Raw genomic sequence first — 144179 nt, forward strand, 5'->3', positions numbered from 1 at the left:
ACCATTCCATTCTGCAATGGCTAATGGCAAGGAGTTGTTGAAAAAATTGGTAGAGCCGTGAATTCTTTGAAGACTGAGGGAGTTTGAAAGGTGGCGTGAAGTGCAGTTTGGCGGGAGAAGAAACATGGCACGTAAGTGTGGAAAGTTATAATAGAGCTTATGAAAGAGCCATAAGCGAGAGATTTTTCTGCAAAGTGCCAAGAATTTTATGTCCAAGAATTATTTGATATTTGTCACACTTTACCGATGGTCATACTAAGATGTAATAAACTGGGCTGTGCGGTTTCGGACAGCTACAAGTAGGTCAACAAGGTACGCTTGATGTGGGTTCCATATTGCCAATGCGAATTCCCGTTTAGTGTAGATAAATGTATCCTATGCCAGTTTTGGGATCACCGGTGGTGATGATGATAGTGACCGTCTAATGACCGTCTAATGATTGTTAGTGGCGGCTACTAAATCATGAATATGTTCGGACCATGTAAGCTTGCTTGTGATGGTAACCCCCAGGTACCTGTATCAATCAACCAGCTCAACAGGAAGAGAATGCAAAGAGTAGGAGTTGGGTATGAGAAAGTGTTTCCGGGATACGTGCATGGATTTACAGTTTTTGACATTTAGTAACATGAGCCACTGAGTGCACCATTTTTCAATTGTAGTGAGGTTGCATTTTGAAAGCATCTGATCGTTATGTGAGGTAATGCAGTGGTACGGGACGCAATCATCGGCATAGAACCGGATGGATGATTGAATACCAGTGGGCCGGTCATTGATGACAACCAAAAACAAAAAAGGGTCCGAGGACTGAACCTTGCTGTACTCCTGATAACACTTCGGTGACTGTAGACTGCCCGATCACTGAAAAGTGCGACCTGCCAATCAGGAAACAACCATGACGTGATTAGTGCATGGATGCATAAGCTATTCACTGACCATCAGTCTTTGATAAGGTATGCGGCCAAAGGATTTAGAAAAATCTAGGTAGTAAATGACGTTTGTTTGGAAGAGAGATCAAGGTTCAAATGAAGATCGGTGGTGAACTCAAATAGTTGGGTTTCGCATGAGCATTCTGGGTGGAAGCCATGCTGATTACTGAAAAAAAAAAGGAGTTAGCTTCTAGATGAGAGGCAACATGAAAGTAGATAATGTGTTCGAAAAGTTTGCAGGTGATACAAGTGAGCGATATTGGGAGATAATTTGAAGAATATGTTCTGACACCGCTTTCAAATACCAGGACGTCACTTAACTTCCAGTCATTTAAAATTGTACAGGTTGATATGGACTGCGAGAAAATTATCCTTAAAAATCAACTAGTGACCACTTTAGTAATTTTGGTTACCTTAGCGGGGATGTTATCAGGATCAGGAGCACTGAATACCTTGATTTTCTCAATTAAGACTGAGATTACCTCAAATGTGACATCAATTGAAGGCATTGGGGGAAAGTTGCAGTCAGGAAGCGTTACTGCTGTTCAAGTTGGGCTCTTGGGTGAAAACAGACGAAAAACAAGAATTCATAACATCAGATCGATGTTCAGTGGGGACAAGTGATCCATCAAGGTATGACAGAGTTATATTGTGAGAAGTGCTATTGTTGCTTGGTACAAGTTTACAAAATTTTTGTGGGTTATCATGAAAAATACCAAGAAGATCAATATGAAAAAATTATTTTTTTGTCGCAACAAATTATTGTATTCGTGGAGGCACGCGAAAAACTTTTCCAATTTGCAATTGTAGATAATTATTCATTAATAATGTAGTAAATGTTATTAATAACACCAGCATTAAATTGCACATATATGCAGATAACTGTGTTCTTTACACACTGTTCCTGACACTAATGATCAATAAGAATTAAACAAGCTATTTTCAATGTTCTGCAAATTAAGTAACAAGTGGCCAATGAAAATCCATTTTGCCAAGACCGTCGCCATGACTTTCAGTAACAAATAGAAACCACTGAATTGCTCTTACAATATCCATGGTAGTTACTTGTCCCAAGTTAGTGACTCCAAATATCTGGGTGTCATTTTTTTCCCGTAACTTAAAATGGCATGTCCATATCAACTATGTCTCTATAAAAGCGCTTAGAAAACTTGCTTACATTAAGCTTTAAAAAATGGAACTTTAGAATGTAAGCTGACCGCCTACAAATCACTTGTTGATCCGATTCTAGGATACGCTTCAACTGTATGATCCCCTCACTTAACGTGCGACATAATGCAGCTAAAGCTAATCCAGAAAAAAGCGATCAGTATCATCTTCGCTCGCTATGATCGCAGCTTCTCACCTTCATCACATGTACACATATTATCATTGCAGCCTTCAGAGCATAATTTCAAACAAGAACGCGTAATTTAGCTGCACAAGATCGTCAACAAGCTATTTAGGCACCATTTTATTTTGCACCCGCTAATACGAGTCACTAGGCAAACCCACAGACTAAACATTATTCTATTTAGGACACATATTGACTTCTAAATTTTCATTTTTTCCATTCATTGTTGAAATCTGGAACAATTTAGATGGTTCGTTTCGCGCATTGACTCATGAAGAGTTCGTTGAGAAACTACACAACTCCATCTAGTCTTAAGCTGTTTTTGCATTGTCTGTTTTTTTTTCTCTGTTACTATCAATATTTGTACTCGCACCTGATAAGTGCGATGAGTAAAGGAGAGGCACAAGGCGTGTGCCGAACATGGAAGTGTGGCAACAGAGCACGAGGAGAAAAAAGTCACCCGAGGGCACCATCTACGTGGATGCGGAGAATTGGCCAGATAGGGGCTCGTGGCATGTGACCCGAGCTGTGATGGTGAACGACATAGGATGAACGAGTGACTGTTCTGTGGGGCGCCCTGCCTGCCTGACGCACTGCCTGCCTGCCTGACGAAGAAGACCGAGGAAGAAGCAAGCGTCGCACCTGCGACGAGAGCGACTGGTACTCGGTTCTGAGGGCAGCGGCACGCAAGACCCGGGGAGTGGTCGTTGACCTTGGAAGGCTCCAAGCGAGGCTGCCCGAACTTGTCACCCCTCGGCACTGCAGTTCCGGGATTGCCAACAGCCCTTCTCTTCAGGGCAGGACGGCTGCAAACTACCGTTCAGGCAAGGACGCGTCCGTCACCTGTGGAGTCCTGAAGCAAGGGACCTAGGCCTCATTAGGCCTAACCTCAAATAAGCAAGGACGACAAAAACTACTGGGGACAAATGTGATGAGGACCAGCGGCATGCTGGACGAAGGAAACCAACGATGAACTTCGCCGCTTAGTGAGGACGTCGACGACGGTCCTTTTGAGAGATTAAGGCGACGAGAACATCGGGTCGGCACGACGAACGACGATCAAACTGTAAGAACATTCTAGTACCGCTCAGCGCATAGTGACCAGACTGAGTTGAAGAGACGTATCTAACCCTAACTAAGACGTCCTGTTTAGCTTGTTTCAGTGCTGGATACGAACTAAGATTTGTTAATGTAAATCTGGTGTTGTTTGTGATGCTCAGGGTCATGAAAGTTTTTTTTCTTTTCCATTTAACTCTTCAACTCTACCTGTCACTTCAGGCGTCCCACAAGGCTCAGTTTTAGGTCCACTGCTTTTTCTTATATATATTAATGATCTGCCTAGCAATCTGACTTCTTCTGTGAAACTTTTTGCCGATGACTGTGTTATTTACCGCAAAATAAAAAATGCTACTGACGTTTCTTTGCTTCAACAGGACCTTGACGCTATCGATAATTGGTGCTCGACTTGGCATATGACACTTAGTATTAATAAATGTAAAGTAATGCGGTTCTCACGCCAATGTAAATTAAACCCTTCCTCTTACAATATAAGCAGCTCCCCATTGCTACCAGTGTCGTCCTATAAATACCTCGGGGTTATTTTAACAGCAGACCAGAGTTGGAATATGCATGTCTCCTCTATTATCTTAAATGCTGACCAGACGCTTGGTTTTATTCGGCGACATTTTTCTCTAGCCCCCGCTTCTGTTAAACTGTTATTGTACAAGTCACTTGTTCGATCTAAACTCGAATACGCGTCTTCAGTATGGGATCCATGCAATAATTCACAAATAAATGCACTTGAAGCAACCCAAAACAGAGCATCGCGTTTCATCCTTCACGATTACGGCCGTTTATCAAGCGTAACGCAAATGAAAGCAACTCTATTTCTTGAACCACTCACACTGCGCAGGAAGATATCGCGCATGTGCCTTTTCTTTAAAATCTATAAATTGAACGCCACCCTTAAAACTGCTCTTATCTTACCCCCTGCTCGTGTTTCATTGCGCATAGATCATTCTTGCAAAGTTGGTATCCCGAAATGTCGCACTGTATCATATTCAAATTCGTTTATTCCTAGAACTACATCAGAGTGGAATCACCTGCCACCATCCCTAGTGTTTACTAACAATATTGACCAGTTTAGGAAAGAAGTGTCTGATTACTTCACTTCTGTGTAGCTTGAACTTTTTTTTTTTCTCCACAGTGTTTATTTACCTTATAATGTGTCATATGCATGCAGTTATCAATGTTAGTTTTGTTATCTTTTCATGCTAGAGGCAATACCTGTGTAGATTTGTGTTAAACTTTTGTATACTTCTACGCAACGCTGGATACTTGTCTGTTCAGTGCTTTTGTATATTTGCTCATATGTGTGCAATGTTTGTACAATTCGAACACCTTTCAACATCCTGATCATGTACCACTCCCCTCAACAATGCCCTCTGGGCCATGAGGGTACCTGAAATAAATAAATAAATAAATAAATAAATAAATAAATAAATTTGTTCTTTACAAAGTTGTTTGGTCATCTACCATGGTCTCCTGTGCTCGTCTCAATCTCTCCTAATTAGATCTAATACTGCAAGCACTCCCGAGAAAATCGTGACAATGAGAGATTTTGTTGTAAAGCTATGTAAGCATATCATTTCCCCTTGTTTGTATATACTTAGCGTTTATTTTTTTGTTCTTTTTTGTACTAAAGCATGTGCCCATTCCTGCTATGTCTCGAAACCGAGACAGCAGCGTTTATATTCGAATAATAACTGAAGTATGCACTAGGGACAGGATACCGCTATCGCGATAAACTCGTAAAGGCGAAGGTTGACAATCCTCTCATTTTACCTGCGGATCTCAGCTACTAATGCGTGAGACACGTTCATTTTACTCAGCGACAAGGGTACCTCCTCTTCATGCCACTTGCATTTGTAGAGTGTGAACAAATCACGGGCAAATGCTGCATAGTAGGAGCCTTGTCGACATGCTTGACCACAGAAAAAAATGTAGCCTTGATTGAATCACATCCATATTGTCGTGTTGAGTTGAGGACAGAAATGACATGATGTATTTGGATTTTTATCTAAACTTCCTCAAAACCAATTCTTTTTCTTAAAGGGCCACTCACCAGGTTTGACAATTTTGAGCTGACAAGCGCAATGCGTAGACGAGGCGTTCATGACCACGTCTGCCAAAATTTGCAACGCTACGTGCCGCGGAAATGGGTCAAATTTCAAGATGAACGCTGCTCTCCCTTTTGGCGGCGCGCACCTAGAAAATGAGGGCATGACGTGCGCGTATGAATGGCCCTACGTACACGGCAATGCAGTGACGTTGGTCCTCTACGTAGACAACTCTGCTATGACGTTGCAAACAGTGGCACTTGACATGGCAAAAATTATTTAACACGGCACGTGTAGTTTATGTAATTTGTTGCTTGAAAAGATTAATAAAACTCTAGATAAATAATGAGACACAACAAGAGAATCTGAGCGTCTTTTTTCCAGTTTTCTCCCGTGAATTGCAAAGAGATGCAGGGCTAATGTGTCGGCGTTTCACATGCGTTTGTGCACCCGCAGACAGCGTATCGAGCAGACGACCCCCGTGGAACGGTCCTACCCAATCGCGCACTCATTGTGCACATCTATTCTACCGCTTCCAAGCCAGCATTTCCAAACCATCCCGCAGAAACAGGCAGAAGACGACAAAATAACGCTGGTCAACAAAGGAACGACACTCACGTGCTCCGCAATTGGACTTGTTTGGGCACGTCATGCGCACACGACTTCTTGGTCGGATGCCTGAGAGGATGGGGAAGAAATTTGGCTTGCGAAGGCTACGCGGAGGAGCGCCAAGGGTTTCTAGCTCGCCTCCTTTTATCCTTGTTTCATACCGCTTCAAAAAACCCGTTTTCTCCACTCGTGATGAACCGGTGCAAAAAATTTTTGTTGCAAAATCTTCCTCATCGAACACCCAACAACTTCCACTGTCTAACTAAAATTTGGTATGGGGCCTGGTCAGTGGCCCTTCAAGTTTAAGTGCGACCGTGACTTGTTGCACCTAGCTGCGAATTTGTCTGCAGCGTACCTCCAAGCTCATTACAAATATGAATGGCAGCTGCAAAAACTAGAACAGGGTAATCCCCTCAGGAAGTTTTGTGGTGTTAGCACCGGGAAAAATAACACCGCAAAAAATTTTAAAAAGTCAGAAACGCCAGCGACAACTCTTCACCAAGGCCAAGAGGACAGTCAAAGCCGGAGGGTTCCAAAATTAGCGAGCCCTCCCACTTTACGGTGCTACCGGCCACTGCTCGGAACACTATTTTGACAGTAAACATTTATTTTTCTTTGACACTCTCACACCTGTTCAACGAAACCACACCAAATCCTCACACAGGGCATACACGGCTAGACTTGTATATACAACACAGACTCCTGGTTCAATTTATGAATTTACTGTTACAAACTTTTGAATATTTAATTTTGTTAAAGTGAAGGGTAACCATGCACATTTCATCACTGCTTTGTTTATGCTCAGCTGCTGGTTCCTAAGCAACTTTAGATATGCTTTTACATTTTTACCATGCAGCCAGTGCAATCCATAGATTTTATCAATGCGGAAAAGGACTTCCAACTACAAACATAACTACATTGGCAGTGTAGTTGGTGGCTGCTAAATTCAGTCTCCAGTTCAAGCAGCTACTATTAGCATCACACGATGCTGCTTTGGTATGCACGCTTTGTGGACTTTTCGCTCAGATCAATCTTTATTGGCTGTTTTCTGACTTCAGCGTGAGATCACAAGGCCTGTCTGAATTTAACACACCTTTCACGGTGGCCTAAGTGCATTAAAAAGAGTACTGACAAGAATTTTAAATATTTTCTGAAAACACTGAAGTCGAGAATGCTAAACAGTATCATGGTGCCTGGGATTGAATTAAATATGTTTTTAATACCAGTACCTTTAAAAGAAACTTGGCTTTCAATATCGACAAGGCAGCTTCTCATTGATGTGTCATGGCAGTGTGACTTCACGGGGGACAGTAACTCACGACGTCATTGCAGGTTGGGGCACCCGAAGGGACTCTCGTCGACCTCCACTAAGCAGCGTATTTCACCTCTGGATAGGTCTGCTTTTTTGGGAGAAATAAAAGTTTTGATCATCGCGGCATACTACCAGCTCATCTGCCACTTGCACATGCTGCACATAAACAACAAAGTACATTGTCTACAGTGGCTTTGACAGTGACTTCTGCAATTTAAGCTGCTATTCAAAGTTTCCAAACTCAGTGGAGCTGTGTTGACTCGGTCTAATGCCCATAGCAGTGGGGCTTGCTCAGTGATGCTCAGTGACAAAAACTTTAAAATCAAGGTAAATTACTTCACACATGCTGTCCGACTCTAGTGAGTGGAGAGTTTTAGCAGTGCATACAAAGGAAATGAAAGCCGTCCTTCTTGCGATGTCTCCAATTAGTGTCAGTACTCCTTGAAGGTTTGCCAGCTTGCATATAGGCACCATTCCCCTTCATGAAAGCTGCTCTTAAATTTATGCCATTGACAGTACACTGCCATGATAGATCAGGCATTACATCCTAAACCCACTCAACACCCACGCAAACAGAAACAAAGTGTCCATTCATGCATCATGTACAATTATGAAATCTTGTGCATAGTCTACTGTGAAAATAAAGCAGTAACTGCGTTACCACGTTCTGCTATGCTGGCGTTCGCATCGCAAACTTCAACACAGATTAATGAAAGTCAAGCAGACTGAGTGATTATAAATAATTTCAGATATCCTTTTAAGTGTTTGTTTTACAAGTGAAATGTACTAACTGAACTTTAACAATTTTTAGGGTGAAAGGCATACTTGTAATTTATCAAAATGGGAGAGGGTGCTTTCGTGCAGGCACAGCAAGCCAGAAAAATGTAAACTACCAATTCATTAAAACTATGTCTAACTTATCCTTATGTGTGAACACAAGTGCGGAATATCCGTGCACTTCATTGCATTAGCATAACCAGGAATTTGAATTGGGGGGTTCAACCGTACGTTACATTTGTACGTGCATTTATGGGTGTGCGTGTCATATACACATGTAAAACTGAATATCTTGGGAATGTTGAACACCCCCTTCCCTGGCTACACCGAGGCTCCACTGGACCGTGCTGTGGCTGGCGGCGCTCTCAAGCCACACATCATCATTACTCTTGGTGCAGCCACATCACCCATAGATAGCTGTTTCAACGGGATCTTCGTGGTTTCTTTTTGACCTTGATCACATCCATAGGCACTGTACTGAGGACTGCAGCTGCAAAGAGAGATGCAATTTCATTTGCGTTAACTCATATGTCAACAAGTATTATCGGTCAATTAAGCGACAACCACTCAATTAGTTAATAAATCAGTAAATAAACCACTATTCTAGCTGGTTAAGCCTCTATGACTATTTTAAGCCCTTAGGGTAGTAGCAGGCAAAATGCATAGTTATGCATGAGCTTGGGAACCTCTAACCCTCATTCCGCAGTGGTTAAAGATACAATGCGCTATACCAATCGAGATTTCATTATGGCATACTAGTATGGGGCACAAGAACAATAAAAAATTAAAACAAATTTATAGTGCTACAAAAGAAAATACTTTGCTGTTACGAAAATTCCCAAGGTAGAATAAACTGTTTGCACACTTCAGTGCTCTTTTATAAACAAGATATGTTAAAGGAAAAGCAAATATACTATTTTAAACTGCTTTAACAAGTAGACCAAAATAAGTGTTATAAACAAAAGAAAATGACCAATGTTATCCTGCTAGAGGAAACTTACAGTATTTACCAAGAACCAGGACAAATTATAGAATACAAATAATGCATTATCAATCAACTGGATTAGAAATGAATTCTAAAATTGCTTGCAGTTTGATGTCAGTCTAGAGACATTTAAAGAACAAGTGAAAAAAGTTTTCATCAAAAAGAACTTATCATCACTAATCTATATTGTGTAAAAATAGTAGGTAGAATTGGGCTGAGACATATTCGCTAATGTTCGGAAAGTGTCCATCGTGAAGTTGTTTACAGCATAACACTAGAAACACAGGACAGGGAAGGAACAAAAGAGAAAAGAAAAGACGGCGCTGACTCACAACTGTTCTTCATTAGAAAAAAGATGAAACATATATATATATATATATATATATATATATATATATATATATATATATATATATATATATATATATATATATATATATATATACTTGATTGATTGATTGATATGTGGTGTTTAACGTCCCGAAACCACCATATGATTATGAGAGATGCCGTAGTGGAGGGCTCCAGAAATTTCGACCACCTGGGGTTCTTTAACGTTCACCCAAATCTGAGCACATGGGCCTACAACATTTCCGCCTCCATCGGGAATGCAGCCGCCGCAGCCGGGATTTGATCCCGCGACCTGCGGGTCAGCCGCCGAGTACCTTAGCCACTAGACCACCACTGCAGGGCTATATATATAGATACTGAGAGCTTACATCACGACATGCACAGAACAAGAGATGCACCGCGGCAGCGTTGTCACACTTATGGCGATAATCAAGAGTGGCCTAAATAACTACATTCTTTATCATGCAGTGTGACAGATGGTTCACTTATGCACATGCTACCCCTAATATTTATATGATAGGCTGCAGCAATTTCTTTTGTTTGTTGGTTAGTATGCTTGAAGATGACGGTGGTGTTCTCAAAATTGGGACGGCAACCACATGACCTGCAATGTTCCGGTAGATAAAGTCGTGCGACCCCTTGAAGAGATAGCTCATGCTCCCTTAAACGAACATGCACACGTTTTATTTGTCTCACGTACTCCCTACCACACGGTAATGCAGTCAAATACACAGCTTTTTTTTATGCATGCAATGTACTTGTTCTTGTGATTAACAGCGCATTTTCCTTTGGGTTGTTTGTCCTTCAGCACATTATCAACCATCGGGCAAATGCGACCTACCTTATGTTTGGTGAAAAACAGAGCGTCAACGCCATACCTTGAACCTACGTTTTTTAGCCAATGCGCCAATTTGTGTACATACAAAAAAACTGCCTCTTTCTCTTTTTTTCATCACATATTGTTTGAACTCCTTTGTGTTTCTCGAGCTTAACGGTCCGAACCATCGACACACACAGAAGAAATTACCTTGTCATGATACCCAAGCGTTTGACCTGGTTATGAAAAGTAGAATTTGATACGTGCACACAGAACTTCCTGAGCGACGTATTTAAGACTGTCTTTGCAATCGCTCTCTTCACAATCTTAGAATGGCCGGACTTGTAGTTTAGGATAAGCTTCACTAATCTTGGGTTATATTTCCGACACACATGATTTTTACCAAAGGTTAGCTTTAGGACCAGAAACTGTAGCTCGTAATTCTTGGAAACTTCGTGAGTAAAAGGGAGACCTATACCATGCTGACTGAACAATTTGAGAATGTCATCAACGTCCTTATAATGAATGTCATTATCTGAAAAAATCACAAAACCATCAACATAATGAAAAACGGCACTGCGGCACTTAATAAGGTGACCCTCCAGCTGCCCGCCATGTAGCCTAAAGCGGTGTCACTAATGATAGGGGCCACGCATGACCCTCCACAGACACCGGGCTTTTGTATATAAAGACCGCCCTGCCACGACACAAAAGTACTCTCCAAATAAAATGACGAAAGTTCAAGAAAAGATACTAAAGAAATACTGCAACCATCGATGAAAGATTCTTCATCGTTGTTAAACACTATGCAGTCTTGTGCATTTCATGACCTGGCAATGCGGAAGTGAATAATATAAATTTTCAACATCCACACTGAAGGCACTGCGTAAGCTTATCAAGTTGTTTTTTAGGTACTCACACACAGAATTGGAATTCGGTATGTGGAAGGGGTCGAAAAATTTTAGGTGTGCAAGGTTCTTTTGAAAAAAACACGAAACGTCTAATTGCCAGCTACCTTTATCCGAGACTATAGCCCGGCAAGGTATGTCTTTCTAGTGCGATTTCCCCTTAAAGAAAACCTGTCTCTCCAGGTTTTTCCCCCTTTTTACGCTGGCCTCCAAACGTTGCAGATTCATTCCTTTTTACATAGAAAGCGCTCGGCACACTCGGCACGCTCGGGAAGCACTCCTGTGGCCTTAATAACGACACGCCTGAAATTTTTCTTAATTGCTGCCTTGCTCTTTTGTGAATACGCTTCAGAATTCATAACAGCGAAGTATCCTTCTTTGTTGGCTACTAGTACATGCAGTTTGTTTTCAATGGCCTTAGCGAGTCCTTGCCCCCTCCCACGCCTTTCCCGTTCTGACCATGGTGTTAACACAGTCCGAAACACACCTTGAACGTTCATCCTCCTAGGCACACTTTGAGACCGCCCTTGCTGTGGCTACCTTTTCAAAGGGATTCAGGTGAGGCTCGAAGCAGTACTTCGGGTCAAGTCCCAGCACCCTCTCGTGTTTCTCCGGTATTGGCGTTGCATTCGGAAAGTGTGTTGCTTCATAACGATATACGATGCACCTCGTTTTATTCCTGTGTTTTCGTCGAGAACACCGTCCTGGGTCACGAAGCTCCAGAGGTCCTCATTACCGACAGAGGTACGGCTTTTATGTCGTACCTAATTCAGGGGATCCTGAGGTACAGCTAGACAAGTCTTCGCCGGACCACTGCCCACCATCCAAGGACCACTGGCCTCACCAAGCGTCTCAATAAGACCATCGCCGATATGCTAGCCATGTAGGTCGACATTGAACACAAGACGTGAGATGCAATTCTTCCATATATGACTTTTGCGTAACACTGCCGTGCAAGAAACGACACAAATTATGCCGTCCAAGTTGGTGTATGAAAGGAGCCCGGCCACGATGCTTGACGTCATGTTAAGCAAGGTCAGCCACGAAGAAAACATCGGCACGACTGACTACTTCTAACGCACCGAAGAAGCACGAAAACTTGCCCGCCTCTGCATCCAGAACCAACAGTCTACCAACAGCCGCCGTTACGATTTAAACAAAATTTTGTGGAATACCAGCCCCTTGGCTATGTTTGGGTGTGGACACCAATACGGAGACATGGACTCAGTGAAAAAATTTGGCAGATCCCACGTACCTGGGAATCCACGTTATGCGAAGCATGCGGAGAAAACGAGTTTGAGTTGAAATTTTTTATTGAGGGACACGTCATTAAATGACACTAAATATATGTACAAATGTTGGCACGCACAGATATATGTTGAAGAGTTGTAGATGTTTGTATAACCAGTTGTTTGCACTTGCACAACGATGCCGACTGGAACATGTGTATTAGCAACGCCAAAAGCTGATATGAAGCACTGATGCTGGCAAGGATGCTGGCCCTGGACACTGCTACATAAATCAACTTCAGCACATGGCAACTACGGTAACCACCATTGACGTTAACTGGAGGTGACGAATGTATCAAAGGAGTAATATATGTAATGTTTATAAAATTGGGTAGACAGCACTGCAACCACTATCGACGTTTCATGAAGATTAGCGTATTTTTAAAAGTAGTTCCGAAACCTGATGTAGCTCTGTGGCAAAATGCTTCATTGCCATGCAGGATGCTTGTGTTCGATTCTAGCTGGGACCCTGACATTTATTATTTCCGTTCGTCATGTCAATGCTACCAATGTCGGGTATATATGAACGCTCGCGCACTAAAATTGCCTATGTGTGTTCTCATTGTTCTTGGGTTCAGACTAAGTGTCAATCCCCTGTGGCACATACCCACACACCAGCAACACATACACACCCACCCATGGGTATATGCCACTGTTTGGCAGAAAGTGTTTGACGACGTACGCGATGGGATTGTGACATTTTTCATGTCTTGACCAGCGCGTCATATTTGTCACACCATCTTGCCTTTTCATGCTAATTTTGGTTCACGCAAAGTCAAGGGGGTGGCCACGAGAACATTCAAATGTAAGCGGCTAGATAGATACGCTTAAGGTCGCCAAAGTTCACTAGGAAATGCTTAGCATACACGGTAGTTTTACGTTTTGATACACTCAACCACGAGGTTGTCCCTAATGGCATCACAAACTCTCAATGGCGGCGTGCACGACCTGAAGTCGTTCATGTCGTGCACCTCAAGCCGTTTCATGCGTGCACTCGAGAACTGTATTTTTTGTTGTTGTTTCTCTATTATTGTGCTTCATTGCTTGTACTTAAGCGTTATTTTACTTTCTTGCTTTGTTGCATGCATTTTTTTTCTTCCCTTATTCTGTTTTAAGCACCGGAACGATGCTTCTACAAAGGATGGCAATGCCACGTGCGTTTATCATTCGCTAATGTTATTATTCACTTATGTTTCATACGGTTTTCGCCCACAAAGCCTCTCTGGGATGCTCAATGCAAACTGGGCCTCATTGTTCGAGAAATTTCAAGATTATTATACATCAATTCGTCAACCTTACGCCTTTTTTGCGTACATTACAGATCACTTCGGAATGCACGTGGCTGGACGCGATAACACTAGAATATTCGATGATATGTGTATAAATGCCAGTGCGCTTTATCGCTTGTCAGTTGATCGACGGCCGACGCTCAGTTCGCCGCTATCAGTGCCAGTGTGCATCACTGTAATTTGACTTTTCGTTGTCAGGCCACAAGTTTGGCTGAATAAACAGTTTAACCTTCAACCTACAGTCTGTTCCCTTCGTCGACGATCATCCGACCACCAAGACTGGGACGTTGCATTGCCCTTTGTTGCATTTGCCTATACTTCCTCATACCATGATACAGATTGTTTTTCCCCTTTCTATCTTTTGCTTGGCCATGATTCAGCTTTATCTTTTGGCGCCATCTTTGCAACAGCCGTCGATGTCCATGATCCTATCACCAGAGCTCGCAAAGCACAACAAGTTGCTCGTCAGTGCCTTTTAGCATCACAAGACCTTACAACTCACATCATCGCCACGTTTACTTTACTCCAGGTCCCGTTGTGCTATCGTGGACTTTGACTAGGTGCGTTGGACTGTCTGAAATTTGCTTTTTCGATGCTTGGAACTCTAATGCACATTGCGCCTTGTGACAGATGCGACCTATGAGATAGCCCCGCTCCAGTCTTCATCAGACTCCACTTTGCCATCTACAGACATTGTTCATGCATCCTGCCTTAACCTTTACCATTCAGCAACATCAAAAAGCACCAAATCACTGAGACTGTGTTTCAGCTCCCAGAGGTTATGTTATAAGACGATGTCACACTGAAGCAGTGAAAGAGGTACCAAGATACCAAGAAAAGCGACGTGATTTTGATGTGTGAGGTGTGCCCTTATCCTTCATCTTGGCTTACATGTCGATGTTGCACAAATACAGTAAAATCTCGTTAACTCGACCCCCGTTAATTTGGCCACAGCCTCTGGTCCCGTCCAAAATGTGCAATGTTCTATCACTAAAAACTCTCATTAATTCTGACAAAGTCGGCCGCGCTTCAGTAAATTCGAACGCCCAACCGCGGTCGAGTCACGACGGGGAAGCAGCAGCGGATTCGGCCAGCCAAATCGATGGCGCACCTAAACAACTTTGGAATCGGGTGGTGGCCTCTGAGATTCAAAACTTCGTCCATGGGTAGGAATCAGCTATACATCTTGGAGGCACCCCCCCCCCCTCCCCCGAAAAAGAACAACATGGTGGTTTAAACAACCAAAATTGAAGGCAGTGCATCGCTACTGTCATCAGCAACGGGCAACCCACAGATTTGCCCTTTCTTTTTTCTTGCGTGTCGAACACGTTTGCGTGACGGTTGAGTTGGATTGTTCACTTCTAGTGTGCTTCAAATTATTTATCTTTGTACGTGATCAATGCCATCTGCAGCCTGTTCGCTGTTTTTTTTTAAAGTTTGCGGTTCTTTATTTCGTTTTATCATCATGCGTTTTTTTTTTTGTGTGTGTGTGTGTGTGTGTGTGTGTGTGTGTGTGTGTGTGTGTGTGTGTGTGTGTGTGTGTGTGTGTGTGTGCGTGCGTGCGTGCGTGCGTGTGTGTGTGTGTGTGTGTGTGTGTGTGTGTGTGTGTGTGTGTGTGTGTGTGTGTGTGTGTGTGTGTGTGTGTGTGTGTCTACTTCATGCGTGCGCGCAAGCGTGACCACCGCGTGAGTGACACTGGAATGGCTTCCTCTCGGTCTCCTGCGGCCCCAACTGCCCCAACTCCCACAGCAAAAAGGGTGAAGTACGAAGCAAAAGATATGGCTGCGAAAGTGAAAATATTTAAGGCATTGCAAGCAGGAGCATCTCGAAAAGAAGTCATGTAAAAGTTCAATGTGAAGAAAAGCACGCTGAGCCCTTACGTCAAGAACGAAGAGCAGATTATGCAAGCGTATGACGGGGACATGTTTGGCGACCAAAGGAAGAGGCTTCGAACGGCAGCGCATCCTAAGCTAAAAGAAACGCTGTTGCGCTGGATCGCCGTTTCGCGCGATGCGCGCTTGCCCCAGAGCAGCCCCCTCATCTGCGCACAAGCAGAGAAGTGCGCGGTGACCATGAACGTTGACTCCTTCAATGCGTCGGAAGCTGATTCGACTGCTTCAAGGAGCGACACAGGCTGTGTTCCGCGTGTGTGGTGAAAGAGGTGCGGTTGACGAAAGTGTTGTGCAGGAATGGTGGTCTGGACTATCCGCGCGCCTTTCTACGTACGAGCCGTGCAACATTATCAATGCTGAAAAGACAGCGCTGTCCTATAAGGCTCTGCCTGACAAGACAATCGCGTTTAAAGAGGACTTGTCCATCAGTGGAAAACGAAGTAAAGACCGCGTGACAGTTCTGGCTGCTAACATGAATAATATAGAGCGGCTGCCGCTGCTAGTGATCGGGCAGGCTGCGAAGCCAAGATGTTTTAAGAATGCTAAGCAGCTGCCTGTAAACTATCGGTTCATCATAAAGGTTTGGATGACTGCAGAACTATTTTAAGCCTGGCCGCGTCAGCTCGAGTGCCGCTTTGCAACCAAAGCTCGGAAAGTGTTGTTCGTGCAAGACAACTGTAGTGCGCACACGAAGGTGTCCGGGCTCAAGAACATTGAACTGCTCTTGCTGCCTGCCTTCGAACACAACAGCTTCCTTGCAGCTGATGGACCACGGAATCATACAGTTCGTGAAAAGCCGCTATCGACAGCAGGTACTCAAGCGGATGTTGCCTTGCATGGAGTCAGGCAAGCAGTACGAAGTAAGCCTACTAAGCGCAATCCACATGCTGACATATGTGTGGAACACAACGCCTGCAGTAGTTGCCACTGCTTTAGGCATAGCACCTTCAGGCACGACGCTGCTCATCCTGGTGTGGTGGCAGATGAGGAAACCGGCGAAGAGCAGAACGGTCACTGTGTGAGCATCATGCCAGCTGATGTGCCCCTGGGCGATTACTCTGCAATTGACAGCGATGTTGCCGTGGCGGGCACAGTGACCAACAGCGATATCGTCACTGAAGTCTTGGATGATGAAGGGGAATCGGCTGACGAGGACATACGTGATGCTGACGAGCGTCCACGCCATACACTGATGGAGGCTGCGCATGCGTTGGCTGTTTTGGAGGACATGTGCATGGTTTCCTCGGACAGTGTGCGCGAAATAAGCCACCTGCAGGAACTTCGCAAAATTGCGATTTCGTCGCACATTGCGTCCGTGAAGCAAAACGCGATCACAGACATTTTTAAGAAATAAATGTCTGATGGTGTAGGAGACATTTTTCAAGTGTTTTGTTCATACTGGCGATGATTCGTACCCTCGGTTAATGCGGACATTCTCTCCTGTCCCGTGAAGTCCAAGTTAATGGGGTTTTACTGCATATTGTAAAATATGTCTTGTTTACATGTGTGCCTTCACGCAATAATATATATATATATATATATATATATATATATATATATATATATATATATATATACTGGAAGTATTAATTCAATAGGCCAGTTAGTCTTCGTGAAGGAATGGGATATGGCACAACGGGAGCGTTGTCAACAAGGATAAATATATTTATTTCCCAACAGTTTCGGGAGGGATTCTCCCTTCGTCAGGAGATGAGTTACACTAGCATGGATGTTCAAATGGTTGCTGCCGCGTCCCTCTCGCCTTGAAAAATGTTTGCGAGAGTGAGAAAGAACTAAAAAAAGAAAAAAAGAAGAAAAAGAGAAAAGAAAAAAAAGAAAAAAAAGAAAAAAATTCTGTGAACGCTGAGCACGAAACCACACAGTGCACATCCAAATGTCGGTGCAAGTCCACATCCGGTACTCATCGCGTGCTGACCAGTTCTTGACGTGTGTCGGGCCACCCAAGATCGTCGCCGTGGTGGCGGGAGGGGTTTGCGATGGCGTGCGTAAGGAAAGGGTTTCCCCTTAATGGGTCGGTCGGCATTTTACCTTTCATCTTCGCCCGTTTCCCCTGAATGGCCGTCAAGTGGTAGGCGAGCGTAAACACCTTGTATGTGCACGTGCAAAAAAAAACAAGAAAGGACAGTGTACACATACGAGTCAGTCAGAAAAAACAAGCATGGTCTCCAGCTATGAATCTTTATCACCAATTTCCCCTTGGCTTACTTCTCAGAGGCAGGAAAGTCTTCCGGGGTCCTCGTTGATGCCGGCTACTAATGTTCTAAATTTGAAAATAAAATATGCCTCACGCTGTTCACGCTCGCGCCTGATTGAGAAACCGGACTGCAAAAGAGTTACGCTGATATTTTCAAAACTGTGGTTTGGCAGGCGCAGATGTCTAGATAAAGGTAGCTTCGGCAGTGAAGTGGCGTGGTACCGGTGATTATTGAACCGCAGCCGAAATGGCGTGTCTGTTTGGCCGATATATTCTTGTCCACAAATGTTGCAATCTAGCATGTATATTAAATTACTGGAGTCACAATTAGGGCTTTCAGTTATGCAAAATTTGAAATCCGAGAAGTTCGCTTTTGATTCACGTGTTGTGACCATCTGTGGGCATACCTTGCATCGACCTTTTTCGCAGGGTTGGCAGCCTGACTTGTTAAAATCCTCTATGAAGTGGAAAAGACTTCCCTCATCATGGTTCCATATTAGAAAAATATCGTCTAAGTATCTTCTGTAGTAGAAAGGTTTCAAGGTGCGTCCCTCAATGAATGGGATTTCAAGTGAAGCCATAAAGGTGCTCGCGAAGTTTGGGGCCATTTTCGTGCCCATTGCAGTGCTGTGATAAGTGGAGTGCGCGTTTCGTGAAGTGCGCGAGTGCAACCAGTGTTCGGTTTAAAATGTGCGCGAGTGCACCGGCATAGGAAAGAAGACGACGACGACCGGTGGTGTGGACGTGCACTTTCGCGATGTATTCGGTGAGGAAGATGATGGGCAGACGAGGCACGTGAAGTTCGGACGAATGAGAGGCCCCCACGGTGGTTGGGAAGAAGCCCGAACGAAGAACGGGGCAGACGTGGCCGGGACGCGACGGAGGCAAGCAGGCTACCAGGGCGCGGGGGTGGCGGCCGAGTTCCTGAGGCAAGGCTGCTGCGGGCTCCCACCTCGTCGGGCACCCGAGCATCATCTATCGTCTGGCGTTGGCCAGGCCGCTCGTCGTCTGGCGTTGGCCAGGCCGCTCGTCGTCTGGCGTTGGCCAGGCTGCTCGTCGTTTGGCGTTGGCCAGGCTTCTCACCATCTGGCTTTGGCCAGGCTCGTCCCGTTTCCAGGGCTGCGTCCCAGCGTCGGAGGACGAACGCTGAGAGGTTACTGACCTTGGTGCGCCCGGAGCTACCTTCAACCCGAGCAACGCTTGGACCTCTGATCTACCTTGTCTGCACCCCATCGCATCAACCCTCGCCGTCTACAAGAGTGCCGCGACCGAACGGTAACAGTCGCTTTTGCTATTGCGGAACTTACGCATCCTTAGCATTTCGCAGTCATTAGGTTAATTTCTCCTCGAATTTGTGTGCTTTGTTTGTTTTTCCTCTTATTTCTTTCTCTTTATCTAGTTTATTGAAAATATATTTAGTTGTTTTTCTTGTGTGCATAAACGGTCTCGTGTTCTCTTTACCGATGTGGGTTTTCTCATCGGTTTTTATGCACAAGAACCTACACGAGAGCTTGTGGGTTGACTAGCCTCGTGACAATTGGCGTCCGCTACGACAGGACCAGATTGTTTATGCAATTAAGGTTTTTACAGAAGGAGAGAAAATGACTACGTCTGATTTAACGGCGTTAGCGATACGCATGGGGCTAGAGGGCGATGAGTTGAAGGCATGGCTTGATGAGCGTGAGGCATGAGCTCGCAAAGAAAGGGCAGCTGAGCGAGAGGCAAGAAAGGAGAGGATGGAACAGGCGGAGTTGGAACGAAAACTTGAGGCCGAATGCCAGAAGACGATTCAACTGCGTCTTCAACTTGCTCAGGTGGAAGGGGCCAGGATATCCGCGGCGTCGGACCATGGTCGACAGGTGCGAGAACCGTGTAACGTTAACCCGCACAATTTCATACCCGGATTTAATGAAAATCGGGATGACCTGGATGCTTATCTCAAGAGATTTGAGAATGTGGCCACCGGTCAGGAATGGCCTAAGGATAGGTGGGCCACGGCACTGAGTCTGTGTCTGAGCGGAGAAGCTCTCAAAGTATTTGGTCGCTTGTCTACAGAAGAGGCACTTGACTACGAGAAAGCCAAGTTAGCATTACTGCAGCGTTTTCGTTTCACGGCGGAGGGCTACCGGGAGAAGTTCCGGCATAGCAGACCTCAAGATGGAGAAACAGGCAAGCAGTATGCAACCAGGTTGGCAAGTTTTTTCGACAGATGGGTGGAGATGTCCAAGACAGCAAAAGAATATTCGTCTGTTCGAGATCTCATAGTAGCTGAACAGTTTATCAATCAATGCCATAACCGCGTGGCGCTTTTCCTACGTGAAAAAAAATGTCGTAAGCTAGATGAAATGGCCGAGGCTGCGGACAATTTTTTAGAGGCCCAACGACAGTCAAATTTGTTGGTTTTTCGCGACAAAACGGAGAACGGCGCCGCAGGAAAATGCGGAAGTATAGCGGGGAAGTCTCCCACTCGATGTTTTGTCTGTGATAAAACAGGTCAAAGGGCAGCAGAATGTCGTGCTCGGACAAGACCATACTGTGACTACTGTCGCAAAACGGGGCATGATATTAATGTATGTACCAGAAAGCAGAACGTCACGAAGAGGACTTCTTGTATCTTGTCGCCAGAGGAAAAGGCAGAAGTAGTGAATGAGATACCTGCGGACAAGCAGGAGGAGAATATGACCAGTGCGGTAAATACGCAGCCAAAGTCAGAAAAACATCCGATGCCAGTGCTGCAGGGCATTATATTCGGCCAAGCTGCTTCCGTCCTACGGGATACAGGAAGCAATACAATGGTGGTTCGGCGTTCTTTGGTGCCAGATGAAGCACTGACAGGAACCACGACGGCCTTGTTCTTAGCAGACGGGAGCCGGATCACGGTACCAGAGGCAAAGGTGGAGATTTTTTCGCCATATTTTTCAGGCACGTGTATCGTGAAATGCATGTCCTCCCCGCTATATGACATCATCGTTGGCAATGTGCCAGGATCTCGTGCTGCTGATGACCCTGACAAGAAATGGAAAGAAAAACTGGCTGAAGGGAACTTCACTCCGAACGGCGTAGCCGAGACCTTGTATAAGAAGAAAGAAGACCATCGTTTAAAGGCATCACTTGGTAGTATGAAGAGCACAAGCGTCCGGCCGGATTCAGCTGCAGTTAGCGTCAGAAGTTTGAAGATGAACAGGAGGGAGTTCGAGAGGGCCCAAGCAGAAGACAAGACCCTGGGAGCTTGCAGGGACAAAGTAGGGCAGGTTTTTTATGGCAGAGGATCGACCCAGTATTCCTTTGTCATGGAGAAGTCATTGTTGTATCGAAATTACCGACTATCCTCTGGCAAATTGATACAGCAGGTCGTAGTTCCTCTCAAGCTGCGAAGTCAAGTGTTGAAGATGGCCCATGAGAGTTTGATGTCCGGGCATCAAGGAGTAACAAGAACGATTGATCGGGTGTTAGGTTCATTCTATTGGCCAGGGGTCCAGGAAGAGATTAAAAGATACGTGCGGTCCTGTGACACGTGCCAAAGAATGTATCCAAAGCACAAAGTAGGAAAGGCTCCTCTTGGGAAAATGCCCCTGATTGACACTCCTTTTGAGCGCATGGCCGTGGACATTATTGGACCCTTAAAGCCGGTCTCAAATAGGGGCAACAGATACATACTGACCATGGTCGATTTCGCTACGTGCTATCCTGACGCCATTGCTTTGCCGGCAATTGACTCCGCGACTGTGACAGACGGGTTGGTCGAAATGTTTTCCCGCGTTGGATTTCCCCGCCAAATCCTGTGCGATCAGGCCTCGTGCTTCACGTCGGACCTGATGAGAGAAGTAAACGATCTGTTGGCAATCAAACATCTGAGTTCGACGCCCTATCATCCCATGTGCAATGGTTTGGTAGAGCGATTTAATGGGACTTTGAAACAAATGCTGCGCAAGCTATGCCAAGAGGATCCAAAATCATCGGATCGATTGCTTGCACCACTTCTATTTGCATATCGAGAAGTTCCTCAGGCCAGCATGGGGTTCTCTCCTTTCGAACTCATTTACGGGAGATACGTCCGAGGACCACTCAACTTGTTAAAGGAGCTGTGGACTGGAGAAAAGATCGAAGAGGAGGTGCAAACGACCTATGGATATGTCCTCGATCTCCGGGATCGTCTGGAAAGAACGCTAAAATTAGCCCATGAGAACCTGATACGAGCAAAAACAACTCAAAAATATCACTATGATCGGAAGAGCAAGAGCTGTCAGCTGAAAGTTGGAGACCGAGCTCTTATTTTGCTTCCTACAACAGCGAATAAGTTGTTGATGGAATGGAAAGGGCCGTTTCCGGCCATTGGGAAAAAGGGCGACTACGACTATTGGCTGGACTTGGGGCATGACGCCAAACTTTTCCATATCAATATGTTAAAACGATATGAAGACCGGCAACCAGACACAATTCCACAAACAGCATCTTTTGTGGTTATGAAAGAGGAGGAGACAGATACCCCTCTACCAGCTTGCACAGTTAAGCCGACTGTGGGTGTAGAAGCCATTCCGATCGGCAGTAGCTTAGAAGAAGACAAACGTACAGAACTTCGGAAGATTCTAACTACCTACCAAGATGTATTCTGTGAGATACCGGGAAAGACAAATCTGTTGAAATGCCGACTCCAATTGACGACCTCTGAATCGATCAACACACCGCAGTATCCATTGCCGTTGGCCATGAAGGAAGTAGTATGGGGACCAGAAGTTCAGGACATGTTAAGACTGGGTGTGATTGAGCAATCCCATTCGCCCTACAATTCGCCCTTGGTACTTATTAAGAAGCCGGATAACACCTATCGCACATGCGTCGACTTCCGTCGCATCAACGAGATACTGGTTTCCGACGCTGAACCCATACCTAGGACAGACCTAATGTTTACAGAGGTGGGCACAAAGAGATACTTCTCAAAGTTTGATCTCACAAAGGGGTATTGGCAAGTCCCACTTGACCGGACATCGAGGCCAGTAACGGCATTCTCAACGCAATCCGGTCATTTCCAATTTATATACATGCCGTTTGGCATAAAGACAGCTTCTGCGGTGTTTACGCGTCTAACGAGAACACTCCTACAGGGCCTTGAAAATGTAGTCCACTACATCGATGACGTTCTCATAGCCACGAACACCTGGGAAGAGCACATAGACACCTTGCAACGCTTGTTGCAGAAAGTACGGGAGTCTGGCTTAACCATCAAGCCTCAGAAGTGCGAAATTGCTGTGGAGTCGATAGTCTTCTTGGGACATCGTCTAGGAGGCGGGACTATTCAACCTGTGGAAACTACGGTTTTGAAGATAGCCAGTGCACCTCTACCTGACACCAAGAAGCAACTCCGATCTTTTCTGGGACTAGCTGGATATTACCGAGATTTAATACCTCGCTATGCGGAGAAAGCACAGCCTTTAACTCAGCTAACCAGAAAAATGGAGAAAAACAAGATTCGTTGGACTCCTGAAACAGAAGGAGCATTTCAAACGCTGAAGCAAGCCCTTGCTTCTGGGCCGATCGTGAAAGCACTAGACTCAAAACGTGTGTTCATACTCCGTACAGACGCATCCGACACATGCATCGGTGCAGTCCTCATGCAAGAACACGAGGGGCTGTTGCACCCAGTGTCATATGCCAGCCGCCAGCTGTTGCCTCGGGAGCAGAATTACTCGACTATCGAACGAGAATGCTTAGCGCTAGTACGGGCGGTAGAAGAATTTCATATTTTTTTGTACGGAGTACAGTTTATCGTACAGACAGATCATCAACCGCTACAATACTTAGCGAAGGCAAAACACCTAAACAGTAGGTTGCTAAGGTGGAGTCTAGTACTACAAGAGTACACTTTTCATATTCAACATATCAGAAGTTCTGAAAACGCAGGTGCCAACTTTATGAGCAGGTTACGGCCATAGATACGAATTCAGGTGTTGCTAAAGATGGGAGGCAAAGGATTTCAACCAACCATCGGAATATTGTTTACCATATGTGGATTTTTTTTTCCTGTAAGTGTGCTCCTTAAGACTTGTTGCAGTGATACCAGTGTGCATGTGTTCATGCGAACTCCAAGAACGTATTCTGTGTGGTGAAACACGCATCCGGCAGTTTTTTCCGTTGGGAAAAAACTTTTTCGAAAAAGGGGCATGTTGTGATAAGCGAAGTGCGCGTTTCGTGAAGTGCGCGAGTGCAACCAGTGTTCGGTTTAAAATGTGCGCGAGTGCACCGGCATAGGAAAGAAGACGACGACGACCGATGGTGTGGACGCGCGCTTTCGCAATGTATTCGGTGAGGAAGATGATGGGCAGACGAGGCGCGTGAAGTTCGGACGAATGAGAGGCCCCCACGCTGGTTGGGAAGAAGCCCGAACGAAGAACGGGGCAGACGTGGCCGGGACGCGGCGGAGGCAAGCAGGCTACCAGGGCGCGGGGGTGGCGGCCGAGTTCCTGAGGCAAGGCTGCTGCGGGCTCCCACCTGGTCGGGCACCCGAGCATCATCTATCGTCTGGCGTTGGCCAGGCCGCTCGTCGTCTGGCGTTGGCCAGGCCGCTTGTCGTCTGGCGTTGGCCAGGCTGCTCGTCGTTTGGCGTTGGCTAGGCTTCTCACCATCTGGCTTTGGCCAGGCTCGTCCCGTTTCCAGGGCTGCGTCCCAGCGTCGGAGGACGAACGCTGAGAGGTTACTGACCTTGGTGCGCCCGGAGCTACCTTCAACCCGAGCAACGCTTGGACCTCTGATCTACCTTGTCTGCACCCCATCGCATCAACCCTCGCCGTCTACAAGAGTGCCGCGACCGAACGGTGACAGTCCCTTTTGCTATTGCGGAACTTACGCGTCCTCAGCATTTTGCAGTCATTAGGTTAATTTCTCCTCGAATTTGTGTGCTTTGTTTGTTTTTCCTCTTATTTCTTTCTCTTTATCTAGTTTATTGAAAATATATTTAGTTGTTTTTCTTGTGTGCATAAACGGTCTCGTGTTCTCCTTACCGATGTGGGTTTTCTCATCGGTTTGTATGCACAAGAACCTACACGAGAGCTTGTTGGTTGACTAGCCTCGTGACAAGTGCCACTGACCTGAAGGAAGTGCTTGCCATTGAACTCAAAATGGTTATAATTTAGTACAAGTTCAAGAAGTGCAAACAGTACCTCGCCACTTACACCAGTTGATGAGTCAGATTTTACATATTCAGAGACCATAGCTGTTATTCCGTCATGGTGGGGTGTGTTGGTGTACAGTGAGCAGACGTCCATGGTCAACAGAAAACTACCGCCTGGAGTGTTGAGACTTGAAGTTTCGCAGATGAAGTGGTTTGTGTCCTTTAGGTAATAGGGATTTGGGGCGATGTCTTTTATTAGGCAATTGATGAATTCTGATATATTTTCTGTTGATGTGCTGTTACTGGATACTATCGGACATCCCGGATTGCCTACCTTGTGTATTTTGGGGAGCAAATAGAATCGACCAAGAACAGAATGGGCCGGTAACATTGTTTTTAACATTTTGCCGGTAATTTTCTCGTCCCGGTGGAGATTATTTAGGGTTCCTTTTATCTCCCTTTCAAATTCGGGAGTCAGATTCATTGGAAGTTCTTTGTAGAATTTTGTGTTTAACAGTTGTCGTTCCCCTTCCTTTAAGTAGACCCCTTTATCAGCCGGTTTGATGGTAATTTCAGCGTTTTTTTGTAGTTCATCGAGTGCCTTTCGTTCCGACTTTCTCGTTTTTTGTTGTTGTTGTTTTTGCACGTGCACATACAAGGTGTTTACGCTCGCCTACCACTTGACGGCCATAGAGGGGAAACGGGCGAAGATTAAAGGTAGAAAGCCGACCGACCCATTAAGGGGAAACCCTTTCCTTACACACGTCATCGCGAACCCCTCCGCCACCACAGTGACTATCTTGGGTGGCCCGACACACGTCGAGAACTGGTCAGCACGCGATGAGAGCCGGATTTGGACTTGCACCAACATTTGGATGTGCACAGCGTGGTTTCGTGCTCGGCGTTTACAGCGGAGTTATTTTTCTTTTTTTTTCTTTTTTCCTTTTTCTTTTTCTTCTTTTATACTTCTTTTTTCAGTTCTTTCTCACTGTCGCAAACATCTTTCAAGGCGAGAAGGACGCGGCAGCAACCATTTGAACGTCCATATTAGTGTAACTCATCCCCTGACTAAGGGAGGACCCCTCCCGAAACTGTTGGGAAATAAATATATTTATCCATGTTGACAACGCTCCCGTTGTGCCATATCCCATACCTTCATATATATATATATATATATATATATATATATATATATATATATATATATATATATATATATATATATATATGTATATACACTTTTCACCCCGTTTTTTCCTAACAACAACAGTTGTGAGTCAGTGCCATCTTTTCTTTCTCTTTTGCTCCTTCCCTGTCCTGTATTTTTGTCTGGTGTTGCTCTGTAAGTAAGTTCACGATGGATCTTAACCAACTGGCCCAACTTACCGTCTTACTAATAAGCCACATTCCATGCACCCTCACGTCGTACATAAAAGACACCACACATTTTCTTCGAGACATTGCAGGTCTGTGTGTGCCGAGAAACTCATACTTGGTTACTCTTGATGTCTCTTCATTGTATACAAATATTCCTCACGATGACGGCATAGCTGCACTACAAAACAAGTACACAAACCATAGACAATCTAACACCCCAGATTTCTCTGCCATCGCAACTTTGACGAGGATGGTCCTCAAATTAAATTTATTCGAGTTTAACCAAGAGTATTTTCGACAAATCAGCGGGACCGCTATGGGCACCAAAATGGCACCTAATTATGCCAACATATTTATAGGAAAGCTAGAATCTGAATTTCTTGCACAAAGTTCCTTGAAACCAATGTTATACAAAAGATACATAGACGACATCTTTCTTATTTAGACCCACAGCAAGGACGAACTTCCCAGCTTTATCGACACTTACAATGCTGTACATCCAAACATACACTTCACACACACATACTCGCAAGTAACCGTAATTTTCTTGATGTTACCATAACGGTAGAAGAAGAGAAGCTCTCCACAACCCTATATCGCAAACCAACGGATTGACAACAATACCTCCATTACCAAAATGATCACCCACGCCACTGTAAAAACAGTATTCCATACATCCAGGCTCACCGGTTTAAGCGAATCTGCTCTAGAGACGCTGACTTTGACAAAAGCTCACAGAGGCTAAAACTTATGCTCGTGAAACAAAAAATACCCCCCACATGTAATTAATGACGCTGTTCAAAAAGCGAGAAAACTAAAGCGTGAAGACTTACTTATGAAGCGACCACCGCAAGAAGACCCACAACGAACAAACCTCTGCTTGACTTACAGCACAAACTTTCCCAATGTAAAAAAAAAATCCTTAAACGACATTACAAGATTCTGGAACAAAGTTAACGTCTGAAACCCGCATTCCCATCCGCTCCAGGCGTCGTTTACCGACGATTACGTAACCTCAAAGACAGACTTGTCCACTCTCAAATTAACATATCATCCCCAATAATTCATGCCGACCTTGTTTAAAGCCACGATGTCTTATATGTAAGGCGATGCGACAAACACACTAAGCAACCAGCACACAATCTAAGTTTTCGATTAACATACGAGGAAACCTAACATGCGATTCCTCTAATGTGGTATACCTACTCGAATGCAACCTGTGTGGTATGCAGTACATCGGACAAGCAGAAACACCATTTAGGATTCGCTTCAATAATCACAGAGCTCATGCGAAATGAGCCCCAAGTCTACCTCTATCAAAACATCTCAATCTTCCCGACCATGCATTCGACAAACTATCAGTAACGCTCTTAGACAAGGGATTTGAATCAAATCGAGAACGTGAACGAGAGTCATACCTTATCCACCGATTTAACACCCTCGATAGAGGAATAAATGAGAATCCAGGCACACTTGCAGCAATCGAAGCATTAGAAAACAATAACGGCAATAATGAAAATAGTAACTGAGTTCACGGCACTGCAGCTGCGAAGGGCACTGGACAACTCAAAACAATTCCAAGTGTAACTACTCTTCCTGCAGCTGTCGTCTGTTTTCTGTTTTATTTTACTACCCAATCAATTGTGCCATGCATGACATGCCCAACAGCAACCCTGTGCACAGCCGGGAGGCCCCCACTGCCTGCGTAATCCAGAAGCGGGCAAGGAATTCGCATTGCGCCCGCTTACCAGCCTCTGCCGCAATACGCGGCACGCCTCTTTCTACGACGAAATGTTGGTGGGGTGCCGAGTAGTTCAAAGCTTAAAACTTCCTAAAATACCCGCTTACGAGCCTCTGCCCCAACACGTGGCACCCCTCTTTCTACGACGAAATTTTGACGAGGCTTCGAGTAGTTCAACGCTTAGAACTTCCTAAAAAAGCTCTTTTTTGCCCCACACCGAACCGCCAGTGCCAGGAGGCGCCGTCTGGTCGGGAAGAATGCGTTAGAAGGAAGCATACACAGACCGCTGACATCAGAAAGGTGAAGAGGAGAAAGAGGAGAGAGATGAAGGGGGAAGTGGAAGGAAGAGTGGAAGTGGGGCGCCCGAGAGGAGTCCACCCTATATTCTTTTTCTCTTTTTTTTTCTTTTTTTATTTTCTTTTTTTCAGTCTTTTTCCTCTTTCCTTTCCCTTTGATTTGAGATTGTATAAAGCTAAGCACCAACAAACTGTACCTTTAATCCTGATGAAGGCCAGACTCTAGGCCAAAATGTCGAAATAAACCACGTTGTGACTGCTCACGGAGGATCTACTAGACTAACTATATATATATATATATATATATATATATATTGCTACGGGACGCCACAAGTGAACATATTAGGAAAGAGGATGATGTTTAGTGCGAGCTCGTGCAGACTGGACTCTATATTGTATGCCTGCCCTTTTATCTAAAGTAAAGGTATTTTTCAGACGCCGTCTCCCCGTAACATTTGGTGGAGAGTGCGGGTCTTACCACAGTCAACATCCACGACGATTCTACGCAGTGGACGTTCCTGGGCTGCCTGTGCGATGTCTGATCAAGATTAGAACAAGGATTCCATTCTTTTTATTATTATACAAAGTATAGTACACAAAGTACAGTAGACACAAGTAAGGGGCAGGGTTGACAAAAAGGCAAATTAATGCCTGCCAAGGTGCCGTGACCGGGATAGTCTCCGATTCTTCGGAGACTACTCCCACTGTGCTTGATCCAACTACCCAGCAACCAACAGCACCGCATACAGCCGCTACTAAGCGCACTGTCCTCCTGACCCAGTTGTGCGACAGATGTCGCTGACTTTCTCCTAAAAGATGTCATACTACACCACCGTGCCCCTCAGCAACTGCTTAACGATCGGGGTCGCTACTTTTTATCACAAGTTATCCAAGACATATTACATTCTTGCGCTACAAAGCACAAGTTCACAACGGCGTATCACCCTCAAACCAATGGGCCCACAGAGCGGCTAAATAGAACCATCACGGACATGCTCGCCACGTACGTTAATTCCGACCATCGTGACTGGGACTCGACCCTTGCATTTGTGACATTTGCCTATAATACGTCCCCAAATGATACTGCAGGTTTTTTACCATTTTTCCTCCTGTACGGACGAGAACCCACGTTGCCTTTTGACACGCTCCTTCCTGCCGTTAGCCACACGTCAGAATATGCCCGTGATGTGATCTCTAGAGGCACGTGAGATTGCTCGCCTGCATCTTAGCGATTCCCAGGAACGACAACGACTGGTCTACAATGCGTGCCACCGTGATGTCCACTTCAGTCATGGTGACACAGTCCTTTTCTGGACACGGTCACAGATTGGCCTGAGCGAAAAGCTGACTTCACCGTACTCGGGTTCGTACTGTGTGGTGCGCCAAGTCACCGACGTGACATATGATAATGAACCTCTTAACGCTACCAGCGCATGATCCTGTTCTGACGTTATTCACGTCACACGGCTAAAGCGATATTACTCGGACCAACCAAGCACCGAGACGGTGCCTTCGCCACCGGGGGTGATGCTACGGGGTGCCACAAATGAACATAATAGGATAGAGGACGATGTTTAGTGTGAGCTCGTGCAGACTGGACTCCATATTGTATACCTGCCTGTTTATCTAAAGTAAAGGTATTTTTCAGACGCCTTCTCCCCGTAACAGTATATATATATAATATACACACTAACATATTAATGTATATATTGTGGGCATTCATTATGCGCTTCTCATATATGCATTATCATAATCATCATCATCCGTCTGGGTCCCTGTCCTCATCTTCACTGGAGGTCACCACAATTATCATCAGGTGTGTGCAAGCTCGGTCTCGGACTGCCCGTTTGTTGCTGAGCCCTTGGGCTGAATAAACGCTGTCTCAACCCAGATGTCATACGTGGTGGAGGTGAATTTTCGGTCCTCGGTCCACTCCCACTTCGCTCGACTCCCTGGAGCTGCGTTCAGGCCGCCGATTGCTCCCACTGTCCGGCAGCATGTCACAGAACGAGCCTGCCGGCGCTGCTACCATCACAGCAGCCATCTCTCCCCCGCCGTCTTCAGCCACACCACCTGTGTACGTACACAGCCACCAGCAGGATCCCCTTCTCTTCGCCGGACGTCGCGGGGAATACGTGGAAGACTGGCTCGATGAGTACAGCCGCGTAAGTGTTGCTAATCGCTGGGATGATAGTGCCAAGCTCCGTTACGTATCTTTCTACTTGACCGGTGTGGCGAAGACGTGGTACTTTAACCACATAATCGACATACCCAACTGGGCTACCTTCAAGCAGCAACTACGTCACGTTTTTGGCACACCAGCCATTCGGTCCGCAGTCGCGAAGAGAACCCTCGACTCTCGCCAACAACATTCTGGTGAGTCGTACACGTCGTACATCGAGGACGTTCTCGCGCTCTGTTGGCGGGCCAATTCATCTATGCCGGAGTCCGACAAAGTATGCCACATTATGAAGGGTATAGGCCCTGTTGCCTTCAATGCCCTGGTTGCTCAAAACCCAACTACTATAGCCGACATCGTCACGACATGCCAGTGCCTCGATACTATAGACTCTGTTCGTCTACAACCAGACATAGGCGAACAATCTAACAGACCTCTCCGGGACCTCATAAGAGACATAATACGTGAAGAGTTGCAGAACATGGGTTTCCCACCTTCTCCATCGTGTTCTCCACAGTCTACGGGAGCGACATTACGCGAAATTATCAGGGAGGAACTGACATCTCTGAACTCTCCGGCTCACGTCCAGTCACCCTCGTCTCGGCCCATACGAACCTACGCGCAGGTCGCTGCTATGCCTCCCAGCGAGGTAAACACGACGTTGCCGCTAGCATCGTACACGTCGGTCGCTGCCGCTCCCCCGGTGAACTACCTTCCGATGCCCCCTGACCCTTCTTCGGCCCAACTAACCGCGGCTCTCTCCAGGGGCCCCGAACGCCTTCTACTCCCCACTTTGGCGCTCGTCCCGCCCTGTCTGCTACTACTGTGGCTATCGCGGCCACATATCTCGTTTCTGCCGAAAGGGCCTGCAAGACGAGCGCCGGAAGGACATGCGTGAACGGGATTTGTACAGTGGGGCCTCTTATCAAGGTCGACGTTATTCGTCTCCCCCGCACCGGTCTCCATCTCCTCCGGCATCGACTGCACCACAGAACAACCGAAACACGAGACGCCGCTCACCTTCACCATTCCGCCATTCCACTTCTCCACTTCGGCCCGCCTCATTCTCCTCTGATATTTATTCGGAAAACTAAATGATGCAGTTTGTGGAGGAAAAGCTGCATTCGCAATAAGAACCGAATTTCCTCCATCAGGCTCGTTTAAAATGGTCTCTGTGGAAGTAGAAGGAGTGCGAGTCGATGCTTTTGTGGACACAGGTGCGACATTGTCTGTTATACGTGCTGATTTGTGTGAACATTTAAAAAAAGTAACGACGCCTTACGATGGTCCCAAGTTAGTCGCTGCCCAGGGGAATGTCATTCGCCCTTCCGCGTTTTGTACTGTGCATGTTTTTATCGACGGCATCCGCCATCATATCCAGTTTGCTGTCCTGTCCCGCTGCTCTCACTGACTAATTTTAGGATGGGATTTTCTTTCTTCTGCCCCCGCGGCTATTTGCTGTGGCCAACGTGTCGCCCACCTCACCGACACGGACTGCACGCTCAGCAACGACCCCCAGAGGCCACTTCGTTTGACAGCTGCGGAAGATACCGAATTACCACCAGGTCAAGAGCTAATTGTAACTATTACCTCCAAGGACATCGACCATGGCGACGTCTTGGTCTCACCATCATTTAGATGCGTCAATAAAGGCATCATTTTCGCTTCCGGTGTAGTTCAGTTTCTCAATGATTCCGCACTTATCACCACTGTGAATACGACATCCGAAAAAATTCTACTTCTCCAGAACACCACGGTGGCCTGCGTGACGGATCCCGAGCCTGTGTGTGTCATGCCACTTCATGCCGCCTCCTCCAGCGACAGCCCTAGGGGTGAGCCTACATCTTCTTCCACCTTTACTGCAGCCATTAGCGACCACTTCACACCTTCACAGATGCAACAGCTACTTGCTTTGTTAAAGAAACACGCAAGTTCCTTCAATGTTTACTCCTCGACGTTGGGCCGCACTACTACTATAACGCATCGAATCCACACAGTCGGAACATCTGTTGTATGCCGTCGGCCTTACCGCGTGTCTCCTGCTGGGGGAAAAATCATCGAAGAAAACGTAGCTGACATGCTCAAACGAGAGGTAATTCGCCCTTCATCTAGCCCTTAGGCGTCGCCTATGGTTCTGGTTCGCAAGAAGAATGGCTCCGTGCGCTTTTGGGTCAATTATAGGGCGCTCAACAAGATCACTCGCAAGGATCTGTACCCAATGGCTCACATTGACGACGCCCTTGATTCTCTACAAGGCGCGAAAATACTTTTCCAGCCTCGACCTGCGTTCCAGATACTGGCAAATTCCTATGCCCGAAGACGATAAAGAGAAAACGGCATTTGCGACCCCCGACGGGCTATACGAATTCAACGTTATGCCTTTCGGGCTGTGCAACGCACCCGCTACATTTGAGCGCATGATCAATACCGTGCTACGCGGTCTCAAATGGAAGACCTGTCTCTGCTACTTGGACGACATCTTCATTTTTTCGTCAATGTTTCCTCAGCACCTGCAACGTTTGAATGACGTTCTGACGTGCCTTGCCGCCGCTGGTCTCCAACTCAACCCCAAAAAATGCCGTTTCGCCACAAAAGCTATCAAGGTCTTGGGCCACGTCGTGACCAAAGACCGAATTCAGCCGGATCCGGATGAAATTGCTGCAGTGCTTCGCTTTCCGTGCCCCGAAAGGTCGAAGGAGTTGCGAAGTTATCTTGGTCTCGCCTCCTATTTTCGCCGTTTTATACGAAACTTCGCATCAATAGCGGCTCCACTGCACCAGCTTCAATCTTCCGACGTGCCCTTTCTGTGGTTGGAAGAATGTCAAATGGAATTCGACCTGTTGAAGTGTGCCCTCACGTCCGAACCTGTACTCCGCCACTTTGATGAGGCCGCACCGACCATCCTACATACGGACGCTAGCGGCAGTGGTATAGGTGCCGTACTGCTCCGACGCGACACCTCTTCACAAGAGAGAGTAGTCGCATATGCCAGTAGAATACTTACCGCGACCGAGAAGAACTATACCATAACTGAGCAGGAGTGCTTGGCTGTAGTCAGGGCAGTGCAAAAAGTTTTGTCCCTATCTCCACGGCCGTTATTTCACGATCGTTACGGACCACCAGGCCCTACGCTGGCTTCCCACGTTGAAGAACTTGTCTGAACGCTTGGATCGGTGGATTATACATTTACAAGAGTATGACTTCGATATCATTTACAAGTCAGGTAGAAAACACCAAGATGCCGACGCCCTTTCGCGCTGCCCACTACCAAATACCCAGCTCAGCATCGGTCAAAGTTCGGCCATCACTTCTACTGTAGCGCCCGCGCTCTCCTCAATAGACCAGCTATTATCGGACGACAAGCACACACTTCACTCCTGCCAGTTGTCTGATCCGTACTGTAGGCGTATTATGGACCAGCTCTCAGGAGCTTCCCATACACCTAACGCGCGGCACCGTCGTCAACTCTTGCGATTTAAGCTGGAGAACGGAGTCCTGTACCGTCACATCTACTACCCTGATAGTGAACGCTGGTCAATGCTATATATATATATATATATATATATATATATACACTGCAGAATCAGGGCGTAGATGAAGTATATATAAACATTCTGGAAGAAATCTACAGGAGATCAACTGCTACCATAGTGCTTCATAAAGAAAGCAACAGAATACCAATCAAGAAGGGTGTAAGGCAGGGGGACACAATCTCCCCAATGCTATTTACCGCGTGCTTACAGGAGGTTTTTTCAGAAGCCTAGAATGGGAACAGTTAGGAATAAGAGTTAATGGAGAATACCTTAGTAACCTGCGCTTCGCCGATGACATTGCACTGCTGAGTAACTCAGGGGACGAATTGCAACTCATCATTACGGAGTTAGACAAGGAGAGCAGAAAGGTGGGTCTTAAAATTAATCTGCAGAAAACGAAAGTAATGTACAACAACCTCGGAAAGAAGCAGCGCTTCGAGATAGGTAATAGTGCACTTGAAGTTGTAAAAGACTATGTCTACTTAGGGCAGGTAATAACCGCAGAGCCTAACCACGAGATTGAAGTAACTAGAAGAATAAGAATGGGGTGAAGTACATTCGGCAAGCACTCTCAAATTATGACAGGTAGATTGCCACTATCCCTCAAGAGGAAGGTATATAACAGCTGTATCTTGCCGGTACTTAGCTACGGAGCAGAAACCTGGAGACTTACAAAGAGGGTTCAGCTTAAATTGAGGACGACGCAGCGAGCAATGGAAAGAAAAATGGTAGGTCTAACCTTAAGAGACAAGAAGAGAGCAGAGTGGATTAGGGGACAAACGGGGGTTAAGGATATCATAGTTGAAATAAAGAAGAGGAAATGGACATGGGCCGGGCATGTAGCGCGTAGACAGGATAACCGCTGGTCATTAAGGGTAACTAACTGGATTCCCAGAGAAGGGAAGCGGGTTAGGGGGAAACAGAAGGTTAGGTGGGCAGACGAGATTAAGAAGTTTGCGAGTATAAATTGGCAGCAGCAAGCACAGGACCGGGTTAACTAGCGGAACATGGGAGAGGCCTTTGTCCTGCAGTGGACGTAGTCAGGCTGATGATGATATATATATATATATATATATATATATATATATATATATATATATATATATATATATATATACACTGACGAAGGCCAGCCGAATCGTATGTCATTATTAAAAGTGTTTCGCCGTACGTCGTGCTTTCTCGCTTCCGTTTTTACTACAAAGCCAGTGCGCTTCCTTCCTCGCTACGTCTATCTATCTATCTATCTATCTATCTATCTATCTATCTATCTATCTATCTATCTATCTATCTATCTATCTATCTATATATATATATATATATATATATATATATATATATATATATATATATATATATATATATATATATATATATTGTGAGCGCTGACTGTGTACTTCATAGTCATATATATAACCAGCCCGTGTGCTGTCAAAAGAAGTTCATGTGGCATTATCTCTTTCCATCAGCCACCTTTCGCACATGGGTTCGCATTCCAAAATATTCGTCCAAGCGCATTTACTTCTATTTTTGCAGATAGTAGTGAGAAAAGAAACAAAATCATGCACAGTCCTAAAACATCTCTCGCCATACTGTAGTGTGGAGCCGAGATGCGCTCTGGCCGCCTCCTTATTATGAGGGGAAGCTCTGGAGCCCGAGCCAGCCATTTGCGCCCCAGCGACATGTTGACCTGCTGGAGTAGTTACTCTAAGATTGTGCACAAGGATTAGCAGCTAAGCACATGTGGCGAAGGAGACCACTTGAGGTCGTAAAGGAAACCAACCCCAGAATGGATGCAGGTGTCTCAGGCTCAAGGGAAAGATGGCCGCCATCGGAGCTTGAATTTAAGATGCCGTAATCGTTGCACTTAAAGCACGTCACTCAATTCCCATGCAGTTGCCATAGAAGTTTCGAGATGCACCTGTTTTTCATAGCACAAGTGCCCACCCAAGCACATGTGACGACGAAGCCTGAGGAGCGACAAGTCATACTGGAAGCTGCGCTGTGTCTGATATTACAATAGAAGTGAAATCAAAGCTGCTGGAAAATGAATGAAAAGGCCACCTTCACAAGTTATACATGCAGCAGACCCTTCTCAAATAATATTCTGTAGAATAAATCTTTCCCGACTACTAACAACAGCTTTCTAATGAGTAGCTGGCATAAATTTAAAGAAAGCATTACAACTCATCAGTGCCAGATTGCAAATCTGACCCAACAACTTAATATTTGACTTGGAAGAATTCTTTTTATTACAAAATTTTGATGTTACTGGGTATAACCACGAACGGTGCACATTTCTCTCAAGTTCGCCAGCCAAGAGCATGTTTCCAACAACACACACACATTCGTTGGCTCTAATGTCTGTCAAAAGTCTCTCCATTGCCAAAACAGGAAAGCTTTAACTGGTTGTGAAAGTTCAGTTGCTTGACTACTACTATAAAAAACTATGTACACGAGAAAAAAATTCAACATGCAAAAACAAACTATTCAAAGCATCGAACATTGGTTTGAATAGGCGTGGCAACGAAAGAGTTAATGCATCATACACTACACAGCAGACACATAGAATCGCGCTAGGCGTCAAAACATGTGAATTGAGCAATGCGTGGGTGTTTTAAAGGCCCACCCATTACAAAGAACTGAGACATATTTAATTATCAACAGCAGTAAATCCATCAACGAAATGAACAGCTGCCTAAGTTCGCATATTGCCCCGTGGACAACATGCAAACTTAATAGCACATGGAATAAAAACTAATTATGGCATAGTGGGCACTTGACAACTCTGCTGGTAATAGACATTCAATGACACATTAAAATGGCCATTGTTAAGTGCAAAGTCATTCGTTTCTTTTATGGCACGGTTTAGGCACGCACCGAGAACTGAAGCAGTTCAGATGGCAATGCGCACAAGGCCTGATTACCCTATCACGTTCTGCACTTGAAGGCAAAGCTCAAGTGTTTTCAAACCTTTTAGATCAAATTTCGTGCTAGTGCCAACAAAATCATGTCACTTGCTTATCTGGCATTGCCCACATCCCCATGATTTTTTTTTTATCTGCAAGAAGCATTCGCTCCTCTCACAGATAAAGCTAAGCCCCATGAGCAGCTGATGACCTGTCTTTTTCTGAAAGCATGGGCATCTATGGAAGCATTGCTATCAATTACACACACTTTGATTTTATCTTGAGCCTTACGACTACTGCCTTCATAAATGTCACAACCTCGTGAGAACATTGCATTATGGGACCCTTTTGACAGTGAAGTAGGGACTACTCAGCAGGCGGGTGTTGCATGTTGTTTAAGTGTAAATAGGAGAACGTTCCTGGTGGGTCACGGCCTAGCTTATAAACACACAGCACTCACGCTTGAATCTTTTGCAGGGCACAAATTTATAAGGCACATTTTAAACATCACCCAAGCTCGAGTGCGCGTGTTTTCATGGCACTCCACCACAGTGAGGCAGACAGTTCATGATTTTGGGCACCCAATTTGAAGTGGCACCAAAATTTTCATAAGTAGGGATAATACGCTAGAGTATTTACAATCCAATTTTCTGACCATCAAACAAAAAGCTACTAACTAAAGCACAAAAGTCACAAACGAAAATTTGGTGGTTGTCAGGGGTCCTATATGCATTGTTTATAAAACATGATATATACAATAAATTGTCATGGGCAATGACAAGTTGCCATTCGATGCAAAACTAGCACATTTAGAATTGATGTGAATGTAGAAGTGTTATTGGCTACAAAAATACCTCACTTTTTCAGAATAAGAGAAAACTCGTCACAGCTTTACTATATGGGGACAAGGACAACTCTGCACAAGGTGAAAATTTTTTCATCATTATGGCAAGTGCAGTCAAGAACGCTCAAGAATCGCATGAGGCTGGCGCATTCTGCAGTGGGTGTCCCTACACCTTTCCATTGAACAGCCTGCAAGTGACACCCCATGGGCAAAGCCTACAAGCTCAAAGTGACACTAAAGAGCCCTTAAATCACCTGTGATAATTTTTTACATTCCAAGTAAAGATGCGAATCGAGTTCAGAATGCAGTCCCAATCAACAACAGCAAATGCAGTAGTGCTACGGTCAGTCAACGTGTCACAAGTTCTAATAAACAATTGCTTGCCCTCTTTGGACCTTATTATAATCCCTAGTGTCACCCACAACATCAACAGTCGCGTCATCCCCCCCAAAATCCTGCTTGTCTGCTCTTTCTCCTCCTTGCACAGACTACTCGGCCAGAAGGAAAGCATAGCAAAGAAAAGAACGAGGAACTCCTTTGAATCATCAAATGCTTGTAACTCTGCTATTTTGAAGGTTTCTTGATTGGGCCTAAACAAAGAATGCTGCACAGTTAACAATGAAAAACCCAAGAAATGGGCATGCACCAAGAAACACAACAAACGCTATGTAGATTGTGTTTCAGCGATCTTGTTTCAACTTATTATTAGCAAAGCATCTTCCATTCAAAAGTACGGTGCTTCTTGTGAACCCTAAATATTGCTTCACTCCTGTGAAACTAGAGGCCTACTCATGTGACAGCTTCTTGATAATGTTTGCTGTAAGACCTTCATCAAATGCCCGTGCATTTATGGTTATGCTTTATGGTTCTGCACATACACCTGTTTCCTAAATATCGCAATGGTTTTGCAATAAACCATGGTTCCTAGTTGAGCGCCATGTCTGTATCTTCTTCTGGTCCCCTCTTTAGCCCTGCTTAATTCTTCAGTTAACTCTGCCATTATGGCAGGGTTTCAAGAAATTCTCACTGCCATGTGTTGACACTTACACAACTGCAATAGTAGCACAGCCCGATTTCGGCATCTCGGTGGTTTGGGGCCGTATAAGTATAGCCGATCTCTCTTACATCAGGCCCAAGCATTTGTCTACGACTGACCTTCAGCGCCTCTTCTTGCGGTCCTGGCGGCTGCGGCGTCCACCCCCAGTTGTGTGCTGAGGCGGCCGATGGGTCACCACAGTACCCTCTCCCACCGGACCGTCCTCATCGCTCGAGTCACCTACATCCTGTACAGGCATGATGACACACGACATTGCAAAATCCTTGGGCTAGACAGGAGACATGCTGCCTTTTTCTCTAGTTTGGCCATGGTGCTCTTTGATATGCCATGGGATGAAGAACTACTTTTGCGTGCCATGCTCTTCCAACTGTCACACCCCTTTCTCTAATTATGCTCTCAGTGTTAACTACTATAGCTACCACAAAGGTTACTTTAATGACTGATCATGAACGTTAGTCATCGGGATGAAGATGTACCATCAAGCGTCAGCGTGGGTGCATCCAGGTTCCAACAACTATACGCTCTTAGCAAGCTCTCTTATATCAATGCACAGTAAGCATTCAACTAATTCTGTAAGAATGCATTTTGCTTTCGTGTTACACGGATTCCTACGATGAAGGGATCAATCATATTTTTTACACACATGCACTATACTTAATGGCACTGTAGAGTCGGTTGAAAAAAGATGAAAAAAGCTCCACCCACGTTCACCTGGGTAAAAGAGTTGTGCAAGCTGGTTTTCGTTCGAAGCATCAGAACTATCTCTGCCGAGGTAAATATCACAGGTTATGAAAAACTAAATGCTTCTCAATCTTGTCTATAATACTGACTGAGCATTGATGTTATAACTGGTAACAACCAAAAGGAAAATGTCACTTTTGCCCGCAGCCATTGCTCTCACAAAGAATTTGCATTACGCTCCCTGCAACAGTGCTCATGCTTCTTTGCAATGCCAATCTCTTCTCGAATGTTGCAGGTAGTTCCCACGTAGACACGCGAGATTTTCTTAGGTTTCTTCGGGGATTCTGAAATAGCCGCTAAAATTTAATGCTTCAGAGAGACAACTGCTAATATACACAGTATATATGCTAGCCAAAGATGAGTTAGAGTGAAAACTAGCTAGTGTGACCGTATCTCAAAGGGAAGGGGAAGCATGCCTGTGGGCGGAGCCTACACATTTTCTTATGTTTTACGGGACTAAAAAATCTCTCATAAAATTTGCCAAGTCACTCACACTATTTTTAAACCTGCAATGCAAAAGTACATCTCTAGGGACAACCAACTGTAGAGGGCAGTGCCAGTGTTCCTTGTAGCATGTGGCCACAAGCAGGCACTGCTGTCCACCGAGTGCATATATGGAATTCGGGGAGGGAGAATAAAGCCCTTTTGATTTCCGCTTGCCAGCAGTCCGCCTCCTTTCTCGGCTCCCGGGATGAACATGGTGTCAGAAATGGGATCACGCCGTTTATCTGACATGCCTAACAATACGGTATCGACCCCCACCGAAGCCAGGTGGGAATAGATCAGCGAAGTGTTTAAGCAATTGCCACCTCTGGTAGCAAGACGGCCGGACGATGTGCGCAAGCATCAAGCTCGAGATCATGTTTGCTCTGCGGTCATGACCTACTGCACGAAAGAATGGCCCGACAAAACCAAGGTGCCTCTGCAGGTCACTCCTCTTTGAAAAGGGAGGGACAGGCTGAGCGTATACTACAGCATCCTTCTGCTAGACCGACGACTTGCGATTCCATCACCCTTGAGCCAGGACATTCTCACCCTATAACACCAAGGGAATCAGGGAGCGCGCCGTTGCCAAGAACGGGCCAGGGAGACTGTTTGGTGGCCTAACTGAAACATGCATGTCCATCATATGGTGTTGCAGTGTGCTGTGTGTGCCGAGACTATAACTCAGCGATCCGAGCCTATGTTGCCACCAGTTACACCTGACGTGCCATGGCAGCACCTGGGCATCAATCTGTTTCACCTGAAAGGGCGCGATTACGTCCTGATTGTTGATTATTATTCCAGGCTTCCCAAAGCAGTCTCCGTTGGGTCCACCATGTCACCAGCCGTCATTTCGGGAATCAAGAGCTGCATCGCCCGTTTTGGCGCACCAGACGTGGTCCGGACCGACAATGGATCACAGTTCGTGTCACGTGAGTTTGCAGAGTTTGCACAGTCATATGGCTTCCGTCATGAGACCAGCAGTCCAAGGTATCCCCAGAGCAACGGAGAGGCGGAGCGCATGGTGCACACAGTAAAATATTTGCTCTCCAAAAGTCCTGACCCTTATCTGGCTTTGCTGTCATACCGTGACACGCCCAATCCAAACGGCATTTCTCCGGCCCAAGCCTTGATGGGAAGAAATTGCAAACACGTCTCCTACGACTAATGGAACAACTAGTGCCGTCATTACCGTGAAACTCGTATTTTCCCTGAAACTCGTATGACACCTCATTACCGTGTCATACGAGTTTCAGGGAAAAGGGTACAAGTTACAGGGTGCAGCAAGCAAAGAACTACAATCGCCATCGTGCTTCAAAAAAGCTGACCCCTCTAAATCCTGGGGAGTGTGTGTGGGTCACTGACACGTGCTGCAGTGGGGAAGTGCTTTCACGGACCCATCTGTTCAGACTTTCAGAGGCGTTCTGCAGTGTAAGTGCCTCATTCAACAGAAACAGGTTCAGCCCAACTAGCAGCTTCTCCGCCAGCCCTTCCCGAAAACTTGCAACCTGAAGGTCCGCAAGAACCAGTGCAACCAGAAGTAATGCCACGGGAAACTGTGACGCGGACTCGCAGTGGTCGTACAGTGAGGCTGCTCCGACGTTTGAACTTGTAAGGACCTACTTCATAAAATGTGAACAGGAGAGATGTAGAGGGCACTGCCAGTGTTCCTTGTAGCATGTGGCCACAAGGAGGCACAGCTGTCCACCGAGTGTATATATGGGATTCGGAAAGGGGGAATAAAGTTTTTTTTGGTTTCCGCATGCCAGCAGTCCGCCTCGTTTCTCGGCTCCTGGGCTGAACACCAACTATCTTAAGCTCATTGAGGCATCCCGAATGAGAGCACTGCTCTCAGAATCCATGAACACAGCCAACACGGATGATGACGATGTTTGATGTTTTGTGGTGCAAGGGCCGTTTCATTGCCAAAGAGCGCCAGTTAAATTACTAGAAATATAAACAAAGATTGTGATAAGCAGCTGTATAAGGTCCATAAAATTTCTCGCGCTAAGGCGGGTAAAAAATGTAGAAGTAATAAAATTATGACCATGCCACGAAAAGTAAGTGGTGTTAATGGATTACAAAAGTTTGTGATGATAAAAACGATGGTGGACATGTATGGCATTAGCACAAGTGCCTCACTCGTTCGAACACTTGCGTCCAAGGCCCGTGAGACAAGTGCTTTGTTGAGTGTAGCCACAACAGCGGAGACCTTTCGGGAGAGGTCGTGCTACGGATTGCCCGGGTATATAATAATAAAAGTATGAACTTCTCTCAAAAAAGCTAATAAGGATTTATGTGGAAAAAAGTGGTTCCCTACCGACGAACATTACAGGATGAAGTGGTATCTGTTGTCGGTAGGGTAACGGAAAATGTTGTCTTCTCAGCATGTCTAATTCTTCACACTGGAATAGAATGTGAAGTACAGTGAGTGCTTCTCCACATCCATCACACGAAGGTGGATCGCCCCCAGACAAAAGAAATGAATGTGTTGTGTGTGTATGTCCTGTTCTTAACCTTGTAAGGAATACTTCTGTGTGGCGTGATTTTGATACTGGCGGCCAATGACCAAGCTGCGGCTTGATGACATGCAATTTATTATCTGTGTGTGTGTGTGTCCCATTGCTCTGCCAATAGCCTCTGAGCTTTCGTTTTAGAAAAGGTTTCAAGTCGAGTGCGGGAACTGGTATCGATGTATTGGAAGCAGTTTTTTTGGTGGATCCAGCTAGCTGGTCTACCAGAGCGTTGCCTTGAATTTCGCGGTGTCCTGGCACCCAGCAGACTACAACATGCTGCTTAGATGAGTAGACTGGTGATAAGAGCGAATAAAGCGAGACAAAGACAGGGTTTTTTGTGCTTTTCAAGAGTTTTCAGAGCTTTCACTACGCTTAGGGAATCTGTATATATTATTGCCTTCTGTAGTTTTATTTGTTTAATGTGTTCAACGGCCGCAAGTACCGCATAAGCTTCGCCGGTGAAAATGCTTGTATGAAAGTGCATAATGCCAGGTTCATAAAAGGATGGGCCAACGACTGTGTACGAGACAGGAGTGTTGGACTTTGAAGCATTTGTAAAAAAACTCGGGACATGTGTATTTCTCTTGTAGTTCTAGGAAGTATGTCTGGATATGTGCGATTGGTGCATGCTTCGTAATTCCAAGAAAGACACGTCGCAATCTATCGCCTGCCATTGCCACGGTGGCAGGCATACTGCGAGCCATCAAACGGTGTTGAAGTGGCACACTGGTTTCCTTTGCTAGGCCCTTCACACGGAGTGAGTAGGGCTGTCTCATAGAAGGCCGTTTCTGAAACACAGCAAGGCTTGACATGTCATTATTTGTGGAATGTGATGGGTGATTCTTGTCTGCATTTACATTAAGATATTATTTAAAAGATATGTAACATCTCTGTAGGTGGAGCGACAATTTGTTCGATTCCACGTACAGGCTTTCCACGGGGCAAATGCGAAAAGCACCCGTGGAGAGACCGATGCCTAGATGATGAACAGGGTCAAGCATTTTAAGGGCAGTAGGTGTCGCAGACTGATATGCTATTGTCCGATAGTCTAGGCGGGTACGTACGAGGCTTTTATACACATTAAACACTTCTTGTCGCTTCCCCACGTAGTGCGAGACAACACTTTTACAATGTTCATAGCTTTTATGCACTTGTTTTTTAAATATTTGATGTGTAGTATGAAGATTGGCTTGGTGTCCAAGATTAGGCCTAAGAATTTATATTCAGTATTAACAAAAATACGTTGCCCATGCAGCTGAATATCGGGTTCCGAATGAATGCCTCTGTTTCTGGAGAACAAGACACACGTGCTTTTCTGTGCATTCAGTCGGAACCTGTTTTCTTCTGCCCAATTGGATACTTTGTTCAAACCAAGCTGAACCTGGCGCTCACACATGGCCAGATTACAATATTTGAAACCAAACTGAACGTCGTCTACATATATACAATGAAACATATTGCGAGGAATGGACAAGCACAAAGAATTCATTTTAATGATTCAACTAAGTACACCACCTTGCGGCATGCCTGTTTTTTGGACAAATGTTTGGGAAAGAACACTGCCTACTTGAACGCGGAATGATTGGTTTGACAAGTAACTTTCGATTATAGTAAACATTCTGCCATGCATGCCAAGGTGGGACAGGTCTCTTAATATTCCAGAGTGCCATGTTGTATCATATGCCTTTTCGATGTCAAGGAACACCGAAAGGAAGTATTCCTAGTGGACGAAAGCATCTCTGAGCCTCCATACGAACAAGGTAGTCGGTGGTGGACCTACCCTCTCGAAACCCGCACAGAAATGGGTCGAGCAAATTGTATGTTTCAAGGAAATGTACAAGTCTGCAGTTTATCGTTTTTTCGAAAAGTTTGCACAAGCAGCTTGTAAGCGCAATAGGCCTATGACTCAAAACTGAAGAAGGGTGCTTGCATTCTTTCAAAATGGGAATAATAATAGCCTCTTTCCAGGAAGTAAAGACAGCGCCAGAAAACCAGATAGTATTGTACAAACAAAGTAGGGATTATCACGTTTAAATTGGCAGGTTTTTCAACATATTGATACGTGTATGGAACTGTCACCCCGACACAGCTGAATTGGCACCCAAATGAAGAAGACGACAACGTGGTTGCTGTGGGTTGGACTCTCGAGCTTTTCCCGTTGGCCTGCTTGACTGTGCGCTCTCTAAGCCGTTAGCAAGACCAGCTCTCGGTGAGTAAATCTTCCCCGTAACATCTTTTGGTGGAAGGTCCGGGGTCTTCACACAACGCGGCTCTGGAACTCCGCAGTGGACGCCAGCTTTGTCCAGCCGCGATGCCTGAAACCGGCACTCAGGCCTCGCCATCCGCGCCGGCTCCATCACCTGTGATTCCCCCCCATCTTCTCGACCCTGGCACGTTTTCCGAGCAGACAGCACGGACGTTGAAGAATGGCTCGCATTATTCGAACGTGTCAGCAAGCACTACAAGTGGGACGAAACGCTTATGCTGGCAAATATTCTATTCTACCTACGGGGTACGGCACGCGCCTGGTATGAGACGCATGAAGAAGAACTAACCAGCTAGGACACACGCAAGCAAAAGCTTCGCGATTTGTTCGGTCGCTCATTTGCTCGTCAGATGGCAGCCAGGCAGGAACTCGCGTCGCGTGTTCAATCATCGACGGAGTCGTACGTCACGTACATTCAAGACGTACTGGCACTGTGTCGGAAGACTAACAAAAACATGTCCGAGGCGGACAAGATCAGCAACGTGCAGAAAGGCATTGCTGATGATGCTTTCAACATGCTAATGTGCAATAACTGCGCCACTGTCGACTCCATCATATGTGAATGCCGACCATTTGAACAAGCTAAAAGCAAGCGAATAACCCACCACATCACGAGACTACCAAACACTGCTGCGACATCGTCTTGCAAGGATTGTGCAGCGCCCCATTCACTTGCGCCTCCTGCCAATATCGCAAGGATTGTTCGCCAGGAGCTGGAAGCCATGGCACCCGCTTCCTATCAGCCCCCTGCGCAAGACAACTGGGCAACAGTCTCGCTGATTCAAGCTGTCGTACGTCAGGAGTTTGCTAACCTGGGCATCCAGGTTCCCCAGCCCGCCAGACTTATGCCGCAGCCCATGAGCACTCCCGTCCACAATGCTGACCCCCACTCTGCTCCACTTGTCGCTGCAGCAGCTGCGACTCCGCGGTTTCTACCACGCTACCGAAATCCATCTGAGTGGCGCACGCACGATGATCGACCTATCTGCTTTTCTTGCTCTCGAGTTGGGCACATCTCCCGCCATTGCCGCAACAGGTGGTATTTCCGGCCAAGCTTTCCTAATGTAGACTGCCGTCAGGACCGTGGACACTATTCGCAACCCGGTTTTTTGGATGACCATATTCAGGACCCTTCAGCTTGCCGTTCATCTCCACGCTCCGAACCGTCCTACGCTGGCGTCGTCGCGATCGACCTGCCTTTGCTATCTGGATGATGTAATCATTTTCTCGCCCTCCTTCAAAAGCCACCTGTCTCGTCTCTCGGCAATCTTTGACGTTTTTCGTTGCGCTGGTCTCCAACTGAATTCGTCGAAATGCTCATTTGGACACCGGCAGATTAAACCACTCGGCCACCTTGTTGATGCCACTGGTGTTCAACCCGACCCTGACAAAGTTCGTGCAGTCCGAGAATTCCCGTTTCCGCGTTCCACAAAAAAATCGCAGTTTTCTTGGGCTCTGCTCATACTTCCGCCGCTTTGTCTTCAACTTTGCGAATATTGCTAGGCCCCTCACAGATCTTCTCAAAAAGAATGTGGCCTTTTCTTGGGGAAGGGACCAAGAACATTCCTTCGCACCACCAATTACCGCCCTCACATCACCACCTGTGTTGGCTCATTTCCATCCAGCGGCTCGAACAGAGATTCGCACCGATGCAAGCGGCCATGGCATTGGTGCTGTACTCGCTCAGATACAGAATGGCACCAACCGTGTGATAGCCTATGCTAGTCGCCTTTTGTCGCAAGCGGAACAAAATTATTCCATCACTGAGCGGGAATGCTTAGCCCTCGTTTGGGCTTTTGCGAAATTCCGTCCGTACTTATACGGACGTCCGTTCGCAGTCATCACGGACCATCATGCGCTTTGCTGGCTGTCGACGCTTAAGGACCCTACAGGAAGACTCGGACGATGGGCACTTCGATTACAGGAGTACACGTTCTCGGTTGTTTACAAATCTGGAAAGCTGCACAGCGATGCTGACTGCTTATCCCGGCACCCCGTTGATCCACCTAGCTCCACTGATTTGGAATCCGATGCCTGCGTTTTAGCCATCACTGACTTTCTGAACGTGGCCGCCGAACAGCGCCGAGGTCCATCGCTGCTCACCATCATTGACCACCTTCAATTGCGTTATGCTGACCCTTCTCTTAGCAGATACCTACTTCAAGACAACGTTTTTTACCGCCGCAACTTACACCCCGACGGCGCCGAGCTTTTACTCGTCGTACCACATCACCTGCGAAAGGATGTTCTGCGACAATTCCACGACGCTCCAACTTCTGGACATCTAGGAGTCTCCAGAACTTACAACTACATACGACGACGAGTATTCTGGAAGGGCCTCTACTGCTCTGTTCGCCGTTACATCGCATCATGCAACCTCTGCCAGCGCCGAAAGAAGCCTACGACTCCTCCTACCGGTCTTCTTCAACCTATTGAAGTTCCAGCCGAGCCGTTTTATCGAGTGGGGTTGGACTTGCTAGGTCCCTTTCCTACTTCTACAACTGGAAATAAATGAATTGCAGCGGCCACAGACTATGCCACTCGGTATGCAATCACTCGAGCGCTACCAACCAGCTGCGCAACCGACGTTGCCGACTTCCTGCTGTACGACACTATTCTCCAGCATGGCGCTCCGTCTCACCTGCTCACAGACCGTGGTCGCTACTTTCTATCTCGTATGGTTAATGATCTACTCCGATCTTGTGCTACCCGTCACAACTTCACCACATTTCATTTCATTTCATATTATTTACCCTCAGGGCCATATGGCATTATAGAGGGGAGTGGAAATAAAGTTTACAAGGAAAAGGAAAATACAGCATGAGAATATACAGCATAGAAAATACATATTATACAGCAGAGAAAATACAGCATGAGAATAAACAATGCAACCAACATAAAAAAAGTTAAGAAAAACTCCTGATTATACAATAGTAGCTGTGCAGTGACGGTGAACATAATACAATTTTGAGTAACGTTTAGCTCATACAATACTGAGTAAGGTTTGACGGAAAATATTGTTATTAGTAATAGTGACGATGTCTTCGGGAAGGTGGTTCCAATCTACTGATGTACGAGGTATAAATGATCGAGAAAAACACTGGGAGTTGCAGGATGCGATTCCAACCTTATGACGATGGTCGATGCGAGGGGATATGTACTGATGATTGAGGATTAATTGGTTATGTAGGGTGTGATGATGGAATAATTTGTGAAATGTACTCAAACGAGATATTTTCCGACGGTATGCAAGGGAAGGAAGGCCTAGGCTGGATTTCATTGAACAGATACTGGCGATGCGATTGTAGTTAGAAAGTATGAAACGGGCGGAGTTATTCTGTACGCGCTCAAGTGAAGTAACAAGGTTATCGTGGTAAGGATCCCACACTGATGATGCATATTCAAATTTGGAACGTATTAATGTTTTGTACAACAGAAGTTTTAGTGCAGAAGGTGCTTTTGAAAAGTTACGACGTATGTAGCCTAACATGCGATTAGCATTATTAGTAATGTATGCGATGTGGGGTGCCCAAGATAAGTTAGGTGTGATAAGAATGCCCAGGTATTTATACGAGGAGACTGGATCAAGCGGGAAGTTTCTTAAGTAGTATTTTGGTGGGGTGTTAGCAGATCTAGTTATGCGCGTTACCTAACATTTAGCGATGTTTAAGTCCATTCGCCATGTGCTGCACCAAGCTGCTACTTTGTTAAGCTCAGATTGGAGGCTTAAACTGTCATTATTACTAGTTATTTCACGAAAAATGACGCAGTCATTTGCAAAAAGATGAATGTTAGAAGAAAGTGAACACGTGAGGTCATTAATATAAATCAGAAACAAAAGTGGACCAAGAACTGACCCTTGCGGTACACTAGAGTAGACCTCAGCAGATGACGAACTGTGATTGTTAGCAGTAACGCATTGAACACGGTTAAACAAGAAACACTCAATCCACTTGAGTAAACTATTGTCAATATTTAGTAGGTTCAGTTTGAACAGTAGTAGTTGATGACAGACTTTATCGAAAGCCTTACTGAAGTCTAAAAAAATGCAATCAGCACATGATGAACGGTCTAAAATGTGATGCAGTTTGTGAGTGAAATATATGAGCTGTGTTTCGCATGAAAAATGTTTGCGAAAACCATGTTGTGCTGGTGTAAAAAAAGAATTCGATTCAAGGAAGTTAATGAGGTTGGTAAAAATGACATGTTCTAATAATTTACAGGAAGTGCTTGTTAATGAAATAGGGCGATAATTTTTTGCAGAGTGTTTATTGCCTGACTTAAAGATTGGGACCACCTTCCCGATTTTCTATTGTGTAGGAATGGTTGATGTATCTAAGGACTGTTGAAAGATTTTTGTTAGTATCACTGAACCGATTTTCCATTGTGTAGGAATGGTTGATGTATCTAAGGACTGTTGAAAGATTTTTGTTAGTATCACTGAACTGTAAGTAACGGTGCTTTTCAGAAATTTCGTACCAATATTGTCATGGCCAGGGGATGAGTGAATGGGCAAGTTATCTATGAGTTTAGCGATACCAGAATGATCAATGGAAATCGGTGGCATGGCAATATAATTGAAGTTTTGCACATGGGGTTGGATAACGTTAACAACTCGAGAAAAGTTGTTTTTAAAAGTTTCATTAAGTAGACCGGCGCACATGTCAGTAGGAACTGGATTGTCAAAATCATCTACTAGGACTATGGTGTTATCTGGTAAAGGGTTAATTAGGCGCCAAAATTTACGCACATTATTTGCAAGCATATCTGGGAGAGTTCGAGAAAGGAAATGTAATTTAGGGGATTTTAAGACGGTAAGGTAAGCGTTGTGCGCTGCTTTGTAAATCGCCCAACGGTCTTCAGAAGGCGCTAGTTTTGCTGATCTGTAAAGTCCTTTTTTACGGTTAGATAGGCAGTTGATGTAGGTGTTGTACCATGGTGCCTGGTGATTAGAAATGATGGTTCAGTTAGGAATGTATTTCTTAGTAAGTTCGTCTACTTTTGCAGCAAAAATATCCCAGTTCAATTGGACAGAGCGATCACTGAACTGGATAAAAAAGGAAGCAACGAAGTTCGATAGTTCGTCAATAATGGCATCGAAATTCGCATTACTGTAATCGACTATGAGTTTTTTCGCTATGGTTCGTTTTGGGGGTGGCATTTTAAGGTGAAAAGCAAGCATAGAATGATCACTGATACCAGGCATATAAGTGATTTCTGAGGCTAGATCAGGCGAGTTGGTCAAGATTAAGTCAAGGGTACTTGAAGTGGTACTGGTTATTCTTGTAGGTTGGGTCACCAGTTGACACAGGCCAAAAACAGAACACATATCTACGAAATCCTTGGCTTGTGCTGAAAAAGGTGATAAGCTTGGTGGATCAGTGTTCCAATTTAAGTTGGGCAGGTTAAAATCACCTAGTAGAAACAGAGGCGTGAAAGGAAAGCGCGGAGTAACCATATTTATGGAATCGTGGAGTTCACTTATGAACGTTTCCGAAGATGAAGGCAACCGATAGCATACCCCTAGGATAATTTTTAAGTGACGAATTGTTAGCAGAAGCCATACTATTTCAATGTCGTGATTAATCTGTATACATGACGATGGAAGGCATTTTGATATAGCTAAGAGCACGCCTCCCCCTCGGTGCACTGTGCGATCACAGCGATAAATAGTAAAGTCTTGCGCATTATGAAACAATTCATTGTCATGCGTATTTGGAGAAAGCCACGTTTCAGTAAGTGCAATCACATGAGCACCGCACGAATCTATCGCGGATGATAAGGAGTCAGACTTGTTAGCAATGCTTCTTGTGTTTGAATAAAGGAAGGATAGCTTCGCTTTAGAAGCAGGTAATAGACCATCTCCCCTCTTGTTTCCCTATAGAGGAGACCCACGCCGAGGGAGGCACTGCGGAGCGTGGCGCTGTCAGTCAATGTGGGGAGAAAACTGGTTACATGAGTGTTGGCCTCTCCGCTGTCTCATTCAACCTGCTTGAAAACGCATTGCTTTACTCGCACGCTGCACGCGTTCTGCACGTGTTTTTGAGAGTTTTGCGTCGCGCGCGGTTATGATGTATGCGCTCTGTCCGCATTTAATAGGATGCCGCAATTCAGAATTTTTTTTTTTTTTCGTGGCAGCAATTTGGTAAAAGGGCAGCGAAGCAAGTTGTAGCAGACGACGCCGTCCTCGTCATAGCGAAGTGCGTTTCGCAAGTGAAAGACGACGCTGTTTACGACGTTAGAGGGGAATAAAACTTTCTGTACGTTCATAATTATATACCTGATTTATTTGGTTTACTCTGTGTACTATGCACTATGTTTGTTACTGGATGCATGGGTAAGGCCGCTTCTCTTGTTTTAGGTTAAGCGGTTCTTGCGCTGTGACTGCTATTAGTTGGGATACCTTAATTTACTAGCACCCACCCAAGTTATCGTGCTGTATATACACAGCACTTCAAAAATAAATGGTCTATTAGGGGATTCTTTCTGACCCACAACAATAATTGACATCTATCTTGCGTGTCTTTCCTTGCATTATCACCGTTCTCATCGCGGGTACCTTGAGTTCACGAACAGCGTGCGTACCATCATGATGAGCGCCCAGCTTTCAGAGAAACTTTTTTGTGTGTGTCTAACCTGCAGGGGAAGAGCGCATTGCTATAAAAGCATTTTATCTTGGTCACGTATCAAAAATGCACCGTGTTGTTCGGGCTACCCCTGCACACTCAGTAACAACTAGTTCACTGTATCTGCCAACGGACGTGCAACAACGGCTAATGCATTTTTTCTTTTTTTCATGGTTGTCCAAGCTTTTGGCAACCACACACTTCCTTCGGCGCTGCGTAGATTTAAAGATATAAAACAACACATTACCAATACCACATGTGCACACAGCTTCAACTACTACGTCTCCAACAATATCGAATAATAGTAGCAGCATAAAATATTTCTTCGCTATTTTTTAACAGTGATCTAAAGACGGGCGTTGAAAATTTATACTCTTAATATGGGGACGTGCATCTCCCAGTAAATCGATAGATTGGAGGAACGGTGACGCAGGATTTAACACCCGTAATTTTGAATGCACTGTGCACATGCTAATTTTTATAAAAAAATTGTTTACATACTTTTTTTCGGCGCACTGCTTTAATTCATTTCTGTCGTCTACTTGTTTCATACCATCGATTTGGGAATCGGTAGAATTTCACTGGTGGAGTCGACCTCGTCGCGTTTGCATGGTTATTGTGACAGTTGATGACGCAGCAATGTCACCCCCTTTTCTGTTAGGGTGACATCGCGGAACGAGGAACGTTTCACGTGCAGCGCGTGCTTCGCAAATGCGTAAAAGCCAAAGGGAGCGGAAGGGTTGGAAGACTCTACTGTTGTGCGCTTTTTCTGGCAGGGGAAAGGCAAGCGCTGGCGTCGCCGGGCAAACTTGAGCGGGTCTCCCCTATTGTGAACTGTTTGTAGGTTGATGTCGAGCGTGGCCTGCATAAGAAGCTTGTGATTGCGATTCTTCAACGATGCCAAGGTAAGTATTGTAGATATAACACTTGCCGTTACCTAGAATCTTATTGTAGCGAAGTTTAAAGGATGCAGCATTAGGCTGATTGTTACGAAATTCAGTGAGCTTTTTGCGGGCGAGGCGGGTGTTTGCTGAAAAATCTTCCGATACACCGATGTTTCTTTGTTTTAACTGGCCTCGGAGCGAAAAAAGTTGCTCTTTAGATTTGAAGTCGGTAAGCTTGACAATTATCGGGCAGCACTTGGTAGGAGAAAAGGAACCTAGCCTGTGTGCCCTCTCAATCGTGCTGCCTGTGAAGGTACTTAAAACTGACTTTATTTCAGAGATTAGTTTGGCTTCTGTCTCCTGCCATGTTTCTTTGCAATCAGGGAAACCATAGAAGAGAAGATTGTTTCGCCGTGAGCGATCTTCCAAGTCATCAAGTCGTGACTGGAGTGAAAAATTGCGTGCTTCGAGGTTGTTGACCGAAGCATGCACTTCAGATAGCTCTTCATTAACTTTCTCGAGGACTTCCAATTTTTGCTCTAGGTCATTGAGGCGCTTTTGTACGGCAATAATCTTTGCCTCTATGTTCTTCTGGCCACATTTAATTGACTTCATATCAGCTGCTAATTCGTTCTGAACCTTTGCACTTTGTAATGATCTTGTATGAATATCCTTGATCAAATTAAAAAGAACAGGCATTTGCTCAGTTGGGTTTTCAGGCAGCAGAGATTCGATATCTAATAGATTTTCTGAGTGTGTAGTTGGTCCCGGATTTGTTTCAATGTCACCAGATCGTAATAAAAGCAATACCACTGAAAAACAGTCTAATACAATTTCACATAACATTTGTGGACACGGGAACACTAGCAGAAAGGCGTCATCTGATTTCCTAGCAAATAGCGGTAATGGTTTACACACCTGCATGTTGAACAGTAGATTAGGAAAACTTGATGTGATGCTGTTCCCGTGTCCACTGAAGGAAGGTCGGTGAAAGCAGCAGCTTAAGTTCTTCTCTGGGCATGATGTCAGGGTCGACATCTTACCACCCTCAGACTAACGGCCTTACGGAGCGCCTAAACTGCACATTGACAGACATGCTTGCCAAGTACGTATCTACCGACCACACTGATTGGGACATAGCTCTTCCGTTTGTAACCTTCTCCTATAACTCGTCGCGTTATGAAACAGCGGGCTACTCCCCTTTTCATCTACTCTTCGGACGTCATCCCTTACTGCCCTTCGACACACTGCTTTCATCAGACCACCCACTTCCACTTCCTACGCTCAGGATGCGATCACACGGGCCCTCACGGCACGCGCGGTAGCGCGCGCTCGGTTATCATCGTCGCAGACAGCACAGAAGTCCCTTTATGACCATCGACATAGAGATGCCATTTTTTCTGCGGGATCTCTTGTTCTCCTGTGGCTCCCATCTCGACGTGTTGGCCTCTGCGAGAAACTACTATCGCTATACGCTGGGCCCTACCGAGTCATTCGTCAGGTCACACCTGTGACCTACGAGATTGCCGCTACCACAAACTCATCAGCTGCTGCACCCAGAACGGAAGTAGTCCACGTTTCTCGTCTCAAGCCCTACAATGCCGACTCGCTCATTTAACAGGCACCGAGACGGTGCCTTACGGGCCGGGGTGATGATACGTGTATGGAACTGTCGCCCCGACACAGCTGAATTGGCACCCAAATGAAGAAGACGACAACGTGGTTGTTGTGGGTTGGACTCTCGAGCTTTTCCCGTTGGCCTGCTTGACTGTGCGCTCTCTAAGCCATTAGCAAGACCAGCTCTCGCTGAATAAATCTTCCCCGTAATAATATCGTACACCACTTGATCAGAACCTGGGGCGGAAACACTGCAGGAGTTTAGTGATGTCTGGAACTCAGCCAAGCCGAAGGCCTGGTTGTATGCTTCGCGTTTTGTACATTTGTGTTCTGGTTTCTGCTTCTCACTTCTTGTTTTATGTTTTTAAAAAGCTGCAGTATAGTTTGACGAGCTGGACACCCGTTCGAAGTATGCGCCGAGGAAGTTCGCCTGATCTCCAAGCTGTCGCCATGTGTGTTTATGAGTGGGAGTGAGTGTACTTGTCTTTCCGCTACCTGACAAACCATGTTCCAGGCTTCAGCTTCCTGTGTATACGAGTTGATTCCTGTCAAAAACTTGTGCCAACTTTCCCTTCTGGCCTGTCGACGCGTTCTCCTGCCTTGAGATTTAATTTTCTTAAAGCTGTGAAGGTTTTTCCCTGTCGGCGAGTTCCGCTTTTCCCTGTCGGCGAGTTCCGCTTTTCCCTGTCGGCGAGTTTCCCTGTCGGCAAGTTCTGCTTCGGTCAGGCCAAGCAAATCAGTGTCAGATACCACTCCACGAGTTGTGTTCATTGATCTGTGTGGTGTTACAGTGATCGGAGTGTCACCAAAAGTTGAAAGATTCCGTAGCTTCTCAAATTGTTCTTTTTCTGTTTAGCTTCGAGGAGGAGGTCTCTGCTGACTATTTGCGTAACTTTGTACCCGGCCTTAATAGTTTCTGTAAGGCACCTCGCTACTACAAAGGGGGATACAGTTCTGGCTTGCTTGCCACTTTTCTCGCTATGCATAACATGAAAATGGAGAAAGTTTTCATTTGATCGATTAAAAAAGCCAAAGTCTTCGGTGCGTATGCGCTTTAAGGCGGTACGATCACTTAACAGGAAAAAAGCTTTATGCATGCCTGTTTAACTTTCTTCAAAAGCGTTGGCGGCCACCCACCATGGTGCCGAACAAGGGGACCCTACAAGTTTACGTATGCTAAAACCTGCAGACACCAGCCGTACAACGCTACTATAACCCAATGCGCCTAGACCAAAGTAGGCTATTTGCACAGGGTTAACCCTAGCCGCCAGGAAGTTTGAAAGTAAACAGAAGAGAGTAGAAGACAGGACAGATAAAAAGTAAGAAATAAAGACGAAGATGTAGGGAGAGATAGGAAAAGGCGACTGCCGATTTCCCCTGGGTGGGTGAGCCCATGGGTGCCGTCTACGTGAAGCCGGGGCCAAAGGGGTGTGTTGCCTCTGCCGGGGGCCTTAAAGGTCCAAGGACTCAGCATCAGCTCAACCCCTAGGATCCCCTTTTCCTTGGACACGGCAAAGTCACGCACGGCTAGGCGTGGGAGGGAGTCAACCCCCCCCCCCCCCCCCTGTTAGTTCAGGTCCGTGGTGTCGCTACACACCAAACGCCTGCTTACGCAGACGCCCCTGCGGGAACACAGCCGACACAGTCAAACTAAACATCGTGTACTTCTACTCAACTACTTTACAAAAAATGATATCGACAGCTGAATCAAATACATCCCTAGTGACATGCTAAAACATTCTTATACATAAATCCAACACAATCAACATCACAAATACAAGGTAACGCGAAGGCGGCAGCGCTGACGTTGGACTCACCATAAGAGGTCCACGGGAGACAACCCCCTTAGACCTACAGTGGGAAACGACCAACATGATCAATGCCCAAATTCCAAAAGGCCACTGATTTGTTCTGTGCAGCCACCCAGCCTTGCTGCCGGCTGTCACTGCTGGCGCTACCGCACTAACCATTACAATGTAATGGTGGTGAACCCATGCGAGGACTGCGCCACCTACCGCTCGATGGCTCTTAAACCTAAGTGCCGCTTATCCGCAAGATACGTGCGTGCCATGAGGCAGAAATGACTTTACAAGGGGTGATACACCAGCAACATGAAAGTGCTCAAAGGTATGAAAACGCACAAGCGCAGCTGAACGGAGCACCTATTATGAATATTTCTGGGCTAGAACAAGATGGCTGTGGGCGGAACTTACAATTTTTTGGGTTGGAACCGGTTATATAATGCCTGTATCAAGAAGAATTCATTCTGAAAGTTGGTCCTGAAGCAACAAGCAAACATTTAGGAGAAAGAGAATTATTGCGTCAATTAGGTAAGCAGGAAATGCCATCCACCAGACATTTCACTGCCCCGATGGACGACAGACCCAGATGATTCTTAGTGGGGGGTCCTCACTCTTTCTTTTCAGTAGTATTTACTGTCACCACAAGAACCCCATCACGGCGTAAACAATGTCAATTTATACTCACATTTTTTAGCCTTAACTATTTTTGCTTTCTGCATTGCAGCTCACATATTGCATTCTCTGCTATTGGATCCCTGTTATTTCATTTTGTATTTCAACTGTTCTTGCATGTGGACATTTTTATTGCTTTGTATATATCAAGTATTATTATTTTACTTTCATTATTGCTTTCCATATTGTATCTCGCATTTTGTATATTATTTTATTGTTTTAAGATTATTTCATTGCCAATATCAACTGCTCATGAATTTTTAACACCTGCTCATCTTCTGCCAATCTTAAATTTCAATTCCTTGTTGTATTTTAGGAGGACTGAACACTGGGTGAGTTAGTAAACCATATCAACAAAAACTGCGTGAAAAAAAAAACAAGAACACAGAAGGCACATGAACAAGCGCAGAAGAGCAACTGAAAGTTCATTGAAAGAAACACAAATATAAATATCAAGAAACGACCTAGAAAATTAGAGGTTGGCCGTTGGATCATTGACAGGATTCACGGTACATATAGCGCTGATGTCAGCGTGAATAAACATTTGCATGACATTATTTTGATGCACAATCTACAGTAACTGCTTAATGAGCCTACACGCATTAGCACTGCTTTCGCTTCAATACTAGACCTTATATTTATTAGACAGACTTTTCAAGATTTTGGTTTCTATTGAGCAAGGCAATTCTGATCATGAACTTGTTGCTTTTTTGCTGCACCGTCGATCTTCCCAAGTCTACTAGTTGTAAAACTGTTTCTCTCGAAGATTACTCACGTGCCAATGATGACAGCGTACTGATTACCTTGACGACAGTCTAAGTTTTCGAAGGACATGGCACTGTCAATCTTTGGGACAAATTTAAGAACATTTTTATGCATTGTATCGACAACTTTATTCCAAACAGAACTAAAAAAACATCCAAGCCTACTCCCTGGATGACGCATTAGAAAGTGCATGCGAAGAGAAAAGTCAAACGTTTGCGACGACAGGGTATTTCTCATGGCGTTAAAATACTTTACCAAGCTAAACTCAACAAGGCTGTTAGCACTGCTGAATTTTGTTACTTTTAGTTTACCCTACCCAAATTCATCCTAACAGCTCCCACTAACTTTTGGAGCTTTCTCACCCAAAAAATGGCTGATCCCATGCACTGTGGGGATCAATTATATGTGAAGAGCGAATGAGGAAGATTAATATGTCACTTTAAAATCAGCACAACGTTACAAGGCGGACGTAAATTATGGCGTACATGACTTACATGTCATGATTATCACGTTTTGACATGTCATTTATCTTCGTCGTCTATTCACGTCACAGAATACCAAATTTCGTAATATGGAGCTAACGAAACCGCCGCGAGCACGCTATGAGCAATGAATGTAGTCATGCCACACATGACACGCATATCATGATTATCATGTTTGGACGTGTCATTTAACTTCGTCGTCTATTCACGTCACGTGATACCAATTTGGTACATTTAGAGCTAACAAATCGGAAACGAGCGCCCTATGAGCGTAGCATGTTTCACAACGCCAGGCATGTCATGATTATCATGTTTGGACGTGTCATTTACCTTCGTCTATTCACGTTATGTGATACCAAATTTGGTATATTTGAAGCTACTAAAAGGGCCGCGAGTGCATCATGAGTGTAGTACGTTGTCTTGCTTTACATGACACACATGTTATGATTATCATGTTTCGACGTGTCATTTACATTCGTCGTCCATTGATGTCACGTAATACCAAATTCGGTATATGTGAAGCGAGCGAAACGGCCACGAGCGCATCATGCGTGTGTCATGTTTTTACATGACACGCGTCTCATGATTATCATGTTTGCACCAGTCATGTACGTTCCTCATACATTCACGTTCCGTAATACCAAATTTTGTATACATGAAGCTAGCGAAACAACTGCGAGCGCAATGTGTGTGGCATTTAGCCATGACTTACATGACATGCCTGTCATGATTTCCATGTTAAGGTCTATAACTTATGTTCACATGCAGTCATGTCATGCCATTCCAGTTTTGCGATACTTCATGTGAAAGAAACCAATGAAAGAGCCGCGCGACCATGTATTGTAAGTCATGAGATTTATGACATCATCATCAGCCTGACTACTTCCACTGCAGGATAAAGGCCTCTGCCATGCTCAGTCAGTAAAACTATAAAAATCTTATATAAAAGTTAGACAGAAAGCTTTCATCGATGGATTACATTTGTGCATTACGGTGGTACAACAAATTTAGGCCTGTAATGGGACAAGCATGTTTTTTTTTTTTCAGACAAAAAACTACCACTGCCTTTCGTCGGTCACTAACAATGCCACACAAATGCTGAAAATAACGTAAGAAAAATGAAATTTTCAGTGAAATTATACATTATATACAAGGCATGCCCTCTGACTAAATTTTCAACGTCTGAGCTCTTTAAAGCGTTCTTAAATCTAAGCACGTGGTTGCACACGGTAACTCTGTTTTAAGTATAGTGTAAGTACCAAAGTCTCACAGTAGATGTGTTAGTAGTATTTCTATGTAGTGGTACCGCAGCCAGATGAACACAAGTAAGGCTCCTGGCATGATCGATAAACTACAGTGCCGTAGTTGTACACCTACCAACAGCGCGCAAATGCATTGCTTAGTGTCTTTTTTTTTACAACCGTGTCGACATAAAACACTGCATTAACACAGCATTTAATAGTCCTAATGTTTGGGAGGATGCCAACAGAATTTCGCAATGTGTTTGAAACAGAAAACGGCACCTGTTTTGAAATTATTCTGGTGAATGGAGGGTACGCCGACAATGAACAGCACTGTGGAAAGTTTCACTCTCTGATCATATTGCCACGTTCCATTTCCCAAGTTTTCGTTATCGTCCCAAAACACCACACGATTCTCAGCGCAAACCGCGCCTGCAACTTTTCAACGCGTTATGGATACAGTACTGGCAGGATTGAAGTGGCAGACTTGCCTTGTGTACTTGGACGTCGTCGTCGTGTTTTCCTCGAGTTTCGACGAGCATCTTCGGCGCCTTGAAGCTGTACTTCAAGCCATCAAGACGTCCGGACTCACACTGAAGCCAGAAAAGTGCAGATTTGCGTATGAGGAGCTCTTGTTTCTGGGGCACGTTATTAGCAAGTCTGGAGTTCGTCCCGATCCACGGAAAACAGCCGCCATCGCCGATTTCCCGCCGCCCACTGACAAGAAGGCCGTGCGCTGATTTCTGGGCTTGTGCGCCTATTATAAGCGGTTCGTGAAAAACTTCGCCCGCATCGCCGATCCTCTCACTAACCTTACCAAGGCCGACGTGGAATTCAAGTGGGAAACGCCACAGGAACACGCTTTCCAGGAGCTTAAACATCGCCTCCAGACGCCTCCGTTACTTGCCCATTTCGACGAATTCGTTGAGACAGAAATACATACTGACGCAAGCAGCGTAGGTCTTGGCGCCGTTCTTGTGCAGGGGGCTGACGGACTCGAAAGGGTTATTAGTTACGGCAGCCGATCGCTATCCAAAGCAGAAGCAAATTATTCCACAACAGAAAACGAGTGCCTCGCCATCATCTGGGCTACGTCGAAATTTCGTCCCTACCTCTACGGCAGGTCCTTCAAAGTTGTGAGCGACCACCACGCCTTGTGTTGGCTAGCCACCTTGAAGGACCCTTCAGGTCGCCTCGCACGATGGAGCCTGAGACTTCAAGAATATGACATTACTGTCATTTACAAGTCCGGCAAAAAACACTTCGACGCCGACTGTCTCTCTCGTACGCCTGTCGACCAACCACTACCAGACGACCCGGATGACGACTACTTCTTGGGAACGATAACTACAGACGACTTCGCAGAACAACAGCGGGCCGATCCGGAACTTAAGGCCCTAATAGAATACCTCGAAGGCAGGACCGCCGAAGTCCCGAAGGTATTCAAGCGCGCACTTGCGTCGTTCTTCCTACGAAACGGTCTTCTACAAAAAAAAAAACTTTTCACCGCTTCAAACTAAGTACCTCCTTGTGGTGCCTTCAGCTCTGCGACAGAACTCCTGCAAGCCCTGCACGACGATCCGACGGCAGGGCACCTCGGTGTTTCTCGCACGCTCGCGAGGATACAAGAAAGGTACTACTGGCCACGTCTTACCACCGACGTCACTCGTTATGTGAGGACATGCCGGGACTGTCAGCGACGCAAGACACCGCTGACAAGGCCAGCGAGACTTCTGCAGCCAATTCATCCACCTTGCCGACCTTTCCAGCAGATTGGTATGGACCTACTAGGGCCATTCCCGACGTCGGCTTTCGGAAACAAGTGGATCGTGGTAGCTACCGACTACCTCACCCGCTACGCCGAGACAAAAGCCCTGCCAAAAGGCAGTGCATCCGAGGTAGCTAAGTTCTTCGTTGAAAATATCGTCCTACGTCACGGCGCCCCGGAGGTCCTTATCACCGACAGAGAAACGGCATTCACTGCCGACTTAACTCAAGCGATCTTGGCATACAGCCAAACAAACCACCGCCGGACGACAGCGTACCACCCACAGACCAACGGCCTCACCGAGCGGCTTAACAAGACGATCGCCGATATGCTGTCAATGTACGTCGATGTCGAACACAAGACGTGGGACGCCATTCTTCCGTATGTGACCTTCGCATACAACACGGCGGTGCAGGAGACGACGCAGATATCTCCATACAAATTGGTCTACGGAAGGAGCCCGGCAACGACGCTCGATGCCATGTTACCCAACGTCGCCGACGAAGAAAGCCTCGATGTGAGCGAGTACCTTCAACGTGCCGAAGAAGCCCGACAACTTGCGCGTCTCCGTATCAAGAATCAACAGACGACAGACAGCCACCGTTACAACCTTCGACGACGCTTCGTGGAATACCAGCCCGGTGAACGTGTTTGGGTGTGGACGCCGACACGCCGACGTGGACTAAGTGAAAAGCTTCTGCGACGCTACTTCGAACCGTACAGGGTGGTTCGACGTTTCGGCCCACTTGATTACGAGGTTGTCCCCGACGGCATCACGAACTCTCAACGACGACGATCGCGACCTGAAGTCGTGCATGTCGCGCGCCTCAAGCCGTTTCATGCGCGTTAACAAACTGAAACAGTGTTTTTTTTTTATTATTTCATCGTAATTGATTCATTGTACTTTCTTGCATTTTTATTGTACCTTCATCTTTAGTTAAAGCATCGGGACGATGCCTTTTTTTCAGAGGGGGGCAATGCCACGTTCCATTTCCCAAGTTTTCGTTATCGTCCCAAAACACCACACGATTCTCAGCGCAAACCGCGCCTGCAGTTTTCGAGAAGGTTCCGGACTGTAGTAGATCATTTCGATAAGATCACGCCCACTGTAGAACAGTACAGATTGTTCTGGAACCTACGCCACCACCAGCGATAACGCTAGAACGTTCGACGGCAAGAGTATAAATGCCGACGCGCTTCGCCGCTTGTCAGTTGTTGTTGATCGAAGGCCGACGCTCCGTTCGCCGCTATCAGTCCGAGACTGCTATCTGTCAAGACTGCTGCTGTAATTAGACTTTTCGTTTACTGGGCACAGGTTCGCCCAAATAAACAGTTAAATCCCAACACGAAGTTTCCTGTCTTCGGCCACGTCACGACCCCGTGACAATATTACAATGCAGTAGCAGCCGAGCAAGGCCAAATGCTTTCGTACGTCACTTCAGGCATACGTAAAAACAGTTACACTCGGCCTGGCATGACTGCACTAACCACACTTTGAGAATGTGCATGACGTACACGCACATAAAAACACGACAAGGCTAGCAGACGACGCAAGGAGCAATCCACACTTCACTGTTTCGGCCAGTTGCCGCCAGGCGGCGACTCCGCTCGATCTAGTGGCCAACAGCAAAGGCCAACTGGTAGGCAGTGTGCCAGAGCTTGTGTAGAAGAGAGCTTAGGTTCGGCGTCACAAAAAAGGCATCCACATACCTTTGTCTGCCGATCTCTTTCATTATAAGTTTTGCTTCGTATTTTCGGAGTTTATTTATCCCAGAAAAACTTAGTGTTTAATATTGCCCTACCGATTGTTGCAGTGCTTTGTTATTAAAGGGACACTAAAGGCAGCTATTAAGTCGACGTTGATTGTTGAAATAGCAATAGAGAAACTTCGTAGTGTTACTTTTGTCCAAGGAAAGACATATTTTGAAATAAAATCGATTTTTACAGGCCCGCACCAAGTTAGCGCACTTCAAATACCTGCCTCGAGAAGCGGACCGACTCGCGTCACTGTTGCCATGCACAACGTTGCCTGGCTTTAGCTTTACTGCGCGGTCGCCGACACTAGTGGACAGAACGAAAGCAGAGGTAGCCACAGCAGCAACAACGACCACTGAATGATTTTCCGCCATTGGCTCCGAGATGGCAGACCTGTTTTGGTTCAACTGCGCCCCGCTAGATGACACGGCCTGTCCAGTCATGACCTGTGCTGTGTAACCACGCGAAAATTGAATTTTCGAAACACTCTCACCATTCCTCACAGTAATGTCCTGCGATTGTTTTTTTCGATTAATCAAACAGAAACAAACAAGCAGCATTTTATTGCGTCTCTTGATGTGCAGAAGGTTCTTTATTTAGTGCAGCTAGATCAATTACTAGTGATTAGTTGTAGGCGACTCATCTGACGTCATCAGTATCATTTTGAAAATGTCCTATAGTGGTGCATGTATTCTTGTGCATTTACCTTAATTTCTCCATAAGTAAGGCACTGCTTTTTATAATATTGTCATTTTAGATGCCATACAATGAGCTTTCACTGTGAAGTAAATTGTTATTCAACTTTCATCGTCATCATCATTAGCCTGACTACGTCCCCTGCGGGACAACGGCCTCTCCCATGTTCCGCCAGTCCACTTGGTCCTGTGCTTGCTGCTGCCAATTTACACTCGCAAACTTTTTAATTTCATCTGTCCACCTAACCTTCTGTCTCCCCCTAACCCGCTTGCCTTCTCTAGGAATCCACTTAGTTACCCTTAATGACCAGCCGTTGTCCTGTCTATGCGCTACATGCCCGGCCCATGTCCATTTCCTCTTCTTGATGTCAGCTATGATATCCTTAACCCCGGTTTGTTCCCTAAACCACTCTGCTATCTTCCTGTCTCTTAAGGTTACACCTACCATTTTTCTTTTCATTGCTCGCCGCGTCCTCAATTTAAGCTGAACCCTCTTTGTAAGTTTCCAAGTTTCTTCTCCGTAGCTAAGTACCGGCAAGATGCAGCTGTTATATACCTTCCTCTTGAGGGATAGTGGCAATCTACCTGTTATAATTTCAGAGTGATTGCCAAATATTCTCCCATTTAATCTTATTCTTCTAGTTACTTCAGTCTCGTGGTTAGGCTCCGCGGTGATTAGCTGTCCTAAGTAAACATAATCTTTCACAACATCAAGTGCACCATCACCTATCTCGAAGCGCTGTTCTCTTCCAAGTTTGTTGTACATTACTTTCGTTTTCTGCAGATTAATTTTAAGACCTACTTTTCTGGTCTTCTTGTCTAACTCCATAATCATAAGTTGCAAATCGTCCCCTGAGTTACTCAGCAATGCTATGTCATTGCAATTATTATTTGACTTTAGAGTCCCTTTAGTTACATTTCAGCCAACAATCTGGTTTCTCCACCATCCTTTCACTTTTATGACTTCCTGTTCAACAGCCCTGTTGATGTGTGCTGCTGTAAACTTGCCCAGGGGTCCTTTTTTTGTTTTTTCAAAGGCAGGGAGGAGGCTGGTCAAGCTGGTTCCAGATTTTTGTTCCAGCCTCCTTCATCTTGACGTTGATGAGTTTACCCATGACCTACTAAAAAGCATGGATGATAACCTTCAGATCGATGCCATATTCCTTGATTTTTCTAAAGCTTTTGATCGCGTACCACATAATCTATTACTTGATTGATTTGTGGGGTTTAACGTTCCAAACCCACCATATGATTATGAGAGACGCCGTAGTGGAGGACTCCGGAAATTTTGACTTAACACGTTAAAGAACCTGGGGTTCTTTAACGTGCACCCAAATCTGAGCACATGGGCCTACGACATTTCCGCCTCCATCGGAAATGCAGCCGCCACAGCCGGAATTTGAACCCGCGACCTGCGGGTCAGCAGCCGAGTACCTAATCTATTACTTTGCACAATTCATTTACTTGGCATTGCACCGAATATAGTCTCCTGGGTTGAACACTTCCTCTCTAATCATAGACAATTCACCTCTGCTAATAATCATAACTCCTCTTTAACTAGAGTATCATCAGGCGTACCTCAGGGCGCGGGCTTATCACCGCTTCTATTTTTAATATTCTTAAACGACCTGCCAACAAACATTCAAACAAAACTACGACTGTTTTCCGACGACTGTGTCATATACTACCCCATTCACAACATTGAAACCAGCACTAAACTACAACACGACCTCAACATAGTTGCACTATGGCGCCAAGACTCATCAATGCCGTTAACCCTAACCAAATGCAAATCGGTGTCATTTTCCCGTAAGCGTGCCACTGTTCATCATACCTACTTTATCAATTCGCTTCCTCTCGATTCGGCTTCGTCGTACAAGTATCTCAGTGTGCCCATGTACCCAACTATTTCATTTGCGCCGCACGTGCAGTCGATTTGCTCAGACGCCCTGCGCACGCTTGGATTTCTGCGCCGTAATCTAAAATCAGCATCTCCTGATGTTAAAAAACTAGCATACTTAACTTACGTACGCCCAAAGCTCGAATATGCATCGTCCATTTGGAATCCATCCCAGGCATATCTCGCTAACGAACTAGAGTCAGTCCAAAACCGCGCTGCCCGCTTTATAACCTCACAGTTCTCTAGAGAAATCAGCGTCACCGCCCTAAAACAATCAACCCAACTACCATCTCTCGCGTCACGCCGCCTGATCTCACGCCTATGCCTCCTGCACAGTTTCTTTTTCCACCCGAAAACAAGACACGAACTTTTACAGCCCCCTAACAGAACTTCTCCTCGTATTAAACATTCTATCCGCATTGCACCAATCAAAGGCCGAACATCTGCAATAAACGACTCCTTTTTTCCCCAAGCAATTACACAACAATCACCTCCCCGACTCTATAGTTGCCACACCTGACCGCACATCATTCCGCACAAAATTGGAATCCCCCTTTGATTCCACCCAATAACCCATGGATGTAGTTGTATCCCACCAGCATACTGTATGTATAATTATTTGCCATGTTGTTTGTACTCCAATTCCCAGTCAAACATTTCTTTTGTTTATTGTTTGATTAGTTTTTGTTGTCATTCTTGACCAAACTACCATATGTGTATTTAGAACTGTTTTGTTTATGATAATTTGTTCACTATGGATTGCACACCCTCGCAGTGTATTTGTTGCCCCCCCTTATGTAATGCCCTCGAGCTTTTAAGGATGAAATAAATAAAAAATGAAATGAAGATGAAAATAAATGACCTATTATTATTATTATTATTATTATTATTATTATTATTATTAGTTGTTGTTGTTCTAATATACAACTGGTGGGATGACTTTAAAGTGCCACATGTTGCGCATCAACCTCTGAGAGAAAAAAAGGTTTTAATGTACCCCGATTTTCTACCAGATATGGAGAAGCGAGTAGAGGTTTGTGTGTTCTCAAAATTTTGAATTAACTAACTATGTGAGGAATTTTTTTTCAGCTGCTTCAAAAGGGCAATTAAAGAAATTACTCTCCGACTTGTAAAATCACGTGGCTATGATCTATTTGTATGTCATATGTGCTATTGGTCCCTCTTTTGTTCCCTTTTTCTATTTACTACCTGTAAAAAAAGCAAAGGTATTAACATGTAGTTTGTTTATTGGCAAAAAGAAACAGCGATAGTTTATATGACCTTGTAACTACATCGCTGTAACTGGCTCTGCCGGGCCTAGTCGACAAATCCTCGGAGACTTAGAGAGGCCCGTTTCTTTGTATTTCTCATGAATGTGGAGACTAAAGTATTGTTATTATTAATTACTACTACTACTACTACTACTACTACTACTACTACTACTACTACTACTACTACTACTACTACTACTACTACTACTACTACTACTACTACTACTACTACTACTTAAACTGGTACAGCACATTACGGTAAAGAAGCAATGGCCGAGCAAAAAACATCAAAGGACCAAGCGATACAAGCTCTTTAGCACTATTGTGTTAATATCTGAAGCGCAGTATTCTGACTGTGCATTTGAAAGCTGATGTAGAAAGTGCCAAGTGTGTTGCACTTGTAGTAGACTAGCACTAAAGTTACAGTCAGAGGTATTTATAGTATGGTTGGTGAGCTCTAAGAAGTTTGTCCAGGATTGTTTCCTTACAATCCTTCTATCTACATATAACCTGCCACTGTCACTGCTGATTCACAGAATATGCTTAGCAATAAGTGAACATTAGGTTCCCACTTTATTTGGCCATGAGATTAGCCAGCACTATATTTAGATCAAAATTTCAAATGTAATGTTAATGTAACGACACGTTCCAATTTTTTACATGTAACTGTAACGAGTTCCTCTTGAATTTAGGGAACTTCTAATGAGAACTCCTTCTGAAATAGAGTAGGAACGAGTTTTCGTTTTTGTTTCAGACGAAGGTGTAAAACACTGCTTGTAATAGACACAAGAGTACTTCATGAGGTTGGTGCCTACTTCATGAGGTTGGTGCCACTGATGGATGTGCATCATCATCATCATCATTATCATCTGCTTGACTACGGCCACTGCAGGGCAAAGGCCTCTCGCATGATCCACCAATCAACCTAGTCTTATGCTTTCCATTGCCACGTTATACCCACAAACTTTTTAATCTCATCGACCCCAATAACTTTCTGTCTCCCCTCTGTGATATGCCTTCTCTGGAAATACAGTCGGTTTTACCTTAATGATCAGGGCTTATCTTGCCTACATGCTGCGTGCCCAGCCCATGTCCGTTTCTTTTCCTTAATTTCAACTATGATATCCATAAGCCGGGTTTGTTTTCTGATCCACTCTGCTCTCTTCTTGTCTGTTAAGGTTACTCTTATTATTTTCCTTTTCATCATTCGCTGCGTAGTCCTCAATTTAAACTAAAGCCTTTTTGTAAGCCTCCAGGTTTCTGCTCCGTAGGCAAGTACTGGCATGATGCAGCTGTTGTATACGTTCCTCTTGAGGGTTAGTGGCAGATTACGATTCATGATTTGAAAATGCTTGCCGAGTGTGATCCACCGCATCCTTATTCTTCTCGTTATTTCGCACTCATCGTTCAGCTCCACGATTACTACCTGTCCTGTAGTCATATTCCTTTACAACTTCCAGCGGCTCTCCACGTATCCCAAAGTGATGTTTTTTGCCGAGATTATTGCACATTACTTTAGTTTTGTGCGTATTAATTTTCATACCTACTTTTCTGCTTTCCATGTCCAGTTCAGTAATCATGAACTGTAATTCGTCCCATGAGTTACTCATCAAGGCAATCTCATCAGCGAATGGCAGATTACTAAGGTACTCTCCATTAACTCTTATCCCTTGCTCTTCCCAGCCTAGGTTCCTGAATACCTCCTGTAAACATGCGGTGAATAGCACTGGAGAGATCGTGTCTCCCCGCCTTATACCCTTCATTATTGGGATTCTTTCGCTTTCTTTATGGAGAACTATGGTGGCTGTGTGTCCTCTATCGATTTCTTCCAGTATGTTTATAAAGGGTTCTTCCATTCCCTGATTCCGTAGTGGCTGCATTACTGCTGATGTCTCGACTAAGTCAAACGCCTTTTCGTAATCTATGAAAACTACGTATACGGAGCGGTTGTATTCAGCGCATTTCTCTATTATCTGATTGATAGTATGAATATGGTATATTGTGGAGTAGCCGGTACGAAATCCTGCTTGGTCCTTTGGCTGATTGAACTCTAATATTGTCTTAATTCTATTAGGTATTCTTTTTGCAAATAGGTTGTAGAGAATGGAGAGTAAGCTGATCGGCCTGTAAGTTTTCAAGTCCTTGAGGTCTCGTTTCTTATAGATTAAAATGATTCGTAGTTATTAACAGCACAAAAAAAAACACAGATGAAGAAAACCACACAAACACGGGCACTGTGTGGTTTGCTCTGTGTGGTGTTCTTCATCTGTGTTCTGTGTGTTTTTTTGCGCCGTTCATAACTAAGAACCAACACGAACTGGCCCAACTATCAGTTCGATTAAGATGATGTTGGCGTTCTTCCAAGATTCTGGTACCCTTCCCGTCAAGAGACACTTTGTATATAAGCTGGCTAATTTTTCCAACACAATTTCTCCGCCATCTTACAGGATGTCAGTTGTTACTTTATTCTCACCAGCGGCTTCGCCTCATTGCATTCCTTCTAGGACTGTCCTTACTTCTCCTGTCTTTACTGGTAGGATGTCGAATTCTCCTGGACTAATATAGTGTCTCACAATATCATCCTGGTTCTTTTGACTTTTGTACAGCTCTCTGTAGAACTCCTCCGCCATCTGGACTGTCGTATCCATACTGGTTATGACACTGCCTTCATTGTTTCGCAATGCATACATTCGATTTTTGCATATGTACAAGTCTGCCTTCACAGCTTTTATGCTCCTACCTTTATTTACAGCCTGCTCAATTCTTCCCATGTTGTACCTTCTGATGTCTGCTTCTTTACACCTATTGATTAACTTCAAAAGCTCCACTAGCTTTATTTTGTCAGTAGCATTTGAGGCTTTCATTGTTTGTCGTCTGTTAATAAGAGTTCTTGTCTTCTGAGATAGTTAGCCAGTTTCCCGTCTAGTGATTGAAACTACAATTTCAATTGTACACTCTTTGATGTTACTAGTGTAGTGGAGCATACGCACTAACGTGTATGCGCTTTCCAAAGAGAAGGAAAAACCCCGTGCTCTGATTGCACGAGAACCTGGGCCGCCTTTTGCCAGACTTGTCGTACGGCCATTTTTCGTTGCAACATTGTTGCGACTTCTCCATTTCAATAAACGTCATCACATTTGGTGGAGGCTGCTGAGATTCCCAAGCAGACCCGGAGCTCCGCTCTCGCAAGTTGCCCGAGAGACCACTGCAAAACATGACTGACGTAGTCGCCAACCAGCCCATCCCAGCCCAGCCAGCACCACCAGCTGTCCCGTCTACCTGCCCCGGCGCTACTCGCCAACGGGACCCACCAATCTTCAGAGGCAGTGGTGAGCAAGACGTCGAAGACTGGCTTTCCTTGTACGAACGCATAAGCGCCAGCAACAAGTGGGACAACGACTCTAAGCTCACCTACATTATCTTTTACTTGGCAGACGTAGCTAAACTTTGGTTTACGAACCGCGAAACCGCCATCCTCAACTGGTCCTCCTTTAAGACACTCGTCACTGAAGCGTTCGGCCGACCAGAGGTCCGCAAGCTCCGCGCTGACCAGCGCCTGCGCCACCGAGCCCAGCAGCCTGGCGAGACATTTACTAGTTACATAGAGGACGTGCTCGACCTTTGCAGGCGTGTGAATCCATCTATGCCCGAAGAAGAGAAAATTCGGCAGATTCTCAAGGGCATCGAGGATGGTGCATTCCAGATGTTGCTAGCGAAAAGCCCGAACACAGTGGCAATCCTCGTAAGCCTCTGCCAGAGCTTTGATGAATTGCGCCGTCAGCGTTCCATCGCCCGACAGAGTGTCCCACCGCCGGATTTGATCTCGGCCGTCGCACTCACAAATGCCAACGTTTGCCAAGAAAGTCTGTCCAACCAGATCAAAGGCTTCATCAGGGAGGAAGTCGCCCGACAGCTCTCCCTGCTGCCGCATAGCGACGCGCTCACCGCAAGCCTGCCTACGACACTGCAGCAGGCCATACGCACAAAAATTTGTGATGTCCTCCCTACAGTGCAGGCCCCTTACCCATGCACTTCAGTAGCACCTAATCTCTCAGCTGTCGGCTACGCACCACCTGCACCACCTTCACCTCTGAGCTACGCAGCTGTGGTCGCGCGGCCCCCACCGCATCCAGTCGCCTTATCAGCTCCACCTCCTCCGGCTTCGCCTCCAGTTTACAGGCCCTCACCTCGCTTTTTCCGTCGATCTAATGAGTGGCGCACCCAAGACAATCGTCCTATCTGCTTCGCCTGTGGCATCGCTGGCCACATTGCACGCTTCTGCCGCCGTCGCCCCACACCTGCAAACGCATACTTCGGAACTCCTACCTACGCGCCGCAGCAGGCCACCGCATCTGCATATGAACAGAGGCACTCAGACTCGGATCGCCGCCCATCGACTGCTCGTTTCCCATCCCCTCGTCACCGGTCGCCGTCGCCTAAGCATCGTCGACCACCTCCTGAGGAGGGAAACTAATCAGTGCAGTTCCGGAGGCAAGAACTGCAACTTGTGCGCAATTCCCAAGGCCTCCGTTTTTGCCGAAAAATGTTGTTGATGTCCATGTTGAGGGAGTCGCCACATTAGCGTTAACTGATACCGGGGCCGCCGTTTCTGTGATGGACGCCAAATTTTGTCGGAAACTGAAGAAAGTGACCACATCTCTCTGTGGCATGGTGCTGTCCACGGCTAGCGCGCAACGCATTCATCCCTCGGCTCTGTGTACGGCGCGCGTCGTCATCCAAGACATTTTGTACGTCGTGCAGTTTTTTGTTCTGCCATCTTGCTCTCATGACCTTATCCTCGGTTGGGATTTCTTATCACGTCATGAAGCTATCATCGATTGTTCCCGTGCAGAAGTGTCCCTTGTGCCAACATATGAATTTCCACCACCCGACTGGTCTCCTCGGCTCTGCAAAGTCATCGCTGACGACGACATCACCTTGCCCCCGGAAGCTTCGGTCCCTATAAGCCTTTCATGTGTGGCGCAACCTGACGCCACGGTGGTGTTTACGCCATCTCCTGTTTTTACTGAACGCAAGGACATCGTTCTCCCATTTGCCGTTTTTACAATTGCGTCTGGTTTAACCGTAATGCTAGTTACCAACCACTGCAACTACCCCATTGGCTTACTTCGTGGTGAAACGTTGGGATATGTGCAACCTGTCGACCATATCGATGATATTATTCTTCCCGACGCAACGCCATGTCACATTGCCGCAATAACTCATGCGTCTGAGCCATCAAGCTTGTCAGCCTTCGACAATGCTATTGACGCAGACCTTCCCCTCTCGCGTCGCCGCCAACTTGTTGCTCTCCTTAACAAGTTTCGCTCTTCTTTCGACTTTCAAGAACCTGCTTTGGGCCGCACCACGACTATCACTCATACTATTGACACCGGCTCACATTCGCCTCTGCGACAGTGTCCTTACCGCGTTTCCGCCGAAGAGCGCCGCGTCATTACGGAGCAAGTAGATTACATGCTTAAACGTGGAGTCATACAGCCTTCTCAAAGCGCTTGGTCATCACCTATGGTTCTGGTAAAGAAAAAAGATGGCACCGTTCGATTTTGCGTGGACTATCGCCGCTTAAGCAAGGCTACGAAGAAAGATGTCTACCCGCTACCACGAATAGACGATGCTCTTGACTGTTTACAAGGCGCCGAGTACTTTACATCCTTGGATCTGCTTTCTGGGTATTGGCAGGTGCCAATGGCTGAATGTGATCGCCCTAAAACAGCCTTTGTAACGCCAGATGGCCTATATGAGTTCAAAGTGATGCCATTTGGGCTCTGCAACGCACCTGCCACAATTGAGCGCATGATCGATACCATCTTGCGTGCCCATAAGTGGAAAACTTGCTTGTGTTACCTGGACGACATCGTAGTCTTTTCGTCTGATTTCCCGACACATCTTGTTCGCCTCCACGAGATTCTGACGTGTCTAACTTCTGCGGTCCTACAACTTAACTCCAAGAAGTGCCACTTCGCAGCACGAAAACTAACCATCTTGGGACATGTCATCACAAAAGACGGTGTTCTTCCTGATCCCGAAAAGCTTCGGGCTGTCGCTGACTTCCCGTTGCCCACATCACTGAAAGCCCTAAGAAGTTTCGTCGGTCTCTGCTCCTACATTCGTCGCTTCGTGCGCAACTTCGCGTCCATCATCGCACCTCTCACGAGTCTGCTTTCCAACAGCAAAGATATATCTGCATGGTCACCTGCATGTGACAACGCATTTCGCCAGCTGCGCCGCCTGCTGACCTCACCACCCATTCTTCGTCACTACGACTTTACACTTCCGCGATCGCCATTAACCCCAGATGTGGCTTCTCTGTCACCACTTTTTACCACCTTGTCACCAATAGACACCACTGACATGCTTTCGGAGCAGCGTAAAGATCCATACCTTGCATTGTTACTCGACTACCTTACCGATCCATCTGCTGTCCCTTCCACGAGAGCACTACGCCGACAAGCAGCCCACTTTTCCGTGCGAGACAGCATTCTGTACCGCCGCAACTACATGCCTGGTGGTCGGAAGTGGCTCCTTGCTGTCCCAACTCATATGCGCTCTGACATCTGCATGAATTTCCATGCAGACCCTCAAAGTGCTCACGCAGGTGTCCTGAAAACCTACGAAAGGCTGCGCCAACGATATTACTGGCGAGGAATGTATCGCTTTGTGCAGAAATACGTTCAGTCTTGCACCACTTGCCAACAGAACAAGACACCTCCGCGGCACCTTACTGGCATGTTACAGCCGCTCCCATGCCCGGCTCGCCCATTCGACCGCGTGGGTATCGATCTCTATGGCCCCCTCCCATTCGCTCTGGAAACCGGTGGATTATTGTCGGCGTCGATCATCTGACACGCTACGCTGAGACTGCAGCTCTACCGGCAGCGACCGCCCACGAAGTTGCACTCTTCATTCTGCGCAGCTTCATTCTCCGCCATGGGGCTCCACGGGAATTACTCAGTGATAGGGGTCGAGTGTTCCTGTCGGAGGTCATCCAAGCTATTCTCGCTGAATGCAACATCATCCACTGGAAATCTACCGCATACCATCCACAGACGAATGGTCTCACTGAACGGTTCAACCGCACACTTGGCGACATGCTGAGGATGTACACCTCCTCCGACCACACTAACTGAAACGCTGTCTTGCCTTTTGTTACCTTCGCTTACAACACCGCGACGCAAGCGACTACCGGTTTTTCCCCGTTCTTTCTGTTGTACGGCCGCGAACCATCCCACCCACTTGACACCATACTCCCGTACCGCCCTGATGCATCGGAGTGCTCCCCGCTTTCGGAAGTCGCCAGATACGCTGAAGACTGCCGTCAGTTGGCTCGGTCTATGACAAGTGAGGCTCAAGGTCTACAAAAAACCCGACATGATGACGCTCATCACATAGCGCCTACGTTTTGTACTGGCTCCCTCGTGTGGCTTTGGGTGCCCCCGCACGTTCCTGGACTGTCTTCTAAACTTCTGGCCCGGTACCATGGTCCATACCGTGTCATTGACGCAACCTCACCGGTGAATTACATTATCGAGCCCTTAACACAATCGCCAGATTTGCGCCGTCGAGGACGCGAAACCGTACACGTCGACCGTCTCAAGCCCTACTACGACCCCCTCATTGTGCCTACTCCCTGAGTCGCCAGGATGGCTACTCTTCAACCCGGGGGGTATTGTAGGGGAGCATACGCACTAACATGTATGCGCCTTCCAAAGAGAAGGAAAAACCCCGTGCTCTGATTGCACGAGAACCTGGGCCGCCTTTTGCCAGACTTGTCGTACGGCCATTTTTTGTTGCGACATCGTTGCGACTTCTCCGGTTCAATAAACGTCATCACACTAGTAATATTACCAGTCATTGTGTCAACGCTAAAGTTGGTTACCTCGATTAGGGCCTCAAATCTATTCTGAAGAGTGGAAGCTTGGGCTAGTTGGTGCGTAGTCATATTTGCAAGATGTTTCAGCATGCGAACAAAGGAAAAAGGACAGGGTAGACAGAAAGAGCGCTGTCCTGTCTGAGCGCTGTCCTGTCACAGCACTCTTTCTGTCTACCCTGTCCTTTTTCCTTTGTTCCCGCGCTGAAACATCTTGCAAGTATAACTATTCTGAAGCAATACTCTAAATTCCTGTACTTTCCCTCTCACTGCTAGTTCCTTAATTGGCTTTTTGTGTATCAAATTTTTTCTTTGCTTTTTTAAATCTAGGCGCATACGAGCTTTTACCATTCTATGGTCACTGCATCTAATATTGCCACCTACTTCTACATCCTGTACAAAGTCCGAGTGTGCACACAGAATGAAGTCAATTTCCTTAGTCAATTTCCTTTTCAGTTTCGCCCTTAGGACTTCGCCACGTCCACTTATGGTTAGCCCGCTTTCTGAAGAAGGTATTCATAATCCGTAAATTCTTGCGTTCTGCAAACTTTACTAATAAGTAAAGTCTAGAGCCGATGCCATATTCCCCAACTACATGGTCTCCAGCATCTTTCTTGCCTACTTTAGCGTTAAAGTCGCCCATAAGAATAGTATACTGTGTCTTTATTATTGACCGACTGTACGTCTTAATAAAAGCGTTCAACCAAATGATCACCATGGCTCGATGTAGGCGCGTAGGCCTGTACCACCTTCAGCTTGTATCTTTTGTTAGGCTTACTAATTATGATACTTGACACCCTCTCACTGATTCTTTATGTTGCCAGCAATATTCTTGTGTACGAGAAACCACACTCTTAGTTCTTTTCTGTCAACTAATCAATGGTAGCATAGGTAGCATGTACATTCTTCAGCACTGTATAAGCCTCACATGTCCTCCTAGCTTTGTTGAGCCCTATTACATCCCATTGACCACCCTTTAATACCTCAAGTAGCACAGCTAGGCTAGCCTCACTAGATAGCGTTCTAGTGCTGAAGGTAGCCAAGTTCAGATTCCAATGGCGGCCTGTCCATACTCAGGAATTCTTAGCACCCTCCGCCAATGTTTATAGCTCCTTTTTCAGTTTTCGAACTCCTTCTTTGGAGGCGGGCACGATTTGCTCCAAGGGAGTGTGAGGGCGCTGCAGTCTAACTTTGCACCAAGTAACCGGCTGCTTCCCGCTGGCTTCACTGCCGCTGCAGTCAGGTGTTCTATGCTGCAGTTTTGTGCGTACCGTGCCGGTGTTCGGTCGCACTTTCTTTTTTTGTGTGTATGTCTCGTCGCATGGCTTGCTTCCACGGTCTTCTGAAGACAATTGGATGCTTGCAGTCACGAAGCTACTCAGACATCCACGACGTAGGAAACTGTTTGATTGTTGACAACGCGGGCATGATCTAAGCGTGGAGCTTGGTGGACGCATTAGGTTAATTCTATTGTAGCTGCTATCCTTGCACCACAGCCCAGACCCCCTGGACATCATAAAAATGTGTTTTGTGACCGGGCGCACCAGCGGGTCGAGAAAAAACCTCTAAGAACGCCACTTTTCCCCGTTGTCCGACCCGCGCTGTTACTGCAGAAGTGGGAAATATCCATGGGAAGGTCTGAGAAAGGCGCGCAAGGTGGACGATGTCTACTTTCAAGAAAGCGACATCCTAAAGACATATAGGCACATCATAAGCGGAGAAGTTTAAACCAACCAAGAAGCATGGACATCGGGGAGTGATGGAGTTTCTTGATTATTTCCGAATTTCACAGTGTAATTGTAATGAAGCCACAAAATAAAAGGTACCAGTACAACAACCAACTGCTGCTTCCTTGCAATCTGATAGAATAATGCCGGCAAGAGGTCGGAGGACTCAAGTTTTGTAGCGTTAGCTACACTGGCCTCGCTGAGCGATTTTCGTGTGGCACTGGTCTGCGCATGCGCAATGATAATCCGCCGCCGCCGCGCGCGGCTCCCCACTGATGTGCACGCAACTCGATGCGCTGCGCAGACGATCAGTAGTGTCACGCACCGAAGCCGGCACCTCCCTCGCACTCGGCCGCGCGCAACTCGCCGCCGCCGGTGTGCGCTTTCCAGAGATGTGCCGTCATAGCTTTGGTAGACATATGGACGCCGACGCGCGCGCCTTCTCTGTGCAGTCGCCATCTGACACTGTGCTGGAGCCGCTTGATAGCGCCCCTAACTGACGTTTGCCACTGTGGTATAGCCATAGAGAAAGAGAGTGCAAATGCTGCTCAACGGTGCAGTAGAGCATAGAAGCTTAACTCATCGGATCCCGTTGAAGTTGCCCCGCAAAATATACATGTGCCACATAAGACGTATACCGTGTGTGTGTCATTGCAACAGCTGTAAGCATGATATTTGAAAAGCTAAGAATAATCAGCTGAACCTTTGCTAACGCTGCGTATATCCTGGCATAGCTGAGCTAAGCCACTGCCATTTTTTTCTTAGCGACTGAAAAAAAAATGTGCTTCAACTTTCCTGCAACTGGAGTTCGGCGGTCCTTGAGGAGACGGAAAAACCTCCGGTAATAACCTTCTACAACGCAGAATCGACAGAATACAACTATTGGCTCAGCGAAAGAAGAAAGTGCGCCGCTAAGAAATATTCATTACAAGGATTGTGTGAGCATGACCGGTGCTAACAAACGCATGTGTGTCTTGTGTCATTTTAGCGGTTGCAATGAAAGAAAAAAACAGAATGACAAAAAACAACCAAGAACAATGTGTAGATTGCAACCAGCGAATTGAGGAAATGCTTTATCTGTGCCACCGCGTCTCGAGAGTGGAGAAAATTTGAGATACGCCGGCTCAGTGGAAAAAAAAAAAGACTGCATCCCCAGCGACTCTCACTGATCTAGTTGAAGATTAACCTGAAGTGCAGAAAGTGTCCCTTCATAGTACATCCGTCCTGCAACACAAAATGACCAAATGGGTATATGTACACAACAGATTGTCTTATGCTTTATTTGCCTCTCACAAGCCCGAATCGTTACAGGAATTTAGCTATGCGCTTATTTGAAAGTGAAATTCGAATGCTCGTGACTGGTGTGTGACAGTGACAAGTGTTTTTGTGCCAATACACTGATGTTTTCCTAATTTCACAAATTATGCATTTTTTTAATGATCTGAAGTATTATTCACTCAGACACCCATAAATCTGAATACTTCAGAAGAAGAAAAGGCACTTGTTTATATACCAGCTGAACGGAGAAATAGCGTCGTTTCAGTGAGATTTTAAATGTGGCTGATACCTTACAGCAATAGCTCAGTTTCAACTTCCTTTAGGGCACAACCCGCCGAGGTGCTTTTTCCTGCGCAAGTTGATGCGCACAGCGTCGAAGATCCCTATTCTGAGACACGCAAAAATAGCTTCTAAACAACTAAACTAGATGAGTCACAGATTGTACCACGGCTTCGGTGAGATGTTTCTGATACAACGGAGCTCTAAATTTTGTTTTTACTACTTGAAAGAACAAGAAGTTACAGGGCAGTAAAACGGCTCTTTAATCGACAAATGCTCATCTAGCACTAATCTACGCGAGCTATTATTTTCACCAGGAAAGATGCCGCACACCTATGTAGGCTCTACTTTATACACCTCGTGCCTAAACCAAGAAGTTGCGGTGTTGTGTAAACGCTGCTCACCGGCTGCACCGCACCTAGCTGTAGCCAACCACCCTCTTTGCTAGGCACAAAGTTGGCCTGCAGCGCCGCAGTGGCGGGAACTGCAGCCACCTGTACCACGAAGGCGAAGCAGAGAGTTCTGAAACTGAAAAAGTATCTACAAACGTTGCCCTCTGCTGCGTCACAGGTCTGACCGCCACTTTGGACCCTTGCTTCGGAGATGCTGAGGACTGAGGGCCAAGGATTAATAGCTGTGTTCATGGGAGGTTGTGGCCAAGTACTGCACTTGGGTGGCCAATCCTGCTCCGGCAAGGGAGTGCATTACCAGCAGATGGTCGCCAGTGAGGCCGCACACCAGACCTCTTTTTTTTTTTTCTTTTTTAAAGATTCCTTCCTCACACATTTTAAGTAAATATACAATTGATAATGGTTCGACATCTCTATTCAAACCAAATTTTGTCATGGCATGCTTGGCTGCTGCGCTATATCTAAGTAGATGGTCTGTTGCACTTTATTAGCAATGCAGAAAACCACATGACCGCCTATAAGCTCCCAACTTCATTTGGCTCGTAGCTTGCCTCACCTTCTTTTCCTAATTGTCTGAAAATCTTTTTCCTATAAAAAAAAAGGCACCCTGTGTGGTTTCAAACTTCTGACCTTGCGAGCTTATGCAGGATTAGTGCCTTGAATGACCCTTCTTTTCACATGTTTGATCTCTCCTACATTCTTCCTGTCTCGTTCGATATTGACATTGCTGGTTTCAGAGTGTCCGCAATGTCCGAGTTTTGCTTATTTCAATTGGTCGCACCCCTACTTTGACGTTTCCTCTAAACTGACTAGTTGCGTGCACCTGTTTTCCAACTAATCGGCTACTTCCATGTGATTCTTACGTTGAGCGTATACGTCGCGGGTAGTTGGAGTGCATGAAAATTGAACGCGAAAAGTTTCTAGCTGCTAAAGAATAGACAGGCGCTGCCTTTAAGGCTGTATCCTATTTTGCTGATGTTTTGGTGTAGTAAATTTAAAAAAAAAACACTGGTAAATAGACATATGAGAAGACATTGGCCCTCAGACGGAAGTCAGCTATACCTATTAGTAATTACAACGGTTAGCCTAATAACAAAATGAATGAGAGAAGGTATGGAGGAAAGTATATTTAGTTTTAGAAAGCAGCGAAAGGCAAAAAAAAAGAAAAAACTCCATGCAAAAGCAATGTCGTGTTCACATCACTCACCACTAAGCGTCAGCTTGAATTGCTAGACTCTGACGACTCTTGGCACCCACTCTCGCACACAACGATAAGTCCACGCGACACATTCAGCTCGCACGTGCTTCTAGGTATTGTCCTACGTTTGGGGAACGGGTGCTGGTGGGCACCAGTGCTCTAAAATAAATATTTTAAATTTGCGTGTTTGTTTAGCACAGTGTACAATCGTATTAAGTGCCGCAGGTAACATAGCGTAGGACTTTAATCAAATAGTAATACAAATAATCTTAGGGTAATTATGCTCGTTAAACCGGTGCTCGGTAAAAAGCTAGTAACAGTGCAAAAACGAACCGTTCTGGATTAAAATGTTTTCAAACTTACGTGGTAAAAAGGTTACCAAAGATAATAAGCGCCTAAGAAAAATAGCAACAGCTTCATTTACTAAATCTACGCTTGTTATTCCAAGCTCTCTACCATTTTTTTTCCTTTTAAGAATGCTGACTTAACGTACAGTGATTCGGTCGTGAACAGACATGGATTTGTTCAGATGCAGTTCAAGTTTAACGAACTCCTCAGTATACAAGAGTGTGGGCCGCATTAGTCAACTTATGTAGCGGGGAACTTAAAAAAAAAAAAAAACAGATAGAATTTCACACAACAAGTGGCATGACTACTTGGACGTAAATTTAAACTTTGCGAGCGTTACGCAATACAAAGCGACATACTGCAACATGCAAAACCTCGACTATCAAGACATGTTTAAAGATGCGTGCCGATGCGGATGCATACACCGATACCTGCTAGGTCCCTCGCAAGGAAAACACATCCACCGCCCCCCCTGATTTTAATCATAACATATGATGATCCCATAGTTGTTGAAATTAAGACGTACCACTAATAAAGCTGTTTTAGGCACGTTGACTTATTAGCACACAATGAACAAGCATGCTAAAAATGAACACAGCCTACCTATTAAAGCAGGTACATTGTTTCCTTGGTTTTCACACCAGCTTTTGCCATATGGTCGTACAATGTGCCCAAGGCATACCACTGCCCCACCGTGAATTCAGCATTTTAAAACTAAGCCCTCAAAAATGTTAAATGCCATAAATGGCAAAGTGCACTCCTCTCTATTTATGATTTTTGAAAATGCTCCTTGAATGTTGGAAATGTCCCTTTCAAATCAATTCGTCGGGTAAATTCAAATTGTGAACAACTTTGCAGTACAAGGTTTGAGCAGGAAAGCTTAAAAACAGGACAAACAAGAAGCAGCATGTGTATGTGTTCATCTAGCTTTATACAGCGCAAACGAGACGATGACCAAGAACAAGAGACAGGGCTGACTGTCGTCATTGTCTCAGGTGTCCTGTATCAACCAACATGAACACACCAACTCACTCCCATTTTTAGATGTATGTGATTTGCGTCTTTATTATTTTTTTTTTGCATTTCGTGTTGGCGAGATTTATGAGGCTCCATAGAGCGCGACCTAACCTCTTTCTAATATTCAAGCTGCAAACATTCCGGGTAAGTTTCTTTCTCTGCGAGAGACAGGTGTGCATCGGTCGTCAAGTCCATTCTTAGAAAACGGGGGCACCAGTGCTTGCCCAACTTCGCTAAGGATACATTTGCCTTGGATAGCTTAATTCACGCCGCAGACTTCACAAGTCTGCGTATCTCTTATTACAATTACAGCAATGCATAAAACAAACATCCGAAGGTGTGTGTTCGCAGTGTGTCGCATCATAACGAAAAGCCTGCACGCTTGGGAGCGCACTGCTGATCGCGAACGATCGAGTCTGATTGAAATCAGAATGCTCATCAGAGATTGGTTTCCTTTTGCATCCCGATCGAAAAATCCGATCGAGATCAGGCCCAATCGTGATATTGTAAGTGACGATGCGACGCCGGCCAATAGAACCTGCAAGCGCGCTTTCACCGAAATTGAATAATCACGACAGCTCGATCGACGTATCACGTAGGGCCGACGCCGTACTTGCGCGTACAGGAACGGTGCGCTTGCAGTACAAAGCGAATTCGAAGACTCTGATACGTAACCGCGTCGATGCGGCGGATTGAACATCAGCAGATGAGCGAATGCAGCGCCATTGAACAACTGTGTGGATTGAATGCAGAGATGTCCGCGTCACATACCTTGCCTTCTTCTTTCGGTGGCACAAACACGACGGCGGCAATGCACACAAGCTGGAAAATAGCTCCCAGAAAAAGGCCGTAGCGAAGCAGCTCGTCCACTAGCTCAGCCATACTAATCAGCGTATGGACTCTTAGTAATAAAAAGCAAGTAAGAAACAGTGCGTGCGTCGCGATCGATGCCGGACCGTACAGATGCTCCGGACCGGGTGTCCGGACGCATGCGCGGCTCCTATTCGGCGGGCGATTTGAACGTGGTTGGGGCTGTGCCTCCGCGACGATAGTTATAGCGCGAGAACAAAACGACAACACAAAGACAAGAAGGACACGAAAGACACGTGTCGTCGTTTTGTTCTCGCGCTATAACTATAGTCATGCCATACCAACTAGCCCAAGCTGCCACACTTCTATATGTGCCTCCACGCCGTGGACAGCAGATGATTCCAATGACCAACCCTTTTAGAGAGCAGCTCTTACCCGTTCAGCAGTCATTGTCGATGGAGTTGCCGGCGTAACGGATCGAGCGAACGAGGATGAACGAGAGTCAACGCGGAGCTACAGCGTACTAGTACACTGTAGCGGAGCCGACGTCATGCACGTTGACCCTTCGGTTGGAGTTCGTGCGCATCAGGATGGAGGAAAAAGGTCCTTCCTTCCTCCGTGGTGCGCATGCAAGGATGGATAGATGGATGGATTTATATGGCTGTACCCTTTAAATCAGACGGCATTACGACTAGGTGGCGTTAATGCTTAGCGAACCGAAAACTAAATTTATCTTTTTTTTTCTTTAAATAGTGAGGTTGAGAGCTGGTACTTTGCAGTGAATGGTTTAATTTTCACTCGTCCTCGACTTTAGCCACCAATCAGCTAACCGCCTTCTAGTTATTTCTACCCGCTTAAAGTCTATTTTGCCCTACCTGTCCCTAAACCGCTTTGAAAAACTCTGCGTCATCATCCTAAACTATAGGCTGAAGCCCTTTACAGAACATTATCAAGTTTTCGGCAGTTTTCTCTTCCTTTCCACACACACTGCATACCATGTCTATGGTGGCTAGGATTGTTCCGTATTTGGCCCGATATGTCTTGGTTCGCAATACTCCCGTCCTGGCCTCAAACAGTAGATAACTACCCCGAGTATTTTCATAGATCCTTTCCGTGGCAATTTCCTGCTTAAATGTTTGATAGATCTCTAGTGCGGATTTCTTAATCATGCCAATTCTCCACATATTGGTCTCTACCTTCACCTTCTTTCTGGTTTGGCCCCCTGCTGTTTTCTTAGTATTTACCCGTCAATTTTCTGGTTCACTTCCTTCATTTTGTATCGACATTCTTCATGTACAAGCATTGAAGAAGGAAAAAAGCACGGAGGAAGGAAAGGTGGAAAAAACTGAGGAAAGGCCATGACGTCACATTTCGTGAACCCGGAAGCAGGGAAGAGCAAGCGCTTCTCCTCGCACTTGTGGGCACGCCACGGGCACGCTCATCTCGCGTTGCGCCGTAGGTGCTCTGTGGTTGCGCTGGCTAGGAGACGATATCGCGTTTGCGCTGGCCAGAGCTCAGGGACATCGCCAGCTGACCGAGTCGGAAAGCGATACATCTGATTGCATCGACTAAGGAACTGCGATGCCCTCGATAAAACGGGACCCAGGTGTCAGCTTCCACAATGAGTGTATTGAACTTTCTTTGTGTTCGACGTACGGTGTGATCGAGAGTATCCTCGCAGAACATAATGCACGATACTTCATCTGTCTGCGTAGTGTTCCTGGGGTTTATTTACGGCTCTTGGTGACAGATCTTGAACGCAATAAAACGCAGTGCAATTAACCACAACGCTGACGACACGGCGCAGCTAGCACCGGAGTTTCTTTTTTTCGTTCGCTTTGTCCACGTCGTGATATCACTGTGTTTCAATTTATTAATGAATATTTGTCCATATGCCAATAATGTAAGCGAATTCACGTACATTTATAATTGCTTTCGTGCAGGTTTCGCAGAGATCTCCGTCGAAGGAGGCCATGAATCGAGCCAACGCGACTGGGAAGCAACGAAATGGTCTTTTGTGTGCTCAAAACACTTCCCACCTGAGCACTTCAATCGGGCAGCGCCAGTGGCAGTTCGCCTTCGCGAGGATGCCGTTCCTACTGCCGTGAGAAACCGCAACGACGCACGCGCTGCGGATTTAAGTGCCCAACCTTTATTGGAGAGACATGTAAATTGACTGCATGCTTATACGTCGGTATATTGCCCAGGCGAGTGTACAGGAAACGGAACGAAGTTTTAGTGAGTGCCAGCGTTGCTATTGAGTTTTTCGAATAAACTTCCAGTTACGTGCTTCAAGTCTATTGAGCTGAATGCAAGAAAGAAACTGTGCAACTCGGCAGGGTAATCACCGTGGACTTCTTTTTTTCTTTTTCAGGCGAACCGGTAACTTAAGGGTACGCGACCTAATTTAACAGTGCCATCTGCATTGGCCTTCTTCCATAGAAGCATGTTGCACCTTCACATTAGCCTTGCATCTGTGCGTCATAACATTCGCACCATAGGGTTTCAAACAATCGCACCAACGTGGCGGCACTTCAGTCAAGCTACAGTGGGCCAGGGCAGTCGTTCGGGTACGACCGCTTTGAATAGAACTTCGGCCCATATAAAACTACCTCGCACATAACGCAATGGAATCTGAGGACATCGAGCAGCTTCGCAAATCGCCTTCTTGTGTCAAACACAACTGGATTAGGCGCGTCTTTCTACTCTTGACAACGCAGCAATCAGTGAGAGCACCGGGTCAATGCTTTCCAATCGTCACTGCCGCGCACGGAAACGGGTCACCATTGTCTCCAACATTAAGAGCCGCCGGAGGTGTTGTTCTGTTCTCGGAAATGTGTCCTTTCATCGCGGAGGAGTGCAGCAGCACGGTGTCGAAGGCAAATAGTCAAGTTGCGAAAGCTGTCGCGGTCTTTGAAAACCACTTACGATGGCACGCTGAATGCTGCGCACGAAACCTTGACGACATACTCACTGTAGGATAAACTTCTAAAACCTCATGTCATCCGCGTACACAACGATCTCATAAAAAATGGCAGTGGCTTAGCTCAGCTATGCCAGGATATACGCAGCGTTAGCAAAGGTTCAGCTGATTATTCTTAGCTTTTCAAATATCATGCTTACAGCTGTTGCAATGACACACACACGGTATACGTCTTATGTGGCACATGTATATTTTGCCGGGCAACTACATCGGGATCCGATGAGTTAAGCTTCTACGCTCTACAGCACCGTTGAGCAGCATTTGCACTCTCTCTCTCCATGGCTATACCACAGTGGCAAACGTCAGTCAGGGGCGCTATCAAGCGGCTCCAGCGCAGTGTCAGATGGCGACTGCACAGGGAAGGCGCGCGCGTCGGCGTGCATATGTCTACCAAGGCTATGATGACGGCACTCCCTCTGGAAAGCGCACACCGGCGGCGGCGAGTCGCGCGCGGCCGAGTGCAAGGGAGGTGCCGGCTCCGGTGCGCCACACCACTGATCGTCTGCACAACATATCGAATTGCGCGCACTAGGCCCCTTAGCGCGCACACCGGCGGCGAGCCACGCGCGGCGGCGGCGGCGGAGTATCTTTGCGCATGCGCAGACGAGTGCCACGCGAAATTGGCTCAGCGTGGCCAGTGTAGCTAACGCTACCAAATGCAGATTCACAGGCAAGAAGCCGATTGAAGGTGCGATTTGCCGACGACGCGAGACGATCGACGGGGCCGTGACGGAGCATCGACGGCATGCACACATTGCCATAGCAACCATTGCGAAGGAGCATGTGACATCCGCCACACTTTTTTCTCTGCCGCTTGTATAGCGAGGGCACGCGAGGGTACAGTGTACTCACGGGGGAAGGAAAGGTAGGAGAGGCCCTGACGTCACTCGTTGTGAAGCCGGAAGTCGGCCATATTGACTAAGCAAATTCTCCTCGCTTGTTTACATCCGAATGTAAAGCAGAAGGCACGACTCTCTCTCCGGCTCGGAAAGCACGTGGGCTGCGCAGCGCGTGTGTCGTGACGATCCGAAACTAATGGAACGGGGCTGATCACTCTGAGCCTGCGGGACACCTTCAGCGAAATCGCTTCGTCCGAGTAATAACATGGAGTAACAGCTCGCCGACAACGAAGCAACTACGAGAGAACGCGCGCTAGATGCACTGACAACGGCGAGTGCTTTCACGTCATTAATTCAGCAACTGTACAGACAACACGATCGGTCGTGCGCCTTCTACGGTTGCATTCCGCCACGCGGCCGACGCAGCGTCCTGCCACTGTGTCCGTGTTCTGCGTCAGCATTCACCGGCGTCAGCATTCTGCGACCGTGGTGACTTTGAGCACGGTGCTAGTGACAGTTGAACGCGGTTGCTGTTACGTTGAGATTACATGCAATGCTGGTGGAGAGTGTACCAAGCGGAACAGAAAAGGTGTTTTAATACGCACATGCAAGTTGTTACTGTACACACACAACACGAAACTACGTATGTGCATATGGTCCTCATGGCGTCTTGCTGGGCTCAACAGCGCCGTCCGTTGTCACAAGCAGGAGCACTGCTCAACCGTCACTGACCTGCAAGGCGTTCGTCGTCATTCAGCTTCGTCATGGTGCCCAACGCAATTTCACTGAACACTAACTGCTTCATCCACGTCATCCGCCGCACGACACATGGATATGCACTTGTTCTACGCACTGTTGAAACCCCGTAATGGACAAAGGGATTTGTAAACGTTGCTAAGAGTAATGTAACTGCCAGGAGAACACTGCGTAACCAATAAAGTGGCGCAGAGCACAGATATTGTCCGCCACGGCTCAGCACGAGACCTGGGGAGGCACACATTCCGCCGCCAGCCGCGGCCGCTCACTGTTAGATCAGCTCCACTGCGCAACACGTAACCATAGCAACGCCGCCATTGTGCCTAGTGAATATGGCCGCCATGATGTCTTTCCGCCACACTTTTCACGCCCCGCGCCGGCTGGGCATGCCCTCTCCTACCTTTCCTTCCTCCGTGGTGGACTCTATCGAGGGTACACTGGCTGTGTTCCAATTCTTAGACAGCACGTAGACAGTCTACGAACGAAGACGGCTTAGAAGACAGCTTCGAGCCCATGCTGTCCGAAAAATGGAACACATTTAGACTGCTGGATGGATGGATATGACTGTACCCCCTAGATCGGGCGGTGGCTAGCGCCACCAAGCCGTAATACTTAATAAACCAAAAACTAGATTTATTATTTTTTCCTTAAGTAGAAAGGATTCGTGCTTTGCAATGAATGGCTTAATTTTCACTCGTGCCTTCACTTTGGCCACCAATCAGATAACCTTTTTCTAGTTAATTCTACCCGCTTAAAGTATATTTTGCCCTCCCTGTCTCTAAACCTCAGTGCTTGGAAAAACTCTGCGCCATCATCCTGAACTATAGGGTGAAGCCCTTTACAGAACATTATCAAGTGTTCGGTAGTTTCCTCCTCCTCTCTACATGCACTGCATACCGTGTCTAACCCTTCGTATTTGGCCCGATATGTCTTGGTTCGCAATACTCCTGTCCTGGCTTCAAACAGTAGAGAACTACCCCGAGTATTATCATAGATCCTTTCTTTGGCAATTTCCTGCTTAAAAGTTCGATAGAGCTCTAGTGCGGACTTCTTAATCATACCAATTCTCCACATGTCAGTCTCTGTTTCCTTCACCTTCTTCTTAACTGATAGTTCTTTTGGTTTGGCCCCTGCTGTTATCTAAGTATTTACTCGTCAATTTGCTGGTTCGGTTCCTCCATTTTGTATCGACATTCTTCATGTACAAGTAGCATGTACAAATAAAAAGAAGAAAAAGAAAGAATGAAACGAGAGAAAAAGAGAGAGTAGAGGAAGGAAAGCTTGAAAGTAAAACAGGAAGAGACAAGAAGATCAATATTTTTTTATGTGGAATTTAACGTCCCAAAACCACCATATGATTATGAGAGACGCCGTAGTGGAGGGCTCCGGAAATTTTGACCACCTGGGGTTCTTTAACGTGCGCCCAAATCTGAGCACACGGGCCTACAACGTTTCCGCCTCCATCGGAAACGCAGCCGCCACTGCCGGGATTTAATCCCGCGACCTGCGGTTCAGCAGCCGAGTACCTTAGCCACTAGACCACCACGGCGGGGCAAGAAGATCAATACAGTGCCTTAGATGGTCTTATGTAAATTCGAGGATCCATGCATACGAAGAGGGTGAGGATATAGAGAGTTATCTAACCTCTTACGAGAAGGTTTGCAGAGAACTAGAGCTCGACGAAGACTATTGGTCTATAGCTTTATTGAGTGTTCTTCCGTGCGACCTAATGGGTAGGATAAGGTACCTTTCCGAGGAGGAGTTCAATAATTACAATGTAGCTAAGGCAGCTTTACTGTGGTGCTTCGGCATCAGAGTTGAGAGAAAGCAAATTCAATACAAGCTCACGAACGCTCCCGTGAAGAGCGCGCGACGGTGTGCTCGTAGTAAAACCAAGCCCGAGGGATGTCCGCGTGTCTCTTATAACCAACGTGGATAGTGAGCGGAAATGGGAGATAGAAAAACGGGAGCAAGGTAAAGAGCCTGAGCGCGCTGATCAAATAAGTGAGGTGCAGCCCAGAGCTTTAGCGAAGGCTAGCACATTTAAAGACAGCTGCAGGTTCAATGAAGAACCAAATTTGAGTGTTGTGAAAGAGACTGCGCTGATGAGAGATGCCAACAAAGGCCAGAGCGTGTGCGACGAGGTGCTGCGCCAGTTAGATGCTAGCGAAACAGCTAGGATAGCTGTAGACAGGCTGGTACAGACCTTAACTGAGGTTCTCGCGATGGTGGAACTTGCAAACAATGTGGAAGTAGGCAAGGAAACCGGAGAAAGCTCAGGAGCAGCAGCGAAAGTAGAGGATGAGAACAGTGCGGTTGTAGACAGCTTCCAGGAATGCGAGCGAGATGGTTCTGTGAGAAACAACGGCATTGTTCTTCAGTGTGTTACGCTATCCGCCAGTCTAGAATGTAAAAGAGATGTTTCTTTAGAAAATCATTTGGACTGCGCAGGCGAGACAGCTGACGAAAGCTGTGAGAGGGTTCATGAGTGCGGGATGCGATCGGGAGGCTCGGAAACGAGCCGCAAGAAGCGGCGCAGACGCAGGAGACGTCGGAAAGCCGCGAGAGAGAAACAAGGTACTACGCGGGTAAAAGAAGGCGCAAAACCTTTGAGCTTAGCTAGCGAGACTATGAGTTCAGTATCGACTTATAAGTCGGTTTTTATGCGTCCGAGCCGCCGGACGAAAAGTAAAAAGAAAGCGGGAATGCAATCACGTGGAAAGAGCAAGTCTTCCGATTCTCTCCACAGCAAGTCTTATGGGTTGCCTTTGAACTGTAATACCACCGATGACTCAACCCGCAACCAATTTCAAAGCAATGGGGGGAAAGGTCAATCGCAAACGTCGCCGAAAAAGGAAGAAGCGAACACGCGCGACGAAACGAAGAGATGAAAGGCGTGGCACACCACCAGGCGAAAGAAAGAAGGGTAGCTCATCAGACAGTTCAACGAAGAGTCCTTTGTGGCGTACAGTAGGACACAGACGGCGAAACGGTAGGCCATGGCACAAGTCCTCGTGACGGCATGCGCGGTGGAGATTTAGAGCTTTTCGTGGACAAGAGTGTCGACGTGGTCCTACAAGAAAAGCCACGGTAGCTAAGCGCCCCACGGGTGCAAGCCCAATGAGGGAATGGCCTCTCCCTCCCACGCGTTGCTCGGATCCCCTCCCCCGAACTGACAGAACCAGACCGAAATTGCGAATGAGGAGTGACTGCACCGTTCAGCTGGTAGAACATGCGCGTCGTTGCCTCGGGCGTTCTCGAAATCCAGGAAGACCGCGACCACCGCGTGTACGACTGAAGAGTGAGGGACTGCAGTAAGCTATAGAGAGTGGGGCACAGGAATTTTCTTGGAAGCATGTTTGTTTGCTTATTTTTGTTTTAAAGTAGTATTCCAGTGTCAGCTCCACGGCTACCTGCTTTAGACACAGTTTTCTTTCCCTTCTAGATCTTTTAGTAAGCATTGTAAGTGTTAAGTTGTTATGCGGAAGCAGTGACCCGCATCAGCCAACCGACTACGTGCAATCAGTTTTTCTTTTGTGTAAAGAGCACGTTATTCGTGTATGAAGTTTCGTTCGCCCCGCAAATTTTGAAAGCATCGTAACACTTTTGATCGGAGCCGGAGTTTCCATGCTTCGTGTCATTTTAGTAGCACAGTTTAGACCGTCTTAAGACAGTAAATGAGCATTCCAGGGAAAGCTTTAGAGTAAAACAAAAAAAAACGACTTTCGAGATGCTCATGGTTGCGAATCATTGGATAAAGGGTTTTCAGCATAAAACGCGAGTTTTGTTAGGTGCTGCTGAAGTGTATAGCATCCACAGTTATTTTCTTTATGTGCGGGACGTTTTTTGTAAACGTTTACGTTCAGACGCGTGTTTAGTGTTGCCTAAAGGTTAAATGAATATGACCTATGGTTAGGCGTGTGTTGGTATGCTAGCGCTCTTTGGATGAGAGTAAGATGTCGTGCTAGGGCGCACAGCAAAGTCCTGTGCATTGTTTAAAAACATGGGCTGACATGAAGCTACATTCAGCAAATGGGCGTGTAGTACGAGGGATTTATTCCCTTTATTTTGTTACTTTAGTGTGTGCTCAGGGATCACGTGATCTCTTGAGCTGAGCGTTATGCTTTACCGAACGTCGGAGCTAGAAATACATTTTACGGATTTATAAGGACGCAGTTTGATCTGTTGTGACTGAGTTTTTGTTGGCGTCAGGGTGTCCTACAAGTATGAACTCACGACTCCGTTTTAAGAGTGTAATGAGAGAACGAAGAATGTGCACAGATACCTTGTGTATAGGGTCTGGCAGCATTCGTGTGAAAACCATGTAGTTGCGTTTCATTAAAGTAATGAGAAGTTAACAGATGTTAGTCGCAACATAGTAGTGCGAATGGTAGGAGGTTAGCTTTGAAACAGTGTGTTTATATATATTTGTGGCCAAATTGTAGTTGCCTTTCTGTGTTTTCTCGCACGGCAAATTGTTTCATCTTTGGTAAGCATCTCCACGTCCATGATTGTTGTAACTTTGACGGCACCAAATTGTCTCAAAATTTTAGCGTACAGCTTTTTCTTTTGTTTGTGTTTCTTGAGAAGCCTGGAGGTTTTAAGCGGGTCCAATGTGCTTGACTGCAGCATGGTATTGTGTTGTGTGGTTCGCCTTGCTGTTGGTACTCATTGCGGGCTGGTTTGGGAGTTGGTTACGAGTTCGCAGCTGGAGGGTCCAAGCCACGCCATCGTCCTCGTCACCAGCCATTCTCTTCGTGCCCAGCGGTTGGGAGCGCTGGCCAGCCGCACAGCCGCTCCGCACACCCGCACCGCACAAATGGGCGAGAGCGGTCGTCTCTGTGACGTCAGGCAGAGCGGCTCTCAACTTTTGCAAGCCGCAAGCCAACGCCTCCTCTAGAAAGATGCCTGCCGCATGAGAAGAAAAACAGCTGCCACACCCTTTCTCTCCTTCATTTTAGAATGTTCTCGGTCACTAGCGTCACCTGTGGCGGACGGTGCAACAACGCAACACTTTGCAAAGCCTCCAAAACAGTGGTGTACAATTGCAGGTCTCGAACAACTCTCGACTGACGCGCCCTTATGGGCCGCAGATGAAAAACACATGGTACCGCCCAAGGAGGATACGTAAAACTTGCTGGAGTGGAAGGGGCGCTGTGCGAGTGAAGTCAGCTGCCGCCATCTTGCCAGTGGCAAAACGCGTGCTCAGCGCCATTGCGAGCTGCTGATTTCGCCCGTTCTTGTTTCACTTTGTCGGCATGTAAAGACAAATGGTTTACAACGGTTGCCTCTTGCGTCGTTTACGGATGTGCCAACAGGTTGAAAAAAGGTTGTGGCCTCACATTCCACCAGTACGTACACGAAAACGTCTTCGACATAGTCATTCCGTGCTCGTTACTAAAGGGAGCTATGGCTGACGCGATCTAAGCGTGCAAAACATAACACTCCGGGTTTGTTTTACAGGTTTCCTAAAGATCCCGTAACGTGGAGCCTCTGGGAGTGGGCCGTTCGCCGTGAGAAGTAGAATGCGAAAGACTGAGATCACTTCGCTCTGTGCACTTCGCGCCAGACTGCTTTGACCACCTCTTTGACATTGAAGGGAAGCATGTGAAATGGGGTTATGAAGTGGCATTGAAGGCACTTCAACCTGAAGAAGAGTTGTGGCTTGGAAACAAACCTACGAAAGTCCACGTCCTATGGGAAAAGCAAGAAAATGAAGGTATGATATGCTGTACAACTGATCGAGTGCCTCAGTTGCCAACGCTTTGGACTTCTGCGAACAAAAGCTAAAGCTGCCGCAATTCAATGGTGCCCGCACAAGATTTCGTTTATTAGAACTTTTGATCGCTTGTTTGACATCTTAAACTCCAGGAACCCGCTGGCAAGGTCGTACAAAACGCCCCTTCGGCAGGGGAACGAAGCATTCTGCAAGTCGTTTTTTGCGGAGACTCGAGCGTACATAAACGGGCTGAGAGATCCGGCAGTGACATAAGGACTAATAAAAACGAATTCATTGGTTTTTGGATACGCATTGCAAGCACGGAAAGAATGTTTGACAGACTTGTCAGCCAGGGTCAGCTGAAATACTCACTGACACACAAACTCAGTCAAGACTATGCCGAAAACTTCTTTGAAACAATACGTGGATGAGGCGGCCATAACAACAACCCAACATCTTCGCAGTTTATGGCTGCATACAAGCGTCTATTGGTTCAGACGGAAGTCACGTCTTCAAGTTCTGGGCATTGCTCCCAAAATGTTCTCTTCGTATTGAATGCAATGACTCCTGCAGCCATGGTAGATCCAAGAAGCGATCTCACTGTCATGCGCAAGGCCTCAGTCCTGCAGCCCGATGACCACGACAATATGCATCGCATTGACTAGCCCGAAAGCTTTTCTGCTTTTGTCGGTTCCGTGGTGCCATACATAGCAGGCTTCATTGTTCGAAAAGTCAAACTGCACCTACCTGTGAATAGTGCATAGCAGCCATGCACTCAGATGAGCTGACACCTTTAATTAAATGTAAGAGGCGAGGTGGTCTTGTTTCACCGTCGCGAGATGTCATTAGCCTCTGTAAAGAAGTCGAGGACTGAGGCGGCTACAGGCTGAATGTGATGCCATCACAACGGTGAAGTCAAGAGCAAAACACCTCATCCTGAAAGTTCTATGAGCTTCCTCCGTGAAAAACTAGTTCCATAAACTAGAGCAGCACGTCCTAGACTTTGATACGCCTGATAATCAGGTTTACAGTTTGTGCAGGCAAATCGCTGAACAATACGTAAAAGTGAGGATACAACACATGACGAAGAGAAAAAAAGGAGAATTGGTCAAAAGTAAGGTGGGACCACTTTTGACAAGGGCCATAATTTTCAACCACCAGTAGGGCACCTATGTTTTCGATGATGTGTTTGCTTTAGGCATCGCTATTTGATGCATATGCACTTTAATTGAGTTCTCTACATGCCACTTGGCTGCGTACAAGTTGCAATAAACATTTACAACCAGAATTACTTGTTTTCGTTGCTTTATAAACACACGAGTCACTTCACCCGCAGCGCGATGAAGCATAAATTTGCAGCGCTCGGCTCTTTTCTGCCACTGGCAACATGGCCGCCGCACGCTCGGCGCGGCTTCACTCTCTCCCGTAGTGGCGCATTGGTGGCTTCGACTCCAGCAAGTTTTATGTATCCTCCTTGGTACCACCCGTCGCCGTAATAATGGATGGATGAATGGATGGATGTGGCTGTACCCTTTAGATCGGGCGGTGGTTAGCGCGCTTAGCTGCCTCCTAACATAATGAATCAAAAGCTAGATTTTTCCCCCTTAAATAGTGAGGTTGAGGGTTCGTACTCTGCAGCAAAAGGTTCAATCTTCACTAGTGCCTTGACATTAGCCACCAATCAGATAACCTCCTTCTAGTTACTTCTGCCCGCTTAAAGTCGATTTTGCTCTTACTGTCCCTAAACCCCAGTGCTTTGAAAAACTCTGCGCCACCAACCTGAACTACAGGGTGAAGCCCTTTACAGAACATTATCAAGTGTTCGGCAGTTTCTTCTTCCTCTTCACACGCACTGTATACCGAGTCTACCCCTTCGTATTTGGCCCGATATGTCTTTATTCGCAATACTCCCGTCCGGGCCTCAAACAGTAGAGAACTACACCGAGTATTATCATAGATCCTTTCCTTGGCTATTTCCTGCTAAAAAGTTCGATGGATCTCTAGTGCGGACTTCTTAATCATGCCAATTCTCCACATATCGGTCTAAGCTTCCTTCACCTTCTTCTTAACCGATAATTCTTTTTGGTTTGGCCCCCTGCTGTTTTCCAACTATTTACCAGTCAATTTTCTGGTTCGCTTCCGCCATTTTGTATCAACATTCTTCATGTACGAGTAGCTGAATACCTTCCTAGCCCAACGCTCCTCCCCCATTTCTCTCAATCGCTTCTCAAATTTTATCTTGCTGCTAGCTTCCCTTGTACTCCCTGTACTCACCTTGTACTCTGTGATTTGGTGTATTCCCGTGAGCTCCTAATGCAAGCCTACCTATTCCACGTTGCTTAATTTCTAACCTTGCTTGAACTTCCGATCTCATGCACTAGACCACATTGCCGAACGTCGGACCAGGAACCATGACCCCTTTCCATATTCCTCTCACAACATCACACCTATTGTAATTCCACAGTGCCCTGTTTTTCAATACCGCTGCATTCCTGTTACCTTTAGTCGACACGTATATTTTGTGTTCCCTCAGGTACTCGGTCCCATTGCTTATCCATACGCCCAGATATTTGTATTTATCTGTTATCTCTAGCGTGACATCCTGTATTCTAAGCTCACTACCTTCGTTATCATTAAAAATCATGACTGCTGATTTTTCCTTACTGAATCTGAAATCTAACCTATCTCCCTCATTACCGCAGATGTCCAGCAATCTCTGCACATCTTCCTTGTTGTCGGCCATTAGCACTATATCATCTGCGTACATCAATGCTGGTAGTGCCTGTTCAATGAGTTTTCCTTGTTTGACGAAAGAGAGGTTGAAGCCCAGTCCACTTCCCTCTAATTTGGCCTCTAATCCTTGTAGGTACATCATGAATAACAAAGGTGACAGAGGACACCCCTGCCTAAGCCCCCGTTTCACCTCTGTGGGCTTAGATACCTGTTGTTTCAGAAGAACCAGAGAGACCGCAAAACCAATACGTCTTCGGTTTATTGTTGACAGAACAGAAAAAAATATGTGCAGAGCGTGCCCCTGGTTCTTTTTCCTCCTCGCCTCCGAGCTCCATCTTCAATCTGTTTTCTACATCTTCCCGCCGGCCAGATTCAACCGAAGCAACCTTCGAGTGAATACAACAGTTGAATCGGCCTCTTGACTAATTTTCCTTCAGGTGTACGAAGCAAGCATGTTCTCACTAGTCCATCCTTGCCTGGGAAAATTTTTTCGACCTTGCAGAGTTTCCCCTGAGTTCTTTTTCGCGCTTCTTTAAGCAGAAGTACATCTCCTTCTTGTACATTTGTGTGACGCTCTGTTTTTCTGCTGGCACACTTAAGCTCCCTCATGTACTCCTTTTTCCATCTGGTCCACCATGTTATCATTGCCCGTTTTCTTGCACTCCAGTAATTCAGCAAACTGTATTCTCCGAGTCTGTTTTCTTCCTGCTTGTTCACTGCTTGCCTACCTCCTATAACGTCCGCCGGTGTGATGGGTTGTGGCTCGTTAGGATCGTCATACACATAAATAAGAGGCCGGTTGTTAAGTAGTCCTTCTGCTTCAACAACCATAGTCTGTAGTTCTTCTTCATCCAAAAGTCGAGCACCTATAGTTTTTGCCATGGATGTCTTAAAGCTTCTGATCAGTCTTTCATAAAATCCTCCCCACCATGGAGCTAACTCTACAATAAACTTTCATTTTATTTTCAGGTTACTGGTATACTGTTGAACCCTTTCATCTTCCATCTTTAATATCTTGTTCATCTCTTTCTCAGATTTCTTGAATGCTCTTGCATTATCACTGTAAATAGTTGTACACAATCCTCTTCTAGCTACGAATCTTCGGAATGCTTGTATAAACGCTTATGATGACATCCTCTTGACCAACTCCAGTTGTATTGCTCTTGTTACTGCACACGTAAATATCACAATGTAAAACTTTGTAACTTTTTCACCCTTCTCCTCTCGAGCATTTAGCGGTCCAGCAAAGTCTATACCAACTGTGTCGAATGGCCTCGTCTGTGTTATCCTGTCAGCTGGTAGTGGTGGAATTTCTTGTGCCATTGGTCTAGAATTGAATCTCCTACATGTGATGCATTTCTTTATCACATATTTCACCATCTGTCGGGCACGCACAATCCAAAACTTCGTTCTTAGATGTGTTAATGTTGCCGCAACGCCACCGTGCATTGTTACTTGATGCGCGTTCAGAACTAGGAGTTCTGAAAAGTGACTTTCTCTTGGTAAAATAATAGGATGCTTCTCATCAAAGCTCAAATAACTCCACTGAAGCCTCCCTTTTACTCTCAGGACACCTTGATCATCTTCGAAGATGTTCGTGCCGTACATATTCATGTTGTCATATATTCGTGTCAGTGCATTTTGTAGCGTTTTCTGCTCCAGCTTTATCAGCACAAACTCTGCCTTGTCCAATTCTTCTCCTGCCAGCGAACCTGTTTTCCTTTCTTTTCGTCGGTTTCCTATATAACGCATCACCCACGCGGTAACTCGTAACGCTTTCTTGTATGATCCAAATCTGCTCACATCAATTATCTTTTCTTCACTCGTGGTGGTAGTTAAGCATGCCACTGTCTTTTCTTCGTCTTTGTTGTCATCACTGCCCGATTCTTGCGTGATGTCATAATCAGGCCTTTGTTTTTCATTCTTGCTCCACGTGGGACCTTTCCACAATAATTCACTGTCCAGCAAACGTTTCATCTTCATTCCCCTTGTCATCAAATGCGCAGGATTTTCATCACTTTTAACATAACCCCATTGACTCTCTTTGGACTTGCTCTTAATTTCTGCTGCGCGGTTGCGAACAAACAGATCTTTCATCTTGTTTGACTTTATCCAGAAACACAATTTGAGAGTCAGTCCAGAATATCACACTCCTCAGTTTCCTGATGAAATTCTCAGTTATATGACTGGCCAATGTGACTGATATTGTGGCCGCCAACAACTCCAATCTTGCTAGTGTAATCTTTTTGATTGGAGCGACTCTACCCTTTGCAATGATTACATTGGCTTTACTGCTTCCATCGGAGTATTTTGTTACAATGTATGCTGCTGCTCCATACGCCATTTGACTCGCATCAGAGAACACGTGTAGAGTCGATGCTTTCACTTCAGCTTGCCTGTTGTCATAGTATCCGTTAACGGTGAAGTCATCTAAGTGCTGAAGCTCCTCCGACCAGTGCTTCCAAGCTGATCTATGCTGGCTTGGTAACGGGTCATCGCATTTCAGTTTATCGATCCAAATTTTTTGCAGCAATATTTTTGCTCTAACTGAAAACAGTGTCAAAAAACCTAAAGGGACATATAGCTTTGCCGTGTCCTGCAAAACCTGTCTTCTTGAGAGTTGTCTCATGTCCTTGTCATTTCGCCATGTAGTGTCGGGAAAGCTCAACACGTCGTCTACGAAATTCCATTTCAATCCCAAAATCTTGATTTGTCCCTGTTTTCTTATCCCTCGATCCAGATCCTCTCCTTCTTCATCAAAGAGTTTTCTTAGCTCGGCGTCATTTGAAATCCATTTTCTTAAATTCATTCCCGCATAGCGAAAAATATCTCGTGCTTATTTGTATATCTTTGTCGATGTCGAGTATTCGTCAGCTCCTAGTAAAACGTCCTCGACGTAGATTCCTTTCCGGAGTTGCGCCACAACTGCAGGATAATTTTCTTCGAATTTATCCAAATGTCGATGAATCGTGGCCGCTAGAAGGAAGCTACTTGGTGTAGTTCCGAAAGTAACCCTCGTCATCCTCCACGTTTTTATCTTCGGGGTTGGCATATCTTCACTGGGTATTCTTTCCCACCACATAAATCGGAGTGCTTCTCGGTCATTTTCATGTATCTTGATCTGCAAGAGTGCTTTTTCCACGTCGGCTGACATAGCAATCTTGTGATGTCGAAAGTTCATCAGCAAGCTTGTGATGTCGGGGTTTAGGTTTGGCCCCTTTTCCAAGTTGTCATTCAAGGATTCGCCTGGATTCTGGCTTGACGATGCGTCAAAGACGATCCGTATTTTTGTCGTTGTTCGGTCCTTCTAATTATTGCTTGATGCGGCATGTAGTATACAAATTTTATCTGTATATCTAGGGTTGTTCGTTTTCAGGTAAAACCTGATTTTACCCGATTCCTGCACCCCGAACAAGTTTCAGGAGAATCGGGTTAAACCCAATTTCTCCCCGAATAAACCTCCCTGTAGCGATCTGCACAATCGTGAGTTGCTGCTAACTCGTGTTGATGCTCTTCCCCTTCTCACCAGTACCTGTCTCCTTTGTCACCCCTTTCTCCTCTCTAATCTTTACATCCCCTCTCTCCTCTGCACGCACATGCGTGAGAGCGTACATGCACCCCCCCCCCCCTTAAAAAATGCTTGCAGAAGAAAGTGGGAAACACGTTTGAGGCCGGCCACGCTTCGAGTACATTGTGAACAAATTTAGGGTGAAAGAAAAGCAAAGAAATCTGCCCCTTTGCCCACTGCAGATTAGTCTCGGGCATGTGCGCCTGCTTCCAAGAATTTCACGCGGAAGAGACGGGTGACCAGTCGGTGGGGGAGAGATTGAGCGACGAAGAAGCCAGCCATACCCTCCCCCAGCGTCCAACCCCGCGCGAACGCCCCTCACTCTCTCGCGCGACACGAGACGAGACGCATATCGCCATCCTCACTTAGCATTACCAGGCGCGTCTTGTGAGCGCTAAGCCACCGTCGCGGACATAAGGCGGCACCGGAAACTTCAGCGTGGAGATGGGAAGAAAATGAAAGACACTGCATGACTGGTTTAAAGAACATGAGGATCTCCAGATCGCAACGAAAGACAGTGAAGGCACCCGCACTTTAGTGTGCAAATATTGCAACACCGAGATGGTCACCGGCCGATCCAGCGAAGAAGCCCTACGACCGAATTCGTGAGCATCTAATGTCATCTCGTCATAAGAAGTTCAAGACGGATTCCAAGGAAGCTGAGACTGCGGGAACGTCTCAGCAGACGCTTTTTGATATGTCCTGTAGACAGCGTGCGAAAGAAACTGAAGCGGACGGCGTTATCCATGAATTTGTTCGTGCCCTAGCGTACAGCGAAATAAGCATGCACCAGACGGACGGACCGCTGGGAGACTTCGCACGCAAATACTGCAAGGCCGCGAAGACCATGCCAACAGGACAAAGACTTCGGCTGAAATACCTGAAAGAAGCTTTTGACAAGGACATGGAGAAAATCCGCGATGATATGCGAGATGTGAAAGTGAGCGTCATCGTCGATGAATCCCCAGACATCACTGGTGTGCCAACCATCAACACTCTCCTGTGCTACTATAGCCAGAAAAACGTGAAGAAGCACGTTGTTCTGGTCGACAGGGTAAATGCATCGAACAGTTACACGGTGGCCAGCGCAGTTAGCAAGGCACTCCTGATGGTTGGCAAGACGTGGAAAGACGTGTGGCAGTAGCCACAGACTCAGCGAAGTACATGCGAAAGATGGTTCGAGAAATCTGTCAGGCTGAAGGGATCCAAATCTTGCATGTGAAAGATATAGCACACCTTATTCATGTGAGTGTTGACCATGCCATTTCTTTACCATACATGTCTGATGTTCGATCCGTAGTGATCAAGTTTGGAACGTTATTTAAGCACGCTAACAAGCTTTACCAAAAGTGCACTGAAATTTGTTCTTCTATAATGGCCTCTTTGGACCTGACATTAAGAAGCCACCTTCTGTTGTCCCGAATCGATGGCAAAGCTTCTACAAGGCACTTGTGGTAGTCGTAGAAATGTGGAGCTCGTTAACAGAACTTGCTGAAAGCTCGCATGATAGCAGCAAAGCGGAAGCTATTCGAAGGATACTTTCTGAAAAAGAAGTTGTTTATGCGAAGGCAATTTTGATTAGAGATGCACTCGGCCCAGTTTTGGAAGCCCATAAAACGCTTGAAAGTGGGAAGCTTTTGATGTCCAGCTTTGATCACCTGGTAAACGTGAAGCTGCAGCAGATTGTCGGGGAGCTTTCGGCGATGATCGGTAAAAGCGATCAGGCCAAAGCTGTTTTGTCTATGTTACCCAAGCGCAGCGCTAATTTAGTAAAAACATGTTCTGAAGAGTTCTGCACGAAACTCGCCACAAAATGGCGCTGCACTCTTGGACGGAACGTCTCAGAAAAAGAGGAAAACCAGCTAACTTTGTGGAAGTTGGGAGCCGTCCTTGATCCGTTTCAGAAGCGTCTGCTGGGGCAGTCATTTGAGGACTACCGACCTCTGTTCATATCCGTAACCGACAATGTAGATTTGCTTAATGACGAGTTCAACCAGTATTTGCTGGAAGCGAGCCCCACAAACCCAGCTGTCGAACTAATCGAGTATTGGCATGACTCTACTTCTCGCTACCCAAGGCTTGCAAAAGCTGCACTGACATTGTTGTGCCTAGCTAATGGTAGCTGTGATGTGGAAAGAACTTTCTCCCAGCTGAGATATGTTCAACGACCGGACAGATCTCGAATGGAGACTGACATGTTGCGCATGCAGATGATAATGTATGTCAACAAGGACGTGTAAAAATCGATGACCAGATTTTCGAGAATAAAATGTATAATTTCTAAGAATCAATGTTTACTGATTCATTCATTTTCAAACACCACTGATTCATTTTCAAAAAAACTTAAAATTTCGGGTAGTATACTGTATTTTCTATATTACCCTCAAGTTGCTCGATTATCGCGACAAAGTTAAAATACTCCAGTCCTGTTCCAAACTGAAAGGGAGCGGTTACTCAATAAGCGAGGATTACTCGTTTGGCGTGCGTGAAACTAGAAGAAAACTGTGGAAAATCACGAAAGAAAACCGCGATAGAGGGGAAAGGGTAAGGCTTATTTTTGACAAAGTTCAGATAAACGGTCGTCTTTTTACTTGGGACGAAGACAGTAAAAATATCGCACAAGTAAATAAAAAAAACGAAGAGCAACTACCAACGGCGCAGTCTTCTCGACGACAACGCCCATAACCCTTCTAAATGTAAACGCGCGAAGTCTTGTGAACAAGGCAGAACAATTTGAAGCTGTTTTATTGGCCCAAAAACCTGATATTGTTACTGTGAGTGAAACGTGGCTACATTCAAATATATATGACCATGAAATTGTGCCACCGAGCTACACAATTGTCCGCAAAGATAGGGACACTAGAGGCGGAGGAGTAGCAATTGTTTTACGGCAGGGAATCGCTTACACGGTCATGCCAGAGGTGAACAGTGTCGAAGCGGTTTGGTGTAAGCTTCTCCTGAAAGACGGCTACGTGTATGTTGGCGCCGTTTATAGGCCCCCGAACGCCGATGCGTCGTACCTAAACCCCCTTCTGGATTATATGAATTTACATATGCTCGGTGGCAGGATTATCATGGCAGGTGACTTCAACCTACCTGATGTAAATTGGTCCTCATTAAGTCCAGGTCCCCTGTCGAATAATATAGTCATCGACTTCTTATTTGCTTTTAACCTAACTCAGCTTGTTGTCGAAATTACACGAACACAAGGACAGTCGCACTCAGTGTTAGACCTTGTATTTGCAAGTGATCACTTTTCCACCGACAGTGCAAGTGTTGAAACAATTAATGGCATATCGGATCATAAAATAGTTTTGTGTACTTTGCCTTTAGCAACTCCAATACGGCAATCTGGCCCAGTGCAATATGTGCCCTCCTTCAATAAAGCTAATGATGCGGCGATAATGAGTTACCTGTCGCACGAGTATCCCGAGTTTTCTGAGCTATGTGCAGATAACACGAGCATAGATGAAGTGTGGGCACAGTTTAAGCATCATATCATGCATTGTATTTCTAACTTTATTCCCAAACGAAAACTGGTTACAAGAAAGCACAACCCATGGGTTACCCGCGACATAATTCACCTTAAGCGCAAAATCAAGCGTGTAAGGAAGGCAAAAAAAACGCTAGGAAGTGCTAGCTCACAAATAGCAACGCTGACATCGACCTTAAAAGGAAAGATACGAGACGCAAAACGGCATTTTTATGGACACACCCTACAAAAGTTTATTAAAAGCGCACCCGATAAATTCTGGCGCTACATAAGCGTAAAACGGTCGACATTATCGGTGTTTCCAGCTGAAGAGGGCAAGAAAAAGGCGAATAATTTCAATTCTTACTTTCACTCTGTTTTTAGCACTGATAACCTCCGAAAGATTACACCGGGTTCCCGTCACGATGACCAAGGCAGATCACTTCCGTCGTTAAATATGACAGTACCTGGCATTCTTTCACTGCTATTAGACCTTGATGAAAAGAAAAGTAGTGGCCCAGACGAAATACCAAACACCTTCCTTAAACGCTATGCTGAACCCATTAGCAAGTACCTCCATCTCATATTTACAAAGTCAATTAGCGATTGCCGTCTTCCGGCGGAGTGGAAAATCGCGAAAGTTGTGCCAGTGCACAAATCTGGTGATACTTCTATCCCAACGAACTACCGGCCAATTTCTTTAACTTGCACTAGTTGCAAAATTCTCGAGCACATTATCTTAAAGTTATTAACCAAGCATGTAGAAGAAAACAACCTCATCTCTCTTTCTCAGCATGGGTTCAGAAGTGGGCTATCTACTGTCACTCAACTTGCAGAGGCTATACATGACTTCGGGCTGGCAATAAATGAACAATCACAAATCGATGTAATTTTTTTAGATTTATCTAAGGCCTTCGACCGCGTGTCCCACTCTAAACTCATCACTAAACTCATAGACAAACTAGGCAATGGTCCAATAGTTGAATGGATTAGTGATTACCTTTCAGACCGCTACCAGTTTGTGCACTATAATGGACAAAATTCTGACACTGTTAAAGTTCTTTCGGGCGTTCCGCAGGGATCCGTTCTCGCTCCGCTCTTGTTCCTGTTATTCATAGATGACATTGTTGAATCAGTAAACGTTAAAATTAGACTGTTTGCAGATGACTGCATGATATACAGGGAAATCAAACACATTGACGATCAGGTTGCCCTTAACGATTCCCTAAACAACGTAGCCCAGTGGTGCCATGATTGGCAGATGGTTATTAATTCCGAAAAAACGGTCGTGATGAACATAAGCAGAAAGAAAAACAAACTATTATTTCCATACTCACTTAATGGTGTCACCCTTCGCACAGCAACTCAGTATAAATATTTAGGGCTTCTAATATCATCTGACCTCAAATGGACTGCGCATATACATCAGGTGACGAAAAAGGCAATAAACAAGTTGATTTTTCTAAAACGGACCCTACGCTACGCTACCACAGATACCAAGCGCTTATCTTACATTTCCTTTATAAGACCTATGCTAGAATATGCGAATATAGTGTGGTTTCCTTCAACAAATACTGACATAGCTTTGCTCGAGAGCGTACAGCGCAAGGCGGTAAGATTTATCTTTAACCGCTATAGGCGAACGGATTCCCCTTCCGAGCTTCTGCTCCGAGCAGAGCTACCTACGCTTCGCGATAGAGCAAAAATACATCGGTTGAAGTTCTTTTATCAACTGTTGCATGGCCACTTTAAAACTAATGCCTCCGTCTTCACTACTATAAAAGAAAAAGGGAAAGTGCGCCAAAAACACGACCTCATCTTCAAAGAATATTTCTGCATAACAATACCTTCAGGTTTTCATTTTTCCCTCGCGTAATAAGAGAATGGAATGCGCTTGATCCAGATACTGTAGCACAGCCAACACTTCAAAAATTTTTAGAAAGCGTTGAAAAACTCATGTCTGTGCTCCCAAGTTCCAGGTGTTAACCTAATTGCGTTCGGGAGAAAGCATCCACACTCTAACATTTTATTTTATTTTCTTCATCATTTGGTTCAAGGCAACTATGCCTGTATGATGTATACATTACTTATTATCATGATCGCGCGTTTCTTATGTACTCTTCTTGTATTGCCACTATATTGCCTTGCTTGTATAATGTTTGTATCCTTTCCACTCCTGTAATAACCCTCAAGGAGGGTTGACAGTATTTTGTAAAAAAAAATAAATAAATACCCTGGTGTCTGTCCCAATTACCAGCTTGAAACACCAAATTTAACGTGTTATACTCAAAAAGCCCGTGATACGTTTTGATAAGCTCAGTGTAAGTTCTGATAAGTAACCGTATATTTAACCCGAAAGAACCCGAAGTAAGGAATGGTTTCGCAAAAAAAAACCGATTTTTCCCCGAATATCAGTTTGAAAAATACCGCCCGATTTTTCCCCCCAACTTTGAAAAAATATAAAACCCGAAAACGAACAACCCTATGTATATCGGATCCAGCATCTCCTTCGACGTTTTCTGCTATTTCTTGCACGAAGTACTCTCGAATAGTACTCGAACTACTCTTGATGAAGAAGAACTACGAACTATGGTTGTTGAAGCAGAAGGAGTACTTAACAACCATAGTCCGTAGTTCTTCTTCATCCAAAAGTCGAGCACCTATAGTTTCTGCCATGGATGTGTTAAAGCTTCTGATCAGTCTTTCATACCTGCTTTCCCACTTTATAACTACCTTGTTACTTTTGTAAATCTCCTTTAAAAAATTAGTGACTACATCTTCCACGCCTAGTGTGTCTAGTATTCCCCACAATTCCTCTTGAACCACGCTATCGTACGCTCCCTTGATATCCAAAAATGCTAGCCACAGGGGCCCGTGTTCCTTTTCTGCTATTTCGATGCACTGCGTCAGTGACAACAGATAGTCTTCCAACCTCCTGTGTTTCCGAAACCCATTCTGAAGTTCCCCCAACACCCCCTCTTCCTCTATCCATGCCTGCAGTCTTTCCTTTAAAATCTGCATCGCCAGCCTGTAGACCACTGATGTCACTGTTATAGGACGGTAGTTGTTTATGTCAGCTTTGTCCCCCTTTCCTTTAGAGATCATGCTAAACCTGCTAAGTTTCCATCCATCGGGAACTTCACCATCGAATATAATTTTGCTCACTGCCTCTCTCAAAGTCTGCTTAGACTTCGGACCTAATGTCTTTATCAGCATAAGTGGAATCCAATATGGGCCTGTTGATGTACTACTAGGAACCCTTTTCTCAGCCCTTTCCCACTCTCGTTGTGAAAATGGAGCCATTGCACCACTTGATTCGTCCTTGTCTATTGTGGTGCATAAAGCACTTCTTTGTTGAAATTTTTCTGTCACCCTTGTTCTTATATATTCAATTGCTTCGTCCCCTTCTAGCCTAGCACCTTGGGCTGTAGTTATAAAACTCTGCTCTAGGCTCGTCTCATTTCTTAGGGAGTATAGATGGTTCCAAAATTTCGCAGCTGCCTTTCTATCTCTCTTTTTGTACTTCTGCCAGCCACTGAGCTCCCTTTCTTCTAATTTTTTTCATTGATCAGATGGGATGCATCCCTTCTACAGATTAGAAAGGTTTCCCATTTTCTTTCAACATCATCTGTCGGTTCACCCCGCTGCTTACCATGTCTGTGTTCCCTAGAGGCTTCCTGACGTTTTGCTATGACTTCCTCATCCCACCAACTTTTGGGTTTGTGTCTTCTTTTCCGGGGTGACTTGTCACGCGTCTTAGCAAGCTCTAGCTCAAAGAGTCTAATTAGATTCGCGTATGTCCACACTGTCTTATTATCCTCCGTGATTTTTATCTCAATTTGTTTAGTGGCTATTTCCATTTGCCTTTCTGGATAAAAATTTTCCTGTAGTTGCTCATCTCGTCTCCTTCCCACTTTCACTGCTCTTCCAAAACTTAGCTTGATACGTTTGTGATCACCACCCAGACTTCTAGAGCCACCTTCATCTATGTGCATTCCCCTGAGCTTATCATACATCCTATGTGACATCAGTGCATAATCTATTGTCGACTGCAGCCTTCCTACCTCCCATGTTATATGCCCTTCACACTTCTCGGTACTGTTGCAAATGATCAAACAAGCCTTTCACACATATCCATGATCATTTTGCCTGTCGGGTCAGTATACCCATCTATATCTTCTATGTGCGCACTCATGTCTCCTAGTATAATTATCTCGCACTCTCTTCCTAACTCCTGAATGTGCTTGATATACCCTCTACCATTGCCTGGTTTTCCTCTCTGGCCTTTGCTCCCGTCCACAAGTACACGAAACCAAGGAGTGTCATTTGACCTGCCACTTTCCCTTTTAGCCATAAAAGTTCTTTGCACTCCTGCTTGACCCTTTGCCAGTCTGTACTTTTAAGAATGAATGCCCCAATACCACCCCCCTTTCTGCTGCTTTCTGTTCTATTACAATATTCCCACGCGTAGTCCGGATTGTTCGGAGGTTGTCCCATGTCCCTGAGATCTCTTTCTACAAAACCGTATACCATCGGCCTCTCTTTCCTTAGCTGTTCTTCTATCTTTTCCCACTTCAGCCTGTTCCTACCACCATGCATGTTAATATACCCTATGTCTGAATCGGCTCGACGCTCGTGGCTACGTCTATTTATGCCCCGGACTCTACCTATCTTAAATATTGGTGCCACTTTGGAATCGTATCTGTCCATAACACCTGTCGAAGAGTCTCCCTGGTTGTTTTCCTTTTTACTAGCTATCCTGCACCCCGAAGGGCTCGCTTGCCCCCCAAAAAAGCTACTGCGCGTCCTGCAAGCCGCCAACCCACCTCATGACCTTTCCGCCTATCGAAGTGAATTCTGTGTCGTTGCAAACCAACCCACCTATGCACCTCTCTGTTTATTTCCACCACCTCAAAGCCTTTCTCTCGACTCATTCGCCATATCTCTTGGTTTGCGTTAACAACCGCACTTTGCAGGTTGCTATCACGCACCGGTACCTCCGGTATCGTGCATATCACTACCTGTACCTTAGGAGAAGTGGCGCGCATGTCATCAACGCCTTTCGCCAGTGTGGTTGCTAGTCCTGCTGTATCTTCATTTAGGACATCGTGTAATCCACCTAAAATTATCACGAGGTTTCGTCTATCAGCTGTAGTTTTGAGTTTGGCGCTCGCTTTCCTCATGACTGCTTCCAACTTGCATCCTGGGAACGCCCCTACTGCAACCCTCTTGTCACCTCTTACCCCCTCTTTGATGGCTTCTGTGCATCAATTTAAATTCGAGTCCCTGGCGATTATCACAAGCTGTGACTTTTCAGCTGGAGCGTCATGCACCCGGGGGCTACTTGCACCTGTGACGCCGGCTGCGTTGTCCCCTCCCAGCCCCACCACTACCTCGCTGAAGCTGGGCTTTGCGACACTTGAACCGGCTGAACCTGTTTTTTCCAAACTTGCTTGCTCTTTCTTCTCCACCGTTTTGGTTACCGGTTCCCTACTGTTCTCTCTGTAGGCCGCTTTTTTGTTCAGCTTCGCTAGTGCTTCCTCGGCGGACTTCAGTCTTTCTCCCATTGCCCTCGTTTTCTCTTGCTCTGTCGCCAACGCAGTCTCGAGCTCGGAGATACTCATCAGCAGTTCACTCTGGGCAACCATCATTTTCTCCATTTTTTTCCTCGACCTCACATTCCCTACACTTCGCGTCAGCCTCTTCTCCATCTGCTTCTACACTTGGGTACACTTTCTAACCCACTCCACATCCTGAACACTTTACAGTCTTTTTAACCATGTCTTTCTGACACAAATTGTCCCTATACTCGATAATTACTAAACTCGAGTCCTGCACTACGAAAAAAAAAAGAAAGTCTAAGCTCTACTACAAAAGTTTGCGTGTTCAATGTACGCGCCCCTCCCCCACGGGGTGGCAAAAGAGAAAAACAACAAAAATTCAAACACACACACCCGCACTAACTAATAAATACCTGGTGACTGGCCCCCGAAAAAGCCGTACCATAAAATAAGTGCTACGAAGATTTAAACTGCTGCCTTGTAATTATAAAGGCAAGCTCAAAACATGCAAAAACACTTATCTGCGCAGTCGATCCAGAGCACTCAAGAAACACGTCCATCCACCGTGACAGCCCGAAACGAACCGAATAGTGTCGGTCGCAAGCGCCACCGTACGGCGGTTGTCTAAGACTGAAAGCAGGCCAATTACGCTGGGAGTGCGAGCCATTCCTCGGGCATCTTTCTAGAGGAGGCGTTGCGCAAGCCGGCTCGCATGGCTTGTCTTCCGTTGGCTACTGCGAAAAACGGCCTGGACGGCCGCGCCGTCGGCTCGCTTGGCAAACATAGCGCTTGCTGGAGCGGGCGCTGCAGCGACACGGAAAAAGAAAAAGAACAGCTGATTTTATCGTTGTGACCACCGTAAGTGCCGCGACTCCCGGGGAGATATCGGTAGCCAGCCAGTGTTCACTGCACCTTCAGCAGGTGTGATCGACAGCGGAAACGAAGAAACGGGCACAGTGTAGAAAGTGTGTTTGCGGGGGCAATGGTATGTTTGGCGCACGACCTTCTCTATAGATTAGCGACCTGCCCGTGCTGCGGCGCTCTTGCGCGTCGAGTTTGTTTTTGCTTGTTTACTATTTTTTAGTTCTCCGACTTGCCACGCCAAAGCGTGGCGCTACAACTTACCCTCATCTCACTGACGCAGTGCATCGAAATAGCAGAAAAGGAACACAGGCCCCTGTGGCTAGCATTTTTGGATATCAAGAAAGCGTACGATAGCGTGGTTAAAGAGGAATTGTGGGGAATACTGGACACACTAGGCGTGGAACCTGTAGTCACTAATCTTTTAAAGGATATCTATAAAGGTAACAAGGTAGTTATAAAGTGGGAAAAACAGGTATCCAAGCCTGCAGAGGTAAAACGGGGGCTTAAGCAGGGGTGTCCCCTGTCACCCTTATTATTCATGATGTACCTACAAGGATTAGAGGCTAAATTAGAGGCAAGTGGACTGGGCTTCACCCTCTCTTTAGTCAAACAAGGAAAACTCATTGATCAGGCACTACTAGCATTAATGTACGCAGATGATATTGCCACAGGATATGCTTGGTTGAGATCCAGGAGGGAAAGAAGACAATGACGAACTGTCTGAGCTGCAGCTTGGCTAGTCGACTCAACGAACCCATAAAACCAAGTTTGTCTTAAGAAACGTGACAAGACTGGTGGAGTTGCTGGGTACAACGTCTTACGATCCACCCGATGCCCAAGACCCCACCCAGCAGCCGGAACACAAGCCCTGCACCCGTGGACACTCCTGTTCACAGAGTAAGCCACCGCCAACGAGGCCTACCACCTGAGACACCAACCACTGACGCAGCGACTATGACTTCGACACAAGATCCCGTGCAAGCTCCGACACCTTCCACGCCGATCTACTGCACCGTCCAGAACCCACTCATGCCTAGCCCCTTTCATGGAGATCAGCATGAAGATGTTGACGACTGGCTGAGTGAGTTCGAACGTGTCGCAGCGATAAATTACTGGGATGATGCCGCGAAGTTCCGGAACGTGTACACTTGCTTAAATGACGGTGCCAAGACGTGGTTTTTGAACAGGGATGATGTTCTGACATCTTGGCGCGAGTTCCAGCGTCGCCTTCTGGAGACCTACAGGAGTCCCGACCGCCGCGAACGGGCGGAGCGTGCACTACAATCACGCATCCAGATGCCAAACGAGACCGTCTCGATGTACGTTGAGGACATGATACGGCTTTTCAAGCGAGCGGATCCTGCTATGGCAGAAGAAAAAAAGTTGCGCCACCTCATGCGTGGTGTGAAGGAACAACTTTTTGCTGGTTTGGTGCGTAGTCCCCCCAAGAGTGTTGCTGAGTTCCTTTCTGAAGCGGCAACAATGGAGCAAGTACTGCACCAACGGTCTGCCCTGTTTGACCGTCATGTGAATGCTGCCTCAACTCCCGGAATTTTCGCCACCCCTGGGAGCAAGAGCCCCGAATGGATTCGCGAGATCATCCGATCTGTCGTCCGGGAAGAAATGGAAAAGATGTACGCGACAAGGCAAATCGATGTTGGTTCTATCACCAGTGTCATCCGTAACGAAGTCCAACAGGTGTTGCACGCCCATCGTTTTCCACCGATGTCGGTTGATCCGGAAACGGCTCCTGTGTCTACTGACAGTCGCCGTCGTACGTACGCGGAAGCCTTGCGATCTGCCACGCCTCGTTCTGGTCAAGGAATCCCGACCAGCCAGTGCCACACGTCCCGATCCAAACAGTGCCACACGTCCCGATCCAGACAGTGCCGCACGTTCCGCTTCAGACAGTGCCATACGTCCCGATCCAGACAATGATGCCGTCAGTCGCGATTCAGTCGGCACACGCTGGTTTGGACATTGATGGTCGCCGTGCACCGACGCGCAAGTCTGATCTCTGGCGCACGCCGGACAGACGACCCCTCTGCTATCATTGCGGTGAGGCGGGGCACATTTACCGCGAATGTCCATACCGGCAACTTGGCCTGCGTGGATTTTCCGTCAATTCACCTCGTCCCCGAATTGGTCAAAGGCCGAGGGATATCGAAGAGTATCTCGTGCAACAGCATGCACCCTTTACACGACGGCAATCGCGGTCACCATCTCCGAGGAGACCCGCAGCCACTGGGTCACGTTTCGAGGTGACGGCACGGGAACGCTCTCCAAGCCCTCGTCGGGAAAACTGAAGGCAGCGGCCTTCGGGGGCAAGGTCGCTGGGACTCAAAGTGCGGAAGACCTCCCATCGACGCTTGCACGCAACACGGAAGACATTCAATCAGAGAATAATCGCGGTACCGAGGAAACGCCGAAATCCACATCTGAACCCAGTGACCGCGTGTCACTTGACATACCTGTGCTGATTGACGGTTTTCAGGTCAATGCATTGATAGACACTGGTGCAGACTATTCAATTATCAGCGGGAGGCTAGCGAAAGATCTCAAGAAAGTGGTTACGCCGTGGAATGAAACGCGAATTCGAACTGCTGGAGGACACGTTGTAACACCACTGGGTCGCTGTACGGCAAGAGTGAAAATTCGTGCGTCAACGTTTGTGCTCAGCTGCCTCGTTCTGCGCGACTGTTCACGTCAGCTGATTATCGGCATGGACTTCCTTCAGGAATACGGTGCCATCATAAATCTTCGTGAGCGCATTGTGACCTTCTCAACTCAAGGCGCAACAGATCGAGACGCTGATAACTGCCGTAGAGGTAAAACGGGGGCTTAAGCAGGGGTGTCCCCTGTCACCCTTATTATTCATGATGTACCTACAAGGATTAGAGGCTAAATTAGAGGCAAGTGGACTGGGCTTCACCCTCTCTTTAGTCAAACAAGGAAAACTCGTGTTGCTGACGACAGTGTGACGCTGCCGCCTCGAGCGACTGTTCCCATCGAAGTCATTTGTGAAGACCTCCGGGACGGTGACGTGGTGGCTGAAAGCAACCTATCACTTCTGCTACTCCAAGGTGTATGTGCCGCCCGAAGTGTTGTGCATGTCCGTAACGGACAGTCACAAATACTAGTTACGAACTTCAACTACGAGCACCGGCATCTTTTCCGCGGAACCACCATAGCCTATGGAGACCCTGTTGCCGACGTCACGGAGTGCTTCGCGTCCAAGGAAACGCATGAGGATGAAGAATTTCTAGACCTCATCGACATTAATTCGACGCTGTCAGACAAAAGAAAGGCTGCACTTCATGACCTTTTAAGAGAGTTTCGGTCTTGCTTCGCCTCTTCTTCCAAAGTCCGTCAAACACACCTCGCCAAGCATCGAATTATTACCGACGATGACGTCCGCCCCATACGACAGCAGCCTTATCGCGTTTCTTCCAAAGAACGTGCGGCTATTCAGACACAAGTAAAAGATATGATCAATGACGGGATTATTCAACCATCCAACAGCCCTTGGTCCTCGCCAGTCGTTCTAGTGAAGAAAAAAGATGGTACGCTGCGATTTTGTATTCACTACAGGAAGCTTAATAGCGTCACGAAAAAAGACGTTTACCCGCTTCCACGGGTCGACGACTCTCTCGACAGATTACGACGCGTGAAGTATTTTTCGTCCATCGATCTAAAGAGTGGCTATTGGCAAATTGAAGTGGATGAACGAGACCGAGAAAAAACAGCATTTGTGACTCCAGACGGACTTTACGAATTCCGTGTTCTTCCCTTCGGCCTCTGTTCTGCCCCGGCTACTTTTCAGAGGATGATGGTCAAAGTTCTCGCTGGCTTGAAGTGGCAAAGCTGCCTTGTCTACCTCGATGATGTGGTCATCCTTTCCGAGAGCTTCGAAGAACATCTGAAGCGTCTGAGAAAGGTTCTGGACGCCATTCGCACAGCTAAACTCACGCTAAAACCCCAAAAATGCCATTTCGGCTACGAAGAGCTGAAATTTCTGGGACATGTCATTAGTGCGGATGGAGTGCGACCTGATCCAGACAAAACTGCTGCTGTCGCCGCCTTCCCTGTTCCATCAGATAAAAGAGCAGTACTCCGTTTCCTTGGCTTGTGCGCATATTATCGCCGATTTATCGCCAACTTCTCGAAGATAGCTGAACCTTTTACGCGACTCACCCGAGATGACGTGCCTTTTACTTGGAGCGCGGAACAAGATGCAGCGTTCACAGAGCTACGGCAGAGAATGAAAACAGCCCCTGTTCTTGCCCATTTTGATGAGGACGCTGCTACAGAAATTCATACAGATGCCAGCAACGTCGGACTTGGCACTGTCCTTGTACAACGACACGGTGGCGTTGAACATGTAATAGCTTACGCCAGTCGTACTCTTTCTCGAGCCGAGACCAACTATTCTACATCAGAAAAAGAATGCCTCGCAGTCGTGTGGGCGACGACTAAGTTTCGGCCTTACCTCTACGGTCGTCCCTTCAAAGTGGTGACTGACCACCACTCGCTCTGCTGGCTGGCAAATCTCAGAGATCCATCCGGCCGTCTTGCTCGGTGGAGTTTGCGTGTGCAGGAGTTCGACATTACGATTGTGTACAGGTCAGGGCGCAAACATGAAGATGCCGACGCGCTTTCTCGAGCGCCTGTGGGGCACGCTGTCAGGGACTCCGAGGATGAAGATGCCTTTCTCGGAGCAGTCAGCGATTCCGAATTTATGTCAAAACAGCGGGCAGACGACGAATTGCGCCCAGCTATTGAATCCCTGGAAGGCCGGAACTCTCAGGTCCCTCGACACATTGCTCGCGAACTCTCCTCTTTTTGTTTAAGAAGAGGCATTCTTTACAAGAAAAACGCCCGTGGTAGCGACAAAGCCTTCCTACTTGTTGTTCCTACCGAAATGCAGGACGAGATCCTCCTTGCGTGCCACGACGAGCCCACGTCAGGACATTTGGGCTATTCGCGAACTCTCGCCAGAGTACGCCAACAGCATTACTGGCCGCGACTATCAACTAGTGCACATCGATACGTGAAAGGCTGCCGTGAGTGCCAGCGTCGCAAGACTCCGCCTGTGAGACCCGCAGGCCTGCTCCAGCCGATCGCACCACCACAGACACCGTTTGACCTCGTGGGAATGGACCTCCTTGGACCCTTTCCTTTGTCGTCCTCTGGGAACAAATGGATTATAGTCGCGACAGATTATCTTACTCGTTATGCTGAAACGAAAGCGTTACCCCGTGGCACATCCTCTGAAGTCGCGCAGTTCTTCGTGCACCAAATCGTCCTACGGCATGGTGCCCCGTCATGCGTGATTACGGACCGAGGGATGTCATTTACAGCGCGAATGATGGAGGACATTTTTAAATTGAGCTGCACAAGTCATCGAAAAACGACGGCTTATCACCCGCAATCGATTGGACTGACAGAGAGGCTTAACAAGACCATAGCGGACATGCTGTCAATGTACGTTGACGTACAACACAAAACCTGGGACGAAATTCTTCCATACGTCACGTTTGCATACAATACGGCAACGCAAGAAACAACGCGATTTCCGCCTTTCCGACTCGTTTACGGACGCAACGTGCGAACCATGCTCGATGCTATGCCTCCGTGTGACCAAAGCAATGAAATCGCTCCAGACGCTGAGCAATACACTCAATACGCCGAAGAAGCTCGCCAGCTAGCCCGCATAAACACCGGTCACCAACAAGATGAAGACACACGACGTTACAACCTTCGCCATCGAAACGTCACCTACCACCCTGGGGACCGAGTGTGGGTGTGGACCCCTGTCCGGCGACCAGGCTTATCCGAAAAACTCCTAAGCCATTATTTTTGACCATACAAGGTTCTTAGACGTGTCACAGATCTTACCTACGAGGTATTTCCGGACGGCGCAGCGTCTTCTCGTTGACAGCTTCGGCCCGAAACCGTGCATGTCGTTAGGCTGAAGCCCTACTTCACACAGTAGCCCTTGTGGTTCACGTGTTGCGACAAGCCGTGACATTGTGCTGCTGCTGCTGTTAGTGTTCTCCTGTGTTTTTATGGCTTTTCTTTTTGCGCTTGGCGCAAGCATTGGCGAAATTTCCTCATTTACACTGCGAGTACTGGCACTCTCCCTCTTTTAGTTCTCTGTATCTGCGTGTGTATGCCTTCATTTTTTTTTCTTTACGAGCATCGAGTCGATGCTTTCAAAGGGGGGATTATTGCCACATGATATGCTTGGTTGAGATCCAGGAGGGAAAGAAGACAACGACGATCTGTCTGAGCTGCTGCTTGGCTAGTCGACTCAACGAACCCATAAAACCAAGTTTGTCTTAAGAAACGTGACAATATAGTGCTAATGGCCAACAACAAGGAAGATTTGCAGAGATTGATAGACATCTGCGGTAATGAGGGAGATAGGTTAGATTTCAGATTCAGTAAGAAAAAATCAGCCGTCATGATTTTCAATGATGACGAAGGTAGTGAGATTAGAATACAGGATGTCATGCTAGAGATAACAGATAAATACAAATATCTGGGCGTATGGATAAGCACTGGGACCGAGTACCTGAGGGAACACGAAATATACGTGACGACTAAAGGTAACAGGAATGCAGCAGTGATGAAAAATAGGGCACTGTAGAATTACAATAGGTATGATGTTGTGAGAGGAATATGGAAAGGGGTCATGGTTCCTGGGCTGACGTTCGGCAATGCGGTCTTGTGCATGAGATCAGAAGTTCAAGCAAGATTAGAAATTAAGCAACGTGAAATAGGTAAGCTTGCTTTAGGAGCTCACGGGAATACACCAAATCAGGGAGTACAAGGTGATATGGGATGGACATCATTTGAGGGCAGGGAAGCTAGCAGCAAGATTAAATTTGAGAAGCGATTGAGAGATATGGGGGAGGAGCGTCGGGCTAGGGAGGTTTTCAGCTACTTGTACATGAAGAATGTCGATAGAAAATGCAGGAAGCGAACCAGGAAATTGACTGGTAAATACTTAGAAAACAGCAGGTGGCCAAACCAAAAAGAATTATCGGTTAAGAAGAAAGTGAAGGAAACGGAAACTGACATGTGGAGAATTGGCATGATTAAGATGTCCGCACTAGATATCTATCGAACTTTTAAGCAGGAAATTGCCAAAGAAAGGATCTACGATAATACTCGGGGTAGTTCTCTACTGTTTGAGGCCAGGACTGGAGTACTGCGAACCAAGACATGTCGGGCCGAATACGAAGGGGTAGACACAGTTTGCAGTGCGTGTGGAAAGGTAGAAGAAACTGCCGAACACTTGATAATATTCTGTAAAGGGCTTCACCCTATAGTTCAGGATGATGGCGCAGAGTTTTTCAAAGCACTGGGGTTTAGGGACAGGGAGGGCAAAGTAGACTTTCAGCGGGTAGACCTAACTAGAAGGAGGTTATCCTATTGGTGGCTAAAGTCAAGGCACGAGTAAAAATTAAACCCTTCACTGCAAAGTACGAATCCTCAAACTCACTTTTTAAAGAAAAAAATTAATCTAGTTTTTGGTTCAGTAAGTATTACGGCTTGATGGCGCTAGCCACCGCCCGATCGAAAGGGTACAGCCATATCCATCCATTCATCCATCCATCTCTCGCGGACGGGCAAAGGCTGCGTAGGCATCGCACGTGTTGTTTTCTTTGTGGTGGTGGTGTGTCGTAACTGGCGTTCTTTGACTTTTATTTTGCTTACCATTGCCTGAAGTGTGACAGCACTGATCGCAGCAGTAAACTATTTAGCTATGGTTTACTGTTGCGTTCCGTTCTTTAAATCGAGCGGACGAACATCAGAGCGAATGAGCGGCACCTTTGCTGATCAAAGGACGACAGCCACTGCAGAAGTTCACGTGTGCCATGCTTCCATCTGTCATTAAGAACCCCCTGTTCAAATGTGAAAGGAAGGATAGTGTAGCCCATACAACTGCACTTGTTAAGCTCATTCTCGTGAAGTTTCTGCGACCCTTTCTGACAAATTTTTCCAACAACGTAACCGAGACTCATGCGAAAAGAAAGTTGCTGCACACCAAGCCACAGTCACGAAAGGTGCTCAAGGTTTGAGCTTGGCAAACCAATAAAATGTACTGGAATTTGACAATGCACGAAGTGTGTTCCTTCTGCATGAGAATTTTCTTTAGTATAACATAGACGAGTTTCTGATATAATGGGCTAAAGCATTTAATTAATGGGTTAATCAGGGGCAGAGCAGTTAAGAGGCTCTACTAAGGGAAGTGCAGCAAAATATATTTTCAGAAAGATTCGGGTCAATTGCAGTTACAGAGAATGTATTTGAATTTTGCATTTGTAAGTGACATAAGTGTACTGGTTTCAATGGGACAAATGATTAAGGGCCGCTGCTTGTAGCAGGCTAAATTTACGGCAAGTTCAGCAACTTGGTCCACGTAAAGCATATTAACGGTGTGTTAAGTGTGGTCGTGGTTGTACGTAGATTACGCTGCTTTATAAAAAGCCTGGAGCTAATCGTACTCCTTGTAATTCGTGATCTCGTAGTAATACGTGCGCTAAAAAGCTTCCAACTCTCAAACTGAGACTCGGACGATTCAATGTGCTACAAGAAACGAAAATGCGAGCATTGCAGTTTTGGCACTTCTCTTCGTTCAAATGGGCAGAATAAATTGCACAGCTACAATAGTCCTTAGAGGTTTCTACTTCAGTGAAGAATGACAGACTCTTCGACCATGAAGACGTTGAAATGTCATGTCTGAAGAACCAAGTGCCATCAATGTTTTTATTTAAACGGCGGCACCCTGTGAGAACCGCTAGCCGCGCACGGCAGGGCTCCCATCGACATTCCCATTACATTGCCGACTTTATTAACGATGGTGTCGCGATGAAAGACGCGTGAATATTCACCACACAGCGGCACAGAAAGTTTTTCAGAGAGAACACACACAGCAGCCGCGTTGAGTCATTGTTGGGACCGCTGCACTGAGCCGAGGCATGCCGTCAATGCGCCTAGTTCACGTTCTCGGCCTCGTCTGTGCGCACTAGTCAAACAGAAAATTCCAAGATCATCGCGCAAGTTAGTAAAGGAAGCAAAAATATATCTGCTACGACACATTAGAAACTGTTCCGACGGTAAAATAAAAAAAAAATACCTGCCGCGGAGCTCTCGAAACGCGGGAACCGTTCCGACGGAGCTACGCACTTTTCAAGTTATCGCGTCGGCTGCTAAGGGGTAAAGTTGAGGCGGCCTCTCGTGACACTTTTATATCTAGACAAACACGTGACCCTCCAAAGTTGGAGTCAAGCGCAGCCGTAGAGAGAACCGGTATGAGTAGGTTGCCAATCTATAGAGGAGGTCGTGGTTTGGCGTAGAAGGGGGCAGTGAGCTCACTCTCCGGCGGAGGATATGCAGAGGGGTGCCTCCAGAAATTTCGCACGTTTGTGGTTCTCTGGTCGCACGAGCGGCGGCGCTGGCATCGTCATCAATTCAGTTCAGTCTGTCACGGTGGATGGACGTGTTTTTTGAGCGCTCCCGATCGACTGCGCAGATAAGTTGTTTTGCATGTTTTAAGCTTGTCTTTATAAATATAGGGCAGCAGTCCAAATCCCTGTAACACTTCTTTCATTGTACGGCTTTTTCGGGTTTTCGGGGGTCAGTCACCAGGTATCTGTTAGTTTGTGTGTGTATTTGATTTTTTTTGTTTTTGTTGTTGTTTTTTTCTTTTGCCACCCCGTGGAAGAGGTGCACGTACAATGAACACGCAATTTTTTGTAGTAGAGCTTAGACTTTCTCTTTTTTGTAGGGCAGGGCTCCAGTTTTGTAATTATCGAGTGAGACAAGTCATAGAACAATTGGTGTCAGAAAGACATGGTTAAAAAGACTGCGAAGTGTTCAGGCAGTAGTGTTGGTTTTAAAGTGGACGCAAGTGTAGAAGCGGAAGGAAAAGAGACTGACGCGAAGTGTAGGCAATGCGAGGTCGAGGAAAAAAATGAGAAAATGATGATTACCCAGGGTGACATGCTGATGAGAATCACCGAGCTCGAGACTGCGTTGGCGACAGAGCAAGAGAAAACGAGGGCTATGGGATAAAAGCTGAAGTCCGCCGAGGAAGCACTAGCCAAGGTAAACAGAGGAGCGGCCTACGAATAGAACAGTAGGGAACCGGCAACCAGAACTGCGTAGAAGAAAGAGCAAGCAAGTTTGGAAAAAACAGGTTCAGCCGGTTCACTTGTCGCAAGGCCCAGCTTCAGCGAAGTAGTGGTGGGGCTGGGAGGGGACAAAGCAGCCGGCGTCACAGGTGCAAGTAACCCCCGGGTGCAGGACGCTCCAGCTGAAAAGTCACAGCATGTGATATTCGCCGGGGACTCGAATTTAAATCGATTCACAGAAGCCATCAAAGAGAGGGTAAGAGGTGACAAGAGGGTTTCTGAAGGGGCGTTTCCAGGACGCAAGTTGGAAGCAGTCATGAGGCAAGCGAGCGCAAAGCTCAAAACGACAGCTGATAGACGAAGCCTAGTGATAATTTCAGGCGGTTTAAACGACGTCCTAAATGGAGATGCAGCAGGACTAGCAGCCACATTGGCGAAAGGTGTCGATGACATGCGCGCCACTTCTCGTAAGGTACGGGTAGTGATATGCACAATACCGGAGGTACCGGTGCGTGATAGCAACCTGCAAAGAGCGGTTGTCGACGCAAACCAAGAGATATGGCGGATGAGTCGAGAGAAAGGCCTTGAGGTGGTGGAAATAAACAGAGAGGTGCATAGGTGTGGTGGTTTTCAACAAGACAGTTCACTTCGATGGGCGGCTAGGTCATGAGGTTGGTTGGCGACTTCCAGGACGCGCAGTAGCTTTTTTGGGGGGGCAAGCGGGCCCTTCGGGGTGCAGGATAGCTAGTAACGAGGAAATTAACCAGGGAGACTCTTTGACAGGTGGTATGGACAGATACAATTCCGAAGTGGCACCAATATCTAAGATAGGTAGAGTCCGGGGCAGAAATAAACGTATTCACGAGCGCCGAGCCATTTCAGACATAGGATATATTAACATGCATGGTGGTAGGAACAGTCTGAAGTGGGAAGAAATAGAAGAACAGCTAAAGGAGGAGAGGCCGATGGTATACGGTTTTGTAGAAACACATCTCAGGGACATGGAACAACCTCCTAACAATGCGGACTACGCGTGGGAATACTGTAGTAGAACAGGAGGCAGCAGAAAGGGGGGTGGTATTGGGGCATTCATTCATAAAAGTAGAGACTTGCAAAGGGTCAAGCAGGAGTGCAAGGAACATTTATGGCTAAAAGGGAAAGTGGCAGGGCAAATGACACTCCTTGGTTTCGCGTACTTGTGGACGGGAGCAAAGGCCAGAGAGGAAAACCAGGCAATGGTAGAGTGTATATCAAAGGACATTCAAGAGTTAGGAGGAGAGTGCGAGATACTTATACCAGGAGATATGAATGCACACATAGAAGATATAAATGGGTATACCAACCGAACAGGCAAAATGATCATGGATATGTGTGAAAGGCTAGGTTTGATCATTTGCAACAGTACGGAGAAGTGTGAAGGGCAAATAACGTGGGAGGTAGAAAGGCTGCAGTCGACGATAGATTACGCACTGATGTCACATAGGATGTATGATAAGCTCAGAGGAATGGACATAGATGAAGGTGGCTCCAGAAGTCTGGGTAGTGATCACAAACGAATGAAGCTAAGTTTTGGAAGAGCAGTGAAAGTGGGAAGGAGACAAGATGAGCAACTACAGGAAAATTTTTATTCCGAAAGGCAAATTGAAATAGCCACTGAACAAATTGAGAAAGTAATCACTGAGGGTAATAAAACAGTGTGGACATACACGAATCTAATTAGACTGTTTGAGCTAGAGCTTACTAAGGCACGTGACAAGTCACCGCGGAAAAGAAGACACAAACCCAAAAGTTGGTGGGATGAGGAAGTTAAGAGAGCCATAGCAAAACGTCGGGAAGCCTCTAGGGAACACAGACATGCTAAGCAGCCGGGTGAACAGACAGATGATGTTGAAAGAAAATGAGAAATCTTTCTAAGCTGTAGAAGAGATGCATCCCTTCTGATCAATGAAAAGATTAGAAGAAAGGGAGCCCAGTGGCTGGCAGAAGTACATAAAAAAGATAGAAAGGCAGCTGCGAAATTTTGGAACCGTCTAAACTCCCTAACAAATGAGACGAGCCTAGAGCAGAGGTTCATAACTACAGCTCAAGGTGCTAGGCTAGAAGGGGACGAAGCTATTGAATATATAAGAACAAGGGTGACAAAAAAATTTCAACAAAGAAGTGCTTTATGCACCACAATAGACAAGGATGAATCAAGTGGCGCAATGGCTCCATTTTCACAACCAGAGTGGGAAAGGGTTGAGAAAAGGGTTCCTAGTAGTACATCAACAGGCCCAGATGGCATTTCAATTATGCTGATAAAGACATTAGGTCCGAAGTCTAAGCAGGCTTTGAGAGAGGCAGTGAGCAAAATAATAATTGATGGAGAAGTACCCGATGGATGGAAACTTAGCAGGATGAGCATGATCTATACAGGAAAGGGGGACAAAGCTGAGATAAACAACTACCGTCCTATAACAGTGACATCAGTGGTCTACAGGCTGGCGATGCAGATTATATAGGAAAGACTGCAGGCAGGGATAGAGGATGAGGGGGTGCTGGGGGAACTGCAGAATGGGTTTCGGAAACACAGGAGGTTGGAAGACAATCTGTTCTTACTGACGCAGTGCATCGAAATAGCAGAAAAGGAACACAGGCCCTTATGGCTAGCATTTTTGGATATCAAGGGAGCGTACAATAGCGTGGTCCAAGAGGAATTGTAGGGAATAATGGACACACTAGGCGAGGAAGATGTAGTCACTAATTTTTTAAAGAATATCTATAGAAGTAACAAGGTAGTTATAAAGTGGGAAAAACAGGTATCTAAGCCCACAGAGGTGAAACGGGGGCTTAGGCAGGGGTGTCCTCTGTCACCCTTGTTATTCATAATGTACCTACAAGGACTAGAGGCCAAATTATAAGGAAGTGGACTGGGCATCAACCTCTCTTTCGTCAAACAAGGAAAACTCATTGAACAGACTCTACCAGCATTGATGTACGCAGACGATATAGTGCTAATGGCCGACAACAAGGAATATTTGCAGAGATTGGTGGACATCTGCGATAATGAGGGAGATAGGTTAGATTTCAGATTCAGTAAGGAAAAATATGCAGACATGATTTTTAATGACAATGAAGGTAATGAGCTTAGAATACAGGAGGTCACACTAGAGATAACAGATAAATACAAATATCTGGGCGTATGGATAAGCAATGGGGCCGAGTACCTAAGGGAACACGAAATATACGTGACGACTAAAGGTAACAGGAATGCAGCGGTAATGAAAAACAGGGCACTGTGGAATTGCAATAGGAATGATGTTGTGAGAGGAATATGGAAAGGGGTCATGGTTCCTGGTCTGTTGTTCGGCAATGCGGTCTTGTGCATGAGATCAGAAGTTCAAGCAAGATTAGAAATTAAGCAACGTTGAATAGGTAGGCTTGCCTTAGGAGCTCACGGGAATACACCAAATCAGGGAGTACAAGGTGATATGGGATGGACATCATTTGAAGGCAGGGAAGCTAGCAGCAAGATAAAGTTTGAGAAGCGGTTGAGAGAAATGGGGGAGGAGCGTCGGGCTAGGAAGGTATTCAGCTACTCGTACATGAAGAATGTCGATACAAAATGGCGGAAGCCATTTGGTACAAGACATTGTGGTACAAGTAGCTGAAAATTGACTGGTAAATACTTGGTAAGCTGCAGGGGGCCAAACCAAAAAGAATTATCGGTTAAGAAGAAGCTGAAGGAAGCTGAGACCGATATGTGGAGAATTGGCATGATTAAGAAGTCCGCACTAGAGATCTATCGAACCTTTAAGCAGGAAATAGCCAAGGAAAGGATCTATGATAATACTCGGGGTAGTTCTCTACTGTTTGAGGCCAGGACAGGAGTATTGCGAACAAAGACATATCGGGCCAAATACGAAGGGGTAGACACGGTATGCAGTGCGTGTGGAGAGAAAGAAGAAATTACCGAACACTTGATAATGTTCTGTAAAAAGCTTCACCCTGTAGTTCAGGTTGATGGCGCAGAGTTTTTCAAAGCACTGGGGTTTAGGGACAGTGAGGGCAAAATAGATTTTAAGCGGGTAGAATTAACTAGAAGGAGGTTATCTGATTGGTGGCTAAAGTCAAGGCACGAGTGAAAATTGAACCCTTCGCTGCAAAGTAAAAATCATCAACCTCACTATTTAAGAAAAAAAAAATCTAGTTTTTGGTTCATTAAGTATTACGGCTTGGTGGCGCTAGTCACCACCCGATCTAAAGGGTACAGCCATATCCATCCATCCATCCATAGAAGAGTTTTGGGAGGGACGTTGCAGCTGAGCTGGTTGTGAGCCGGTCAAGTCCTGCAGAGCAACAGAGTTTGAGCCACGTTGTGTGGCTGTGGACATTGTTGCGCATAGTTTTTGCCGCCAGCTTTGAGCGTTACGCACCACGCAAGATGACAGTATGCTTTACAGTGCATACTGTAACCATGCCGCGACAACGGCAACACCACTGTTAGGCGTTTGCGTGTCTAACAGGCAACGTGTTAGTGAAGAGTAAGCAGGACCTGTCATTGGCGTACTGAAGGATGAAAACAGGCCGAAAAAATGTGAGAAGAACCAGCACAGAGGGTAGAAGCTTCTGGAAGACACCAACGCAGTTTGCGAACTCCGCTTGCAACCGCGTCTGTGCATATTATCGATGGAAAAAAGTGCGCATAGCTCACCCATTATCCACGCAAAGGCTGTTTTCAACTTGTTCAGCTGACCAACTTTTGTGACCGAGGAGGCCTCCTTCGTCCCTCAAGTCAGCTGAACAGCTTCATGAAAAAGCTCGAGGATATTTTCACAGAATGCTTTTGCCAGAGTAAGCTGCAATCTGACAGCATTATGGACGTACTCTCGATTGAAGTTGGTTGCAGTGCGCACGCAGCTACCTTCAAAGCGAAAGTAATTACTTTTTACGTTGTCACGCATCTTCATTCAATTTGAAAGGACTGAACACTGACAATTAGGCAGGGAAGCGGCAGAGGGCCAAGCAGCTGAAGCTGTCACATATGAAGCGAATAAGGTGTGTAAATTAGTGGCTAGATGGTGTACTTCAGTCCTTGCAAATAAGAGCTTCATGTCAGGAGCAGAAGCTTCGTGTATATTTTTATTTAGTTTTTCACTATGTCTCTCTACATATGTCTAACATACGTGCATCTGCATAATTACGATTATTAATAACCCCCAGAGAACTGTTGTGCCATGGTCTACAACTGAAGCAGAACAAACATTATTTAAGCACTACAATTTCACTTTATAATAAAGGCGCAAACCCAGCCAGCTCGACTGCATGTTAAAACTTTTCTAGGAAGTGAACGTGCACTGTTTTTTAATTATGTCGTGAAAGGGCGGGCATATTCTTGTTGCGAATTCTTTTTAGGTTCGGTCTCATAGCATGAACCATACGTTTGGTCACTGTATCAAACTATATAACTTGTGGGATACATCATCCTTTTCTACGAGGTGTTATATTCGAGGAAACACGATTTGGCCTGAACAAATATAGTGCTTATCAGGAATACTCTACTAACTCAAGCACACACCCTCCGAAACCCACAGACACACACAGAAAGCGTTAGCTGCGTCGCACTAGAAAGGAGAATGCACAGACTGCACCGGCTGCCATCGGACTAATTTTCGGGAAGCTGTATCGCAAAAGAAAAGAAAAACACTGTGAAGCGAGAGCACCAGAAGCTCTTATTATAACCAGAGGGCAGTCAAAGCATGCAAGTTTATTACAAATATTGAAAAAATGCACGTTCCAACTTTTACGAGCGGCCATCGGCGAGAAGCTTCGGCAGGTGAAGCTTCTATTGAAGATGCCTGTGGCGTCATCTCTCTTCATCATCATCATCATCATCATCATCATCATCAGCCTGACTACGTCCACTGCAGGACAAAGGCCTCTCCCATGTTCCGCCAGTTAACCCGGTCTTGTGCTTGCTGCTGCCAATTTATACCCGCAAACTTCTTAATCTCATCTGCCCACCTAACCTTCTGTCTCCCCCTAACCCGCTTTCCTTTTCTGGGAATCCAGTCAGTTACCCTTAATGACCAGCGGTTATCCTGTCTACGCGCTACATGCCCTGCCCATGTCCACTTCTTCTTCTTGATTTCAGCTATGATATCCTTAACCTCCGTTTGTTCCCTAATCCACTCTGCTCTCTTCTTGTCTCTTAAGGTTACACCTACCATTTTTCTTTCCATTGCTCGCTGCGTCGTCCTCAATTTAAGCTGAACCCTCTTTGTAAGTCTCCAGGTTTCTGCTCCGTAGCTAAGTACCGGCAAGATACAGCTGTTTTATACCTTCCTCTTGAGGGATAGTGGCAAACTACCTGTCATAATTTGAGAGTGCTTGCCGAATGTGCTCCACCCCATTCTTATTCTTCTAGTTACTTCAATCTCGTGGTTCGGCTCTGCGGTTATTACCTGCCCTAAGTAGACATAGTGTTTTACAACTTCAAGTGCACTGTTACCTATCTCGAAGCGCTGCTCCTTGCCGAGGTTGTTGTACATTACTTTCGTTTTCTGCAGATTAATTTTAAGACCCACCTTTCTGCTCTCCTTGTCTAACTCCGTAATCATGAGTTGCAATTCGTCCCCCGAGTTACTCAGCAATGCAATGTCATCGGCGAAGCGCAGGTTACTAAGGTATTCTCCATTAACTCTTATCCCTAACTGTTCCCATTCTAGGCTTCTGAAAACCTCCTGTAAGCACGCGGTAAATAGCATTGGGGAGATTGTGTCCCCCTGCCTTACACCCTTCTTGATTGGTATTCTGTAGCTTTTTTATGAAGCACTATGGTAGCAGTTGATCCCCTGTAGATTTCTTCCAGAATGTTTATATATACTTCATCTACGCCCTGATTCCGCAGTGTTTGCCTGACGGCTGATATTTCTACTGAATCAAACGCCTTCTCGTAATCTATGAAGGCTATGTATGGGGGGTTGATTATACTCTGAGCATTTCTCTATTACCTGATTGATAGTATGAATGTGGTCAATTGTTGAGTAGCCTGTTCGAAATCCTGCTTGTTCCTTTGGTTGATTGAATTCTAATGTTTTCTTTACTCTGTTAGCAATTACCTTTGTAAATAGCTTGTATACTACAGAGAGCAAGCTGATCAGCCTGTAATTCTTCAAGTCCTTGTCATCTCCTTTCTTATTTATTAAGATGATGTTAGCGTTCTTCCAAGACTCTGGTACTCTTCCCGTCAGGAGACACCTCGTAAACAGGGTGGCTAGTTTTTCTAACACAATCTGTCCTCCATCTTTCAGCAGATCTGATGTTACCTGATCCTCACCAGCAGCTTTGCCCCTTTGCATGCTCTCCAAAGCTTTTCTGACTTCTTCTATCATTACTGGTGGGGTGTAATCTGGGTTAATGCTAGTTCTTATAGTATTAAGGTCGTGGTTGTCTCGGATACTGTACAGATCTCTGTAAAACTCCTCCGCTATTTTAACTATCCTATCCATATTGGTAGTTATTTTGCCTTCTTTGTCCCTTAGTGCATACATCCGACTTTTGCCTATCCCAAGTTTCCTCTTCAACGCTTTGACACTTCCTCCGTTTTTCAGAGCGTGTTCAATTCTCTCCATGTTATACCTTCTTACATCGCATACCTTACGTCTATTAATCAACTTCGAAAGCTCTGCCAGTTCTATTTTGTCTGTTGTACTTGACACTTTCATGATTTGACGCTTCTTAATTAGGTTCTTCGTTTCCTGGGAAAGCTTGCCAGTGTCCTGTCTAACTACCCTGCCTCCAACTTCCACTGCACACTCCGTAATGATACTCGTCAGATTATCATTCATTGTATCTACGCTAAGGTTGGTTTCCTCACTAAGAGCCGAGTACCTGTTCTGCAGCGACACTCTGAATTCCTGTACTTTCCCTCTCAGTGCTAGCTGATTGATTGGCTTCTTGCGTATCAGTTTTTGTCGTTCCTTCTTCAAGTCTAGGCGAATTCGAGACCGTACCATTCTATGGTCACTGCATCGTACCTTGCCAATCACTTCCACATCCTGCACGATTCCAGGGTGTGCACTCATTATAAAGTCTATTTCGTTCTTATTTTCGCCATTAGGGCTCCTCCATGTCCACTTGCGGTTTTCTCGTTTTCGGTAGAAGGTATTCAAAATCCGTAAATTATTGCGTTCTGCGAATTCTACTAGTAGCTCTCCTCTGGCGTTTCTAGTACCGATGCCATAATCTCCTACTGCCTGGTCTCCAGCCTGCTTCTTCCCTACCTTTGCATTAAAGTCGCCCATCACTATAGTATACTGTGTTTTTACGTTACTCATTGCCGATTCCACGTCTTCATAGAAGCTTTCAACTGAAGCGTCATCATGGCTGGATGTAGGCGCGTAAGCCTGTACTACCTTCATCTTGTATCTTTTATTCAGTTTAATTACGATACCTACCACCCTTTCATTAATGCTATAGTATTCCTCTATGTTGCCAGCTATGTTTCTGTGAATTAGGAACCCCACGCCCAGTTCTCTTCTGTCTGCCAAGCCCTTGTAGCAAAGGACGTGCCCATTCTGTAGCACCGTATAGGCCTCATCTGTCCTCCTAACCTCACTGAGCCCTATTATATCCCATTTGACACCCTCTAGCTCCTCTAATAGTACAGCTAGACTTCCCTCACTAGATAAGGTTCTAGCATTAAACGTTGTCATCTCTCTTACGTGACGCCAAAAGCGTCAGAGTAGCTGTGGAGTAAGCCCACTGCCCTCTTCTAGTACACTGTAGCGTAGCTACAGTGTACTAGAATAGTGGCTAGAATAGGGAACTAGAACAGTGGTAGAATAGTAGAATAGGGAACTAGAACAGTGTACTAGAACAGTGGCTAGAATAGGGAAGTGTGATGAACGCGTCGGCTAGCGCGTAACGCCTTGGGTGGAAACCACCAGATGGCGATGGCACACGTTTGCACGTCAACCAAGGCGGCGATGCGCTGCGCAGAGACGCCAATCAACCACGCGCGCGGCCAATGTGAAACATTTAAAATATATTTTTTGCTCGTGCATGGCCTCAAATGGCAACAGAGAAAATATGTTAATTAGCTTCTGAAAAACAGGATGCCTACGCTTGTGCGCGACTGAACTGAAATATCATCAGGTCGACAAGATGCTGAAAGTGAGTGAGATGGCACTGAAACAATTTTGTCGATGTGAAGTACTAGAAGAGTGGAACGATGAACAATGAAAAGCTAAATTGGAGCCCACACATAGAATATATAGCAGCGAAGGCACAACGAGCGTTAGGTTTATTAAGCAGGTTAAGCAACAGAAAATACGGGCTGCGCCGACACGCGATGTTAATAATATATCAAATGTATGTGCGACCGATATTAGAATTTGGGTGTTTATTATTCTCTGGGGTCACTGGTTATAAAAGTAAACCACTAGTAATGTTAGAGCGAGAAGCCCTGCGAATAGGCCTGGGACTTGCCAGGTTTGTGGCGAATAATGTATTGTACCAAGAAGCGCAATTGCCAACACTCCTCAGTCGATTCCACATTCTTACGGTTCAAACCTTCTTAAAGTTTTACAGTTTACCTGCACGAAGATCAGAGTACGCCTTTATCAGCGACCCTGACTCTTTCTTTCTTGAACATTGGCCTCGATTTCATACCGCTCAAATAATTTTTGTTAAAAAGAAACTGGATTGCATAATTGTAACAGAATCGAAAGTCGGGCTAGTTGGATATGCATGGTATAACTATCATTTAAAGCGCACGAAAGTCCTCTCTTTATGTCTGTTTTTCGTGCGCTTTAAATGATAGTTATACCATGCATAATTGTAGACATTAATTAGCACAGTAATTGAAACTAATTCCTCAACCCTCAAAATTAGAATAGAGTACGATGAAATCTTCTTCCCACAAGCCAAGTTGCAATATCTTGGATTTTTGAGCACAACATTAAAATATTACTTGGTACATGCAGAAAAAAAAATGTAATAGCTACAGATGCTTCTGTCAACAATGAAAAGGCCGGCGTAGGAATTGTGTTTGATTTTCTCGGCTGGTCTTTTTCAGTGAGGCTTCCAGATTTCACTCCTGTATTTGAAGCAGAACTAGTAGCTATTAATTTAGCTCTTCCGAAAATTCCTACGACTGAGACCAGTGCAAACATCCTAACAGACTCACTTTCGGTGTGTGCAGCTGTGACAACCTCAGAAAAATCTCGTGCCCTAGCAGCATTCCACACATTAGCACCGCCGCATTTAAGACTTCTGAAATTAGTGGGGGTCCCAGGTCACTGCGGATTACAATAAATGAATCGCAGATGTTTTGCCACGAGCATCACTTGATGGACCAGTAGTTTCAGTACTTCCCGAGTTAGAATACTTATCAGGGGTTAGATATAGGAAATTCACTATTTTTACAAATAGTTTAGAAAATATCACACAATGGACAGATTATCAGCACCTCAAATTTCCATGGAAATCCTAGTGGAGTCCGTCAAAAAAACTTGAAATTATAATCTCCAGATTCCGGTGCCGTGTCCCCCCATTAAATTTTTATTTACACAGAGCTGGTCTGACACTTTCCCCCTTTTGTCTGTTTCGCGAAGAAGCAGAAACTATTGAACATTATTTTGGCTCACGGCGGAACTATGCAGTAATTAGGAAAAGACTTCTAGATATTCCAATTGCGAAACTAGGTTTAAACATAACCACAGAAAATGTTCTAAATTTTGGTGCCTCTGTTTTCGGAAATAGCCACAAAGATGCATTCAATGCGATGTATAATTTTATTCAAGACTCTAAACGTTTTTCAACAAAAAGCCCACGTCAACAGATACTAAAAAAAGCGGGTCGAAAAGTAATTTTCAAATCTGAATAAATCCGCGACATACCAAATTAATCGGGTTTGGCAAAACCAGCTGTCTGGTTGGCTCCCAAAATCAAGGTATAGCTAGCTATTAGTGTTCACTTTCTTGTTGATTTTTTTCTATCTTAATCTTTGGCTTCTTTCTTTTTTAATATACTGTCTTCATTCTACAACTTTTTCCCCCTTTTTTGTTGTAAGCAATAGTGCAGTTATGATCCATAAGAGACTATATGTTCTCTTGGACAATCCCCCAGAGTGGGGATGAGCCATATATTCTAGGCGACAAACAAACAAACGAACTCAGTTTTGAGCCATTGCTTGCAACACTTTCCACGGTGAACCAACATTTCCTCAAGCAATAATCTGTAAATAAAGCCCATAATTCAAAACGTCCTACTCAGAGACGAGAATCACGAGCGGTATCTGGATGAAATTCCTTTATTTTCTGCACACACATCATACAAAAAATTTGCGAGTAGTGAGTCGCTATCTGTTTACAACAATGCATTCTCAATAATTTGTCGCACGTCCTTTTTCATCCCCAAGAAAAATGTTTTATAGTTCGCAAGCACCCCACCGAACATTGGGCTGCAGCTTAGGTGATGCGCCTGAGCTTCAGGTACTTCCTGTTTTTACGGGAAGATGCTCGCTCCTTCTGGAGCACCTTTGTGTAAAAACGCAAATGTGTGAGCAGAAACAACTTGTTTACTTGATTGGCGAGGCTCGGACCATGTTGTGCGCCGCCCAGTGTGACATTTTTTTTCAAGCAGGACATAAGCTTTTGCAAGCTGTCACTGTGAAGCTCGTTGTAACTAAACTACTTTGAAAAAGAGATTTCAAAGGCGTCCACAAATGGGAACAGCTTCTCCGAAAGGCGTACAGGCGCCCGCACGAGAGGGGCAAAAGTGGCTGGCCACCTGGGAGGAGAGCGCTAAATCTGTTCTATACATTGACTAGGCAGCGGGGCACTCTTTTAGTCACATAAAAATGGGGCCTAAAATCTGCATCGTACAATGTTTTAATAGGAAGGAGGCACCCTGCAATGAACCTTCGCCCCCCACCCCCCCTAAACAGCAAGTGCCAACACCACCTAGAACTAGGAGAAGGCCCGCGCATGTCCCCCTCTCCACACCAACTACGTCACCACAGTGAGATCTGCAAGCCCGACGACGCGAGCAGAGAGAGCACACGGCGCGCACGGGAACTGGCGCGGCTCGGCTTGGCTTTCGGCTGTGGCTAGTACGGAATCCATCTGCCAACATGCGCGTTGTGGGTAGAAAACTGTTTATTGAATGTGGCAGCCGCAAGGTGTTTTTTTGATGCAGAAAATAAGGAAAATTTATATGTGTTTTCATTTACATCATGGTCTATTCATGCGGCGCAGTACTGGTTATAAAAATTGCGATATACTGCAGGCTTGAATACATAAGAGCACCAATGCTAGCGGTATCAGCCTAAGCATCTGGCAACGCTGACACTATTTCCAGTGTTGCAGCTTGTTGGCGTGCATTTTCTTTGTACTCAGTTGCTCAGGCGTGCTGCATGAACTTTTGCTGGTGTGCTGGCGAAAATGCCTGGGTGCTGCTGTGCACCGAACTGTCGATCGAACTACGCTAATGGACCGCGAGCACGCGTGTACAGGTTTCCGTTGGACCCCGCCCAAAATGCAGCGTGGACGAAGGCTGTGCGGCGGGAAAACTTCACACCTACGAAGTGCACTGTGGTAAGCACATGTCCCCGTTTGTTTTCCGGCAGTCGTGCTTCTCGTGGGAACAGAGTCTAGTTAATTGCGTGACGCATGCAACCGTTACGACGCGCTATGCACCTTAAGGATTGACAACTGAGCAAAGGGTGTGTTTCAGTGTAATATTGTTCCATTTTCGTGCCGTAAAGTGTATAGTGCCATGTTTACGCCTCAGGTTGCTCATGTGCGGTTCTGCCTAATCAGAAATTGATTTAGTGCAATGTATTCGCGAGTAAAACTGCCTGCGTCGAACATACGATGTAGACGGCGTAGTTACTTTACATGTGGGGCGTCCGCCACTACTTGAGCGCCAAACAAACGATGGCTCGTGGTTTACCGTCTCAAAGCAAGGTTCGCTAAGTGAGACGTCATTCTTGTTGACTGCGTGGTCGTGGTTGCCGTACAGAAGCAGATAAATAAAGCGAAAGAATTTGTCTTAATCTTTACAAACGGCGCATTGGGATCATATAATTCTGTAAAACTGTTGTGTATAATTCTGTCGCTTTCATCTTATACTTCGTTGTTTGTGCTTATGTTCCAGGTCTGTGAGCACCACTTTCTTGAAAGTGACTTCGTAGACTCCACCAGCTACACTGACAGCATGACTGGGAAAGTAATTGAAGTACCCCTCAAGCTGAGGCGCTTGAAGCCTTCTGCAATCCCAAGCGTTCTCCCTAATTGCCCTACTTACTTGTCCCGCCAAGAAACTTCTGCACGCGAGAGCCCAGAAGAAAAGCGCGCTCGTGTGGACGCAGAAGCGTTGCAGGAAGCAATACGGTTATCAGAGCAGTCTCACGAAGCGGAAGAAAAGAAGAATGTCATCGCCACTTTCGAAGACCTATTGACAGCAGTAGGTGACCTCTCTCTTACTGACTTCTGGACCAAGGTGGTCACCCAGAAACAAGTACTTTTCCTCAACTTCAGCGACCAAGGTGCACCAGTTGTGCATCGTGCAGTGACAGTGGCATCCGACCTTTCTTTGTCAGTGTATGTTGGTGAAATGAGGTTACAAAACCTAGGTTCCTCTGTGCTTCCTATGACAATTTCTGACTTGAGAGTGCTTCACAAAGTTCTGTGCGATGTGGAAGACGTCACGAAGGATTGCACAAATAATGAACTCTAACTAGAGATTCTGCTGAAGCGTGTCGTGGCACTCCAGGAGCAACTGTCATCTTCAGCTCTCCCGCATGAGTGGCAAGTGCAAGTCGTCAAATTTGTGACACAGCAACTTCAAGTTCTCCTCACTAAGGCGTGGACTTACCCAGCTGACTTTCTGGTGTTCTGCAGCCTTGTGTACACAATATCGCCGCACGCGCATACAGATTCATCAGGACTACAGCAAAATTAAAGCTCCCACATCCACAGACAATAAGACGCATTTGTGCCTCTTACCGTGCTAGCCCATCCAGAGAGCAACAAGAGGATTCATTCCTTTCTTATGCAAGGAGACTGGCATGAACACTAAAAGACCATGAGCGCTTTGTGACGCTTATGATGGACGAGATCCACCTGCAGGCATCCTTTCAGTACAAGGGTGGTTATGTCACTAGTGCAGCGACAAACAATGAAAATGCGGCAAAGACAGCATACGTCTTTATGATACAAAGCTTGTTATCATCAAACAAGGATGTTGTGCATATACTTCCAGTAGCACAAATAGAAGCGAAAGAGCTACATGAATTTCTTGATCTGCTGATCAGGCACCTAGAAGACATTGGAATACGAGTAGTTGCAGTGGTGTCTGACAACAACTCGATCAACCAAAAGGCTATGTCATTTTTTGCTGATCCTCCCAAAGTGAGCATTGTATACAGGCACCCGTCAGACTCATCAAGACCCTTGTTTTTTATTCTGGATGCAGTGCATATATTAAAGTGTATCCGAAATAACTGGCTGAATCAGCGTAATTGTGGAAGGTGCATCTTCTTTTTCAATTTCAGTGCCCTCTCGGAAAACCCATCTGTCCTGACAGCCTCGTTTAACACACTATGCAAGTTGCATGAAGGAGAAAAAAATGAGCTTTTGCGACTAGCTCCAACTTTGTCCTTCAAGTCGCTGAATCCATCCAATCTAGAGCGACAAAATGTAAAGCTCGCACTGAGGATCTTCAACAGTTCAACTGCTGCAGCACTATGAAGCACCAAAGTCGCACTTGAGCATAAAGCTGGTACATTGGAACTTATTAACATTGTTTTGATATGGTGGAATGTGGTGAATGTCAAGACCCCATTCGAAGGTCAGCGTCTCCGAGACCCATTTCAAGAACCGATAAGTGCACTGCAATGCCACCAAATTGAGTTTCTAAACAAGATTGTGGAATGGTTGGACCACTGGCAGAGCTTGAAGCATGATGCTGGCCAGTTAACTCGCGAAACGCACATGGCACTGCGACATACCTCACATGCCCTTGTTGAGGTGTCAACGTATTGCATTGAAGAACTTCGGTTCAAATACGTTTTGCTAGGGAAATTTCAAACCGACAGTTTGGAAGACAGGTTTGGCAGGTACAGGCAGCTGTCTGGTGCCCAATACCACGTTTCGATACGTAAGATTTATGAATCCGAGCAGAAGCTGAGACTTCAGAAGCTACTTGATCTTCCCAACTTGGATACCATTGCACCTTGCATTCCTACCACTGATTTGAAATTCCTTGTTAAGCAGTTTGATGTTGCAGTGATGGACGATGATCTGAAGGATAAGGAGAAAATGCTACCAGCTATTACATATGTAGCAGGATATTGTGCATATGCTGCAGTTAGGAAACTTGCCTGCTCTTCCTGCCAGGAAAACTTGACTGTTGAGAATCGGACCATTGAACTGGATGATGATGTGCTGATAGCTAATGCAACGCGTGGTGGACTGAAATTTTCACAAGCGGTAGTTGTGAATGCCGTGCTCACAATGGAAATTGTGCTTGACAAGCTGAGAAGTCCGAAGTACGCATCACAATTTTTTGCTTGCGCAAAACAAAAAGTAGTTCTTGTAAGCCTCGCGACTTCCCTTGTTGAGTGCAATGAAGACTTGGATTTCTGCGATGGTGGCCACTCACCTGAACTTGTCTTAAACTATGTTCTCAGTGCTGCTGCCAATACGCTGCTGAATAATTTGTGCAAAGTTCAAAATAACAAGCTGAATGAAAGCAAGGCTGCAAAGCGGAACAAAGGTGAAAATAAAGGAACTGAAAGCAAGGCTGCGAAGCGGAAGCTCAGTACTCTTCAAGCATAATCTTCTTTCTTATAAATTGTTCTGCCTGTTTGGATTATAATGTATCACGAATAAATGTCTCACAACGAAAATTTAACCCTCTTTTAAACTGCACGAAATGGCTGTGCATGCTGTTAAAAATTTCACGAGTGCCTGATGAATTATTTCAAGCCAGCGTTTAGTTAAAACATACTGAAAATATTCCTTAATGCAAATATTCTGTGAACTCCAAAACCGCGAAAATAATAATAATAATAATGTAGGGAAAATGCCATTTCGGGTGAAGCCAATGTAGCACTGGGTGAAGCCGACTTTTAGGCCGATCTCACTGCAGTGACGTCACGCAGCCCTGCACAGGCCTTCTCTAGTTCTAGGTGGTGTTGCAAGTGCACCCATGGGTTTACCGGTCCCTTTCAATGCGGACAATTTCGCCAATAGCAGTGTGCTTGAAGTGCTGGGAGATGTATCTCTCACTTAAGTGCAGCTCGCACACAGCCGAGTTTTCTTGAAGCAGCTTGTAGACTTGTCAGCGCGCGGGATCGCTCTCCACCACTGTGCTAACATAGCTTCGTCCTTCGGAACGCCGAAAAACGCATGCTTTATTTAGCTGACATGTAGCTTGTAGTGAACCCCGGGACAAAGCATTGGCTTTTTTTTTTTTTGCACCATGAGAGTGCATACAGAAGCATTCGTGTCAGAGTGCCACCACAATTGAAAAAACGAGGACGAATGCGCCCGACCAAACTGTCGGAAACGTGCAAACAACGTATAAACAATTGCGCGCGCCCCCAAGCGGCTCCTCCTCGGAGGCATCAGTGCGCTCCGTAGGCGCCGCTTGCCGCTCATCGCACTTTCTTATTTTAGCCCACGGAGGAAGGAAAAGGTAAGGAGAGGCCCTGACGTCACTCGTTGTGAAGCCGCGATGAAGCCGGAAGTCGGCCATATTGAGTAGGCAAATTCTCCTCTCTTGTTTACGTATGAATGCGATGCAGAAGGCACGACTCTCTCTCCGGCTCGGAAAGCACGTGGGCTGCGCAGCGCGTGTGTCGTGACGATCCGAAACTAATGGAACGGGGCTGATCACTCTGAGCCTGCGGGACACCTTCAGCGAAATCGCTTCGTCCGAGTAATAACATGGAGTAACAGCTCGCCGACAACGAAGCAACTACGAGAGAACGCGCGCTAGATGCACTGACAACGGCGAGTGCTTTCACGTCATTAATTCAGCAACTGTACAGACAACACGATCGGTCGTGCGCCTTCTACGGTTGCATTCCGCCACGCGGCCGACGCAGCGTCCTGCCACTGTGTCCGTGTTCCGCGTGAAACTCACCGGCGTCAGCATTCTGCGACCGTGGTGACTTTGAGCACGGTGCTAGTGAAGTTGAACGCGGTTGCTGTTACGTTGAGATTACATGCAATGCTGGTGGAGAGTGTACCAAGCGGAACAGAAAAGGTGTTTTAATACGCACATGCAAGTTGTTACTGTACACACACAACACGAAACTACGTATGTGCACATGGTCCTCATGGCGTCTTGCTGGGCTCAACAGCGTCGTCCGTTGTCACAAGCAGGAGCACTGCTCAACCGTCACTGACCTGCAAGGCGTTCGTCATTCAGCTTCGTCATGGTGCCCAACGCCATTTCGCTGAACACTAACTGCTTCATCCGCGTCATCCGCCGCACGACACATGGATATGCACTTGTTCTACGCACTGTTGAAACCCCGTGATGGACAAAGGGATTTGTAAACGTTGCTAAGAGTAATGTAACTGCCAGGAGAACACTGCGTAACCAATAACGCGGCGCAGAGCACAGATATTGTCCGCCACGGCTCAGCACGAGACCTGGGGAGGCACACATTCCGCCGCCAGCCGCAGCCGCTCACTGCTAGACCAGCTTCACTGCGCAACACGTAACCATAACAACGCCGCCATTGTGCCTACTGAATATGGCCGCCATGATGTCATTTCCGCCACATTTTTTACGCCCTGCGCCGGCTGGGCATGCCCTCTCCTCACCTTTTTCCTTCCTCCGTGTTTTAGCCACTGTTGCATAAGTTGTTGCCAGACTGAGAGGGTTAATGTTGCCAGACTGCTGCCAAATTTGGTAGAGAAATTTCCTCTGTAGTTGTGGCTTCCTCGCGTGAGTTTGGTGTCGTCCGCAGTGCATATGCGAGTGCATGAGCGATGCTGGCCGTTTTAATTAACGGAATGAACCGCGCCTTGCAGACGTTGGGGTGCGTTCTCTTGCTGTGTGCGCTGCTGCGCAATTAAGAGATCATGTCTCAGAGTTATGGAATCAACGACGCGTCGTCCGCCTGGCATTTCGCGAGTGTGATGAACTTTTTCGCGAGTGTGTGAGTGACCTAATTAACGCAATGAACCACGCGTTACAGAAGTCGGGGCCCGTTCTCTTGCTATGTGCGCAGCTGTGCAATTAGGAGATCGCGGCTCAGTGTTAAGGACGAAGCCCCCCCCCCCCCTTCTTTTTTTTTTCACAGCTGATCGTGCCGCATCGACCGCGTGCCACAACAGGGACGCTACGCTTCCCCTAGCTGTGTCAGCACAAGACATCGTTCGGGCTCGTGTACATGTGACGAATAAACCTCCGAAGGCTGGCTAATGGGAGTATGTCGGATATTCTACAGCTTATATATGTCTGGAAGGCTGCTATATTGACGCAGTTGGAGCGAATTAAGCGTGACTCGCGCGTACCTGTAAATGGGACCCTACATAAGCATTCAGTATTTGGAATTTTGGTCGTTTGTGCTTATTGCGGGTGGGGCCCTGCAAGCGACGGTGGCCAATAGGCGGGGTCCTATTGAACGACGGCTACTTTACTTGAATATTATTTTAAAGAATATGCTCTCCGACTACCCCAAAAAGTTTTAGGTATTGTTCAGAGCGTGAATGCCCTGTTTAATGCGCATGCGCTGTAATGAACACCCCGAAATTTCGCAGACAGTTTTAAATGCCAAAAAAGCAATGGCAAACAATATGCTGCCGTATTGAAAATAGTTTATTCTCTTACTTTTATCGTGGTCGTTTATAAGTGGTTCCTACACGATGAATATATATATATATATATATATATATATATATATATATATATATATATATATATATATATATATATATATATATATATATATATATATATATATATATATATATATATATATATATAAGGGAAAGAAGTGTATACCTAAGGGCACGTTTTTCCGTGTTGTGACCTGCTCATGGCTGGTGGTTATTTTTTCACCCACTTTTCTTTCTTATTTACATTCCATTGGTTCTAACAACTTCCCCTGTACATTCCTTGGCATTACTGTCTGTTAGATCTATATATATATATATATATATATATATATATATATATATATATATATATATATATATATATATATATATATATCTGTGTGTGTGTGTGTGTGTGTGTGTGTGTGTGTGTGTGTGTGTGTGTGTGTGTGTGTGTGTGTGCACGTGGTTAGGTTTGCCCCCCTCTCGCGAAAGAGTCGGTACGCCCCTGCATTTGTGGATCTTTTTTGTTAAATTCATCCCTTTCTCAAGTCAATCCTTCAACCAACTGTGAAATCCTGGAGCCTCTTTGGAGGCCGTATGGTTCTTCGAGGTTCGGCAGAAATTCCAGTCTGCTTCGGTTGATCTGTCTCTGGCTCACTGACTTCAATGTGTTTGTCTGAGGAAGGGCTTGCCCTATTGAGTATCAGTTCCTTCTCAGAGAAGGAACTGAGTTCTGTATGGAGTGAAAAAGTTTCTGGTTGCTGGGCTTGTGCGCACCTTTAGCATATTTCACACCTCATGATCAAGTGTTTCAATTCTGTTTTCATTCCTGGCCAGAAGACACGCTCACGAGCGCATTAGACAGCTCACGATTCCAAGATGTGTTGTCTGGAGTTCCACTTTGCTCTCACCTCACAGAATCATTATAATAATTAGGAATAATTTTTTGAAAATCAGGTGATTCTCAACAGGCCTTAATTCTTGGAAATGACTTTTTCAGAAACCTTTCTTTCTGTGTGTTAAGTATAAGTGCATGCCTTTGGGTAGTTCATGTTTGTGACATGGCGATAGCATTAAGTCAGTCACACTGAAGTTAATACTGTGTGTGATGCTGACACCCCCTGTAAGGCTGTGTAAGACTCAACCGGAACACGACGCCATCTATTGTCCGGCGGTTGTCACCCCCGAAAAACGGCCTCTGTGCGGGACACGTGCGCCACGCGGCGCAAACAGCCTTACAGGGGGTGTCAGCACCCCCACATTCCCCCAACCATAAATAAACCATATCCCGAAAACAAAGATCGGCTACACAAGCTTTAACAAAAAAATGACATCGCATGCCCATAATCTACTTGCACCACGACACCGCCGCTGGTCGACACTGCTGCACTGTCCGGCTCGACTTCACCTCAGTACCAGCCCCGCAACAGCAACGTTGCCGTCGGCGCGACGAACCGTCGCTAGCGGCGACACGTCTTCCAGTTGCGACCAGCACTCACGAGGGCGCCGGACTGCAGGCAGTTGCGCAGGTCCCAGGCATCTCTATCGCCTGACCTCACGACCGCATTCCTGGCCAGTGACGCTGACGACGTGCAGAAGAAAGCTGGTCGTGGATGACATCCCTCCCGCTGAATACATCAAAAAAAAAAAAAAAACTCGAAAGAAACAATGAAGCAGGGCCTAGGGAAGGGAGCTTCGGGCTTTTCGGCCACGTGGTACGATGGTCAGTACGGCTAGCTGATACATCGGCGGCGGCCAAGACGCCCATCAAAATAAAACAAAAAACACTTTTCCTAACTAATGCATCGCAAGATTTAAAAAAAGTGAGGGAAGCAGAGAGGCCGTTTTTCGGGGGTGACAACCGCCGGACGATAGATGGCGTTGTGTTCGGGTTGAGTACCACTGTTGGTAGAGTGTAGCGCCGGTGGTGACCCCGTGTCTGGGGCTGGACAGCTTGTGGTATCACGTCGTTTTATCGCGTCTCCGGGAATAGTAGCCCCACAGGGGACACTTTGGCCCAATGCTGTTTTTTGGGGGTCCGTCGGCTCCTGTGGGTGTTTGGTGGTGCCGGGTTGTGGATGCCGGATATATTTTTTAGGGAATCGAGAAGGTCCTCGGAGACGCAAGAAAAGGGGCCCGAAGAGAAAAAAAAAACGACACCGGTACCATTGGCCACGGGAGTCCGGGCGGGTTGACGCCTTAGACGTTTCGGACAGGGGAGCGAAGGTCATCCAGCTCGGCCCCAAACGCAGCACCCCGTGCTTCTCCGGCATCCACAACCCGGCACCACCAAACACCCACAGGAGCCGACGGACCCCCATAAAACAGAGCATTGGGCCAAAGTGTCCCCTGTGGGGCTACTACTTCCGGAGACACGATCAAACGACGTGATACCACAAGCTGTCCAGCCCCAGCAGTCCCCGCCCTGGCAGGGCAACATACAGCGTCCATACCTAACCCAACCGATGGGAGCACTACCTATTGTACTAGACCTGGCTCGCATGGTAGCCGACATGGTCCAACACTACATGAGGCAACAACATCCCCAATGGCATGCCCTCCGTGCCGAGCATGAGCAGGAGAGCTTTCGCAGTGGGGAGTATGGGAGACACTGTGGTCCACAAGACATTCGGACATGTCGATCGGACATGCCATAGGCGCCGGACGAAGTGGCAATGCTTCCGATTGGGTTTTATTAACATGCACGGTGCCCGCCGGGAACAAAAATGGGGAGAGCTGTATAATGCCCTGAGAGACGAAGAGTTCTCGCTATATGCAGTGGCAGAGACCCACTTGCGAGATCTGGAAGAGCCACCAATTCAGCCAGACTGGCACTGCACGGGTCAGAACAGATCTGGCCAGAGTCGCAAAGGGGGAGGGGTCGGTGTGTTATGGCGCCACGACCTCCATTGGCAACGTTTGGATGGGGAATGCAGAGACCACATGTGGGTAACAGGAAATGTGCTTGGTGTGAACACTGCGGTGTGTGTTGTATACTTGCCTGTGCAAGGCCTACACGAAGGAAATGTAAGGCTTATTGGATGTGTACGCGAGGACGAACGACGACTGCAGGCAGACAACGAGCTCATCGTTATTGGCGACTTTAACGGGCACCTGAGTGAGCTAGACGGGCACCTGGATACCAACGGGAAGCTGCCCCTGCAGTTGGCCGAAGACTTAGACCTCGTCATCATGAACCTCCAGCCACCGTGGGAGGGACAGTTCACATGGTGTGCTCACGGCAGCGCCACCAATATTGATTATGCCCTGGTCTCTCTGCGTTTGCATGCAATGCTACAGAGGTGCGGTGTGGACGAAGAGGGAAAGTAGAGTCTCGGCAGCTACCATAACCGCCTCAGGCTCGACTTCGGACACTCCTGTCATAAAGGAAAAATTTCTAGACGAAAGAAGATCAAGCGGTACCTACCACACCATTCCATCGAGGCTGTCGTTGAGGACTTCGAGGCTTGTGCCGAAATGCACGAGGCTACCACTTATGACGAGTACATGTTGGCCCTGCGACGGGTGTTGGAACGACATATGGTCCCAGACAGACGGTCGACACGAGCGTTAAAGAGCCCGTGGTGGGATAGCGATGTTGAGGAAGCCTGGAAAAGGCGTCGAGAGGCAAACAGGGAGCATCGAAGGATGGTACAGTCGTAGGATACAGAGGCATGCGCAGCCACCTGGCAGAGATATCTTGAACTGAAGCACGAGGTACAGGCATTGGTGCAGGCGAAAATTGCCGAGTACAACAAGAAGCTATTTCAATCTCTGCGCGAACAGGGCAAGAACGCAGCGCAGAAGTTCTGGCAATATGTGCAAACACTGGACAGGCGACAACAGAATTCGCCCCAACTGAGGGATGCTGACACCAACCAGCCAGTGGCACATGTGCGGCAGCACCTGGCACAATACATCAGTGGACTGTTTGGCTCGACGGGAAATGACGGCGACAGGGATGCTTCCGCGGCCGCGACACTGCACCCTGCCCTCGGCGAAAGGCAAGAGGAAGTGGAACCGCGCTGGGTGGTGAGCAGTGTGACAGTCATCCGTGCCTTAGCACGAATGAGCACTCGTACTGCAACGGGGCCCGACGAGGTGCCAGCGCGCCTGGTGAAGTGCCTCCGCCCACAGGCTAGGGAGAAGCTTGCAGACCAGCTGTCGAGCATTCTTTCTGGCGCTGAAATCCCGAAGGACTGGCGTCAGGGTCGGATAACATTGATCCTAAAGCAAGCCGGCGCGGCGGACCTGCTGCAGAGCTATCGCCCTATCACGGTCACTAGAGTGATGTACCGAATGTTTGCCAGTATCCTAAGGGAATGGCTAAGTGGCTGGGCTGAGACGAAGAACTTGCTGACGGAACTACAAAATGGGTTTCGTTCGGGTCGTAGATTGGAGGATAATATCTTCACTCTGACCCAGTGTGCCGAAATAGCGAAGCTTGAAGGGCGATCTCTGCTATGCTGTTTTCTGGATGTACAGAAACCATGCGATAGTGTCCCGCAGGCAGCATTGTTTGATTGCATGAACCACTTGGGCCTTCCAGAGATCCTCATCTCGACCGTGATACGTATGTACAGAGGTAAAGGTGTAGTGGCACACTTCGGGGATGTTCAGTCAGACCCCGTTGTTGTAGTGAAAGGCCTGCGTCAAGGTTGCCCACTTTCACCATTACTGTATGTTCTTTACGTCTCAAGCCTCGAGAGGAAGCTTCTTAGCTCTAGCCTTGGTTTTCGGCTCCACCACACGACCAGCGGTATCGACGAGAGGCATCGTCTACCTGGCTTAACGTTCGCAGACGACATCGTGCTCATGGCAGAAAGTACCGAGGAAATGCAGGCACTGCTGGACATCTGCCAGGATGAAATAACCCGCCTGGGGCTCTGCTTCAACGTTAAGAAGAGAGCCCTTCTCAGACTTGTGGGGGAGTACACCAAGGAGAGTGTTGTGACCCTGGGAGATGCCGAAGTGAGCAGCTGCACCAAATACAGGTACCTGGGTGTAAAATTGTCAGCATCAACGGACATGTACAGCCTACATGAGGCGAAGACGCGTGAAGCTGGACTGCGGGCTCAGAGCATCCTTCGGCGCCGCTGTTTGTGGGGCTGCGACCGGTATTTGACGGTATGTGACCTTTGGAAGCTCGTCCACGTGCCTGGGCTGACATTTGCGAACGCAGTCATGATTATGTCAGCGGCCACCCGGGAATGGTTGGAGCGGCGATAGCGGGAAGTAGGACGCATCGCTCTGGGCTGTCAAGGCATAATGGCGAACGAGGCGGTCCAGGGGGACATCGGCTGGTCGAGCTTCGAAGCGCGTGAGGCGGCCAGCAAACTGACGTTCCACTGCCACCTGATGTACATGGCCCGCGAGAGGTGGTCTCGACGAGTTTTTGACTACCTCATGGCGACATGTATGCGCACCAAGAGGGTACAACGAGTGTACCAACTTGAGAAAAAGTTTGGGTTTTTCCAGGCGCCACTGGCGGCCGAAAACCAACGGGGGCGCACTAAGGAAATTCGCCAACATATTAAGGAGGCCGAGGAGAAGTGGAGGCAGGCACAAGTGAACAAGTCAAGTCTCCTCCTCTACCATCAGCACAAGGACACCATTGCTCCAGTCCCACTGTACGACAATGGCCTTGGAAGTGTGCTGTTGTTTGAGGCGAGAGCAGGGGCCCTGCGTACTCTCGTCCGTAAGCAAGCCTAACGGTGAACTCGTGAGTGTGGTGTGTCGCGCGTGTGGTGGGGCTGATGAGACCATCGCACACCTCGTGACTGAGTGCCCACAACTGAGCCCATCCAGTTCGAACACAGATCTCGCTGCCGCACTGGGTTTTGTGGACACAGGTGATGTGGTGGACTATGCCGCAGTGAGGCGCAGCAAAACTCGCCTAGAACAATGGAGGAAAATAACTCTCTGGGGACTTCGGGAGGGTTCTTAACTCGGCAACCCGCCCAGTCTGTATTTTATTTTCTTATCTTCTTTGTATTTTTTACTATCGGCTAGGGTGCCTAAGTGTGCCCGCTCGTTACATAGGGAATGGCCTCATTACCATCATCATCATCATCGTATCACTGTTGGTAGAGTGTAGCGCCGGTGGTGACCCCTGGAGGAAGGGAGGCCTTGGTGGCGGGCGAGAGTTGAGCGAGCCTCTGGTGCGCGTGGTGGCGGCCGCGAACGGTTGTCTCTCTCACGGTGGGTCTTCCGTGGACGGCACCGCGGGCCGCCTGCGGTAGGCCCACGTGGTAAGTCAAGCGTTGGCGACGCCGCCTTTTGTGTGTTAGTGTTTCTCATGTTGTGTGTTTGTCGCGTTATTGTGTAACTATGTCCCCGCGTGTTAATTACGATTGATGTAACGATTCGGCGGACGATATCGTCCTTATAAATTAGTTAAATAAATGTATGTTGTTTGGTTTGTACCGACCGCGTCTGCTGTGTCCGTTCACTCCAAGAGCATGGCGAGGCGCTCGTCTCGTTGAGACCCCACAATACAAAGAAAAAGTACAGTGCATCATCGATGCTTGTACTTGTACGAAACAAAGTTCACACTCCGTTTGTTTCAAACAAGTGTATGCATCCATGATTCACTGTTTCTTGAGTGCACACTGAGTTGAAGATGTCCTGCAAGAATATTTTACAAGCTGAGTTTCATGTCGCAACATCTTCCTTGAATAATCCTGAGGTATATGCAAAAGGAATGAGCAAGGTTGGCACTAGCAGCAAGTGCTGGCAAACATAAAAATTAAAAACAGAAGCAGATGACAATTACTGGCATACATTGTGATATTTCATTCGCATAGCATGGTGGTTTTCTCCATCCAGTGAAAATGCAGCCGACATAATGTGGTACCAAAGCATACGTAGTCACCACAGTTTTTTGAAGAAATCATGAGTTACAGTAACAACATGGGCTGTAACACTAGAATCTGAGCACTACAGTGACTTCAACCGATATTATGACTAGCATGCGAGTACCCGTGAGAAAGTAAATAGTTTTGTCCTAATGTAGAAATGCAATGTAAGACTTCACTTTGCGTAGGATGTTGGTCAACACTACTTGTCTTGGTTGCGCACAAAAGCAAACCGTTTCGCATGCATGGGCATTTTTTTGCTCCTCAGGAAGCATGAAAGCCGCTTCTATACTTACCATCATAATAACATCCACACTACAAGCATGCAAAAGAGATTCTTTATTTTGGGCCAATGAATTCTCGCTCTTGAATATGTCACGTGTGTTGCCAGAAATTTAGATAGAAATGCTTTGATTTTGTCAAAACACGAAAGAAAAGCAGCATGCATAATTTGAAACACATGGTCCCTTTGGAGGGTGCGGCATAATGCATAATTCTGAAGGAACACAAGCTTGTTAATGTTTGTGAAATA

General features: G+C 46.3%; 1 protein-coding gene across 1 annotated transcript; it reads right to left on the minus strand.

The window, feature by feature from the left end:
• Positions 1-6594: 6594 nt before the first annotated feature.
• Positions 6595-81498, minus strand: LOC142783814 (uncharacterized). Its single transcript, XM_075882425.1, has 3 exons — positions 81282-81498; positions 38980-39107; positions 6595-8584 (listed from the first exon to the last, which is right to left on the minus strand). Exons 1-2 carry the CDS (start codon positions 81390-81392, stop codon positions 38982-38984), a joined length of 237 nt encoding a protein of 78 aa, XP_075738540.1. The 5' UTR covers positions 81393-81498; the 3' UTR covers positions 6595-8584; positions 38980-38981.
• Positions 81499-144179: the final 62681 nt, after the last annotated feature.

The sequence above is a fragment of the Rhipicephalus microplus genome, unplaced genomic scaffold, assembly GCF_043290135.1.
Source record: "Rhipicephalus microplus isolate Deutch F79 unplaced genomic scaffold, USDA_Rmic scaffold_12, whole genome shotgun sequence".
NCBI lineage: Eukaryota > Metazoa > Arthropoda > Arachnida > Ixodida > Ixodidae > Rhipicephalus > Rhipicephalus microplus.

Bases quoted from the DNA above. Each gene is read 5' to 3' on its own strand.
- LOC142783814 (XM_075882425.1), bottom strand. From the start codon at position 81,392: ATGGCTGAGCTAGTGGACGAGCTGCTTCGCTACGGCCTTTTTCTGGGA. The intron at 39,108-81,281 runs GTATGTGACGCG...ATGCCTGTACAG, and splicing joins CACCGAAAGAAGAAGGCAAG to GATGTAGGTGACTCGAGCGA.